Below are 125,018 nucleotides of genomic sequence, written 5' to 3' on the forward strand. Positions count from 1 at the left end.
ACACACACACACACACACACACACACACACACACACACACACACACACACACACACACACACACACACACACACACACACACACACACACTTCTAGTTTAGTGCCTGCTGGGAGATAATGCTGTGTTTGGAGAGTCTTACAGTGTTAATGTGAAATCTCATTAAAGCACGGCCTGCTTCTGTCCTGCAAGGAAGTAAGGTCCATTATGCAAGCCACCAGATGATGGGCACTGACAGTGATACTATCAAAGCCTTGGCCCACCTGGAGCAGGTTCTACAGACCACCCACATTAGCCAGTAGGTGTGCTGGGGAGTGAGGGCCAGATGGAGGCATGCATGATGAAATGAGCCTCAGGGCTGGAGCTCTGCCTGCACCCTACTCTCCCTGGACATCTGGCCCCACACAGTGCATACAGTATGCAGAAAGACACACAAACAAACACACACACACACACACACACACACAGAAAAGCATACACATACAGTACAAACATAGCTGGACACCACACACACACACACACACACACACACACACACACACACACACACACGCATGCATGGCACGCACACAAGTATAATGACAGTTGGGATGGAGGAGAGAGCTGCAATGAACTGCATCGGCTGCAATGAACTGGCATCTCAAATCCTCTCTCCAGCTCTCTTGCTTCCAGGACCACATGCATTGTGATCGCACTTCGTTGAGGCAGAGACACTCTTTTGCTCTCCCTCTCGCACACAAGTACACACACTCCATTATGCAAGCCACCAGATGATGGGCACTGACACACGTGCGCGCACACACACACACACACACACACACACACACACACACACACACACACACACACACACACACACACAATTGGAAAACATCCCCAAACACATTTACAAGCCATCTGCAAAAGCCATTATCACTCTCACATTCGTACCCATGAGTTCTGGGGCCAGGCACATAATCATTATGCCTGATTTATGCTTAGTTGCTCTCGAAGCTCACAACACATCTCAGCGCAACGCATTGCAGGCTTGTAGATCTGCTATTTTCGGTGCACAACACGGCACGCAACCAAGTATAACATATCGTATAAAGTCATTAGGCATGCATGCAGACATGCACTGTCAGATACATTCATAAATGCACACTTCCCTGACGCAAAGTGTTTAACCAAACCTACCAGACAATAGAATCACTCCCGTACAGTAACCAGGCCTCTGCTTGGCAAAACATGCATTTATTCTTAATAATTACATTTGAAATTATTCGGCAACCTTATAACATCAATCCAGAACTGACGTTATAACATCAATTCAGAATTGATGTTATAACATCAATTCAGAATTGATGTTATAATTCAGAATTGGTGTTATGCTACTATCTACATATTTTAGTTATTTAAAACATAAACAGATACATTATTTTTTGTTTAAAGTCGTTATCTCCGAGGCTGGAAGGCCGGGAGGCAGAGATTATCTCCCGGATGTCTGTGTGTCGATACAGTATATGCGCATCTAGTCTTTCCAACTGCTGGACCGATTAGTGTCAAAGTGCATGCAGCCAATAGGCCCACATTTTTTAAATTGGCCTCAAGGTGGCACTATTCCAGTCTACGTTTTGGCCTATACTGCAAGTCTTGAACTGTAGGTTGTACAATAAAACAATTCCTTGGATTCCATTACGCAACTGCCCATATAGCATATGTCCATTTCTTACCTATTTAGATTTTCCGCAATTTAGCATTTTCCCATTTTTTGCGACTACTATAGATTTTGTCCATAACATAATAACGGGAAAATGATTTCCCTTGCAGCTGTAACCCATTGCTTACACAGCCCTGGCTAGGCAACCTAGCCTGGCGGAAATATGCACTCCGTTTTCTAGATCGTACTGTAAAACACTTTTCTGCAGGACAAGAAATAGTCGGCAAACATCTTTACTGCAATCTAGATTTTCTGTTTTGTGCTTTTTGCCTTTATTAATAGATTTTGTAAGTGAAGATAGACAGGAGAGAGGGGGGAGAGACACACAGCAAAGGTCGTCGGGAACGTGACTTGAACCTGTCAGGCTGTTTATGAGCCTACAGATGTGCCATTTCAAAACTTCAAATGTCCTGCCATCGCCAAGACAGTAAATTTTCAGGGGATTCCCAGGGCAATAAGAGGGACAAAGAAGGGCATTTAAAATGCTGAATTATTTTGATGATCACTGCTTTTATGATGCTAATTAATTTGAGCAACTGGTCAAGGACCTCTTCAAATCACCTTTCGCCTCATAATGAGTCTGACACCTTCTTCAACACACATTCTTTTGTTCTCATGTATATGGATGTCTTTTGAAGGGAAAAACGGGGGTGTGTAGTGACAACTTCTTTTCAGGGGCAAAACAGTGCATTTTTAAGGGCAGAAAAGGGAGGAAAAAATGCATTTTCAGGGCACTTTCAGGGAAAGAACAGTAACGTGTGAAGTTTTGAAGTGGCACATCTGTAGGTGCCCAGACTGCAAGGCCAACGATCCGGGCCTGACAATTTCAATCTTATCAGTCTTAAAATGTCAGCCTACTACTCTGTCTCAGGCAAAAATGTAACAGACTACAAAAAAAGAGAGATAATATGTCTGCCAGAATGGTGTCTGTCGTTCCACATGTACAGGTACAGTAGGTACAGTGCAACTGTATATAAAATGACAGAAAGATAAAAGACAATAAATTCTCTGTTTACATTTATTACAATGGTATACATGTACATACATACCCGCTGGTCTTCTCTTCTCCCACGCAGGGAACCACTGCAGCAATATGGAAACAATTAAATAGCCAATAAAAAACGTGGGAAAAATCAACAATCAAACTGGAAAGTTTCAAGTAATATTTGGATTCATAATACAATTTTAAAAAATAAGTGAATTGAGGCTTTCTACATGACCAGATAGAAGGCGTTTCATCCACAAGGGATGAGCCTGGGAGAAAGCAGGGAAAATACTAGAAAAAGTGCTCCTCGGAGCACAGGTCTCCACCAGGACAGGTAGGTTATTGTGGCCTCCTGGTTGCCCCATAATAGGCCAATGTGAAAAGGGTGCCATTTCTTCCGCAATCGGACACTGCATTCATGATTTGAGGCATTTTGTTCCAAAAAATTGTTTTGCTAAATAAGACCTGCTGGTGGCACTATAACAGGCCAATGTGAAAAGGGTGGCATTTCTTCCTCGGCCTAGTAGGAACGTGCGTGCAAAATGTCACGGAAATCGCACGCTGCGTTCATGATTTGAGGCATTTTGTTCAAAACCTATCCTGCAAACTTTGATCGAATATGAAATATCGGACACATCCGTCTTGATTACATGACTATAGAGATAGTGTGCACCGATTTGCGTGATATTTTGACAGAATTTGAAGGAGTAACAGTCAAAAATGTGTTTTACAAAAGTCAGCCTCCTGGTGGTGCTCTAAAAGGCAGATGTGAAAAATGCAGGGCAAAGGTTGTGTGCGTGCAAAGTTTCACACAGATCGGTGCAGTTATAGGTGAAAACGCAAATCGGTCTGTTATAGCCCCACCATGAGGCTGATTTGAAAATCTTCAAGTGGCATTTCATCCTCGGCCTAGTGGGAATGTGCGTGCAAAATGTCACGGAAATCACATGCTGCGTTCATGATTTCAGGCATTTTGTTCAAAACGAACCAATCCTGCAAACTTTGGAAGCCAATCAGGATGGAATATGGAAAATCTGAGAAATCTGTGTTGATCACATGACTATAGAGGTACTGTTTACCAATTTGCGTGATGTTTGGACAAAATCTGTAGGAGTAAAATCAAAAAACGTTGTTTGGAAAAATCAGCCTCCTGGTGGCGCTATAAGAGGCCAATCTGAATAATTCGGGGCAGAGGTTCGGCTTTGGCATCCAGGGAGTGTGTGTGCACAGATTCGCAGCGACCGGGCCAACAGTGCCGGAGATTAGCTGTTCACAGACACTCACACACACAGACGGACGGACAGGGTGCAAAACATAGTCTCGGCCATGCCTTTCGGCCTGGCTGAGACAATAACAGGATTGTAAATACAGTATACAGTAAGTAGCCTCACGCTTTAGGCTCAATATGGTATATCTATTTTCATATTTATACATTATTTAGTATTGTAAGGGATGGGATTGTAGGGTGTTATTGTGGCCCTCCGGTTGCGGATCAAGGGTTTCCATGGAATACGGCTGTGGACTATCATGATAACTCCCATGGATCGTACTTGTGGACCCTGATTTGGCAGTATAATAATGATAATACAAATATTTGTCCAATGGTTGAGCATTGTGACTGAATGCAACACTGTATGCCATGCATTTCTGTGCCTGCAGTAGATGTTAATGAAAATGTGTGTTATGGCAATAACAATATACTAAATTCAACTAAAAACTTGGGCATGTCTATTATTTTTGCTGCTTTCCATGACAGTGTAACTGGAATTATGGCTACTGTTCATTCCTCCTGGCTAGTATTATTCTGATGAATCCTTGCTACACCACATAAGCCCAATATACCTTACATATGAGTAAGCTTGGCACATAGCCAGATTTCTAATGAGTGTGTTTGGTATTCAAGGTTCCCTGGGAAAGAACTGCAGCTATACATGGGTTGACATGTGGGGAAGAAGATTGGAGCCGCTTGAACATTCTGAGCATGCCCCGAGCTGCCAGCGTAGAAGCTTTATTGTTAAAGTCTCAGAGAAAGGAAATGTGTTTTGTGTCGCTCCCAGGCACTACTTAAACAGCATAATCCTTCCTAAATGCCTCCATTCTGGGCAATAAAAGCCAAAGCCATTGACATTTATAATAGTGATCAGAAAGGAGAGGAAATATTCAAGATACGAGTTCCTAAAAGTAGGGAGAGGAACATTTAAAGGAACAGTGAGGTGGAATGACTGAGGAATCAGAGGTCGAGCCAACAAATCAAAGCTGCAGAGCGAAGATCAGATATGAGTTTAAAAAAAAGTTCAAGTTCATAGTGGAATGTAGGAATGCCCTGAGAAACAGAGCAGATAGACTAAAAAAAATCACAAATGCGAAGTTTGTGTGAAACTCGGCGAGCATACAAATCAAATCAAATTCTCTCACTGGAGCAAAATGTACTCAAGTAGTCATTTCATTATGTGCAACTCCCACTCTCAGCATCCAGAGATGTTTTTGGACTTGTTGCGCCGCTGGAAGCGTGTGTCAGCAGGATCGAAGCCTTGCTCATTGCCTCCGAACAGAGCCCAGGTGGGTGTCTTGGCTATGTAGTCCAAGGCAGAGAAGCTCTGCTGTCCCCCATTCTGCTCATGGGCCTCCACCAGCTCCTGGAAACGTTCGTAGTCGATCCACGTCCACCACTCGCCCTCCACTTTGAACTGGACACACAGCAGACAAAAACAAACAGAGATCATAGAAAACTGTGGCATGTGCATAATGTACAATGACATTGGTGCAGGGTCTACATGCACAACAATATCTGGCTTTTGCATATTTTCATAAAGGGAAATAAATGGGAAAAGATATGGGTTCTACAAAACCCAGACATTACATACTGCTTTAGCCCGAAGCAACTCAAAGCAATCACAGAAAATGCACTCTGGACAAAAATGCCATTATCGTCTCGCTACCTTGCAACCGGAGGTCGCATGGCGAGACTAACCAACCCTACTAGACGTCTGTGTCGGTGGCACGTCAAATGCCACGTTAAGGTTTTTTTCAACCAATCACGTCGCTTATACAAGGTCACGGGAGGGGGTTGGCCTTAGCGATACTTAAAAGGCGATAGCTCTTGTTTGTCCAATTATAGACGTTCTGTTGGATATCATGGCATGGCACAACTGAGGGTATGGGAATTTAGATTTAAAACAGCCATTAGATGATTTTTATCTCTCCAAGTCATTCAAGGAATTGGTACTGTACCCGCTACTCTGCTAATGAACCCTGAGGGGACCAAAAAAATAACACTGAGGCCTATTGGGAGTTAATGTATCTAGTAACGAGGAGGGAACCAATTTGTTCAGCCCGCATCTCAACTAATGCAACAGAACATGTAGAGAAGTATTTCAGTCTCTAAGCAACAAAGTGAAACCACACTGTATGGAACAAGAGAACCTGTGGTTTTGGCTGTCTTGAGTTTTTGAAAAATGTGACGCTGCACTTTGGATTAAAAGCCGAAAATCGAAAACATGACGTGCCTTGATGTAGTAATAACAATAATGTAATGATTATTATTATAATTATTATAATTAATAATAATAGTAATTTAGTCGTGTTTAGTTTGGCTGTTATTTTTCACTGTACATGTGCACATACGTGAAATGTGTCCTCTGCATTTAACCCATCCTAACTATTAGGAGCAGTGGGGAAGTGCCATAAATACGATACCTGGGGAGCAGCGAGGCATTAATGTCTTGCTAAGGGACACTTCAACATAGACTGTGAACCAGGGGGCGAACCTGCAGCCTTCTGATTACCAGACGGCCTCTCTACCCACTCAGCTACAGCTGCCAGATGTGTGCCAAATGCCAGTGCACTGTACTACAGTACATAGAACCTAAACGGAAATATACTGTACTTTTGAGGATGTTTGATAGATTTCCTACTAACTACATCTTTCCTACAATAGATTTCCTACAAAACTAGACAAGGTACTCCTCGGAGCACAGGTCTCCGCCAGGTCAGGTAGGTTATTATGGCCTCCTGGTGGAACTATAATAGACCAATGTGAAAAGGGTGCCATTTCTTCTTAGGCCTTTCACGGCAATCTGACACTGCATTCATGATTTGAGGCATTTTGTTCCAAAAATGTGTTTTGCTAAATTAGACCTGCTGGTGGCGCTATAACAGGCCAATGTCAAAAGGGTGGCAGATTTCTTCCTCGGCTTACTGGGAATCTGCGTGCACAAGGGAATCTGCGTGCACAATTTCAAGGAAATCGCACGCTGCGTTCATGATTTGAGGCATTTTGTTCAAAACGAACCAATCCTGCAAACTTTGGAAGCCAATATTAGCATGGAATTAGAATGGAATATGGAGAATCGGACAGATCCATGTTGATCACACGACTATAGAGATACTGTGTACCGATTTGCGTGATGTTTGACAAATTCTGTACGAGTGAGGATAGACAAAAAGGCAGCAAGATTTTCCTCCTCTTTCTATTTTTGTCACAAAAATAGAAGTACAAACACACACACACACACACACACACACACACACACACACACACACACACACACACACACACACAGTATAAGAGAATATGGGGATGAAGAGGAAGAGATGAGAGAGAGAGAAGGGTGGTGGAGTTGAAAGGGGGTGTAGAGAGAAATTGCAGAATGTGGGGTGAGAGATTGACAGAGAAACAAAGTATCTTGTACAGTGAACATGGGCTAGAACGATGATGATATGGGGAATCCCTAACTTACACATACTGTAACATTGGATAAAGAGTATACACGTGACACGTGACAATATGTTGAAAGGGTGTGCTTTGATTGGCTAGCGAGACGCATGACTAAATACATACCTACTGTAGGTGAGTCACTTCGAAACGTTGCGGTGCACGTTTCGAAGTGACATCAGTGCCATCAGCCAAGCTAACATTTAGTCAGGAGATATTAGCAGAAGAAGTTCCAATCTTGGAATAAATTCCTTACCAAAAATCCTGCTGCTGGCGGAGACTTGTGCTCAGGAACAGCACTTTCCAGTACAAACTGAGATTACAGCTGAGATCACAGCTGCAACTACAGATGTGCCACTTCAAAACTTCACACGTTACTGTTCTTTCCCTGAAAGTGCCCTGAAAAGGCATGTTTTCCTCCCTGTTCTGCCCTTAAAAACGCACTGTTTTGCCCCTGAAAAGACGTTGTCACTCCTCGACACTACCAGCAGAGGTGCTCACGTTCAGAGAATGGGTGAACACTAACTAAAAGAGAGAGAGGGAGAGATAGAGAGAGAGAGATGTGGGGACAGACCAGATAGACAGACAGAGACAGACAGACAGACAGACAGACAGACAGACAGGGATTGAGAGAGAAAGGGAGACAGACAGAGAGAGGGGGGGGCAGACAGACAGACAGACAGACAGACAGGGATTGAGAGAGAAAGGGAGACAGACAGAGAGAGGGGGGGCAGACAGACAGACAGACAGACAGACAGACATCATTTAGCTGGGGACCCCCTGGAACTCCCTCAAGGACCCCTGGGGGTCCCCGGACCCCACTTTGAGAACCAATGATATAGAGGAGAGAAGAGGAGAAGAGAGGAGAGGAACACTGTTCTTCTCCTGACATGCAAATTAACTGGTTTAACACCTTGGCCAGGGTCTTTTGTTTGTCTCTAGCCAAACTTCACGTCATCACAATGGACTCAGGAGCGGAGTTGTGCCTTCCCCCCACACACACCCAAGAACACTTTTATTTTGCAGTTTGTTTTCATTAGATTTTTAAGATTTGCTAGTTTCGTTTTTAGTTTGTGAAAAGGCCTAGTTTTAGTTGAGTTTTTAAAATTAGTTTCAGTGTTAATTTTACTTGTATTATTGTGAGGGTATTCAGGGGCAATATTCAACAAACTCATAGATTTCAAAATAATTCAGCATTTTAAATGCCCTTCTTTGTCCCTCTTATTGCCCTGGGAATCCCCTGAAAATGTACTGTCTTGCCGATGGCAGGACATGTGAAGTTTTGAAGTGGCACATCTGCTAACTCTCATTACGCAAACTGAAGAAGCAGGAAATTATCGTCTGAAAGAAGCAAAGGCGCAATGCCGATAGCAGAAAGCCAAAGCTAAGAAACAGAGACAAAGACCACTTGAATCCCTAAATGACAAAAAACAAAGACGAGCCACAAATGCTGACAACATGACACAGCAAAGATTGCTACATTCTCTGGAAGAAAAAGTACAAGAGTCTGTAAAGAACATCGAAAGGAAAAGGCACTGGTCACAGTATTCAATAGAAGAAGGACAACATCAACGAGCAGATTACACCAATAAGAAGAGATGCTACAGATCACCTAAGAACAAGAAGACGTTCAAGCTGATGAAGCTGGTGCCGCATTCTTAAAGAAGATGTCAGTTAAATGTTGTATTATTAATTTATTCTAGAAGTGCCAATTTACCCCTTTTTTCACTCAATTTAATCATGCCAGTGCAAAAGAAAAATTGCCCTCAGCGATTTGGGTCTGGCACTGCTCCATTGTGAATCCATTTCCTGCTCCAGAAGTCTGGGGTGACCAATCAGGGCCCAGTATTCAAATATGGGAGACTGTGATTGGTCGTTGGTTGTAGGTCTAACCAATTGCGTCCAGAGCCATTGTTTTGATCCCGCCCCCTTGGAAAAAAACTTCCTCATAGAGGCACCAGACTCATATCCACGCAGTGATATAGTCTGGCTACGCGAGGCTATCATAATGTAGCACTGCATATCCCAAGAATCAAGAGAGAGAAGGGGTGGGGGAGTTGAAAGGGTTGCGTGTGTTTTTTCTTGAATGCATGCCTGGCTGTGATGTCTTTTAAAGGATTACATCAAGCGGTGACTTCATCCAGCTGGAAGATCTAAAGACTGCAAAGTTATCATCATAGGCTGCTACGAACAGAACAAAAACCCATTAATGTGTACACACACACACACACACACACACACACACACACACACACACACACACACACACACACACACACACACACACACACACACACACACACACACACACACACACACACACACACACACACACACACACACACACACACAGAGGAGATACTACAATTAGAACGCAATGCCATTCTCTTTTCTCTGAGCTGCCTCCAACACTGTTACATTTCAGAGAATGAAACCTTGAGGACTGGCTTCCTGCTGGGAAGTTGCACACTGTACTTCTGGCAAACATGAGAGGTGGCTCTCAGAAGGCCCCCACACATGGGCTTCCTGGGTTACTGACTGGAGGATAGAAGAAATTGGTGCTGCTTCCAAAATCATTAACATTACATTACAGTCATTAAGCAGACGCTTTTATCCAAAGCGACTTACAATAAGTGCATTCAACATAGGTAGGGAACGAAAACTACTAATCACCAGAAGTCTTAAAGGAGAGATCCGGACATTTTAAGTGTTATCTTTGATGTCGCTAATCACTCACCAACATTGAAAGGGACGTTGAGTTATTCCAGAGAGTCCCCTGTCGTCCAGTCTGGCGACCCCCTCCGTTGGCATAATGGGAGCCCGTGTAAGAGTGAAAATCGTCTATTATAACCGATGCAAAGTTAGTTTTTTCTCTACTACTGCTCATCGTGGAGTCTCAAACATGCACTGAATGTCACGAACAAGCTATCGTTCGTGCAGAACCTGGCGTCTGTGGAATAACTCCTGCACTCTCTGGAATAACTCAACGTCCCTTTCAATGTTGGTGAGTGATTAGAAACACATCAAAGATAACACTTAAAATGTCCGGATCTCTCCTTTAAGTGCATTTTCTGCAAAAACAAGCAACCAAGAGTATACCTAGCGCTAAGGTAAAAGTGCAATATATCAGCTACCTACTTTCTTAAACAGATGACACAAAATAGCAAAATCAAATGAGCAAGAGCTAAAACAAATAAGTGTATCGACTAAACAAGATCCAATAAAACAAAACAACAATAAAACAAGCGTTCGTACAACTAGTTAACAACAAGTAGGCCAGGCAAAGAGGAAGGGTTGTGTTTCCTGAAGAGGCGGGTTTTCAGCCTGCGGCGAAAGATGGGCAGTGACTCTGCTGTCCTGACATCAGTGGGAAGTTCATTCCACCACTGTGGGGCCAGAACAGAAAAAAAGTTGTGACCGTGTGGATCGGCCAGAAGGACCCTTGAGTGACGAGGCAATCAGTCGCCCCAAGGTGGCAGACCAAAGTGGTCGGGCAGGGGTGTAGGCATTAACAGGCATTAACACTGACAGCACTGGGTGCACATCCAAGTGTGAGTGTGAGAATGGTAGATGTCTCTCTGTTTTAAGATCACCAATTTATGGATATAGTATATTTAAAAAGGTGCTGTAAGTGATATTTTTTGGTTATAACAAAAAGTATATTGTTAAAAAGTTCTACATTCTGATAGTAATCTATGGAGTGTTTGTTCAATAACATGGGTTTCCCCGTCTCTCCAGCTCTTTAGTTAACAGAAAATACATTTTCAGGTGGGTTACACATTTAATTCAACCACAAGTGAAAACGCCACAAAGATCATTTATCAGCTTATGTTCAGGTCCAAGATCTGTCTGCTCATTTATGTGTGTCCTCACTTCCAATTTCACCTGTTTATCCTGTATCCTGTACTGTAACTCTTTACTTATTGGGACTACGGATGGAAATGAGCTTCTAGCTAAATCCGGCATGTTTACATGCCATCATGTTCAATTGATTCACTTCTTGTACATGTATGTATTTAATGTTCATTTGACTTTGACAAAAACATATGTAAAATACATACATTGTCACACCATTATAAAAAGATAACACAAAAAAGCCAGCGGCTTATTTCCATCGCGGTCCTTTCATATGTATGTGCAAATTATGTTGTATTGCATGATGTGATGTGTACAGTATGAGTGTAATTAACGTGCACTGTCCCATAAATAAACAAATAAAGGAAAGTATTAGATTAAATTGGTATCCTGACCTGAAATGGGGAGACCCGTTAATGAACAAACACTATAGCAATGATTGATATGGGAATATAGAGCTATTTAACAATCAGTTTAACAAAACATATCCCTAACGGCACATTTTACCCATTAAAACCGGGAACGCATCTGTTGTAACCACTTGAACCATTATGTTATACTTTGGCTATTCAAAAATAGCTGATACACAAGCGCATAGTGCGGCACCGAGTGCAGCGCTATGAGCTTCTAGATCTTTTTTTATTTATTTTTTTTATCATGAAAATTGGTGCATATCTTTGAATATATATATTTTTTTAACTCAAATCTTTGCTGGGTGTCACGTACGTAACACATTGAGACTGGGCGCACAGATGATTGTTTCATGCAATCAATTCCCAACATATTGTTTCGGGGTGCGCTGGTTTCAGTTCATTCAACCTCCTCTTGTGTTGGCTAGTGAGGCGCGTCCTAGCGAGACATGACAGAATGGGTTTCATTTGGTGCCGGCCTGCGCGTGCATACTGGTTCTTATCAGTGTGACGTTGTCTGTTAAGGGGTCTATATGGAGACCACTGTAAACTAGACTTAAAGGCTGCATAGTGGTCTGAAAATCTAGATTAATAAATTGCCCAAAATAGGGACGCCAGGGTTAGTGTTTTCAGTGTAAGTGCTCATCTCAGGGTTGTTAATCTGCAGCTATTAGCTAACATGTATCTTGACCCAGCTTTAGGGAAGCAAGTAGCAATACTGCAGTGTCTATGAGAGAGCGAGAGAGTGAGATCTGAGAGAGAGAGAGAGAGAGAATGTCAGAAAGGTTTAAGTGTAAATCTGATAGAACGTGGGTGTGAGAGATAGTGAGAAGTGGAAGGAGAGTGCGAGTTAAAGTTGTTGCCTGTGTGTGTGTGTGTGTCTGTGTGTGTGTGTGTGTGTGTGTGTGTGTGTGTGTGTGTGTGTGTGTGTGTGTGTGTGTGTGTGTGTGTGTGTGTGTGTAACAGCAGTAGATGGCGAGATGTAAATGAATGAAGGTGTCTAAAGTGGTGAGAAGAAAGACAACGATGAAGAGAGAGAACGAAAGAGGAAGGAGGCGTAAATCAATGAAGTGAAATATTGACTTTGGCCTTGTTGGCTGGCTTGTGACAGATGGGGAATTAAAGGAACAACTGGCTCTTTAACACCTTTTTCTGGGGTGGGACGTGTGTGTATGTATATAATAATCTGTCGTCAAAATGTCTTAAAACATACAAAATATGTTGTTCGGTCTACCAGAGACACGAGGAATCAAGCTTGAAATGAGATCACTGTTTGTAGAGGTTTACTATCATTCGAATGTCCCATCCCAAATACAGTGCAGTATGTTGACAGTGATATATTAATGAGAATTACAGTACCCTTAAAGAAGCACTTCACCCGTATCTTCATATAATTGGTCCTCACTAATGCTCTTTATAGGATGGCACAATTTCTGTCAATTCACTCTGCATTTCATTGGGGATTCCAAGCTGATAGAAACTACAGCCTTTCTCTTCCTGTAAAGTTAGCGTGCTGAAATAATACAAATACATTAAAAAAAAAAAAAATTGAATTGACCAAACCTGCCTGTCAGTCTGTCAGCCAGATACCTGCCTGGTAGGCTGTCTACTAACTGTCTGCAGCTTTCCTCTGAGACACAGATCAAGTAGAGAAATGGTACCATAATGAGCATTAGTGAGGCGGACCAATTATATGAATGGTATGTTGAAAATGGGTAAAGTGGTCCTTTAAGCATAATCTTACATAGCGTAGGCAAGCCTCTTGCCATAATAGGAAATGTGCCCTACTTCCCATCATAATAAACCCCAATTTACTCTTGCGCATTACATTATTTCCAGCCTTCACCATGGTAACGGATAGACTGGGTAAGGCAACCATTCATCTCTGTGCTTTAACAGGTTGCACAATTAGGCTGGTCTGGATAGATATGTAACGATTAAGAGGTGAATCCAGACCCATTGCTTACCCTAATATAGGCCAATATGCTGAATCTGAAAGGTGTTCTACTATAGCTGTCAAATGACAGAGAGTAGAGGGGAGGTTGAGCTGTGGTAGTGTGCTAAGGGGATATTGCATGTTCTGTTCCAAAGGTGGGCAAAGATTTAAAAAAGCTGCAATAAGAAAAAAAAACAAGGGGTAAAAATAGTCATAGTAATCTAGCAATAGACAATTGAGAGAACTTTGAGGAGGCCTCCACGACCCATATGACTCACCTCTAGAAAGACTCAATTAAGCCTGATTTATACTTCTTGGTACAATAGTGTTGCATACCGAAAATAGACATAACCACGTGTCACGAGGCGCGCTGTGAGCTTATAGATCGGTTATTCACAGCTTGCAACAGCATCATATGACGAAGTATAAATGAATCATTCAAATCCTTTCAACAGATCTTTTCCTCCTTTTCCCTCTCTCTCTCTCTGCTATTAGGCAGTGTGAATTCCAAGGGGGAACATAGACGTAATGCTCGGTTAATTACCTCATCACACACATCGAGAGAAAGCACAGATAGATAACCACGAGGAGGGGAATTCAATTAGGCAAAAGTGAGAGCTCTGACCCCGGTATTGTAATGTACGTTTACTGGGGCTTGATCCAATTATTCTCCTATTGTCAGAGGCCGACAAGACAATGATTCTAATCAATCAATCAATTGAATCAATCAATCAATGAATTAATAATGATCAATTATTAGTTAATTATTGACAGAATTTGGTCTTGCTTTGCTGAATCATTCTGGGGGTTGGAGGTTGGAGGAGCCAGTGCCAGAGGAAGCGTCAGCCTGGGTGGGGGTGAAAGGTGGGGTATAAATGGTAAAATGGTGCATTTATATAGCACTTTTATCCAAAGCCCTTTTACATAGATTGTGCATTACATTCACCCATTCACACACACATTCATACACCGATGGCGGAGGAAACTATGCAGGGCACCAACCTGCTCAGCGTCTTGCTCAAGGACACTTCGACACTAACTGGGAACCTCATGGTTTCCATCCGGCCACTCTACCCCTGAGCCACTGCCGCCCCATATATACCATCAGTGGTAATAATAATGAAGGATGACATCATGGAAAACACATTTTTGGTGTTGTTTGTAAAACTACTCAGTAGAAATTCATGGATATAGCGCATTCCATATTAGTGCCATATTAGTGCCACTCCTTCTAGGGATGTTGGGCTCAGGTTAGGACTTCATACGGAAATCTACATGTTAATGATTGTTTATCTAGCTTCATGCATACGGTTTAGTACTCTTTATTTTTGTTCCTAGACTCTTTATTTTTTATCGTGTATTGATGGCCTCTCATTGCTACATTCTACTCAATGGCCAATTCTGGGTTCTCCGTCACATTTATATATTTACAATTTGAGTTATGACTAGCAATGCAGGCCAAATCAATCAACGGTATCCCAGTCACAATGACATTACTTGTGTCATTTGTTCTTGTTAACTGCTAGAGAGAAGTGTGTGGTATTCAATTTGTTTTGTACTCAGTCAGGAGCAGATGACTGAGTGACAGTAAACCACATCTTGTATAAGGCTGCACACGCACACACCCTTACTGTATACAGTATGGGGTTCGTATGGAAAAATATTAAGTCATTATATAATTATAGAGAGAGAGAGAGAGAGAGAGAGAGAGAGAGAGAGAGAGAGAGAGAGAGAGAGAGAGAGAGAGAGAGAGAGAGAGAGAGAGAGAGAGAGAGAGAGAGAGAGAGAGAGGCTATATATATGCTGTATATATTGTTTGTTTGTTTTTCAATATGCAAGCTGACATCCCATGTGAAGTTAAACTTGTGCAAATCAATAATGGGGGAATGGTAGATAGGGGAGAGGTATTGATGCTGTGACTCCCCAGGGGACAGAATACAATGAATCAACGAGGAACACACTGAAGCGTGATCAATACAACATGTGGCTGAGGAAAACATGATAAAATAAAAGTTGCATAGTTTGATAGCAAGCTATAGAAAATATAAAGTTAAGAGTGAGTAAATGAATAAAGACACACAAAGTGATGCATGAACGGGCTTCTACATACAGAAACAGGAAGTGTAGCTTATACAGTATTGCTATTCAAAATGCAATTAATTGCACTAGAAATTAGAATATCAATTGAGCTTCTAACATACACTTGTGAACAGTTATTTAATGTATTTAAAGGATGAATGAGGTGAAGAAAGATTAACCCTGGTTTTCTCATCAAGTTGTAAATAGAGTGTCAGTGAATAGATTAGGGTTACATAAGAAAATGTGTGACAGGAATACACAAGAATAAAATAAGAAAATTAAGAGAAAAGGGGAAAAACGAAATATACAGTATGTTTGTCTATTGTGTGTGTTTTATTATTATTGGCCAATGTTGCAGCTGAGAAGTAAAATCCTGACAGGCAGACTTGGGCGGTATGTATTTGTTCATACCGTGGATACACCCACAGTGACAGCTGAACCAAGCTACTTTGTTCACTCCAGCTCTCAACATTGCAGATTGTTGATCTGTGCTCTCGCTCGCGTGCGTGCTCTTCTCGCACATGCCGTTTGATGACAATGAAACAACGCGCACACATCCAAAGCATCAGATTTTCACGCTCTGTTGTCTAGTTGCATGCTTCATTGTAGCTTTGTTCCTTTGTGGCAGATAAACTCCAGACTCACATTAACCGTGAATCTTACCAAAACATTTTGGGCCATGTTTGACATGTGTTCTTTTGGCAGCGAGGTAAGTCGCTGTTTCATTTCAGCATGTTGGCACTTTAGCTTTCACTGATTTTAGATGTGCTAATTGGTCAGCCGCCATATCAGCCCTACAGTACAGCTGATAGCAATTATTTCCCCCGGGGCGGAAAAATATAAGATTTTATAAGATTTGTCTTTTCACCCCACCCATGGAAAATAAAGGCTAGGTATGTGATAATAAATAAATGATCACCAATTCTTATTCAATCATCTATCATTTCTGCACTCTATGGATGGTCAAAGGGAAGTAAGTGTTTTACCTTTGTGTGCGCGATGAGCAGGCAGTTGGAATGCTCATGTTCACAGGCGATCTCATACTGAGGCAGCATGTCAGCCAGCTGCTGGACAAAGGTGACCACTTCCTGGTGCCAGGGGACGTTGGCCATGGTCAGACTGCTGGCAGTGCTCTCACCGCAGTACGTCACTCCCTGGGTGGACAGAGACAAAGTCATTGCCAATTATCCCCACTGTTGACTTGCAGAGGGTATAGGCAATCACATGCTTCTTCCGAAAACACCTTCACCTGACAGGAAGAAGTTTTACCAGGAGAGCGCAGAGTTTCAATCTTTCTCCCAGTTCCCCTGTGCCCTCGACCAACCAATAAGACTTGTTAATAAAATGGACACAATCACCTGCCGCCTTCGGGAATTGAACCTACAGTAGGCCTCTGCAGTGGTGGGAAAGTGTTTTACATCTACACTGCCTATGGCATTACTGCTTTATTAGACATGTCAAAAGGAGGGGGCACAGAAAGAGAGGATTTAAGTTTTGGTATATTTCTTGCAGTACTTTGTTGCAGTATGTATGCAGTTCCTGTGAACCACATTCGTCCACGCTGTGTATCTGTATGCAAAAAGGTAATTTTGTGCTTGTAATCAATGTTGACCAATTTTCCCTCAGTGATTAATAAAGCACATCTTACAGTATGTTATCTTATATGAAAACCTTGCATCTTCCTTTCTAGGAAGTTCAAATTCTTATTTTCAGGAAGTTCACAGGGTTCAAAGAGTTCTGTAGACTTCAAATTGAGAAACTTATTCAGCACACACATGAAAACCATTCATATACTGCAATGCGGTACAAAGTGCTTTTCTGTGTTCCAATAAATGTGGGATCAATTTACAACCCCCCAGCGATATCAAACATCTAGCCGGCACACCACACAATCTGATCATGGACTCAAATTTAAAGGGCGGCACGGGAGCACCATGTTGTTGACACCATCCGTGTTGACTCTGAATAGGGTTTGGAGAATGAAAATAAATTGAATTGAACCCTTACTGCAGAGGTGGGAACTCAGACAAAAAACATTCATACTGTACCTAGGAAAAAGCTGCACCTAGGAAAACCTATACACAGGATTCACACACATTTAACCAGTTTTCCATATTTCATCCCATTGCCATGACTTTATTTGAGTCTTAACTGTTCCTCAGACAAAACAATCTAGATGTTAGAGAGATAAAAGTGAAGGCGAAGAAAATCATAATAAATGAGTGGCTATATGATATAAAAGAAATCTTTCCATTGTCTAAATATGACAATATTCACAGTCTGAAGCATCTGAATCGCAAAAACCCATCAAACATATACCATCGAAGTTCATTTCAGGCATGGCCAATTCACCCCGCAATCTCCCATTTTTGCACATTATCTCCAATCAGTGGATGAGAGAAATGCTGTCTGGGGTGAAAAACCATCTGGCCTTGCCCATGACATCAATCAAAGGGAGAGCTAATGAGAGATAAACAACAGCTCCCCATGGCAGAGGAAAGCTATTGGGCTGTGGGGATCGTAGCGAAGAGTCGATGACACTGTGAGTATTAACGTGGGCATTGGTGCAACAGCTCCCAAGGTCTGTGCCTACTAGAGAGAGAAGCGCAGACTGGAGGAGTAATTACAATTTCTGGCATAATATTGAATATGATAACAACCCGAAGGTACACAGTAAAATCCTGAGTGTTCATTTAACACCTGGTATTTTTACAGTGTAGGAACAGGTCACACGACCGTACTCTCACACTCAAACACTCCCACAGACACTCGTACAGTCTCACAAGCTCAGTCTCATACACACAAGGGCTGAGCGCATTAGTGTTGTTGTAAAGCGGCCAATGTGGCAACTGTTACCAGGATTCTCTGATCTTTTGGCCAAGAACATTGTCTGATCCTAACCCAGCTACCACGCAGAGGAAGTGTGTGTATGTGTGCAAGTGTGTATGTGTGACAGAGATGCCCACTGTGAGAATGTCAAAAATGTTTCACATTGTGCTGAACACATTTTCAATTATCTAAAGTAATTACAATTGAAAGCAATGAAAAGAGAACGACCTTGTTTGGCAGCCTGAACTCATTCATCAGTTGAAACATTCCTCACTTCATCACTTTCTACCAAGGTAGTTTTTCCTCAGCTTAGCATATGTTTTGAATTGTTAATGGAAGCGCCACATATTTACGCTATGCTGGAAATTCTGCGCTGCCCGTTCACGCGTGGCGTTTTTATCCCGGTCAACAAGAGTTGAAACATTTTCAACTCTGGGTGTATGGACAAGAGTGCCGTGCATTTTCAGCCGGGGAAAAAACACTTAGGTGGACATACAGCCTAAATCCACTTGGATCCTTTTCAATTTTCTGCCTGGCTAAGACTGTGTATTCAACTCAGGTGGTCACAGGATACGGGTGTGGGTCAGGCCAGGCCTGCAGCAAAGCGCTGAAAGCAAGCTGCCAGCCAGCGGTCATGTGACCATCAGTGACATTTACCTGAAGGTAGCGCACTCCTGCAAGGAACGACAATAGCCTGTATGAAACCAACTACCAATCCAGTGGGAATGTGCCATAGGATCATGATGATGATGATGTAGAATATCATTGCTGTCGGGTAATTTTGTCCCTTTTAGTAGTTGTTGGGATATTTGTAACTGAACGTAGTGTGCATACATTAATTGCTCAATGTTTTGTGTAAAGCTCTTGCCTTGTCTTGTTGTGCTACAGTACCAATAAACTTGCCTTGCCTAAAAGTTCTCTTCAGGTGAGTGGCAACTAGTGAAAGTGAAAACTAGAAGTTTTAATTTATAAATGCACTCATTCACCACAATAATTGGTTGAAAATGTTTTTCATACACGTTCTAAATGGAAATACAAAAATACACGGTCACATTGATAACACAATAATATGATAATCCATTTCTTTCAGTGTATAACATTTTGAACCTTCAAGAGAGAAAAGCTGTATCCACAAGCCTGTGATGTTGCTCATCATCTTATTTTTATCATTATTCACCATTAATATTCAGTTGATCGTTGCACGATCAACGGTGTATTTCTGTCGATATCGCTCGTTGGTGGCAGTCAGTTCAACTGTTGCACAAGAGGCTTGATTACCATGGAAATTGGAGGCAATGTTCAGCGTAGAATTTTACGTTAGTCACATGATGCTATTTTTCTAGGTTCAAACCTTTAGACAAAGCAGGTATCCAATAAAGATTCCTTACTATGTACCAAGTGGCTTATTTACTGTAGCATGGCGTATAACTTTTCTTACTACATAAACGCATGTTCGGTCACAGGACTGAGGAGCAGAGCAGATATGATCGCTCATAGATAACGATACGGGGCAGTGAGCTGGACTGAGGATGTGGCTGTGGCCAGCGCAGGCGGGTGGGGCAGAATTGATGGGGATCCTTGGTGTTATCAGCCTTGCCTGGAGGCTCGCTGAATAAAGATCAACTATCCCAAGCCTCAGTATAAATCATCAGGAAGGGTGGGAGGAGTAGGAGGAGAGAGAGAGAGAGATAGGAGAGGACGGATAAAATGTATCTGTGTGAAAGACACGCATGTGAGAGAGAGGGGGGGGTCGAGGGGAGACAGAGAGATCCATTGCTGTTCACAAATATGCCTTGACTGATCTATAATAGAAACCATCAATACCTATCCTCAAGGCTCTCCTCACTGTGTACTATATACGACAGCTGGTTTGTGTGCCTGACCAAATAATGCCATGATACATTTTATGATGGTGCATTTATGCCCTTGTCTAATCCTTCTTCAGTCTCTCTCTCTCTAGAATCTATTTCCCACCTGGGTGATCAGTTGCAGGATTGGCGACGATATAAATCAGATAACAGGATCACTGCAAAACAAAGGGACATGTGACAATAAGCTGCGTGGGCAGTATTTGTTAATAACTAATAACTCGTGTTGATAGTGAAGCCTCTGTTGCAGACAGCGGCACACGCAAACCTATACACATTTGCAGGGAGACTGATGAATAGTAATACAAACATGCTCGGAGGGATAAGAAACACTTATGAATTTTTAAGGAGAGTGGGCAGACAATTTCTCTTTGTGCATGGGTTTTCTTTATCGAGGACTGAAGGAGAGGCACAAGATGAAAGCTCTGTCAGGATCTCATCCAAGGCCAGCAGAGGTACATTGCATCTTATAGCTTGACTTTGCCATTTTTTCCACCACACACACTGGTAGTGAGACATTTTGCAACAGATTTTCTCAGACTATAAACATGGTGTAGCAGTCATTTTTGATTGTGTGCTGCTGTCAGCTCAGCTCAAGCTGTTTGCTTTTTTTCTGATACAAATGGTTGTTGTCTTTAACTGTAGAATCAATAAGAGTTCCCTGCTTTTGTCCTACCTTGTCAAAAATATCAATAGCAGAATATAAAGTGTTTCTCAATCAATATAATGTAATGCTATGTCTCCATAGCCCAAATTGATCAAATTATTAAATCATTCAATATTTATGCTTTGAGCATATTTTTAACCCCCAGTATGAAAGCGCATACTATACGGTACATTGGCGGTAACTCTCTCACCGTTGAGATGACCACTGAAGTGCTGTAGTTGTGGACAATACACAAAACACACACAGTTGTTTCTGTTTCTTAAGCCTCAAGCCTCTCCTGACGGCCATGAATCATTGATGAGGACCACTTTGAGAACTGCCTTACACTCCTCGAACATACTGTTAGCAGCCAGGCCTGAGGCTCGTTAATTGCGGCACATATGATGTCCAAGTCAATAACTGCCCAAAGTTAAGCAGCCCAAGGGCTTCAGCAGCCCAGTGAAGGACAACACAGATCAGAATGAAAGGGGAGAGAGATTGACTCAAGTTGAGGTCACCCCATGTGAATGAGAGGAGTCACATTATTGAGTTTGGAGAGGACACAAATTAGTCCGAACTGCGAAGCTTGAATTGTCGTTTATTTTGAAGGAGAAAATGAAAGTTACCATTTTTTAAGTTCCATCTCAAACATAGCTTGAGTTAGGTAAGATTGGGCTGGGTTTTATTGTGGCACTGCCACGCAAGAGGAGGCATTTATAACAATAATGCTGTCGGACATCTGGGTGATGCCAGGATCAAATTGCGTTTCAGAATAGAAAATGTTGCACTACAGCTACAAATGAGCCTGTGTGCAACTCATTGACAGTTGTGTGTTGGGCATACACGCACTGCCCTTTTATCCGAATTCCCCCAGGTTCTGTAGGATTTCCAGTGCACCAAAGGCAAGTCAAGGATCAGCATATTTGTCCATCAGGAGGCCATGCAAGTACACGGGAGGGAATGTCAATTGAGCTAATTTATATAAACATGTCAGCTCTACAATTTGTACAGTACAGCTGTCACAACACCATGTGCGCGCCTGTGGCTGTGTGTACATGTACAGTATGTGTATGCGTGTGCGCACATACTGCATGTACGCATGATGGGTATCTCAGATTACCTGTCCAATCTAATGCTCCCTTATCCTCCCTTGCTACTATAGCATTCGTTGCAATATAGTTAATTGCCATGTAGCATGGGATCGATATACACTCCTGCAAGAGACCTTTTATATGAGGCAATGGTGGTCTAAGGGGAAGGCTTAGAGAGGATAGTGTTTTTATTTTCTTTGAAAGCACCTCATAAACCGAGACCTGCTTATAACGAAGTAGATGATTATTTTATTAGTTGTAAAACATTGTAGAACAGGTAATATTAATCCTATAACAACAGTATGTGTGTGTGAGAGAGGGAGCGAGGGGCTGTGTGTGGGTGTAAAAGAGAGGATTATAACTAGAAAGGGGGCATTCAGTGGGGAGCAATTCTCAGAGGCTCCCCCCAAGTGTTGCTCTCTATTGTTGATATTTCTTGTTTTTTTCTTTTTGCCTTATACTGTTGTACAACTACTTTTTATTTTCCTTACTCTTTACCTGTAACTCTGTAACCTTAACTGTTGTGCCGCCTCCGGGCAACTGAATTTCCCTGCGGGATAATAAAGGCATCCATCAACTGTATCTATCCATCTATCGTCCCTCCATCATTATGTCTGTTTGGTACATGTGATGCCATTACTTTGGTGTTGTGCGCTTGTATGACAATGCACAGGGCAATGGGGGAAAGGGTACGATAAAGGATATTGATCGTTAATGCCTTGAGTCATTATGTTTGTACAGGGCCAGACTGAGAAGACAAATCAGGGTAGGAATGTAACTGACAGCGGCCCCCATGTCTGTCCAAACTGACATCAAAATAATAAAGTAGATAGAGCAGGCGGTCAAAGCATGGCATTCAAATGATCAGTCAGTCTATGGAAGTAATATAAACTTCACAATTTCTAGAAATTGCTATGTGTGGTTGCCCCGAAGGAAGTCGGCAGTTGTAGCGGTCAGGATCCGAGGCAGCTGCGGGGGAAAATAACATAATATGTCATAGAAACCATATTATGGTTCAACATTTCACATCTGTGGTAGGCCTACCCCTAAATATGGTCAGAAGTGAAGGTGTGCCTCTATAGAGGCCCCTTAACATGCGATTCAAATTTTGGTTTGATTGGACTTTGCGTTCCAGATTTATGGCATTTTGTTTGTTAAAGTTTTTAACCTCCCACTAATTTTGAAAGCCAATTACAGTCAAACGGTATGGAATGTCAAAAAGCTCTTTGACGCACATCGACATGCATTGGCGAATTGCATCCCGAATGTCAGAAGCTGGATTGACAAGCACCCGATTGGCTAGCTCCGGTCCATAGCCTTGTGGGATGTGTATCCTTTTAGCCTGGAGGGACAAATGCTCTGCATTTATTAATTCACAAAACATAGTTGTCATTGACCGATTTGACAAATATTCAAGAATTGAGGTCCTTGGCTTGCTGTCAGCATGCAGAAGAAATGATGCTGATTGGCCAAGTAGCATGTGAGTTTAGAGAGGCAGGCTAATGCATGATTGCCTACATGATCACTGAAGGTGTAGAGGTTGAAAAGCTGGCCATACATTGCCAGGCCCCAGCAAGGCTCACAATGGCAGCTCATTAGTGGAAAATAGATAATAGATATTGCTCAATTCTTCACCCCCCCCCCCCCCCCCCTCTCACTCGCACACACACCTAAATATCCACTTTGTTGTTTTGAACCTCGTAAACAGCACACACACCTGAATGACCACTTCGTTTTGAACCTTGTAAACATATAAGGTACGATAATTCACTTACATTATCGGTCAGCTAATTACCTCTCTCACAGACCATAAAATAAATGAATAAATAAATAAAAGGTAGTGTGCTGCAACTCTCAACACAGCCTTTCTTTCTTACATCAAGGTCTGGCAATGTGATTGTAGCCAACCTTTTGCCCAGTTGCGCTGTATCATTCGCAAAGCTGTTGACCTTTGGGTCGTTTCATTTAGTTCAATGCAACCTGCTTTTCAATCTTTCTTCCATTCCTCACAGGGTAGGGGTCGCTACCACCCAGCGATAGATCAATGTGGGCAACAGCTGTTGCCAGGCAGTACACTGATTAGATGCGCTTCTGTGTTGTGAATGAGAGGGCAGTGGAGAGTGGTGATGAAGGGTGGAGAGAGTGGTGGTGAGTAGTGTACAGTAGTGGTGGTGGTGGTGGTGGTGGTGATGATGGTGGTGATGAGTACTAGTGTACAGTGGTGGTGGTGGTGGTGGTGAGTACTAGTGTACAGTGGTGGTGGTGGTGGTGGTGAGTACTAGTGTACAGTGGTGGTGGTGGTGGTGGTGGTGGTGAGTACTAGTGTACAGTGGTGGTGGTGGTGGTGGTGGTGAGTACTAGTGTACGGTGGTGGTGGTGGTGGTGAGTACTAGTGTACAGTGGTGGTGGTGGTGGTGGCGGTGAGTACTAGTGTACAGTGGTGGTGGTGGTGGTGGTGGTGGTGGTGAGTACTAGTGTACAGTGGTGGTGGTGGTGGTGGTGGTGAGTGGTAAAGAGTGGTGGTGAGTGGTCGACTGTGTTGGTGATTGGTGGAAAAAGTGGTGGAGACTGTTAGCCCATGCAATCCGGGAACGCATCTACAAATGTCTACTAAATCCTGAAAGTTTTTTGAAAAAAACTTATGTTGCTATAATCAGTGGTTCTCAAACTTTTTCATGTCAAGGACCACCAAATATGTATTAGGCCGCTGACCCCCATATCAAAATATTTAGTTCCAGGGACCCCCAGAAGCAAAGATTTGCACAAATGTTCAAGATGTTTTTTTAAGAGCAGATCTACAAGCTTGTAGCGCGACCTTGAGCGGGTTCCAGGGGGTCCCCAGCAAAATATGTTAATACAACGACCCAATCATTTTAACCACTTTATCTATTTATGTTGGCTATTCAAAAATAGCAGATCTACAAGCTCACAGCGCGTCACTTTGAGCAGCGCTGCGAGCTTGTACATCTGCTATTTTAAAAAAATCTTGAAAGTATTGTGAAAAATGTTGAATAGTAAAAAGAAAATGTACACAAATCTTCTCTTCTGGCTTGGCACAAAACATTTTCAGATGGGGGGTCCGTGGCCAAATATATATCAATTTGGGGGTCCGGGCACAAAATAATTGGAGAAGCACTGAGCTAGAGGACAGAGAGAAGAGGATGTGAGAGAAGAGTATGTGAACCGTGGAGGACCATGCAGTGGAAGCGGGGAGAGGGACAGACATGCGGGGGGTCGCGTGGGTGCGTATCAGGGACAGGCCAGGCAGATGGAGGAAGGGTACCTGTTCAAACCAATTAGCTAGCGCCCCAGGAGTTGGATGAAAATAGAATACAACCAAATTTCAACTTGACTTCAGAAGGTTGTCTCTCATTTCTTGTTGTCTGGAGTGGAGACAATTCATTCTGTCGACCTAATTCTTGGGGTAGTTTTTTGTGGGAAACTGGGGATAAACTGCACTGGTTGGTTGAATTTTTTAAGCCGTGAAGAAGCAGGGTACAACATTAGAATTGTTTTGAATAAAAGACTGGAGACTTTTTTAATAAAAGACATTAATAACAGCGTGGCTTCCCTGTGGATCTGGATAATAGTCTTGCTCAAAAGGGGGGGGGGGGCGGAATGGTGGATCTGAGATCAATTACAAAATTCCAACATTTTTACTTAAAAAATAACTAAATGCAGACCCCATTTTGCAAATTAAGCGCCTGTCAAAGTAAATGCCGGGGTGATTATTTGCATTCGCTGTAGTCGCGCATCAGGTGTGAAACCCAATCATACCAAAACACTATAATAGTCATTGACTGGCAGACTGAATTAATTACTGCTTAGTATCACTACGTAATGTTATATCATTGACCTGTATGGAGTTATATCAACAAGGATAGGATGATTAAAAAAGGTTGTCTGTATCAGAAATGACTTATGGACAGGTGGAAAACTTCAGTTAACCTTGCAGAGTGACGCATTACTTTACCTGGGTTACAACTTCTGATAGTTGTACTTGAATGTTGACATGAAACAATAATCCTGTTAAAGGTTTCATTAGCAGGGCGTGAAAAAAATACAGCTTGCAGTGACGCCGCTGCTCAACGCACGTTGAAAGGCTAGGATACTAGTCACTGTCATGTGATCGAATCAACTTATCTGGCGGGCTCGCTTGTCAGGTGGAGGGAGGAAGAAAGTGAGTGAAGAGCTAGTGGATACACCACACTCGTGGACGGAACCGCCGAGTCTCCAGCAAGATGATTTGCGTGAAGGCCAAGAAGTTGTACGCCACCGTGATTGACAAAAGAGATTTTGGAGCGACTTGCGGATGGCTTAACCGATTCCTTCGATGTTTTATTTAAAAGGTAGAGTACCGTAGCTTTGATTTATTTTTAGTACCGGTATATGGTATTTTGTTTTTTATTGCGGTATTAGACAATTGTTGTACTGGCATGTTGATGCCTGCCTTGGCTACCTCTTATATACAGTATCTTGTTGGTTTGCACTATGTTTGTACCGTATGGATACGGTATGTTTACCTTATAATTTTGCACAACAAAACAAGCAGGACAGGAACTGTAACCAAATAATGGCCTGGTGCAGGTGGGTGCAAAAATAAATAAAGGCCTGCAGCAAATAGCCGCCTGGTTCTTTTAAACGCCTGGGGTCCAAGTCGATTTTGTGAAATATACGCCCGGGCTACCATTTGAGGAAATACGGCAATGCCCTGTGGGACCAAGTTTGTCACTATGACTGCAGACAGCAGGGCTACCAGGGGCCTCCTCTATTCCATTAACTACTTAAACCCTATATACTTTGTTGATCGGGGTCCCCCATGGGTCTAAACTTGGCATGCTACTTTTTCCGCTCTACACCAAATCTCTTTGCGGAAAATAGCCGATCTACAAGCTCACAAGGTGTCGCAACATGGCGCGTTGTGAGCTGTCGATCTGCAATTTTTGCCTATTTCACCAAATGTCCGCCTATTTTCCTGTGTGTCCAGGGCTGGACAATATGGACATACCGTAAATATTTTTTACCAAATACCTCAATATTGATATTGTGACTATATTGTGGGGATGACAATTGGTGCATTAACAAAATAATTACACAATGACATTTTTTATAAATAATCATCAGTAATGCCAATATAGTAACTAAGGGGATAATGCACATAATGAAACAGCTGGAACAATCAGGAAAATAATATAGCCTTTAAAAGCAGGAAAGGACAACACATTATGCAATATCATGATATTACAATGAAACTATTCTTAAAGTGATCACATGTACCTGTGGCATGTTGGTACTGTATGCAAATGAGTGCTGCCTTTACAATATACCGGTAATCACATTTTTACCAATTATTATCATGCCAACTTTTATAGCCATCTGCAAAATAATAGCTTTCTTCACCAATGTGTTCATAAAGGTGTCTTCTAACACTTCTCAATTACGTCCAACCGAACTCCTCTGGGAAACTTTGTGGGAGCCAATCAAAGTTGAGAACACCTGGTGTGAAAATAAATTGGCCAATATGAGCATGTGGGACGTCTAACTAGGGGTTTGTGGAGGTGCTGAATCCATTCCAACCATTAGTTTTTTAGTAATTGATTGATTGATATACTTTATTTAGTAAGACATGAGAAACAGTACATGGAAGTACAAATTCACAATACAAGGTCTACTAAACTGGGAGACTCATTAAGCACTGAGCTTGTTTAAGATGAGATCCCCATGCACACAAATCATGATGACATATAAGAGACAGACAGAAAGAATGACTTGACAGTAAGAATGACTTGTTGAGCTTCCTAGAAAGTCAAATGGAAATGGGTATAATTTGGCATTAACTTTGAAACGTGATCTAAGAGTCTACAGTATGTCCATGTTTGATAAACATCAGAACAGTAACAATAGAAATTCATCTATTACCATGGTGCAGCCATCCCCTTACCAACTGCATACTGATTATCTGTTTCTTGTTCCCCACACCAATGATTGCATAGATTGTGGTTTGGAATGGATTCAGCAACCCCACAAGTCCTTAGTTCGACGTCCCACAAGCTCATATTGGCCAATTTATATTTTTTCCAGTTTTCCACACCAGGTCTTCTCAACTTTGATTGGCTCCCACGAAGTTTCCCAGAGCAGAAGCGTCAGCGCTGGGCAACGTGGGCAGCTGCCCGCCCAGTTGAGCCCTTTGCCCACTGCTGAAAGACGGACCGAAACAGTTGGGTTGGAAGTAATTCTCAACTTTGATTGGCTTCCCAGAGTTCGGTTGGAAGTAATTGAGAGGTGTTAGAAGACACCTTTATGAACACATTGGTGAAAAAAGCTATTGGTGAGAAATTATTTTGCAGATGGCTAAAAAGGTTGGCATAATAATAATTGGTAAACGTTTGACTTGAGTGTAATGCCAGAGCATACCATACTCATTTGCATACCAGCATGCTACATGTACATGTGATCACTTTAAGAATAGTTTCATTGTGATCCTTGACCCTTAAAACATCGGTCTAGTCACCTTATTTGTTCAGTTAAGTGCAATATTGGTTTCTATAGTGGCGCCCCAAATTTTCATATAAATGGTATATAGGACATTGACTTCTTAACATAGCTCATCATTTTGTACACATTTGATCCAATCTACACTGATTATATATTATGTATATTTCAGGGGGGTGCATGATACCCCCTTCTTCCCACTCTGCTACAGCCCTACCTACTGCACCATTCAAGTGATTTATCCTGTTCTAATTGCCCAATACAGGCCACATACATTTAGCAGCACATTATCAGTTTAACAGTAGTGTTGGTATTTCACAGGGTAACTCTGGAGGTCTTTAAGAAGCTACAGTATCCTTGTCCATCAATGAGATCACTTTTTCTTTATCCATGTGAGTCCACATCTGCTTCAGTAGTGGCATGCTCAATCAAAGCCATACTTTGTTAAAATTACTATGGATGAGCAAAGACAATAAATAATTCAGTAAGCTTCAAAACAAACCAAATGTGATGATTTTGGATATGTGGATTCTTTGGTTGCTTTACTAATTTATAAATCACAAATTAAAAAACAAACACCTCTAACTATCTCACAAATCATAATTTATTGGTACCATGCCTTGGCCTGCTGGCAGTGTTCATGAAAGCTTTGATGCTGATTGGTCTTTTTTACTGTCTGCTCAGTTTAGCTGTGCAGACAGTGACACAGACACACCGAAAAACAAGGGCGAAAACATAATCTTTGCTTCCCAGCCTTCTGGCCAGGCAGAGAAAAATATTATCAGGTGTAACATCCGGCTCACTTGATGTATAATTGATGGATTTTGAAGAACACATGCTCAGGAAGATGTTGATACTGATGTATTGAAATATTTAGCTACCCCTGTGGCTGTCAAGCCCATTCAAAACCATTTCTCCCCATTAAATTTCCATTAAAGCTACATTCAGGCTCATTATATAACTGTTACTTGGTAAAGCACTGTTCAGGATACGTGCATGATTTATCTGTGGATGGAGATTTCATGAGGTGAGCTGTCCTAAATTCCTTAAAATCGGTGCCAGTTCTCCTGGCTCATTTGCTCTTGGCAAACAGATCAGCGAGGAGAAAATGAGATGTGCTCGGGAAATAAGTCTCTTTCCTTTAGACAGACATCACAGCTTAGCACCAATAGAAAGTAGACAGAATATGTGAGAGCGGGGAGAATGAACAAATAGTAATAAGCAGTGAAAAGAACATAATTGCCATTATGGCAAAAAAAAAGCTCCCAAAACAGTGTACATTGTTGAAGGCTTTACATTTTAAAAAGGAAGTACACATGACATAACAGACTGCAGGAGACCATACACTGTAAAATCCTCAGTGTTCATGTAACTCTCAGAGCTACATGAACACTGTGCATGTGCATGCTGATCAGACCTACCTTGACTTCTATGAAGTCAGGCTGGCCGATGGCGATGAGCTCAGAGTACGACAGCATCTCTTCCACGTTCCAGGCCTTTACCAGAGTCAGCCTGTACACGGTCCTCTGCCTCTGCAAGGAGGGATAGGTGCAGGAGCAAAGTGGAGGCAAAGGACAGAGACAGAAGTGGGAAAAGTCAGGCAAGGACAGATGAGAAAACAAAGTGAGTAAGAGGGATGCATCGATGGAGTGGGGAAGGTGTGGAGAAAGGGAAAACGGAGAAGAGAAATCAGTTGTAGATTACTGTACAGCAAATACTGTATCCTGTTAGAATCCAGATACAAAGAATTTGGGGTCTTTGAAAAACGTTTTTATTAAAATATTGTGTATGAACATGAACATACGTAAGCCCTATTATAAACAAGTTAATGTGTCACAATGTAAAGTGTTGTGCCTATGATGACATGCCCAAAATAGCGACACCAGGGTTAATGTCATTAAAACACACTTAGTATTTGATTCCATCCCAACAAATAAATAACATTGATGTAATGCAATATGTTAATGTGCAATTTGTTTGCAGTCTTTGGCAAAGGCTGAGTAGAAAACTATAGCTATAACATTACTATGACAAAGGTTATGAGTCTGGATGTAATTTACAGTTCAAACAGTGCAGTGGCAAGCTTCACTGAGTGCTGAGACTGTGCTTCAAGGATAATCTATCAAAGTCATGTTTGTCCTTCTTTAGGTTGTCTAAGTTTCAAATGACCTCAACTCTCCCATCTCTCTATCACAAGTGAGGCAGAGAGAGGAAAGACAAAAAGAGTAAGCGAGAGAGACGGAGAGAGAGAGCAGCTGCTAAACCAGCAACTATTCATTAGAACTGTCTGACATAAACTATGATCAATCATATAATAATATGACAACATCAAACACAGACTGCAAACTCTATATGGCAGTGCAATCAATCTTGTCTGTAGTAGCCAGTGTCCTCTTAATTGCAGTGGTCTGCTGGGGGTTAACATCAGCACAAGGAGAGAAGGGACATTAACTTACTGAACAAGCTAGTAAGGAAGGCTGCCTCTGTAGTTGGACTTAAACTGAACAATCTGGAGGTGGTGACGGACGGGACAATGAGGAGGAAGATGGAAGATATCCTTATGAACAGGGGTGCACATAACCCGAAATAAATAATGTGCACCACATCAGACGACGCGAGGCGCTTTTGCGTACCAACAGATGGGACAGGAATTTCCAAGCTTTTATTTTTTAGCAAAAATAAAAAATAAAAGCCTGGAGATCGAGGCTAGCAATTTACTTCCTGAAGCCACACTCACACAATCACTCTAAAGCACGCGTCGGCCCCATGTACAGCCATTAGGCGCAGGGAGAGGAGACGCATGCTGCACGTGATTGTGTGAGTCTCGCTTCGCATCGCCTCGCATTGCCTCGCATTGCCTCGCTGCTTTTAATCTGGCGGATAAAAGAAGCGCAGCACAGGGCACCAACCGTGGGGGGCTTCTCCTAACGGTGTGAGAGGAAAAAGAACGGCGAAAATCGGCGGAATTTGAAAGCAGAGCGTCCTTTTCTTCTAGCGCAGAACCCCCCCCCCCCCCCCCGTTGACAAAACTGTCCGGTGGGCGCCGTGCTGAACACCCCCCCCCCCGCCCCGTTGACAAAACGGGACGGGACCATTTATTTGATGCGCATCAAGTCACATCTCCAGGTGCTCTTCTGAGTACTAGACCTAAAAAGTCATGTGCACCCCTGCTTATGAACCCCTCTATGATGAGCTAGCGGGGCTGAGGAGCACCTTCAGCCAGAAAGGATAAGGATAATTCCTTTTAACAGGTCGTTCATGAAAGTCCTTGCGGTCTTGTTTCCAATGAGAACCTGTGAGCAATTAGGGGTTAAGAGTCTTGCTCAGGGACACATTTCATTTCATCGACACATATGCTGACCTGGCCTGGAATCGAACCTGGGGCAACCAGGGCCTCTGGCTCCCTTGGCGGGCTCACTAACCATTCAGCTATGGCCGCCCCTCATCGGCCCCTCAGAGGCTCATCGTCCTTCGGCACAAGACTGAGATTTGTGTTGTTACTTGTGTTGTTACTTGTAAATCTTAGTGTTACTGTATATTGTTTTGTTTTAATCAAAATCACATACATACACAAATGACATATAGCCTACAACTGTATAGGCCCCTCTTGTGCCTACATGATTACATTGAATCACCTCAAAATAGTAGCAAAGTTCTTTGATGGTAGGTTAACTACACACTACTGAACAGGTCATCTAGCTGTGTTGCTGGGTTTCAAAATCAAAGGAGTAAATGGCTCCAACTTGAAAGATTATTGCATATAATCTCACATCAGGCTTTCCACTGTACCTGTGGAAAGCATGATTTCTGTTCCAAACAAACCAGTTTGATCCAGTCTAGAACCCGCCTACAACCTCCGGTAATTTGCACACCGTTCGCGTATCCGCTCAGACCCAGACCGGATCAGCAATCTGCAAAGCAAATTGATCCCAGTCTAATCACATAAAAGATACCGTTGCCATTCAAAAAAATAATAATAATATTAATAATAAGCAAAATAGCACTAATGAAAGGTTAGATAATCTGTTGTATGGGTATGTGTCAAAATGATTGTCATGCCAATTCATCAGAAATAGATTGGGGAGCTACTGTAGGAAGAAAATGATATGATATAATGATGATTTCTCTCATAACTCAGCCTAATAGTACATGATGTGTGTCAGGTGTATTTTCAAGAAGACTTTGTCCCTGGTTTTCTTATGGATTGCATGCAGCATGGTAAAAACAAGCAAACTACTGTAAAGTGATAAGCCGTGTTGGCATGGATGTACAGATTGTCTTATGGTGTTCAGCTAATGTTTTTCTTCCACTTACACCTACCGTGCCCACTGAAAAATGTCCTAATGTTTACCAACAGAAAAGGGGTCTATTGGGGTCAGTGCACTTTATATTTTCTTGAGTGCTCCAAAATGTTTGGTGGCGCTCTTAACTTTTTTTTGGTTTGGAGCACCAGGGCTTCCAAGAATAAAAGTATATTTTCGAGCCCTGCATAAATATCATGGAAATTGCATTTTTAATTCCCCCTCGCAGCTTCCTTGGGTCCTGACGGTTGGCAGCCCTGGGTAGGCAACGTAGCCTGGCGGAGATATGTGCTTCATGGAACAACCCTTTCTAGTTGATTCATCTCACACTTCTATACAAATTATATATATTTAGATGCATGTATGTGGATTTTGGTGCATTTAGCCGTGTTGAGAGGGGGATAATTGAACGGTGGAGGCAGGGAGGTGAGGTGTATCAAGCTGCCTCTACTTCAAATTCGACGATGCATCAACCATCAATCCCCCAGCATGCTGGCATGGAGGCCACGTAGAGGAGAGACACAGAGACAAGGAGAATGTGGTCCAAAGGGGAGCAGAGAGTTATAAGTCGATCTGTCAATATGGAGGTGGAGCCCACCAGCAGAGGAATAAGGGGTGACGGAAGTGTGGCAGGTGGGTGGTAGAGAGAAAGTAAGAGAATCCGAAAATACATGGATATACAGGGAGAGAATGAAAGAGATATGGCTCAATTCACTGTAAAATGTTTCTTTTTGGGAACCTGCACACAACGATACTGTATACATACAATTGTTAAGCCGTACAAAGGATGGGAAATACTATAACACTGTAATCAAAGCATCTGGTAATGAGCACAAAACCAAGCAGGTTCAGGTCTTTTATCCACAAACATTGAACTAAAAATACGGTCCTGCAAGGCTTCACGTTCAGCAAGTTCTATTTTTAATGACAAACATTATTTTATAACTATAAGTCCTCACTACTAACTGTTTTTCCTATTCTCCAATGACTTTAACTGGGGTAATTTTACAGATCTAACTCATTAGCAACAGTAATGTTTTTTTTTTTTTTAAGAATTATTTGTTTGGCTTTTTCTGCCTTTATTGATAGTTCAAGTGGAGACTGACAGGAAAGAGGAAGAGAGAGATGGGGAGAGACATGCAGCAAAGGTCGTAGGGATCGGGACTTGAACCCGCGACTTTTTCAAGGTTGTTAAGCCCGATGCGCCTGATTGCCGTTTCCGCTGCCTTTGGCTTAGCTTTCGAGGAAATAGGATAACGTATAGAATCGATTTACACACGCTGCCCGTTGGGCAGAAGCAGGCAGTGTTAATGCTCATTCCTTCTGCCAATAAATGGGATATATAATACCTTAGAGGTAAATGGCTGCAAAAAAAAAGTAGGATGAATTGAGGACACAGGTCACAGAATTAGATCCACTAACCGAATAGATTACTTGGACTGAAGGAAAATGTCAAAATATTTAATGTTTGAAATAAAACAGCCAGGTCATCTATCCACCTGGAATATCCAGTGGAAGACAATTGTTGTTAAAGTGAGGTATTAATAAGGAATAAGCGAGGGGGTAAATTTATGATGCACACCATCAGCAACGCAATCTGATAATATGCTTTACCACGATTTCAGCTTGTGTGACGGACAGACATTTTTATAATAACGTTTGTGTCCTACAGACACTAACGAACGGACATATGTATGTTTAATATGTTAGTGTTGTATATGGCTCGGTGCAATGCGCCACCAATGCCCTGATAAGACAAACACACCCAAGAGCGCACAGATTGGGCGCAGGTACATTTGGTCCTAACAAAACATGGGCGCTGGGCATGAAAATGACAACTGCGTTAGTTGTTAACTCATTGAGTGCCATTCACGTGTTTTACCGCTATGGTGCAACGTGCCAATCACGTGTTTCACGTGTTTTTGAAAAAAAATAGTAATAGGGGTCATGTGTACTGATTTGTGTGATGTTTGGACAAAATCTGTAGGAGTAATATTAAAACATGGGTGTTTCCTGGTGGCGCTATAAAAGGCTGATGTGAAAAATGCAGGGCAGAGGTTTTTCCTTGGCCTCTAGGGTGTGTGTGCAAAGTTTCATACAGTTTCACATCGATTGGGCCAACGGTGCCGGAGATTAGCTGTTCACAGACGGACAGACACACACACACACACACACACACACACACACACACACACACACACACACACACACACACACACACACACACACACACACACACACACACACACACACACACACACACACACACACACACACACACACACACACACACACACACACACACACACACAGGTGGACAGGGGGCAAAACATAGTGCCTTCGGCCTGGCGGAGACAATAACTGTGCAGTATTAAGTTACACAAAACATTTTACACACCAGATTTTCTCCAGGTGAAGGAGCAAGATAAACAACGTGCCAGTAAGAGTATGACCAATTTATGTGACAGAAATTGCACCAAGGGGTATTCCTCACATCCCCAGGCATCATGTTAAGTGAATGACACATCTGACAGGAGGATAGGGATATGTCTTCACCCTGCACTCTGTTTGTTTGGAAAGGAATTATCCCAGAATGCTATAAGGCTCGTCCATAGACAAAATACCTGTGATAAGAATAAAACATGGACTAAACATAGAAACCACAATGATACAATAAAATAAACTAATTAAATCAACAAATTTACTGTAGGTAATCTAAGCCTATAAGGGACAAGTCCCTATAAGGGACATCCTCGGGAACGATGTTTCCAAAACATCCGAACATACAGTATCATTTACTTTCTCAGTTCTAGTCTTTTTTGTAAATGTCACCCCAATACGGTGGTGTATGACCTCAGACAAAATGGTCACTGTGTGAATATGGTCCATGAAAGAACTATTAAATACAGTTTAACTGGAAGACGCAATACATATCCAAAGCATAACCTAATCCAAGGATCACAAAACCCAAACACAACCAAAAAGCACTCATTATCCAGTGACATATTCTTGATAATAGTACAGCATTTGATAATTATAATAACTCCAAATAAACAATATTTTAACCTGTGCCTGATTCCAACTAACAATCTTAATGAGTAATTAGCGCACACAACTCAAGAGGATCAGATCACACTGGACTTGGACAGTGTGATCTGTCTCCAGTTTTCCAACAGGAGTGAATGTGAGGAGGACTAACCTTCTCCCCCAGAGCCTTCAGGCTGCCCAGGAAGCGTGGCCAGAAGTCCCGGAAAAGTGGCCGGTCAATCTTCTTCAGGCTGTCCTTGGTGCTGGCATCCACACTCACGTACAGCTGGGTGACTGGCACCAAAGTCCTAAAGAAATAAAGACTTTGGTTTAATGTCTCAGCAAGAATGACACGTCAACCTAAGTGATACCCTGTAGCATATTTCACAGGTTCTGGACTCTTTTTTTTTTCATATGCGACTTGGTTTCAGATATAGTTCTCAGAACCAAATGTTGACCCTACTCAAGAGGTTTTACAGTGCACAAAGACACCTAGCGAGTGTGGTTAACTATACATGTTGTGGATGAGTATCAAATGATCCTCAACAAAAATAGTCAGAGACACAGAGAGACTGCAGCAACGCACAGAATAGACATGCCTTTAGAAAATAGAGAGAGAGAGAGATCTAAAGTAATAATTTAAAAAAAGCAACACATACTGTATCTGAAAAGTGAACTAAAGCTGTACAGTATATGCCAGCTACAACAAAAAGAGAATGCCCTGCTAATAGATACTGCCCATTCCAACAAGAAATCACTGAATCAAGTAAGCACACACAGCTATTTACAAGTTTGTTTTAAAAGCAACTGCAGGAGATCTGTGCTCAGTGTTTGGGGTATATTGTTAGGATGCATATAAAAGATTCAGGAGAGACTAAAAGGATACAAGCAATAACTTTTCAGTCTCATCAATATGTGCAGTGAGAAAGTGGCAATAAAGGGTACTTTTTACAACCCGACTGAAAACCGGTGAGAATTTGGGATTTCTGTATATCTGGTGAATCGCCCTTGGTGTGTTTGTGTGTGTCTGTGCGCGCACGCACACGCACACGCACACACACACACACACACACACGTGAAGACTTGAGAGTTTCCAATCAAAGTAATGTCTCGGGTGTCAGACTCAATAAATTCAGACAGCTCGTCTCTGACTGGATGGCAGACAGTACCAAGATGATGGATGGCTGCTGTCCTTGCCTTTGCCTGTTCTGATGGCCCAGGGACAGTCAGCATATGACTGCTGAGGCAGCCAAAGATATTGTGACACAGCAGGCAGACATGACCCACCATGAGGTGCGAAGCATATGGTCAGATTATAGGTCAAAAGCCTGCTTCGTGACACATTGTGCGCTTGTACAGTAGATTGGCTATTTTCGGTGAGCAAGTATAAATTAAGCAACACAGCATGATGAATCTGAACGCCAGGTGGATATCAGAGTACATAGTGACTCCTTGGCCTTTCATTTGTATACAAAATAGTCACATTTATACAGATATTTAATAATGAAAATAATTATAAATTACAGGAAGATTTAATTCAGGATGGAGGAAGGGTTAAAAAAGATATTAAGTCTAACATAAGTAAAAACATACAGTAATTGCGAATTGACTAAGAATTTTCCAATGCCTCTTTTAGTTTTTCCATTTTATTTCTTCTATTTTTCTTTTTAAATGCCTTTTATGCCTAGATGAGGAGGAATCCCTTAGGCTAAATCCAAGCACACTTCAGACGAGTAGGATAAGTCTTTAATGTCTTTTAGAGCATAATGTAGCAAAATTAAACCATTCCAAAAAGTCATTCTAAGGACGTCGACCGGTTTCGACCAATGGGGTTCTTCCTCAGGGTGTGACTAGAAGCCTTTTCAATATTCCTTTTTTTTTTTCTTTTGTGGGCTTTTATGCCGTAATAGAGAGGACAGTAGACTGATAGGAAATAGGGAGAGAGATGGGGAGCAAAGGTCGTCGGGAACGGGATTCGAACCTGCGACACGCTGTCAGGTTTGCATCGCAGCCTAGGGTGCCTGGACCGCCACGCTGCGGCCCAGGCCTTCAATATTCCTCATGTAAAGTGCTTTACAATAAACCTGCCTTGTCTTGATGAGTTCAGCATTATGTTAAAGGAGCTTGACAATGATGAAATGAGAATGTATTTACCAACAAGATGATCATTCCAAAACTGAGAGTAACAAATTACTAGTTGCATGCAGTATTATGGCTGTTTTTGGCTCTGTCTGTTACACAATAATGTGGCAATATACTGTCCCCAATTCTTGAAAGTTGCATAAACAAAAGTGTAGTCTTCAACTGTGCATGGTTGATTATCATGCTAGGAATAATCATATTATATGACTATTCTAGCATGATTTACCTCAACCCAACTGCATTCGTGACATTTCCAAGGAAAATCCCCACACCCGGAATCGCTGTTATTGATTGAGACGTGCGGAGAGGGCACTTGTTTTGGTTAATGTTAATGTTTTTGTAAATCAGCTGCTCGCCGTGGGCACTCACTCGCCAAGTGGCTCACTCGCTTTGGCACACCTCATGACTCACAAGCCTCAAAAAGCCTTGCTGTTGGCCCGCCTGCCTTGCTCTCAAGTGATTAAAAAAGTCATACATTCGTTGGGAAAGATTGCACATACTGTATGCAAAACATGCGCTCGCCAAGAACATTTCCTTGGGAATAGCATACATGCAACCCAACTACTACACCCAAGTAGGAACTTAGCCTGGAATGACTCATAATGTGTCCATTTTGGTTAAATTTGTACACACTCACAGTTACAAATGGATAAATGAACACTGAGAATTTTATTGTGTAATTATACATTAGGTGCTTCTTTTAATGTGATTAATCTGAGAACGTTCGATTTCACTTTCACGGCTGTAGTGGTGTGTGTTTTCTTGTCTATCCTCTCCTTCTCTCCCCAGGTACTGCCCTTCCCCCTCTCCCCTCGCTGAGCTACAGGGAGTGAGTGATTGAGCAGACCAGGCTCAATCAACTCATCACGGCTTGACTGTTAAAAACCTGGAGATTGGGAAGAGCACACAGGGCCACTGGGCCATTCGGCTCTCGGCAGTGAGGAGCTGCTGTCTATCTGCTACAGCCAGTTGTAGGTGCACCGGTACTCAGTGACTCTCTTCATGAGAGTGTGTATTTTTGTTGCGTTGCAGAGTGTATATGAATATATACGTAGTATATACAGTATATAAAAACACACACAAAAAACACAAACAATAAAAGCACAAAGATAACTTCAAGAACAAAAGAAGCAAAACAACCAATCCCCAAAATAACAGAGTCTTCCATACCCTCATCAGAACCTGCCTTCCAACCATGACAGCTGTCAGGATAAAATTTGCATAGGGTCTCTCAGTAAGTAAAGCCTTGGACAAAAGAGAAACTACCTGTCAAGTCTAAAATACATTTGTGAACTACTGGACTTGTTTCCAGAACCTTTCAATTGAAGGGAAGTTTGAAGGGAAGCCCTCCATGAACGCAAACATAAACTAACAATAACACAAAATATTAAGAGTATAATAAATATTGCACACATACCAACACTGCCAAGGAAACATTCTGCAATCTACAACAAGAAAGAAGAAGCAAGCTACAAAGGACTAATCAAAAGGGCTACACTTCAAATAACACATTGTAACGCGTCCATTCACCACCAGTGGTACATGGCTAATCACAGAAGCGCTTGTATTTGTGTTATTGGATGAGCCTAATTCTGATCACGCCCATGCTGAAAATCAGGTTCAGATCTCTCTGCCATATTGGTTTAACTGCATTAGACACTTCTCAGAAGATCTTAGAATAATAAAATGAAGAATTGTGTCCTCCTGTCCCATATAATATGCCATCCAGCAACAGCATGGGCCTGGGGAGACCTCTTAACACATTGCCTGCCAAGAACGCATATGCGTTCTTTCAAATCCATCACTTGCCTCCCAAGAACATATGCGTTTTTATCTTTTTCTTTTTTTTCCACAAGAGGGCGCTCTAACACAACTTAGGAATGATCCCTCGACGCTGTTTGAAGGAATGGACGGATGTGACGTCATCCCAAAAAACATCCTTTCCGTCCACTCCTATATTAGGATTTGTAGAAAAACACTTCTAGCTCGGATTCTTTCTTTTTTTTTGTGAAAACCAGACATTTTCAACCGGTGATCGCTCCAAAATTACATACATAAAGTCAATGCAAAGGCATTGTGAATAAGTGAACTGGGCGACACGAATGTGTGCATGAACATTCATGGTCAATCAAATATTTTGTTTGTTAGTAGCTAGCCCTCCAAAAAAACATTTTCAATTAATTGTAAATCGATAAAGTTAATCGATTACATTCTTAACAGCAATTAATCGATTATAGATTAATTGTTAACATCCCTAGTGTACACAAAGCCCTGGCATACAAGGTTATAAAGGCTTTTATGCATTTTTCATACAGTATGCGTTAGGTGCAAAATAGGATCTACTTCAAGGACCTATGCCTGTTCTGAATAGCAGTCAGACACAGCAAGGCAGAAGGAGAATTGGTGACAGGCAGTCAGCCACACGGCCGTGTGACAATTTGCAATGTTATTCGTGAGATTGTAAGGCTCTGTACAGCTCAGACCTGGCTTTGAAGATTGAGAGTGCAATGAAAATCACAATAGTCAGCAATTCAAATTAAGCAATGACAACTAAAGCTCCACCGTGTATGCCACAGTAACTAAAGTCCTTTGAAAAAAAATGTTCCTGCACTATTATCTATTTTAATATCTCAAATAACTGAAGGCAGGCAAGGCATGTTTTCACCCCTGCGTGTAGTCCGCTGGACTAAATTATGTTAAACAAGAATTAATTGGATAACATATCCAATGTACAAATTGAAAATAAAGGTGCTTACCCCCACGCCCCAAATGTTAACTCTCGCTACGGGGTAGCAGTTTAATGTAATAATCCATATCTTTCAATAAAGAAGTGTTTTAATGCCGTCTGTGGCCGAACGCCATTTTTTCACCCTCGTTTACTTCCTGTTTACATTGAGTGTAATTCCGGGTTTCACCAGATGGGCGTGTCACTACCGCCCATTGGGAACTTCCGACAGAATCGGCTGGTCTAGCTGTATTCTACAGCTAGACCAGCGTTATAGACTGGCTACATGAAGCCACACTGTTACTGGATTTTGAATTATCCCACTCCTCCACCCTCACGTAAACATAAATAATGCTAAAATGCAAAAGAAAATTGGCAAAAAAAACCTGATATACAAATACACAGCATTTAACTGCATGTTGTGACCCTACCTGATTTCCTGGGGGAACTGTGCATTGGTGACGAGGAAGCTGGAGATGCGATGGGTATGAAGGAGGCGGAGGAAGGCATTGATTTCAGGATACATGATTGGCTCACCCACAAGGGACAGGGCACAGTGTTTGACAGCCATGCCTTCCTCATAGCGTTCTGGGATCACTCCAGGAACACCTGGAGACAGAAATGTCAAATGAAGTTCAATTTGACGCAGATTCTACAAATTGACAATATGACACTTGTAGTATTGTGTGCAGTTGCATGAATGTTAGCCACTCCGTCCTTCTAGAAGTCACACAAATCTGTATGTGTGTGCACGCGTGCATGTGAGTGAGTGAATGAGTCAGAATGAGACTGTGCCCCTGCACAGTCTATTAAAAAGCACAAAGCTTTTTAAAAAATAAGTCTGCCTCATCCAGGCAGTTGGCCAGGAGACACTTGGAGTGGTAGTTGGGACAAACGCAGTCAGTGGAGCAAACGCAGTCCGCACCAATAATATTTACGATTCTGTCCCTATCGGTACATAACTCGGACGGCGCTGAGTCGACTAGCAGCCCATCGGCTGGTCGACGCGGGCACTCGCGCCTGGAGGCGCTCGGGCGCGTCTCCTCAGCCTCAAGGTCTGCTGAGTCGGCGCGCCTCCGTCATGGCCTATAACTTATAATTATAAATTATAGTGAAAACACATCCTTAAATGGAATTAAGAAATGGTTTTACCTTTAGTCTAGGTAAACTTAATTAATTGCAAAACATGACACCCCTTATTCAAAACAGATGGCGAATGCATTCTTCTCTTTATAGGGCCTACACAGGTAATAAAATTGCCTGTGAGACCTTTATGAATTGAACCTCACAGTCAGCAGTCAGTCAGTCAGTCAGTCAATGAGTGTAAGTGTCCTTTGCGTATCTTGAGAACTGGCCGACCAATCAACCTCAAACTCAGCGTGCATGTCGCAGAGGAACCGAGGGAATGTGGTGCCAGTGTGAAGTCTGTGAGATCACAGACAGACAGTCGGGTACATGGGGTGCTCTGACAATACATTACGCAATTTATTGCATGCGTGTGTGTGTATGCGTGCATATCTGTCCTTCGCGTATCTTGAGGACCGACAAATCAATCGACTTCAAACGCGGTGTATGAAGGACCCGAGGGAGTGCGGTGCCCATTGTGAAGTCGGCCGGATGGGCAGTTGCCAACAATGCCAAGAAGTGAAAACTTGACCAATATGCCCAAATATGGGCATACTGTACGTACAGCATATGATCTCTCTTTGTATGTCTTTCTGTTCCCCTTGTGTATGTTGTTTGTGTTTGTTCGTTATGCCCATAATTATTAGAGATCCCCGATTACATCAATTTGATGTCACAGTACTCCAAGTACTGACAACGGGTACAACGTGTATTCCGACAATGGGTGCAACAGGTACAACGGGTTTGAATGAGAAGGCAGTCCCTACGGGCATCGTTCTCAACAGGCATCGGCAAGGTTTCAATTAGTCTGTTACCTCATAGCCTCGGTCCCAGCCTCACTCATCTGCGAAGAGAAGAGCCTAAAAGAGACCTAAAGCAGCGAGTGTCTAGGAAGTCCTGAGTGGACAGGATTTCAGTTTCCCCCGGAAACAATATTTTTTGGCCAATCACAACACTTGTTTCATTCACTGAGAATGTTAACAGATTTGTAAAGCATCGACGTCATTTCCTTGGGCGGTACTTCCGCCAAATTCAACCATTTCCGGTTGTCAACTTCCTAGACAACCAACATCCCAGGTCTTGCCCAGCGTGGTTACCTCATGAGAAAGAACAGAACGGCCAACAAAAAAAACTGAGTGAAATGAAAGTTTGCTAACAAATACGAGTGAGAAAAAAGAAAAACGTGTGCAGAATGGGAGAACAGAGGGAAGAAGAGAAGAGAAGAGGGGATAAAGAGAAAACACTTCCTTAACTCCTAAAACAAAACTTCTTTGTTTTGGGAGGCTGGCCCACATACCAGTCCCTCTCTCTTTCCCTGCATCTCGCTCTGCTTTTCCAGTGGGTGGTCTAGGTCTCTCTCTAGCACCCACTGCACTGATTACAGTGGATCTACTGGCAGGGCCTGCTGGCTGTGGTTAAAATGTGCTTATCAACACACATCCCACCATCACACATTCCGCAGCCTTCAGCCTGCTCCAGGAGGCGTGGGCGAAAGATGTCTATTACAAAAACAGAGAATGGAATCCAAAAATACAGAAGTCAAGCTATAAATTGCACTGAGACCACTGTACTGCTGGTTTGAATGAAGTCATTCATTTAATGAACCAAACTGAAAAGGAAAGATAATTTAACATATTCAGAGATGATGCTGATGTTTGTCTCTACATTTTTGTAAGTGGTGGTTATTATCATTAATCTGGCCCGGACCACAATGTAAGCATGAGAGACAGGCAGCGTGTCGTGGGTTCGAGTCCTGATCCCGACAGCCTTTGCTGCGTGCCACTCCTCTCTCCCCGTTCACAACTAACTACACTTCACTATCAATAAAAGGCATAAAAAGCCCAAAAATAAATTGTTAACTGATAAGTTTGAGTCACCAAAACCCTGTAAGGTTGCAGAGGGCTCTTATTGGTCAGTTTTTTTTATAAAAGAAATTAGGGTAGTGCCTAAACCAAGGTTAACCAATACAAGCGTCCTGCCTGGTGATGAATAAATAAAGCTCTTTGAGAGTTGTATGTTTAAATAGGAAGGACATTGGAATAGCCAGAGAATAAACACATTTGTAAAGCCCAAAAGCCTACGGCATAAAAATTAATGGACAATCATGAGAATTTAATGAGAATTGAATTCCTATTTCAAGTACTGTACATGCACTCAATATAGATTTTTTTTCCAGTAAAATTTCATGTCCTTCTTACCATTGTCAAATAGTTAAACATGGTTAGATTCATAAATAACAATTCAGAGCAATGTCTCTTTAAAGACAGAATTGTGACTAGCACCTCACACTAGGTTGTGGTTCAAAGGCAAATTAAACCGCACATAAAACGACATTGTACATTGCTCTGGCTCCTTCAACTCATCTCCTGGAGAAATCCCACTTCATTATTTGTTCATAAGAACCAGCCACTTCCAGCAGTCTACAATACCGTATCTACAATACGCAGTGTCAGAAACCTCATTAAAAAGGTACAGTATATCGCGTATTGATATTACCTACAGTATGTGAAATGTAGCACTCCCACTTGAATTGCTACACAGTGAAATCATCAGTGATAATGTATCCGTTTATAACTCAAAATGTAACCAAATGGATCCTTATGTGCCCATCTGGTTAGAGTTCATTTGACACTGAGGATTTTACTGTGTAGCTACGAGCTAGCGGTCCTCCAGAGGCCCTCTTTCCTTCTCCAAAGTAGATACAGTAGCTGATATAAAACTCAAGTCTATACAGCAAGGTCATGGAACACTATTAACACTAGTGTCCTGTAGCAATGTGAACATGTGGGATGGAGACTGATGTCAGGCCTTACCAAATGTCCTCTGGATCTCACCTGCACAAAGACACTGGCTTTTAAACATTTAAACCTTATATACAGTGTGTGACCGGGGTCTCACAGGAGTGTATAGTATACTTGGTCCCGCCCTGAGCTTATAGATTTTCACAGAATGGCCAGAATAGGGATACTAGGGAGTCAACATATACAACAACAAACAAAAAACATTCTCCATGTTTTACGACACACAATTTATAATGTGCAAACCAACAGCAACTTTTGGATTGGACATTCCATTATTGAACGTGTCAAAACACGGTTTCCCTGTGCCCAGCCGAGGGTTAAATGTTTGTTTGAAATAGTCACTACAGTATAGTTGATCTTATCGACACTCCAGTATATTCAGATTCAAGAGGGTTTAATTGTCACACTCTACAGTTACAAGCAGCGAAATGTTGGTGTGGCATGCTCCACAACCTGTGCTAACAATAATAATTACGTACAATATTATAACAAGATTGTTACCACACCATCTATCTACGGGAAGACGGAAGCAATATAAAATTGCAGTTTTTTTTGTAGGGAAACTGCAGTCCAATTAGTCCAAGGTGCCGGGGAGAGAGGAGCATCTTTCACTAGTCCTTCAAAGCACTTCATGACCACTCAGGTCAGCGCTACCGGGTAGACGCAGTAGTTGTTCAAGGCAGGCAGACTAGAGAGGTTCAGATTGTTCACCAGTGCAGCATTAGCACTCTGATCGACGGGTGCTTGTCGCTAGTCTGTGATTTCTCTTAATCCCTGCCACACTCATCGTGAGCCCCTCTGTTGGAATTGAGATTCCACTTTGTCCTGTCCTTATAACGCTGCGTTGTGTCATCTATTACCGGCTTTTTGCACGCCACCCCATATCTCCAGAAACCAGTCCTGCGTTATAGGCAGCAGTGCACACTTTCAGACCCATTGACATCATTTCCAGAGCTCTGTTGAAACATAGTCCAATCTATCTAACCCAAAGCATCCTGCAGAGAAAGTTCTGTCTCCGTGCTCCAGTGCCTATATTCATATTCTCTTACGTTGTTACCACTTCACGTTTCATTTTTGTTTGTATTCTGTATTAGGATGATGGCATGATCTCACTTTCCAAATGGAGACAAGAAGCCTTGTATCCATCCTTAAACAGACTGTAACAATGGTCTAATATCCAACAAAATCAAGCTTCAAAAGACAATTGAAGACACATCAAGCATCCCAAAGGTTGTAAGGCACACGTTGTAGATAGGTAGCCAGTGTTGACACGTTGTCAATAACACTGGTACGTGTATACAGTATGTGCACGTGTAGGCGTGCAAGTGCACACATGAGTACACGCACGTAGCCAGGCACATGCATGTATACATACATACGCAGGCACAGGTACACATGCGCGTGCAGGCACACGCGCTCACATGCACATTTATAGTTATTATTAGTTATTATTATTATTATTTTATTTTCATTTATTTTGCAAAGAAAGGAAAGGAATTGAAGGTAGATATTTTTATTTTGTTTCATTTTATTCTTTCCTGGGAACTGGGGTTCTGGGGATCAGTAGCATATGATAACGATGTGTCAATGTTTTGTAATATCTTGTTTAATGTCATGTCATTAATTTTATGTGTGGAAGATTAGCTGTTGTTATGCATCAACTAATGGGGACCTAATAAACTCATTACACTCACTGTGTGTGTGTGTGTGTGTGTGTGTGTGTGTGTGTGTGTGTGTGTGTGTGTGTGTGTGTGTGTGTGTGTGTGTGTGTGTGTGTGTGTGTGTGTGTGTGTGTGTGTGTGTGTGTGTGTGTGTGTGTGTGTGCGCGTGTGTGTGTCAGACTAAATCATTCATGACACAATGTGAGAAGAGTGTGATGAGCCGACAAAGCCAAAACATCAGCCGCATTGTACGTTTTCTCTTACCTTCATTAGAAATGAGATGTGACAGGTATAGAGACATAAAAAGAGAGAGAGTGAGATCCATTAGCTGTAGTAACACCGACCTCTGAACTGGTGGATCATGTTCTGGTGTTTCTCCATGGCCTCCTGCAGGATGGTCTCAGCAGGGTCCATCTTCCAGCGCCACTCCGTGCCCACTGGGTTAGTGTGGTGTCTGGTGGCAGGAAATCAGAGTTGGCCATGTCCCTTTATGCTAATTTCAAACTGCTTCATCCTCAAGGGCCTGCCCCTTAGGAGCTCTAGAATTAAACTATCGTTCTGACAGATTTTTTTTCATTGCAAATTGAAACTCTGTCTTGAGAGATTAGGGATACACTGACACCGCCTGTTGTTTCACTGCTCAATAGTGACTCTTCAGTGTTGGTCTATATCCAACGTTCCCTGTAACATGCGCGTGTGCGTGGCCGTGCACGTGCCCGGAATGTGCCGCACAGAACAAATTTGTGTTGTAGTTGTCATCTGTTTAAATTAACGGTGGATTTTTTTATTAATCCCGTGATTTGGAATAAAAAGTCAACGGGAGCGGACGAGAGCGGGAATCAGGACAACAGACCAGTATTTATATCAAACAGAAACAGCAGAAATAAACGCTACCAGTCACAGACTGTTTTTGACTTGCATGTCAAAGTACAGAACACGCCCATCTCTTACTGAAGCTTGATCTACAAGCCTGCAACGTGGCGCAGATGCAACACGTTGTAGTCTTTGAGATCTACTGTGTTCTGCGCGCGACAGTTATACGACTAGTCATAAATCAGGCATGAGATGGAAGACGCAGCAGTGTTTATATCGAACCAGCAGTGGGGAGAGGGGAGGAGATCAGTTGATCAGATCCATGGACATGAAACAAGTGTCAAAGTGAACTCATATTATCCTCCAAATGTGAGGAGATTGTTAACAAAATGTTACACAACGTCCATCATATTGAAGTGGTTTGTTTGGATTTCTCAAAAGTGACTTTGGTCTTTGTAACAAGACTTGAGTTGAGAAACACAACAACTGTTTTCTATAATTACTGGCTTAAAAGTTCCCCATTGACCCGAGGTCTGAGAGTATGAAAATATTTACCTTTAGATGTTATAATCAAATATATATTATTTTATCACAAAATATATTGTAAACCAAGCCCGGCCCGTTTGCACAGTTACATTTACATTGATATTGTATTTTTATATCAATAAATATTCTATAGTTTAAATCAGTGATTCTTTTTTAATTTCAAGGACCCCCAGTTTGATATACATTAGGCCACATATCATCCATTTGATACGATTATTATTTCTGGGACCCCATGTAAAATCCTCAGTCTGAGAATGGACACATTAAACGAAATGGACCCTCACAGGTCCATTTGGTTCGATGTGTACACTCTCAGAGTTACAGACCCATAAGGGTCCATTTGGTTCGATGTGTACACTCTCAGATTTACAGGCCCATAAGGGTCCATTTAGTTCCATACACTCACAGAAGTACAGACCCATAAGGGTCCATTTGGTTCCATTTGTACACTCTCAGTGTTACAGACCCATAAGAGTTAAATTAACACTGAGGATTTATATTGGGGTCCCAGAGATAAAAATCTTATTAAATGCAGGTCATTGGCCAAATTGATATCAAATTGGGGTCCTTGAAATTTAAAAACGGTGAGAATCACTTTGTTAAACTGTAGAATATAGTTCATTAACATTAAAAAAAAACTAAACATTAACTGTGCAAATATGGCTTTGTTTAGAATATACTTGCGATAATGTGATAATATATTGTATAACATCAAAATGTGAACTTTTAACTTTAACATTAGAGGTGGACTGCATGGGGAGGGAGACGATTCTCCCATTGCGGGACATTGCAGGACTATTATGTATGTATATGTGTACGTTGGCACTGTACAGTACACAATATACTTCTATATATACATATTCTGTTGGGCTGCCTGTCTTTTATTCATCATAATGCCTGTCACTTCTCAGCCAGTGCTAACCTTCTTTAGACATATTGCCAATGTCAATGTCAGCATGTCAATGCATTGTTATAATGGAGTCTCAGGATTTATCACTTTTGCTCTTTATGTAAGGCATAAACAATTTAAAATGTGTGTGTGAACACACAGCAAACATGTATTCCTCTATACGTGTTCACATATAATACTGGATAATAATAATACTTGTCATAATCTAAGGGTTCGACTGGTGGTGTCAAGGTGGCCATAGTGTACCCAATGTACACGTCAGATGTTGCTCAGTAGTTGCTGAAGTACCGCTCAGGGGGTTTGAGTGTTTGCTCAGACCGATGAAAAATTAGAGGGAACATTGTCTATATCCATTAAAGCAATGAGTCAGAGCAGTGCTCAGTATGTGTTGCTACTTAAAGTCAATTAGTTACAGTTAGTTTGTAATTACTTATATGTGAAAAGAACAAGATAACTTAAGTGTTAATATCAAATTGAGTTATGTTATGAAGTGAAATCCAAAGCTGAAAATGAACCATGAAAGCCATTTGGAGCTCACCCCAACAGTTTAACTACACATTTCTTCCTCTACTCAGATATTCCCATCAACTTCATACTGAATAGGTGAGTTAAAGCAGGGTGTGGCAGCCACATAAAACCCCTCACTGTCCTAAAGGCAGGTTCATGCATTCTGTGGTCTGACACAAGCCTGACTGTGAATGCTTTTATAATGAACAAGCCAGACAAGCCAAAAAAAAGACACAATACTGTATAAAAATTCATCTAAAATCAGCCAGTGATGGCCAACGCCATTTCAGCTACAGTAATGCCTTTTGTGTCTGATTGACTTGCCATAAACTAGTTTACTCAGTTTATCACATACACAGACACACAAACTGCCATTGCCAATCCAATCCAATGTAGTGCCACACTTAGGGCTAAAGGCCCACGGGACATGGGTGACAATACCACTTTTCCATGTCATCCCAGATGGATCACCCAAGAGAGAATGGCATATCCTTAGCGGCAGCATACACTGTCCGCATCATTTCACAATGTTCTGCACAGTTAATATTTGAAAGGGAATTTGAGGGCGGGTGGCATGTTCTTTCGCCCTGTCTCGCCTATGTCATAATGAATTAGGCCTCCACCTTTTCTGCCTCCCCATTATGCACGGTATTAGCGTTCCATCCCTTAATCACCAACATGGTTGAGAGAGAAAGCATTACTCAATGACAGTGATTGATTTTAATTAGCAAACATGAAATAAAGGGGTTCGGTTAGGGATTTATATACTGCAGGTACAGTAAGTACGGAAAGGGAACAATACACTACATCCTGGTTTATTAAACTATGTGAGGAGGACAATTTTTGGGGTCTGGATCTGGGTTGTGCAGATGAATCAATCAGCCATCAGTGTTGGCCAATAACGTAATTGTGAGCTGATGCGTCCAGTCAAGTGCTGAGGCACAAAAGTCAATCTCTTGTCCATTCGACAGCCACCTACCTCCAGCAGAAGACACACTTGTTAGCGCAGGCCAGGCTGGGAGTTGTCTCCATGCAGCGGTGAGACTCGATGCCATAGAAAGTGTGCTTGTAACAGCCTCCTCTGCCTCGTAGCATAGACTAACATGAAGAAACAACACACTTTGTTGGATTTGTGGATTTCATTTGTAACAAAAGTATGTTGTATGTAAAACAGTATGCTGCAAAGCGTTTGATACACTACCTTGGTCCAGCGGCAAAGTTTCACTCCTGAGTGACTTCCAATTAGTTTGTAGCCTGCACAGATAAAGAGAAAAAGTCATTAAAAGAAAACTGTCAAAACAACTATCAATCAACAACTATTAACCAATGTGTAAATACAGAGAGAGTGCTGAAATTAATAGCTATTTTATTTTATAGAGAATGTTCTACAAGACAACGCCAATCAAAAAACATGACACCAAACACCCCAGAAGCCTTTTATGTCTGCATGTACAGTCCAACTAAGGGGGAGGAAAAGGCAGTGGGACAATGTTTTGGCAATGCTCATCCAGCTATATCTGATGGACATAATCTAATCAGGCGCCTTCGGGTACGGTGCGGTATGTCGTCTAAAATCGGCCTTTGGGTACGGCGGCAGTATGTCGTCTAAAATCGGCGGTAGTGAGGGTCATCATTACACGTACTGTACTTGTAAATGAGAAAACAGTAAGTCATTCACGTGAACAGCATTTTTGCATGATTCTATAGCGACCTAAGGGCCAAGACTTGAGATATCCTGTAGTAGACTCTCAGTTACATCTGAGCTGGTACATTCACATTCTGTAGCATGTCTACAGAAGCAAGAGTCAAGAATGTGTACAAATACGTGTGCAAGCATCTTCTTGACACATACAGTAACACGTTTGCAATTATGGATTTCATTCATTATTCTTTAGTGAATCTATAATTATAATTATGAATACAAATTTAAATTTAGGACAGCGACAGAAAATCAACAACTTCACTGTGCAAACTGCACTGACTGGACGTAGTCTGAAAAATCATGTAAGCCACCATTTCCTTGTTATGAGTCATGACATGTAATCAGTTTATTCATTACATTTTCATTACACTCATTCATTACACTACCCTTCCTCTTCACCTTGCCTACTTGTTGTTAACTAGTTGTACAAGCTCTTGTTTTATTGTATTATTGGATCTTGTTTATTTGATACACTTATGGTTTTAGCTCATTGCTCATTTGATTTTCCTATTTGTCTCATCTGTTTAAGAAAGTAGGTAGCTGATATATTGCACTTTTACCTTAGTGCTAGGTATACTCTTAGTTGCTTGTTTTAGAAGAGAATGCATTTAAGACTTCTGGTGATTAGTAGTTTCGTTCCCTACCTATGTTGAATGCACTTAATGTAAGTCGCTTTGGATAAAAGCGTCTGCTAAATGACTGTAATGTAATGTAATGTAATTTTCTGTGTGCTTTTATATTCCCATCCCCAGTACCAACATGGTTTGGGCATTTATAATGCCCAAACTTATCCAAGGGCTTGATGTGCCTGTCCGAGGTTGGATAATACAAGGGCAATGACAACTGCCTGGTAATAGCCTTAAGATGAGAAAATAGCATTTGATCAACACTTTAAGTTAATAATTTACATTACTGTCAACGAGGAACTCTTCAGGCAAACAAAATGGTAAAACACAGTGTGTGGAGGTCACTGTTTTCTACTGTTTTAGTTCCTTTGGACACAGACAATGTCTTGTCTTCTGTGAATTCAAAACATCTGCATCCACCATGTTTGGCAGCTGTTTCGTCCATGTTTGACATGGCAAGTTCCTTAAGTAGCAAGTCGCTGGTGGTGACAGTTCGGCATACAGCGTAGCTTTAGTTGTGCTGATTTTCCAGCTCTAGATAAGATATGGCTTAAGTGTGAGCTGATAGAAGGATGCTTACAGTACGTGATAGTGATTGTTACTGTCGTCTGTCTGAGAAACCTGCTAAAAGAGATATATGCATCTACTTTAACACTTTAGGCAATTCACTGATAGGACTTCATTATTTTTCGAGTGTCTGCTCAAGGTTTATTACTCAATTAGGATCAATAAGTAATGAAGACCGACAACCAGCAACCATAAACTTTTGTCTTATGAAATATTAACAAGGATAAGGAATATTAATGGATCTAGTTCAAATTGAGTTTCACATTTGTTCAAATTGACAGAGGCAATTTTGTATTATATAATGCATTTACAGGCATTAAGCAGACACTCTTATCCAGAGCGACTTACAAATGCAAGATCAGAATAAGCAGAGTAGGGATTGTTGAAGGATTTGATAAGCTTTCCTTGGCACAAAAAGAAATAGAAAAAGTAATGAAAATCGTTTGTCTACATGTGCACATTCTAGCAGAAATAAGACAATTAACAGATAGATCCAGCCAATAAGAGGCCATGTATTTCCACACCCTACTGTAAATATGTAATGTTTTATAAATCTTTAAATTGGACAAAACTAAAAGCAGATTCTGAAATAAGTATATCTGAACTTTTGTGTCCAGCCAGGAATAAAGTAGACACAACCAGCATTTCACATTATTCAACAATGCCTGCAATATATAACAACATTTTCTCCTTCACACTTTCACTTTTAAAAGTGAAGTCGGTTGACAGTTGGTCTGTGAAAATCTTGGTCATAATTCCCCATTCATAGATTGTTATGTAACCGTGGGGATTCATTTGTTGACTACAAATGGCCTGTACTACAGCATTATGTCCTTGTGAATGGACTTAATACAATATAATGTTTATCTGTTCAATCATAGCCATTGTCTCAATACAATATAATGTTCATCTTGCCACATTAATTGACAAGCACACTCATGGAGTGTACACGAGTGTATGTGGAGGGTCTCCAAGCAGACACATGGCCCAACTAACTCCACACTTTCCACAAAAAATCCTCAATATTCTGCCCGTAACATCAGCTGCTTCCCATACTGTTACTGTACTTGCACGATGTACAATTAATATCAAACGCATTATGACCCAATACTATTCAGCTCGCAATTTACTTCCGGATGGTCCGTTTTAACAGCCAATCATCATCATCTGCGACAAAAAGTCAGCACCTTCTTTGACGTTGCCACATCCGTGAAACGGGCAACAAACAAGTGATGCCGTGGTCTATGCAAACGAGCCCAAAAGCGCGCCCAAATAAGCCCAAAATCGCTTATACAAAAGGCAGACCTGGCAACGCAGGCTACGCCAATCATGTACGAGAGATCTACAAGCTATGGGGTATAGACACTATGTGCCATACACCGTATCTTAACAACAACTAAATCGCTAACTCTCATTGGTCGTGTCATGCTTAGGGCAGTTTTCAGACAGCAGCATCGAATACTCGCTCATACAGCTCGCTGTCGCCATCACAGTCAGACGCAGCAACGGCAGGGCTCTGTGATAGTTGTGCGAGCTGAGCTGGACAGCTCGTAACACCTCTCAGAATAATAACATCTCAGATTTATAGCGCTTTTCCAAGTACTCAAAGTCACTTTATGACTTTGAAAACGTAGAGAAACTATTTTTTTACAAAATATGTGCACTATAAATATTCTAAATGGTTACTTTTACCACTATTACCACAATAACAGATAGCTTTACTCCTGTTACTATTTTTAGTTGTCAAAAATAATTTTGATGCTTGACATGTGACTGAAAATATCTGAGCAAAGACTGCATTTTGAAATGAAAGGTTATGTACCCCACTCAATGGGACATTGAGGCAGATGCACAACACTTTGAACTGCTTAAGACACACTTTGCATTTGGCAGTAAATACATGAATATCTTAAAATTACTGTGGCAGTGGGGTATGGTTTGTCATTGCCTATAAGCAGAGAGCCATACCTGTCCTTAACTGGGCTGACTGGTTGTCAGATTTTAAAATATAGTCGAGGCGCTCAAGTGGCGCAGTGGTAAAGTACCTGCCCACCACCACAGAGGTTGTGCGTTCGAATCCACCGTCGTGCATCCGGTTTGTCGAGTGTTTATACGACTACAATGGACCCTTCGCTAAACCCCACCCCAAAAGCGATTGTCCAATGCCAGCTTAGAAATCGTTGTTAGCCTGGCATAGGTCTGGCAAGCTTTTGTCACCTGCCATAGCTGTCAATGTTGCTTCGCCCGCACACACACAATCATTTGCAACAAAATAGCAAGAATAGGAATACCACGATAACGCAATGGGGACTATGAACCACGTACCAAAATCCGTTGGGAGGCAGGAAGCTGAAATCTGCACTTAAACTGCAAGCAAGGCAGCATGGCGGTGTTGTTGAACACATACACAGCTTAACGTCAGGAAAGTTACACGACTCACTCGCCCAGGTGGTGTCAAGGCTACTAATCACCGTAATCGTAACAAAATTCAGAATCACAGCGCTGCCTGTTTCGGATTCTGCACGTTAAAGTATATTCATTCATCATTTGTTTGTCTATTTATTAACTGCTACTGCAGTCTTACCCTGCGGTACATGAAAACTCCGGTTACAGTCATGGATCAACTTCAACCTGGTGTTTGCACTTTCTCCATTTACGGTCCGTACATCTATATAAACGTTCAGATTTCAAATACAAAGTGCTTACCTCATGGCCACGGATGTTACAATTATGCACGGGACTCTCAAAAGTACCCGTATATTCTGTATTGTTCAATAAAAATCATTTTAATCCGATCAGTGGCCATTTTCTCATAATGTATCAGAGTGCAATACACCTACCAACCGATAGGGTCACTCAGTTGAAAGCATGTGGAGAAAATGGCCACCGATCAGATTAAAATGCTTTTTATTGAACAATACGGATGATACGGGTACTTCTGAGAGCCCGTACATACCTGTAACATCCGTGGCCATGGGATAAGCCCTTTATATTTGAAATACGAACGTTTATGTAGATGTACGGGCCATAAATGGAGAAAGTGCAAACACCAGGTTGAAGTTCATCCATGACGGCCGTGACAGTCGACCGTCGTGTATCCATGGCTATTACTCCTTCTACCATTTCCCATGTTTTTAGTTTATTGAAATAATGGCACATTTGTCCAGTGCATAGCCTACTGCAGGCCTTGTTGACTAGATTTAGAAGAGTTTTTGAAGCTCTTGCTCCTGAAATTATCGATTATTTTTAATGGGGAAAAGCCATCATTTAACATGCAAGTCAATGGGTGAGAAGCAGAGTTTGCCAGACGCTGCCAGGCCTGGGTGTGACTAACTTCGCACCACCAGTCACAGAGTGGAGTGGGTGGGGCTTAGCGAAGGGTCCATTGGCCTGTTATCGGGGGAGGGAAGCCGGGCGGCGAGGGTGTCTCTGCATGTATTGCTACAGGCTGAGGCGGCACCTGTCAGCACGGAGTGTTTGAACAAAATGTATGTCATTCAATGTTCTGTGTAATCTGCAAAAAGTGATTGTTAATTCCTTGTATCAATTATGTTTGTATCACCAGTCAAGTATAGGTTGCAAAGTGTTTTAATGCCCCACATTTGCTTTGCAAGTCCTCTGTGAGAAGAAGACAACACAAGGCAGTGGGCTGTCTACAGTAGGCTTGTCTTTAAATTGACAGCAATACTTATAATGTTCATCAATAAAATCCCTTCTTTCAGCAAGGGATTTGCAGAAAAATATATATTTTTACATGAAAGATTATCAACTACAGTGCAACTTTGACGAGTTGGCATTTCAATTTGGAGCCTTGGCTTATGGCAGTGAACTGAATGCCTGCGATTAACCAGTACCACTTATATCCCATAAGGTGGAGGGACAGGAGCATTGTAATTGGCTAGTTAGTGGTTTGATCCCATGAGCCAGATGGACAGGCACCCATGGCTGCGTGATAGTGATATGCAACTGACTTCTGCCAAGACCCGCCCAGACCCGGAAAAGTCGTGCTGTGATTGGCCAGTGGTCACTTTGAGTGACGCCCCCGCAGTCCCCACAACATCATTTACTATTCTGTCCCTATCGGTACGTAACTCGAACGGCGCTGAGTCGAATCAGCAGACCATCGGCTGGTCGTCGCGGGCACTCGGGCGCGACTTCCTCAGCCTCAAGGTCTGCTGATTCAGCGCGCCTCCGTCATGGTCCAAAACTATACTTTATTAGCCAAAAAAAAGTTGTCTGCGGTTGTCGGAAAAAGAGTGCCCTCAGCGAGATTCGATCTTGAGCCTCTGAGTCGGCAGGCTAATGCCTAGTGAGGCACGCCACGAGACCAGACGTAATTTTAGGGTTTTGGTCTGTATTAGACCAGGGGTCTTCAACGTTTTCAGCCCAAGGACCCCTTGGCTGAGAGCGATAAAGCAGGGACCCCCATTATATATTGTATTGAATATTTTTTTTGTTCATAGATTTCATAGGCAGCTTCATAGACTTGTTTCACAGCACAACCATGTTGGATTCCTGTTAATGTGTATTTCCAGACATTTAACCATGCACTTAAACATGTAGTAGTATACCTGACCTTTCACTCTGTACTTAGCCTGGTCTTTTTCCCCCCTATACTAAACCACTTTGCCAAAAATAGCAGATCTACAAGCGCACAACGCGAGGCATTGTGCGCTACCCCCTGTAGTAACTCTGAGGACCCCCTAGGGGTCCCGGACCTCCTGTTGAAGACCTCTGTATTAGACTGTAAATGCCCCCACTGTCCCCTTTGGGGGCGGAGTCCTTGTTTTCTCATAGCCAATAGCAGGGCGGCAGGGTGGGGTTTGGCAGGAGTCAGTTGCATTTCACTATTACGCCCCATGGCTAGTTCCTGTCCATATCCCCAGATATGCCATATCCTGGAGGGATGATTGCTCTGTGATTATTAATTCAACAAAATGACATTGTTGCTGACTGATTAAAAAGATATTCAGGAATTGAGGTCCTGATCTCACAGCCTACAGTCTGACAGCCTAGAGATTTGCCAGGTTAGCTGCAGAAAGACACACAGACAAACAGACACAAATGGCTGAATGCAATATCTCAGCTTGCCTGGCCGAGATAATATATATATTAACAGAGTTATTTTGACAAACTGCTGTTATCATAAATCACACAGCATGGCATTCCTTTCAAATCATTGTCCTGAGTCATCCATCCTACGCAGAGCATATTACAGGCTCCAAAGCCCAAAGCACGCATATGTGCAGATCTTTGATAACCACTTGTCTTCCTCTGACAGCAGAGGAGTCAAACTGTACTGACAGAGAAAGCTTAGGTTAAACTTCCGCAGTTTAGTGCTGGTGAGTTGTGTAGACTTAAGGACTGACATCACACATAGCCCTAAGGCTACAGATAAGGACTTTAGTTTTGCACAAATTGTGCGTAGCCCTAAAGGCACTTTCATGTGATGGCAAAATGAATTAATTTAATAGTCTACATACATTTTAATCCAATTTGAAAGATTAACAAAGCGTATGGTGAGCGATTGAAGACTGCATTAAAAGTCCATGGAAGCAGTAGCATTTTCAATTGCCTTGGAGCATAAACATGTCAAACACTTTCAAATAGTCAATTTGAATTAGAACTTAATTTTGTTTTTCATTAGTGTTGCACCTACTAATTCATGTGTATTAGGCAATTTACACTTGATTAAGTAAATTAAGAAAATTTGCCATATTGGCTAAGCTGGCACAATTTACATAAATGTTTAATAGTGTGCACTGTCCCTGAAAACGAAATGTAATAAAGTAAAACATTTTTTAAACTAGAAATCTCAGAAGGTCTCCGCCAGGTCAGGTACGTTATTGTGGCCTCCTGGTGGCGCTATAATAGGCCAATGTGAAAAGGGTGCCATTTCTTCTTAGGCCTTTCATGGCAATCGGACACTGCATTCATGATTTGAGGTATTTTGTTCCAAAAATGTTTTTTGCTAAATTAAACCTGCTGGTGGGGCTATAACGGGCAAATGTGAAAAGGGTGGCATTTCTTCCTTGGCTTAGTGGGAATGTAGGTGAAATTTCACGGAAATCGCAAGCTGCATTCATGATTTGTGGACACACAGGACCCACAGAAGGACGGACGGACATACTCTCATCGCCAGCCTTTCGGCCTGGCGGTCTGTGGCGGAGACAACAATAATTAAATCATTTCTAAGGGGCGGTGTCCATTGATAGCGTTTTTGGGCAGGCAGCGCATGCCTGCCATGCATTTCTATGGTATACGCGCTGGTGCGCTCCTCTTCCCAGCGGCGCAGCACCCTGGGCACTTTTGGAGAGGAGCGCAGGGTTTTTGATGGCCCCGATTGTGTCTGACCACCCGACGTTGAATGTTACCACAACTCTGAGAAGTCCATGTTGTTTCAGCTATGCTACAGTAACCTGACTCCGCCAGATGGAACAAGCTTGCGTCACATTTGTTTCACACGCTACTTCCATCTGGGACCCCGGTAGCAGAATCGATGCAAGACGACGCTCCCTTTTTCCAAAGCGCTCCTCTGTGGCTTTCTCTGTGGACACAGCCCCTAACACTTACCTACTATATGTCTTCATATAGGCCTTTGACGAAAATTGGTGAGATGAATGGTTCTGGATTTTTTTTTCTCGTAGTTTAAGTGATGAGAGAATTGATTTAATAAAATGCTCAACTTTGGAAAATAATAGGAAGCGCCGATAACTAACAGTGACGTGAACCTTGAGTGGTCAATTAGAAAGCCTATAAACTGTAATCAGAAATATCTAGATTATTTGATGATTCTTTCTCTTTGTCTAAAATAACAAACTGAGAACAAGCATAGGACTGTGAATAAATAATGCCTCATGTAGCACATAAAGAGATCCTCCATGCCATGTACAGCATACAACTGTCTGAACTAGTTTATATTATAATATTTTCATTATACATACACACACACACACACACACACACACATATATATATAATTATTATTATTCAACAATGGTAGCTACAGAAGTGAATGTAATGGTACCAGTGCCAAATGTGTCTAATTAAAGCAGCACATCTATACTGTATACCGACGCCCACCAGAAGTGATTTCATCAAGGGTTTGAAACCGTGGGAGAAAGGCAGAGGGGAGAAAGGCTCCTGGGACTGGACTGTGAGTAGCAGAGGAGGCAGAGGGGGTAATTGGACTGTGCCGCTTCATTATGCGTCGTTAGGCTGCACAGACTCCAGAGCTCCATGCTTCTCTACATGCAGAAGACCACCTCAGCTTCAGGGAACACATTTGGGAAATTTAATTTAAAAACAAATGTGTGTGAAAACAAATCAGTAACTGAGAAAGATCAGGCAACTAATAAAGCGCAACGATAAAGAGATGTCGACACAATGTTTTTTGTTTAGTTTTTCTCACATGGGATGCTTAAGTAATTAGCATTCGAGCACAGCAAACAAAGAGGTTTGATGGATTACAGAAAATCCCTTATGGACTAGGTAAAAAGAGCTGGGGAAAATGAACCCCCATGCAAATCAATACTTTTCAGCAACAAAGGTTCAATGTAGTAAATGGTAGATGCAGTATATTGCACCTTTCTCCAAAGCACTTTACAATGTATATTGTAAAGTATCAAACTCATTTTAGGGCCGGACTGGGCAAAATACGACTTAATGAGTTGACTTGGACGAGTTGTGCATATGCGAATGCACGTGCAATTTGACCTTAATTCTTTTCAACATATTCTCATGTGTCTCAGAATTTATGATTGGTATTACTTACAGTAATAGACATGAAAGTTGTGAAGCGACTAAGCGAGACACCAAAAAAAACATATATTATTGCTATATTATTGTTTATGTTGGTAGCGCCAACCTTTCCATCATGAATAAACCATTTGAAATTTAACATTAGCAGACACTGATGTAGAAATAACACATCAAATTATAAATGTAGGCTACACAATTGCACCTATTTCTTATCGAAATAAAGTGTAGCAGCGTGCACAGCTCTCGTGCTCAGCTCTTGTCGGGTGCATGGTGGACTAGCAACAGAACACCAGCATAATCTTATATTTATTGAGGGCAAAAAGTGAAGCGTTTCAGCTCTGTGAGTGTCTGTGTGCGTGCGTGCGTGCGTGCATAAATGCATGTGTGGGAAAACACTGGCTCAAGCAGGCTGCAGACAGTGGTAGCAGCATGAGAACGACTGCCGTACAGATACATAATGGTTGTGAATATTTCTTTCTTTTTCCCCAAATCATCCTACAGGCCGGACTTGAACCCCTTCTTGAGCCACCAATTTATTAGCCTGGGATCAATACCTTTTTCGGGTTTATGATCCGGTCAGGAGTGGAAGTAACCCTACGTAATCTGGCAGTGAAAGAGTTAACCCTGGACATTATTGGCATAAACCTGTTACATTTGCCACTTATGTTGACAGCAAGCTTAATAAGGATATGCTTGAAACATCTGGTGAGCTGCTGTGTCCATTCAATGTGATATTTCATAGCCAAGTGGTGCAAAAGTCATAACTGCTGGACCGATCGTCTTGACACTTTGTACGCACACACCCAATAGGCCAAGTCAAATCGGCCTCATGGTGGCACTATAACAGGCCACTTGACCTTTTGGCCGCTTCACGTTTTGCCCTATAACTCTTGAACTCTATTGGTCATACAATCAAACTCCCCGTATAGACCACGGCCATTCCCGCCTGACAATATTTTCCACCATTTTTATTTGTATCTCAACTCTTTAAAATCTCTACCCTTTGCTAACCTCACTTGAAACGCCAATTGATTTTAGAATCAATTAAAGTATAGAATGTTATCTCAAGCATGAAAGTGGGTCATTTTGTATTGACAAATCCCCGTTTTGTAGCTGTGCTCTGCAACTATTCACACCACAAGTGTGAATACTTGCAACGTACAGTATGTTGTACAAATTTTACAGTATTTCCCCTGCAGCTTCCTAAACTTAAGTCTGCAACCCACGACTGACCCTGGGTATGCAACTCAGCCTGGCGGAGAACAGCTCTCTGAGGAGCGGACTTTTGTAGGTTGTGTCTTTTGGATGACAGACATTCCTCTCCCCTGCTACAACAAACATGCTATTTGTAACTCTGTGAGATTACTCACTGTAATCTCTACAGGGATTAAGCCCAAGATGTTACTCACCTTGCTTGGTCAATGCTTCCCTCAGGGAAGGGGTGATCATCTCTCTTCTCTCCGTCTCTTCTTTGCCCTTCTTCACTCCATTCAACTTGGATAACTTCACCATATGCTCATCTCCTGGCCTCTCAATTTTATTCTGTGGCAGAAAAGAAACAAAATCAACTTTGTTGTGAAATAAGGAAATAATGTTCTAAAATATGCTCGATTCACTTTTTTCAAAACCACAGACTGACATCAAAGCAGCAGTGACTGTATGCTTTCAAAGAACTCCCATAATCAGTGGCTGATGTCTGTGAAGATCAAAGATTTTATCATTCTTTTTCAAGACCAGAGAACTTTTGTATGACATAAATAATGTATCTTGAATGATATTACCCTACCCGTTCTATAGTTTAACAAATAGCAGACTAGATAGATATTATAAGAAAACAGTTTTGAATTAACAACAATCTGACAAAGTGAAAATGGAACAGAATAATATTGATAGAGTCGAGTTAGCATGCAGAACTCAACAAAAGGTCGACAGCCTCATTAGCCTTAGTCTTTTTACATTTCTGTTGCATACTACAACTGTGCAACAATATCTCTCTCCCCGTTTGTTTTCTGAGTAACTCCCTCCGGATCAATCTGCTACTGCTACACCACCAGATCAAATTAATTAGCTATTTCATGTAAATCCATGCTTACAAGAGTGATATGCTTTTCACTGACAACACAGAAGATTGATGAATTACTGCCAGAAAGTTTCCTTGAGTATGAATAGGCATTCACTTTCACAGAGGTATGATGAACGACCAGCCTTGGAGATTAGCCATTAGCTGGCTAATGTGGCTAATCTTATAATTAATGCACTGCCAACACTGTCTACAGGGATCTAAAGATCATGTTCCAACTACAGCAGTGCTCACTAGCATCAGACATATTTTGTCATCAACAGATAATGTCTATGAAAAGGCACTAGAGTGTGCTATGAATGAAGCTGAAATCACATGAACCCACTTAGACCTGAGGCTGATTCTACAAATGTCTTCTAATCTAAATCCTAACTTTTTCATGACAAGGACCACCCAAAATTATATGTATTTGGCCGCGGACCCCCATCTGGAAAATATTTTGTTCCAGGGGCCTCTAGAAGCAAAGATTATATAAAATATTTGCACAAAATGTTCGAGATTTTTCAAAAATAGATCTACAAGCTCATAGCGCGGCAATGATGGTGCTGCACCGAGTAAAACTGTGTGCACCTGTTTCTGGCTTAGCTGGAGGACAGTGACAAATGTTAGTCAATACAAAATGACCCACTTTCATGCTTGAGATAACATTTTATACTTTAATTGATTCTAAAGTCAATTGGTGTTTCAAGTGAGGTTAGCAAAGAGTAGAGACTTTAAAGTGCCAATCTTATCCGTCTTATCCTTACTTATCCTGTCTGTCTACCTTTATTACCCGTGGAAGGGGGGTAATGTAATCAGGCCTACTTAAATTGCGACCACACGCACGCGTGTGCGAGTGTGTGCAACTCAAGAATAGATGGGCCGATTTTCATGGAACTTGGTGAAGGATCAGGAAGCTGCCGTGAAATGATTACCAACTTCTGGGTTGAGAAGGTCAAAGTTCAAGCTCGCAATTAAGAACAATAGATGTTGGTGTGGGCAGGGTTTAAACCCCCAGGTGCCAATTTAATTAACTTATATCATGTTCAATAGAAATTGAACAAATAGAAATTGTCAAATATAACTATTTGCATTTTTACCTTTGAAAATGTTCTTTAAGGACCATCAATACACAACAACGTCAATTCATATCTTCGGTCATATATCGTACATAAACAGACATTTCCCCTTAATGGCTTTAGACTTTTAGCCCAAAGTTATTAAACTTACGTATTTCAAACAATTTATTATCAGTCCTATCAAAAAGCTTGAAGGTGGACAATTTCTTGGCTCTGAATGGAGGCTATACTCTCACCAGCAGTGCTGAAACCACAAACTGTCCAATGCTGAGGGAAGCTATCATCCATGGCAGCTGTAAATCTAGCATCTGACCCTGATTTTGTTATTCCATATGCTTTATAATGCAGAACAAATGGACCAGACAACAATTCAGTTCAATTCAGGCCCTGTATACAGTACTATATCCACAAATCCATGTCCGGTGCATCTGAGCATGACCTCAGGTGTTTGGCTTCAAATCCCATCTGTCTCCAGCTGCTTATCAACCAGACACCGGTGTACTTTTGCCTTTCGCCTGGCTGAGTCTAAACCGTGGTAGCTATTGAATGGCTCTATCGGCCCCGTGCACCTGGGGTAGTGCTAGAGTGGCTGAATGTGGCCGACATCACCCAGCGTCAACTGCACTTATGAAACGGATTCCGCATCCCTGACAGGCAGAGCCATCCCTCAGATGAACAGCTCCTTTTGTTGAAAGGGGACAGCATGAATAAGTAAGCCATCATGCTGTGTCAGAATCCACTCCGGTTCCATGCTGGAATAGGATTAGGCACCGCAGCAGGTGCCAACTGCACCCAGCCCCAGCAAATAGATGGTGTGGTGCTTTGCTGTACGTGGCTTAAAAGGTGGATGTCATAAGTCATGGCCTGTTTGCATTTATCGGAGTAGGTGAAGGTTAATCCGCATGTATAAATGTATATGATTTACAGAAGCATTAAAAAGCCTGCTGCTGCTGCAAACTTTCGCCAGTTCTCTCTAGAGCAGTGGTTCTCAAACTTTTTCATGTCAAGGACACCCAAAGTGATATATAATAGGCCGCAGACCCCCATCTGAAAATGTGTTGTGCCAAGGACCCCCAGAAGCAAAGATTTGAGTTAAAGTTTGCTTTAAATATATATATATTCAAAGATTTGCACAAATGTTCACGATTCTTCAAAAATAGCAGATCTACAAGCTCATAGCGCGGCACTCGGTGCCGTGCTATGAGCTTGTATATCTGCTATTTTTGAATATCCAAAGCATAAAATATGGTTAAAGTGGTTAAAATGTTTGTGACGCCATATTAACTCGTTTTGGGGTTTGGGGACCACCCTGGTACCCCGCCTCACCAGAAGTGAGGTCCCCGGACCTCACTTCTCAAAGTGAGGTCCGGGCTAACCAATGCTCTAGAGAACTTTGCAACCCTGGTGTATTTATATCAATTCAAAACCCCAAAACAACCAACAGAGGGACTGACACTTCAAACTTGCACAGCACAGAATACCCAAATGTAACACACTGCATCATGACGGGCAGATTTCTGACAGCATACAGAACATGTAGCCGACAGTGCAACAATCTGTCCCTGTGGTGTGTGTGTGTGTGTGTGTGTGTGTGTGTGTGTGTGTGTGTGTGTGTGTGTGTGTGTGTGTGTGTGTGTGTGTGTGTGTGTGTGTGTGTGTATCCATCCTACCCTCCCTGATCACTGGTCTGCAGCATTGCCCCACCTCCCCAATTCCTGAGTAGGACGGTCACGATAATGACATTTTACTTGCTGATTAATTGTCATACAACTAATTGTGATTAACCATTTCATTTCATTTAGTCATTGAACAGGACTTTTTTGTGTTATCCTTTTAGCCTTAATGCAATTATCTCTAATAATTGATATTAGGCGAGTATGTAATAATTGTACCAGGCCTACTCCTGAGAGCTCAGAAAACAGACTGTATGGACTGACAGAACCAGGGCATACCTCAGTGCCACGTTGTGCACTGGAAGCCTGATGTAGTACAGTGGTGGTATGACACACTGTAAAATCCAGTATATAATATAGATTTGTTTGATGAAAGAGAATAATAAAAATGTATATTACATCCACAGAACTTTTAAAATGCTTCCCCGCAAACATTATGGGCATGATAATATTGTTTTGCTTTGTGTGCTTCCGTTTTAGTTGATATGGCACTTTTTTATCTAAAGAAATTCTTGGAAGCAGCCACTGTGTTACAATGTTGCAACATGATTGCTGCCTTAAAGATGTGAGTCATGGAAATAATGAACCATACAGTATGCAATAGAGGTGTTGTAAGTGCGACATCTAGTGGCCGAATGTTCTCTGTTGCACCTCTAACTCAAAGCCTACAACGTAACCAAATGGAATTGACTTGCAAGGGTCCATTTGGTTAGAGAGAGAGAGAGAGCGGATGAAGGGGCAAAAAAATTGGGCATGAGTGATAAAGCTAAAAAGGCGACAGGAGCAATAAATATGGAAGTAACCAGTGTTTAATTCGTAGGGGGGGGGGCAGAGGGGGAGGTCAATTTCTAAGGTTTTTACACGGAAAGGGAAAGAATACCATAGCCTTAAGGGCAAGACAAAAAAAAGCACTAAGAACTGTCTTTAGACTTCTGAATAAGTAGACAAATAATGTTCTCTGTCAGGTTTTAGTAAATAATGATAGGCTTTTATAAAATCAAAGTACTTTTATTTTTAATAACGTAACTTTTTATATAGTGATGGTTAAATGATGTGTACTTTTACTTTCTGTACTTTAAGTATATTTTGATGGCAATACTTTTGTAAATTTTGAATTCCGGACTTTTACTTGTAATGGAGTATTTCTACATTGTGGTATTGATACTTTTACTTAAAAACTTAATTTGAGTACTTTTTACACCACTGCTGGCAATAATAATTAATTACAAGAGAGGGGGTTCTCGGGATATCAAAAGCAGAGGCATGGATGGAGTCTACCCAGCTAATTGAACCCTGGATGTAACCAAATTGAATAGACCAGGCCTGTGTACATCAGCAAAGAGTGAGAGGGCTGCTTGAAGGATGGCTGCAGGTCAACAACCACACACACACCAACATTTTGAGTCTGTCGGCACGACTAAATGACACTGTTCAGCACACACAACACTACTCTACTTGAGGCACTGCAGCAATCTGTATCATCTCCTCCATTAGAGCTATCTCTAATCCTATTAGCTATACCATTGTTTATTTGATGGTACTGCCGAGTGAGTTGACAACAAGCGGATAGCATTGGTTGAAGCAGCACATGCCGTGTTTGCCAATTTAAAATTCAGAAGAAAGGAAAGGCAAAAGGCAGTTTTTAATCTAGTGACAGAAAACCTTAGTCACTGCTTATGGTAGATCAACAGAGAATGAATAATTCCATGGCATACTGAGATGTTTGAGCAAATGTTCTAGCATGGTCACTGACAAAGAACAACTTTAATAGAGGAATAGTATGTGAGCCGTTATTCTGATTCCTGGCTTCATGGTCAGTGCAAACAATGGTTTAAAACATATATATTTGACGGAAGAAAAGTTGATCTGAATTAGTTGTCATCCCTGCAAGCTAAAAACATAAAATGCAGTTTAAAAAGGGCTCATCTTCTTTTACAATATGCCACTTTTGTAGGTTGTGAGTGGATGGAGAGTGGTCCATCTTAAATAGCAACGTATTGACCTCCATTCCTCCAGGAGAATAAGCAAAAACCATCAAACTCCAGCCCAGGAAGCTGTGCAGCCACTGTAAAGATCCATTCAACTCACTTCTATTTGGCAAAGGTCCTACTGGCCAATGCGGCAATAACAACAATGGCTTTACAAATGGACTACTCTCTGGCACTAGCGGAGTGGTCCTCTCTGGGCCCAGTTTATAGATATATAAACTGGGCTATATATATATATATATATATATATATATATATATATATATATATATATATATATATATATATATATATATATATATATATATAGCAAAACCGCCACAAGACCAATATCAGGTGGCCAATTTGGGGTTTGTAATCAACCTTTTGATTGCAGTTGCCTGCCAGCTGATCATAGCAGGTTTCTGAAGAAGATTTGCACAATAGGCAAAACATATATAATGTATAGTGTATAATGTGTAAAGTTCAATGGCCATCTAATTATAGTCTTTCTTGGAAGGCTGAAAGCATAGCTGACATGAATTTTAAAAAGTCTACTTATTTTTTTCCCAGCAACCCAAATCCTTGCAAATAACTGTTTATTTACAGTATGTATAATACGTGCAGTATGTAGCCTATTCATTTATTTATTTGACACAATTGGGTCTATTTTCTACAGTTGTCACCTGCTGACTAAAGAACTTGAGTACAGTCTGGAGTTAATGAAATCTGCTTATCTCTTGTAATTGTTTTATTTTGTTTCTATCATGCTGTGAAAACATGATAGAAGATTCATATAAATAGGTTTGCATCATGTCACTTGGTAATTCCAGAGAAACCCAGTTATGGGTTTATGTGGAGATCTCATATGACAGCATTTGTAAAGGCACTCCAACAACAAATGATTTGCTACCGAGTAATTTGAGTTCAACATATCCCACTGAAATAAGAGTCTCTGACATCACCTAGTGGTCAAACACAGTAACGCTCACAGAGCTGATACAAGACATCTCAACCGCTGCGTTACACAGTAAAATCCTCAAGTGTTAATTTAACTCTGACACTCTCAGAGTATAGTTAAATTAACACTGAGGATTATACTGAGTATTGTGGCTCACCAGTGTAAGTACAATTTCTTCCCTTTTTTAATCAACTTTCTTTGGGCCAATTCTCCCCATGTGTATATTCCCTGTCATTGCAAACCCTTTACTGGTTGGTCCGAGGATGGAGTACTGAAGATAACCACAGGTCTCCTCCGAAACACATGGATTCACAAGCCTTTTTTTCTAAAAGACAGTGAGGAAGTTCACCATTGGATGATAATTGTTTCCCAAGGATGAGCGGGGCCAGACGCGGTTTCTAATTGGCTGAAATGGGTTTAGGTAGCGTGCGGCTGTTTTCACCGTCTCGGAGGTACCAACTACGGGGGACGAGGATTTACGATTCTGTCCCTGTGACATAACTCGAACGCCGCTGAGTCGGCTGAAGCAGACTTTGCAACGTTCGGGCACGGTGCCTCGCTCACATAAACTCGCTCGGCAGTGCCTCTCGTGGCTCAAGTCAGCTTCAGACGGAACGCCTCCGTCGGGGTGTCCGAAAACAAGCGCTCCCACGCCCGCTCATCCTAGGAATACAAATTTTGCCACCAGGAGGGCATAGTTCCAGTGTGGAGGAACACGCTGTCCCTCCCAGTTGAGTCACTAGTGGCAGTGCAGAACGGCCTCCATTGCCAGCTGCCCACCCGCAAGCACAGCCAAATTGTGTTCGTTGGAGCGCCCAGTCAAGCTGGAAGTACCGCAGAGGAATTTGTTTCCCCTTAGTGGTAGGCAGGAACTTAACCCCTAAGCCACCGGACACCGCCTCAATTACTTCCTTTGACCTTACAGAATTGCACATTCTGCTTCTTCTAGAATGCTTTGGAAAGGACATCTTTTCCCACAGGTGCAAAGGTTATCTCAGTTATCTGTGTTGGTGAGATGTGGAAGCAAACATAGGGTGCAGAGTACTGAGCACTGGTAAGAATCAAGTGTACCTGTGTTTACAAGAAACCCAAAACAAGATCACCTTAAAAAAATGCTCGTTTGATAGTGGGACCAATATTGTCAGGGATTGACACAAATGTGCATTAGAAAAGAAATAACTATGGTAAATCCATGTCTTCATGAAAAGGAAATTAAACCAATAAAAGTGTATAGTTAACCCCAGCCATTGTGGAAAACAAGGTTGAAAAATACTCAGCTCAATATCATCTGACTTTCAAACTGCTAGCATTAATGTCAGAACTTTATACATTCATGGAGGACTTGCAAAGGGCCTGTCAAAAGCTCCCAAATCTCACATTCTGTCTGCCATCATATTAAAGATGCAGGAGACAAGACAGCCCTGGAACAATATTTACATTCCTTGCCTTTTTGAGGTTCTACTCCTGAAATCCATCAAAGGATTGCAAACATAAACTTTGCCAAGTTGAAACATTATACATTTATGAGACCGAAAAATAAAGTTAAGGGACTAAGATCTCTCACAGTGTTTTTTCACAAAAAAAGGGTGTTTGCACAGTGTATGGCGGATGTCCCCGAGGTACTGCAAAACACGTGAATGTACTTTCACATATTTTTAACCCAAACACAGTAGCTTACTTTCAGCAGTACTGAGCACTGAGCACAACATGTGCAAGTAACACACACTATGTGTGGTAAACATCTCTTATAACGAACAGAAATAAATGCATTCTCTGATGTTTGTAAATCAGAGTAAGAATGACATTTGCACATTGCTCTTGTCATTTTTTGTATCGATGCTGCTGCCAAGTCAAACAGACGATTTGAACACTAGGGCAGCTGCATTATACTTACTTTGCCCTCTCATGGATTTCCTCTCTCTCACACACACACACACACATACTATTACACAGTATATACATGTGTGCGCATGCATGTTTTTATATATATATATATATATATATATATATATATATATATATATATATATATATATATAAAATCTCCCTTCTATACAAAATGATATAGCAACACATCCTATACCTTTTCACCTCTCCTTTTTTATCTTCTTTTTTTTTGTCACACATTCCTCACAAGTCTGTGAAGTGGGCGTCCGCAGCTCGCTCTTATGCTGTCACTAATCTACTTGTCACCTACTGGAGTCTGCTGTCTGGTATCAAACCATCTGCCACTTCTCTCTTTTCTAATGAAACCAATCATGCCAGGCTAGTGGAGGCACTAGAGGCTTAACACCACAATGGTGTTATATACTTGGTATAGAGAGGAAGATCTACACGCTCCTAGAAGCAAATGGTGAGCTTGTTGAATGTTCGCCCCCAGAATAGGGTTCATGTGGTTGATATCTGGGCACCAACCTTGGCTTTCTTGAGGCCGTTGATTATGTTGCCCAGATCCTCCACGTCGACTACAGATCTATTCTCATCTACGGCAGAGGACTCGTCATCACTACTGGATTCCAGCTGTTCCTCCTGAGGGGAAAGAGAGAGATAGGCAGAGGTGATTTAAATGAAAGAGAATTAAAGAGTGAACAACACTCGGGGAAGAGGGCGGGGTGGAGAAGAGAAGTCATGGAAGAGAGAGAAAATAAAAAAGGTGAAAATGCGAGACACTTCCCAAGCTTTCTCTGGAATGGTGCCAGGCCTATTCAAGTTTCACAGAGAGAGTGAGACAAAACCATAACTGGTATACAATGATTATATATGATTGTTTACGGGAGCCCATATGGAACCCATTATATTGCACGTCATTATCTTTCATTGGGAATAAGAAAGCATAATTATGCATATTAATTGCATTTCCAGGAATTTATCACAGCATGAGCCCCGCTGAAACTATTTTTGTCCACATGTGCTGCAGCTGGATTAAATGTGGATGAACAGTAGGTAGATAAATCAAACATCTCCACAAGTTTTCTCTATTACACAAGAACACCCCTGCTGATAATTTGCACTTCCAGTTTTGGCTCAGAATCTTGGCAATTCAGCAGTTCTGTGATGTCATGTCATGTGTGATTATAGCATAAAAGCAATTAGCAATTATTAGTTGGAAGTAAGTCATGTGTACTGTGAAAATTAGTAACAGTCAAGTCCTTGCCTTCATCAAAGCTTCACAACCCCAACTCATAAGAATATCTTTGATGTTGTAAGTGTTTTTTTTTAAGATTATTGTGCCTTTATTAATAGTATACAGGAAATGGGGAGGGAGAGATGCGGAGTGACACGCAGCAAAGGTCGTTGCGACACGCTGCCAGACTGCATTAGCAGCCTACTGTAGGTGCCCGGACCGCAACATCAGCCATCCGGCTGTTGTAAGTGTTTTTTGTTAAAAGTTAAAGCTCTAATCTCATATTATGTTGTGTTTATTCTTCATATTATGAAGTGTCTGTTCAGTAACAGGGGTCTCCCCATCTCTCCAGTTCTTCGGTAAACAGAAAAAATATTCAGGGGGGACACCAATTTCATCCAATCAGGAGAGAGAACCCAATTCATCAGCTTTGATTTCATAGTGTTCCAGTTCAAATATCATTTTTCCCCCCATCACTTTTATTTTAATTTAACTCATCTATCATGTATCTTTTTGAGATATCTCCTGAATTAATGAAATTGATACCCCGACCTGAAAATGTATTTTCTGTTTACTAAAGAGCTGGAGAGACACTCCATGTACTATATGAGTGCTATCAGAATATAGAGCATTTAACATTCATTTTAACAAAAACATGTAAATTACAGCACCTTTAAAGCACTATACTGTCTACTACATCAAAGTGAAACATCATAATTGGGGACATCAACTATTAGTCCAACTGTGGACTTTGTGATTATTATATGTTCAATTATCTGATCAGCTACCGATGCTCCCCCAGAATGACTTGTCTAGTGGAACTAAAGATACAATAGGGTTTATTTTCCTCCATTACCTCAAAGCTGTCAGGTTGTGGATCTGCCTGCTCCTCCTCTGATGGCTCCTGGTTGTGCTTCTTGTTCTTACAGGGGCCACCATTGGTCTTACAGTTTCCACTGCAGCTCTTCTTGTCACCTTTAGCCAGAGCCTGGAGGCGGCTCAGAAACTTGTCCTTCCATCCCAGGAAATCCGCCTGGACGCTGCCATTGCGGCTCTTCACAACGTTACAATCGCCCTCACCTCTGGTCAGGATACGTGTGCCACTCAGCATCCACAGCCACTTGTCCACATTCGTGCTCACCTGCAGAGGATAAGGACATGGGTTTAGACTTATCTTTGTTACTTGTTTATATGGTTGTTTATGATACAGTATATCAGATATATAGTATTATATGATGGTTTATTCTGATGCTGATAATCGTCATTATTGGTTTATAAATGGAAATTGTCATTATTGTTTTATAATTGGAGGTGGCAAAGTACAGTTCATCTTTCAGTTCTAGAACTGAAAGACGGTGTCTCTTTTTGAGCCACAGATTTATCACTACATCACTCAAAACTAATTGATTTAGAGCAACTGAAAGACAGGCCAAGAATATATCATATAGAAATTAGTATTTGGAGTTAGGCTAGCAGAGATTATTTTCTATTAAAAAATAAACAGCTCTCACCGTGTTATAGTGCCCGACGTACACAGAGTTGCCAAGGCCAAACACTGCATATCTTAGGTCTTTCAGGTAGGTGTTCCCATATCTGAAGTCAGTGGAAGCCTCCTCCAGCCACTTACAGAACCACTCAGCATTCTCAGTTGGCTGCCCATCAGTGTAGGTGGCCAGTAGAAACACACACACTGTCTTGTTGGTGCACTGCACAGAGATGTGATCAAAATGGACACTTGTAACAAATGCCCAACGATAAATTGTAATAACAAACAAATGAAAACAAGTGAGTGGCTCTAGAGCACGTATTTAACCACATGAACCTTAGCGTCCCTAACCCGGCATGTCATAATAGCCAGACATTTGGTGAAAATAGGCAAACATTTGTCAAAAATAGCAATTTTACAAGCTTGTAGATCAGCTATTCTCGTCAAGTTGGTGTAAGGAGGGACACTAAATTTCCACACTTACTCCAGCGGAGTACATTCCACATTGGGTATGCTCTCTCACCAGTAGTAGTATAGTGTAAACCCCATCACTCAAATAGCCCATAATAGTAACAAATGTAACAATAAAGGGCCCCATAGGAGAAGATTTGTGTTGTTAAACATTTTCATAGTTTTTCAAGCTAGCCGACAACTCAGTTCACTGAGCAGTAACTGAATCTAAGGCCAGCAGGCACCCATGTAGTTTGGAGATATCGGGTCCCGATCCATACATGTACAGTACTTGGTTGGTAAAGTCACTGTGTCCAAACACTTCACCTACCTCATCAGACAGCCTGTCGTCTGGATCATAGTCTTTCATGTCAATCACCTCAGCTGGTATGTCCAGACCCCTTACATCGTCTGACAGCCCTTTTGCAAAGCCCTGTGACAAATCAATGTTAGAAGAATCAGGGTTAGTGTTTTGAAAACAGCCGGTAAACATGCCGTTTAGGCGTAGTTCTGTCAACCAGTTCATAAATAAACCACATATCAGCAATATCCTTGTTCTCAGGACCTGTGTCACAAGGCACGCACAGAAGTGGATGAAAGCTTCCCTCAATCCAGGATATATATATAATGGCCGTTGTGTCAGTAAATTCCATAGGATTTATCCTATTAAATAAATACGCATTCAGTACATCTTTATATGTGTGCCTCAGATTCAAACCCGGGTTTCCACGAGAGGCAACGGTAGACATTCACAGCAGCACTGAACACATGTAAACCTCCTTCAACAAGCACACAAATTGACATGTGCATTGCGGTTGGTGCAGGGTGACTGTAATCATACCTGTAAATGTGTGTGTCCCATACATACTGTATGTGCTCACTAAAGGAAGTTTCATGTGTTGTTCAGTGCTGCTGTGAATGTCAATCCCGTCGGCTACATAGAAATTAGAATGTTGTCTGTGTTAGTCTCATGTAAAAGAAGAGTTGTCTGCCAGAACTTTCAAATGTAGAGTATATGGAGCAATTCATTATTGGGTGAGTACACATGAGCTCTACAAATTATTGCCTCTGAGATGGATCCCTACACAAAAATTCTGTTCTATGGCTGTGTATCTGGAATACATCGAAGCATTATGTTTTCAGAGAACAATATCCATACCTTTGCTGTTCCAGTTTGTGAGCCATAGAAGATTTTAACCCCTGAAACGTGAACCACATTCTCCTTCTCAGAATGAACACTCTTCTTCACAGCTTCATAAAACCATGGCCCAACTTGATTGGAGAAGCTCTTTTAAAAAGAAAAGATGCATGCAAGTCAATTTTGGAAGACAAATGAATGTAAATTAGAAAGCTATTTCATGAGCTATAAAAAAACAATAATATATATATATAAAATTGCCCACAAAAAGTTTGGAAACTTAACTTATTATTATTTCTCCCCTTTAATAATACCAATTATTGGTATTATATTTTAAATAATTTTCATCGTTGATTAGTCACATTTACAACGAGGTACGAGGATGAGCAACACATCTAAACGTGTGGGTAGCGTCCCAAAGGTTTTTTCCAAAATCCCCCAATATGCTACATTGGTAATTACTCTTGTTTTGATCGACCTGCCAGCACACAACTCGTGGCAGATGTGTGACTGGCACCTGAGCATGGAACCTGCAACTTTAACATCTGTCTGTGGCTGTGCACACAAAATTGTGCAAATCTTGCCTGTAAATCTCAGGAAGAAAGCCTACGGTTCATCAGTGAAGCAAGGGTGAGGTACCACTTCGCGGTCTGTGTGTGTGTGTGTGTAGATCTGCTATTTTCTAAGGATTTGTATAAATTTTATAAAACTTGCCAAACAGAACAATATTGCATGGGGATTTTGGCAGGAAAAAATGGGGCGCTGGTTAGACTTGCCCTTGCTTTCCAAAATATGTAGCACGTCTGACATCAAAGTGTAAAATTCACAATAACGTCCAAAAGAAATTAAACTTATCTGAACATGGAGCCGGTGGCCTGAACATAGTTGATAGCATACCTTACCTTTTTCACAACCATCTTCACAGAGAACCATATTCCAAAGGCGACAGCCGCGGCTGAATACAAGTACAGCCTGTTATGCCACACTAACATGAAATAAGTCTCCTCCGGAATGTTGACATCCATTGAGGCTGTTGGGTATAAATAAAAGCATTGATTGATTGAATGCTTTATTTAGAAAAGACATGGAAACAGTACATGGAAGTACGATTCAGAATACAAGGTCCTCAACTGGATCGCTCATAAAAGCACAATGGCTTATTTAAAATGAGATCCCCATGCACTCAAATCATGATGACATTTAAGAAAACAGACAAATATACACTACTATGCAGAACGTCATACAATCAGCTTACAGATTACTGGTATGAAGAAATATGTACAATAGAGAGTTTGAGGAGGAGGGGGGGTGGGGGTAGGTTAAGACTTTGACAGGGGCCAGCTTGGAATTGCAGCCTCCTTTACTCCTTTAGGTAGGGCATTCCACATTTTTGTTGTATAGCATGAGAAAGAGCATCATTTTCTTTTCGTAAGACACATCTCAGTAACGTTTGACAGTTATTTTGTTCTTCTTTATTTGTATTTGCTATAGCATTTAATTGCACAGGAGCCAACGATAGCGTTCAAACTCGATTTTACATTATATCATGGACATGTAGCCTTTGATCAAGACTATCATAGATGTATTTTATCGAGTTTTTACTTTCGTATGTACGATAGTCTTGGCCTGCACCCCCCCAGTGCGTCCTGCTTTTTCACCATTAAAGCCCGTACTTCTCCTAGCTCCATAAAGAACCTCTCACTCCGCTATACAGCTCCGAGATGAGGTTCTATGTGGTTCTCATCCGGGATCGGTCGAACGTCCGCCAAGCTCCGCTGTTTACCCTTTTGTATACATCGTATCCCAAAACTAATGGTAGATTCCAAACCTCACGGATGTTTAAGGTTTGGACCGGAACATAATATTTTAGGTCTGAAGCGAAACTACCCGTTTAAATCGCTTATTTAGTCCGCCGGTGGCCATGTTTCCCATTGTAGCCAAACCAGGAGCAGTACTGGCAGCGGACGTAGGGGGGTTTTCCGGGTTGAATGGGAAACATGGCCACAGGCTGACTAAATAAGCAATTTAAACGGGTAGTTTCGCTCCAGACCTAAAATATTATGCTCCGGTCCAAACCTTAAACATCCGTGAGGTTTGGAATCTACCATTAGTTTTGGGATACGATGTATACAAAAGGGTAAACAGCGGAGCCTTGGCGGACGTTCGACCGATCCCGGATGAGAACCACATAGAGCCTCATCTCGGAGCTGTATAGCGGAGTGAGAGGTTCTTTATGGAGCTATACTTCTCCGTAAATGGACAAGAAATATATATAAGGTGCTTACCCGGTTGAACCAAATGTTAACTCACCCTTCGGAGTCTTTGTGCAATGTATTAATTAGAGCGTATTGTTCAATAAAGATGTGTTTTTAATCCCGTCTGTGTCGGAAGTTCCCCGTGCTCCTCAATGGACGGTATTGACGGGGCGCATCCGGTGAAAACCGGAATTACTCAATGTAAACAGGAAGGAAACGAGGGGGGAATTGGCGTTCGGCCACAGACGGGATTAAAACACTTCGTTATTGAAAGATATGGAATAATACATTGCACAAAGACTCCGAAGCGCGAGTTAACATTTGGGACAACCGCATAAGCATCTTATTTATTTATTTTGATCATTTACGGAGAGGTACGGGCTTTACTGGTGAAAGTGCAGGTCGCACTGGGGGGTGCAAGCCAAGACTTTGTAGATACGAAAGTAAAACTCAAGACTCGATAAATACACAAATACGATAGTCTTGATTCAAGGCTACGTGATATGCATCACATTTATATCCTGATCGCAGCTTCCTTGATCGCACCTTCACTTCAGCGAAGATGCGATCAAGGAAGCAGCGATCAGGATATAAATGTGATGCATATCATGTATAAATCGAGTTTGAACGCTATTGCTGTGAGATGTTGATAAGTTAGCTTAAAGATGCACTCACCTTGCGTGTCCAAGCTGCAAACACATTCTAGCAAAGGGAACAAGAAGAATCCTTTCAACATTATAAGCCCTTGATTCTCGACTGTAAATTGCAACGCAACAATACTAGTGTAACCTCATCTAACCTGGCTTGGGTTGGGAACCAAAATATTCTTCTTCTATTGGCGTTTATTGGCGGTTGGCAAACATACTTGTGCATTACCGCCACCTACTTGTCTCTTCCTACTTATGATTGAAAGCCTGAGTCATCCCCATAATAACTATATAACTATATACAGTACTCAACTCTTGTCTGTCAAATCGGTTACTCTAAGATACGGCCGTTGCTGTACGTATGAAGCCAAGTTGTATTATTATTTGCACTGTGGGCATGTTGGGAATTGTAGTTTTGCGTGCTTCCGTGACTTGTAGTGTCGCACTTACCTGACCCAGAGCGTTAGTGAGTTCACTCCAACTAGCCCTGGCAGTCGCGCTGCTATGCTCATTGACCGAAAATTCCACTGCCGTGTGAGGTCTCCGTCTTTAGTAAAAAATAAACAAAATAAATGCTCCACTTACCAAAAAAAGGCTTTTTTTTTAATGAAAGTCTATTCTCCACGGTGGTGCGGCTCTCAACAACCCATCTTCTCTGTATAATACACTTTTTGCGCAGAAAATAAAATATGTCGCCAGACGGAAATTATTGTATTTATTTCACAGCGCCTTCTACCGATTTGGTCAATGGTAATTTATATTGACCCAATCTGTAGAGGGCGCAGTGGAGTAAATCAACTAATTTCCATCTGGTGGACATATTTTATTTTCTTCCCAAAAAGGATATTATATAGAGAAGTTGGGGTTCTGAGAGGCTTCCCACCCTGGAGAATAGACTTCCAACAACACAAAACATCCTTTTTTTTGGTGAGCAATGAAATAGTGTTTATTTTTACTAAAAATTGTGACCTCACACGGCAGTGGAATTTTAGGTCTATGAGCGTCTGGTTAGAGTGAACTCACTAACGCTCTGGACCAGGGCTAACACTAGGCTAAACGTCTTTGTGATTCTATTATATTTTCTCAAATATATATATTTTTTTGTTTTAATTTAACATTGAAAATATATATTACATATTTTATTTATCTATAATTTGCCAAAAAGTGTATTCATCGAAATATTTCCCCACCATCAGATGAAAACAAAACAAACGGTACCCCCGTTTCATTCGTCCCTGTTTCTACCCGGACACTCATATGAAGAGCACATACTTCTATGTCTGACGCACAAGTCTGGCCTGACATAAATAATATTCTCTGTTATTTATTTTACCGTATATTTTACTACACAGCGTTTCTACAAACTTAAATATGTCTATATTTACACCCACAAACCAAATACGGTTAACAAACGTGGCGGTGGTGAGGATGAAGAAAGCAGGGAAACGATTTGAAATCGCCTGCTACAAAAATAAAGTGATGAGCTGGAGAGCTGGCGCGTGAGTAACGTTTAAAGCCATAATGTAACCTTATTTAGCAAGATACATGAACTGTATGCAGTCAAGTTGCTATAGGGCAATGATGGAAGAAGTACTCACATGTTAAAGTATCAATACTGCAACGTAGAAATACTCTGTTACAAGTCAAAGTATTAAGGTATTCAAAATGTACTTGAGTAAAAATGTTGTTATCAAAATGTACTTATAGTACCAAAAGTAGAAAGTAGATCATTATGCAGAATGTCCCATTTCACAAGTTTTCAAATGTATGAAATGTATAATTGCAAGCTTGAGCTGGTAGATCGTCTATTTTCAAATAGCCTAAGTATAGGCCTGAAGTGGTTTTGTACAAGTGGAGTACAATATTTCCCTTTGTGATGTAATGGAGTAGAAGTAAAAGTATTGAAACTTGGAAATACTCAAGTAAAATAAAAAAAATACCTCAAAATTGTACTTAAGTACAGTACTTGAGTAAACGTACTTAATTACTTTCCACTCATGCTATAGGACCACTTCGCTGCAGAGCTATTTAGCTCTGGTCCATAGCGTTAGAAGGAGAACTCCATCTAACGCTATGGACCGTCACCAGAGCTATAGGAGCTATTATGTGACTGGTGTGTAATATTATAGTTTATTTACTGCTTAATAACGTTACAGACATTTTCTACCATTGCACAATATTATATTATGTTCGCAAATCTTTTATCACAGGGAAAAGGACATAGATGAGGTTTTGCAGACAAGCTCTGTGTTCGTGAACGTGTCCAAGGGTCAAGTGGCTAAGAAAGATGACTTATCCAAAGCCTTTGGAACAGATGACCTGACAGAAATCTGTAAACAGGTAACTTCACCAAGACTATTGGTCTGGCTTGAAAAAGATGTAAAAGTATTTTACTCACATCACAGTTAGTCAATAACAATGTTTTCTGTAATGTTTTCTGCTTGGTCTGTCATTTTCTCAGATCTTGGCTAAAGGAGAGCTGCAAGTGTCCGACAAGGAGAGGCAGAGTCAGTTGGAGACGAGCTATCGGGACATCGCAACGATTGTGGCAGAGAAGTGTGTCAACCCAGAGACCAAGAGGCCGTACACAGTCAACCTCATTGAGCGTGCAATGAAGGACATCCACTATTCTGTCAAAGCCAACAAGAGCTCCAAGCAGCAGGTGAGGAAATACTTTATATTATGCTTTGTGTTACTGTTTACTATTAGCAATACAGTTTATTGAACAATTTACCCAATGGAATCTTGCAACTAAGTTCACCACCACTGTTTCCAACACCCACAAAGTCAATACTTACTGCAGCAGCCAACATTCTCTACGTCCCGGGGGCCAATGCAGTCTTACAGTTATTATTTAAAATCTTTTTGTCCAATTTGAAAAAACTGATGGAAAACTTCACCAGGACATCAGTGTCATAACCAGTGGTTCTCAACCTTTTCAGGTAGCGACCCCTCAAAATAATCATATTTGAACTGAGGACCCCCCAAAATAATCATATTTGAACTGGGGACCTCCAAAATAATCATATTTGAACTGAGGACCCCCCAAAATAATCATATTTGAACTGGGGACCCCCACCCTGGAGTTGAGGCATTACATTTATTTTTACTCAGTCCCCACAGATAAATATTGTGAAAATAGCAGATCTTTTCTTTTTTTAGGTATTCAAATTAAATTAAATTAAATTGTCACTTTACTGTCATCTGGGGACCCCCCCAAAATCATGTGGGGACCCCGACCCACATGTTGAGAACCACTGTCATAAACGACAATGCAATGAATACATATTTGTTTTCTGTGTGGACCCCAGGCTCTGGAGGTGATCAGGCAGTTGAAGGAGTCCATGCAGATCCAGAGGGCACACATGCGGCTGCGGCTCACTCTGCCAGCCAAGGAGGGCAAGAGGGTCAAAGAGAAGCTAAAGCCACTGCTCAAGGTGGTGGAGAGCGAGGACTTTGATGAGCAGCTGGAAATGGTAGGGGACACCTTCATCTCATACTGTATGATCCATCAGTTAATAGATTAAAAAGAAAAAATGAATTCCCGGCCGCACACTTCACGCTGTTTAAAGTGGTCTTATATACAGTATGAGCATGTTACGTGTGTGACGCCCATTGTCCACCGTCCACCCACAAGGCAATTTTAATATGCAATCAAATGGGTTTCGAAACTTGGCTTCGTGGTTGTGTATGTTGGAAGATAGTAACACAGCACACAGTATTTTACCCTCTTCCATTGAGGCTCATCCAACTATTTCCTCTCTCCATCCATCTTACCACACACCCAGGTGTGTCTAGTGGACCCCGGCTGCTACAGGGAGATCGATGAGCTCATCCGATGCGAGACGAAAGGCAGAGGCTCCGTGGAGGTGCTCAATCTGAAGGATGTGGAGGAGGGAGACGAGAAACTGGAGTAGCCTCCTCCCCCCAACCCAGAGTCATTGAGAGAGAGAACACTCCCATAGACTTACATTTTAGGGCAGATATTCATATAATATTCAATAATGTATTGCCAAAACCAACTTACAATTGATTCGGAATTTCTATCCTGAATCAAAAGTAAAAAATACCCCATTCTATTCAGTGTTTTATGAAGCATGCTCGCTTCATGGCCACGTGATCGCATCCCGGCGAGATCGTAGTGTCGCAACTGTCTTTCAACGGATTTGCCCCAACCTAGAAGCACCACATAATCCCCATTTCTTTTGCCCCAACCCCTGACCGTGTCTACACTAAAACCCACCACACTGGAGAGAGTTCAAGTTGTGAGGTGATATTGGTTTGGTGTGCATTTGTGTGCCTGCATCCTGCCTTTTTTTTCCCTTTGAGAACTCTGCTGTTGCAATGATTCATAAATTGCTTTATTTTATTTTTTGATTGTAATTATTCCATAAAGTCATAAGCATATTGTAATAAAGAAAGTATATAAATAAAAGTTCAAAAAGTATTTGGGCTGAGTTTCACTGAAACATAATGTACAAAGCGAGTCAAACTAAATGTAATGCCTACAATTCCAAGAGCTTGTCAGGGTGGGGGGTCCCCAATTCGATTATTTTTGGGGGTCGCGGGCTGGAAAGGTTGAGAACCACTGACCTAGTATGGTAGCAGAGTGAGTGTCATTCCTTAACATGCTCAGCCCAAAACAGTAAACAAAATCAGTTGAGTAAGGTCTGGTTAGAACACCAAATGGGGTACATGGGTGATACAGTAAACAGTTTCTTCTTTTGTATCAAATATTGCTTTTATTTGAGATGCATTCATAAAGCATTTGTTTTAAAACTGAGTAAAAACCCTACTGATACACAATACTAGTCTTTGTATCTAATGAACAAACAAAATAGCATCACATCATCTCATGTAAACAGTACAGCCACTTGGCTTGTTATAAATGATGTTGTCTGATGTTCATATGCAGCTACAACCATATCCCGTTTTAAGTGCCTTTTTGCATTCGTCTGAACTTTGCTTAAGTCTCAGAATCACCGTCAGTTAAACGACACAAATGAAAACCTTCAAAAATCATTTGAGAAACTGTTAATGTCAGGGTGTTAGAGTTCCTAGCCAAATCCCAGTTAATAAAAGTAAGTTCCAAGTGATATACAACTGAGTCTACATGTTAGGGCTTTGTATAAATTAGCCAGTGCATCATCATCACCACAACCCCTGAATCCAACAATACCCATTTAACTTGCAAGTCATTTCCCTCACATCCAGTTAAATATGGCAAAATATTTGTGCTCAGTAAGCAACCATACACCCTCAAATAGGCTGTGACCTCCGTCCATACTGGCTGTGTGTGAGTGCAGTACTGTTGATTGTGCTCAAAGGGTCCTGAGCTTCTCGGTCTGCCTCAGGATGTCTCCCCCATCGAGCGAAAATAGAGGGACCCCCCTGTTCTGACTCCAAAGTGGGGCATCTGGTCATGAGAAAGCACCCTCCAGCTAAGCTCAAAGCAAAGGAGATCCATCCCATGTACAGGGCAGGTCCCCAGTCTCTCCGCAGATGTACAGCGGCCTCAAGAGGCTGACTCGTGTGGTGACACGTCCAGGCGGTGGGAATGAGCAGCAGTATCCCAGACAAAACAAAGACAGCCCCAGACACCACCTTGATTTGGCCACGCTTAGGGAACCACACCGCCCCCGATGCGCCAATCACCGCCGCAAATGTCCCGGCTCCGACAGAAGCCTCCAGCAGGGCTCTCCAAATGCGGAAGTTCCCAGACAGGGACAAAAGAGTCTGGTAGAAGGAGCAGTGCAGGCTGCCATCATGGGCTATGTCCCAATGGTCCCATTCCAGCCACACGCCATCCCAGTAGGCTGGCAGCGTGGCTGTGGTATTGTCCACTGTGCCACTCACCTTCCAGAGGGAGAGGCAGCGTGTGAGGATGGCAGAGAGCCATCCTGCAATGCCCAGCCCCAAAGCAGCGAGCTCCAGACTGCGCTCCATTACTCTGGCCAGCCTGCTCCTCCTCTTCACTGCATGCAGGCAGGCCTGACTGCCCAAACCAGAAACAGCTGCCGGCACAGTTGAAAGGGGTGGGGTGTTGTTTTGTGTGTGTGTGTGTGTGTGTGTGTGTGTGTGTGTGTGTGTGTGTGTGTGTGTGTGTGTGTGTGTGTGTGTGTGTGTGTGTGTGTGTGTGTGTGTGTGTGTGTGTGTGTGTGTGTGTGTGTGTGTGTGTGAGTGACTGTTAGCTGTCTGTTGGGTGGTGATACCGGTTTTCTGGTAGTCATGGAAAGAAGAAGGCGTGGAGCAGCTCTGCTCCCTCGGGGAGAGGAGGAGGGAAATCCCTCTGTTTATTCTGCCATGGTTTCATAACATTCCCCTTCTCTCAGTTTCAATTGAGAGTGAGACTCACCACAACAAAGATGCCACTGTGTTTTGACTTCCTTGTCACTGGAATGTTCATTAGGAAACAATTGTGAAGGGCCACACATTTTTTGTAAAGGATATTGATGTGTGTTCTCATAATACTAGAGTGATTATCTGTTTATAATCAAAACAATACATGTCTTTCAGATTTGTAAATTAGTGAATGGACTAGCTCATGTCCATACACAAAGTTTATTTATAATTCTTTGGATCAAATTACCAGATGAAAAACATGGATTTCAATAAACCATCCTCTTGTAAATGTGAGGAATATACAGAAGATATACAGTATGGTATTAAAAATACAATTTGGTTTATTACAGGATAATAATACAAAAATTCACATTCAACAATCAGATAACTACAGCTACATTTTGATTTGTTTTTCATGTTAATCTTGCTCAAGGAGATTTTATAATATTCATATTTAAATTCCACATGAAGTGATGCTGTAAATTTGATCTTACAGTATCTTCGGTCTTTAAAGGAGAATGAAACCCTAGGCTGATTTTGTAGTTTGTTTTCCTGTACAGAATGGTAAAAATGGCTGGCTGATTTGTTCACTACTGTCGACGCTGACACATTGGCACACCTAACTCTAACACACCCATTATAATTTGAATTGGCTGTAGCTGTGTTTCTTATGACAGTGTACCAGGTCAGCCAGCTATTTTTGTTTTTGTTTTTACCCTTCTGTAATGTTATACCTGTACAGAAAACAAAATACAGAATGAGTCTAGGGTTTCATTCCCCTTTAATGTTCATATTCTGATATGACATTTGTCTTCAATACTCTTCTGCTGCCCTCGCCTCACACATAGTTCTTGACAGCATAGCCACTGTGAGTAGTAGGTGTCCTGGCCTGCGTGTAACCACTGGAATGGTACCTGGCCCTTTGCGGAGGGCAGCTGGTGCACAACATGGCCCCTCCGCAGAACAGCAGCCCTGACGTCACCCAGCCGATGTAGATGGCCGCCCCGATCTCCTTTTTCAGCACCTCCGGGACGCGAGGGTTGTGAAAGTCACTGATGATGGAGCTGGCGGTCCAGGACACGGCCATGATTGTGGTGAGGCCGGCCAGGCCGAAGATGGCGCCGGCGCCTACCACCACCCTGGCCTTGATCCGCGGGTTGCTCAGACAGTTGGTGCAGCGCGCTCCCAGGAGGAAGATGAGGAAGCCCAGGCAGCCCAGCACCATGCTGATGCAGACGAGGCCGCGGGCGGCCTGGAGGTCGGGCGACAGATCCAGCAGGGCGTCGTAGATCTTGCACTGCATTTGACCCGTGTACTCGTTGACGCAGGTCATCCACAGCCCTTCCCAGAACACCTGCATGACCACCAGGTGGGTCCCGATGAAGGCCGTTACCTTCCACATGGGCAGAGCACAGATCAGGATGGTCCCAGCTACACCCATCATGGACAGGCTGATGCCCAGCTCCTGGAGAGCCATGGGGTGCTGCACCCACTCTCTTCCTCGAGCTGTGGGGAAACACACATAGCAGACAGGAATTAAAGGATCATTGAATTAGTGCTCACTGCAGTAGGCACCAATGACACAATTATAGTTTCAGTAAACAACACAACAACCATTTTGCATGAAATCAGAATCACTTTTATCCCCAAAGAGGGAAAAAAATACACAATGAAAGTTACTTGAAATGATATGGTGTTGGTATTGTATGGTATTGTATGCACAGTAGGTGTACACACATGCACCTACTGTACTGTTACTGTAGCTGTAACAAAACCTTTATTGCTGTATTTGTAACTGGTCTGTGAAATAGATGATACATGACTTGTCCCATACACACGTCCAATACTGATCCATACCCAGTCTGACCCAATACATATTGTTATTATTATCATTTTACTTGTATACGTATGTATTTATTTACTTTGTTATTATACCGTACTATTATATTCTATACTTTTGTTTATTTCATCTGCTGTATTTGTCTTTCTTAGTTTTTCTTCTATGTAAGAGCAATGCACCAAGTCAAGTCTTTTTGAACATACCTGGCCCATAAACTGATTCTGATCCTATTGTTGGATGTCCAACATGGTGTTTTGCTTATCTTGTGCCCGGTATAATTATTTGTTTGACAATTAAGCCATAACACCATTTTATCTGAGTCGTATTTATTCAGAAACAAATAAATGAGCATCCAGAAATTAATTAAAATAAGAAACAAATTATTTTCCCAATATCAACAAACTGTCCATTCCATCAAAGACTTCTGTATAGAGCATAACAACACAGGACTGTCAGGACCATATCATATTTGACTTTAATTTTTATTATGCTTCTAAATAATAATTATAATAGGTATCTGCTGATTCATTTATGAACTCATTTCTGGAAATGTACAAGCTTTTCCTGTAACTGCTTGCAGAAGATAGACGTCAGAGCACAATAAAAATGTTTGTCATACTTTTGTATACTGTCATAGTTCCCAAACTACATAAACCACATTGCATTCAGTTGTGCATGAAGGAAAATCACCACTAGGAAGCAGTATTTCAACATAAACAGACCGATGGAACCCCATATGAAAAGTCTATATGGTAATTATTTTGTGCAAATGTAAAACAAAATGTATTTTTTTATCGATCTAAAATATTTTAATACATTTGATTACAATTATAGATTAAAAAAAATGTGTTGTGGGCTTGTAGATCAGCTACTTTTGCTATTTATGTGTGACTCCATTGTAGCTACGACAAAGTATAAAATAGGGCTTAAATGGTTAAAGGGAGTGTACAGTAGCCTAAGTGATGTATTTTTGTTCAAATAAGTGTTAACACACAGTAGCTCTATATTGTGATAGTATTAGATTTTTTCTGAGGATTACACAAGAAAGTCCTTAGACTTATTTCCATTGAGGTCCTCTCACAGTTAACAGTTTATAAGTTAAAACATTACAATTCAAAACACATGACAATAACAGTACATACATAAAAACAAGTGCTCCCTTATCTCTCCCTAGACTAACGACCCTCTGTAGGGGAACCTTTTCTAATAGACAGGCTTTTGTCTGCTGCTTAAAAGACCTCAGATTGGTTGTCAGTTTGACACTGGTTTTGAGGTTGTTCCACTGTGTGTGTAAATGATCCCTTGCCCACTTTACTTTTAAAAGCAGGATTGCTCACATCTGCTACACTGGCTGGTGAAACATTTGTGTACTTCGTTTACCTGAGTAAAACATGTCTGATGTCTGACATATGATCTAATGAACCATGGTCAATCTGGCCATGGTAACCCTGGATTCTACTGGGAGCCAGTTGAGCTCTCTAAACTGGTTCCTACCAATATGGGTTCTGGGTCCCACCCCTTAGAATTACCCTGATCAGTCTATTCTGAGCTGACTGTAGCTTGGTTTTGAGGGATTTCATTAAGCCCTCGAATCAAGATGTACATGCAAAATCAAAGTGGCACAGAATAAGGGAGTTGGCCACCACCAGTTTAGTCTCCCTATCTAAGTACCTTGCTGTCCGTTGAGTATGTAACTCTGACATTATATGGTTCCATTTGTATACTGTCAGAGTTAAGGAGAGACCTTGAAATGTAAAAGTTTGAGAACCGTTGCTATAAAGTGTTTGTTCAGTAACGGGTCCCCCTGTCTCTCCATCTTTTTAGTGAACAGAAAATGCATTTTCAAGTCGGGGTACCAATTTCATCCAATCAGGAGAGAGAACTCATAGGATAAAAGAATTGGAAAACTATCAAATTTAAGCTGATAAATGGGTTCTGTCTCCTGATTGGATTAAATTTGTGTCCCACATGAAAACGTATTTTCTATTTATCAAACAGGTGGTTGCTAGTATAGAATGTTTGTTACTGAACAAACAATGCAATTATTAATAGCACAATGTAGAGCTATATAACTTTTTAACCAAATATATCACCTACACTACCTTTAATGAGAGTCAGACTAATAGATTTAGTTGATTATAAAAACATTAGAATGTTTTCGCTCTAACTCATTGCTATATGAGAAATATGGTTCTTGATTATTCCATTAACTGAAAAAGTAATTCATAATAATTACTACGAATATAATCAATAGTTGCAGCCCTAAATATAATATACTCTATGTCATATTAATCAATTGTTTTAGTAGATTTTCAGTCTATCAAAAATGCACCCAGTAACCTTCCAACTCTGGTGCATTAATGCTGTGTCATCCAAAATGTTCAATGAGAAACCTGTGTTTCTGAACACTAAGCTAAATAAGAAACACCGGAGTTAACAATTCCAGTATATAGGGCCAATATACATGAGTTGAACAATAAACCCTCAACTTTTAAACAGTTACTGCATAGTAATAGTTTTTCTTTTCTTTTCTTTTTTATATTTCTTGTGAGAACTGTGAAACGTGACACTCCCCTGCTCTCTGTTGCTTCCCTGATGCCAGATCAGATAGTATGAGAACACAACACCATTCTATAACAGGTTGGTGGGGACAAGAACTAACGCAAACTACAAATCACAACTCAACTACTCATAAACATTACTTATATTAGTTCTAAACTCTTCATTTTGAGACTCTGGCAGAATAAAATAAACACATGGACTGCACAACGAATTACTGAGGAGAAATATTTCATAAGATTAACATCATTCCAGATTTCAGTGATTCACAAAACAGCTACAAAGTATTTATGCAATAACCTCCAGCAATGAGATACCAGAGCTGGTTGATTATTTGTGATAAGGCCCTGATAAACAGGTTTTCACAATGATAGTGTTAAATATTGCAAAGTGAATATTTTGAATTATTAATCTACAAACAAGAATAACAAAACAACAGAAAACTGGCACTACTAAATGCCATTTATTTTGATAAAATGACAAAGTCCGAAGATATGAAAACTACAAAGCTGTGATTTCAAGGATAATTTCTAATTTAGTCAAACATGTAAAAAACAGAGGTTATATTATTTAAGTCATCTTTATACAGATAGTAATGTTTTTATTACAAAGAAACAACATTGGCAATTGCAGCATTCTTTAAACAAATAAGCGTCATCCCCCAGGCTGGAAATTAGAAGCTGAAGTGCATATGTTTCCATATTGTACATGGTCGGTGCATTCACTCTTTCAAACAGTAGCTTTTTAATTATGTTTCCCAGCATGTCCTTATATTACAAGCCACCCGTACTCATTGATATAAAACCATGTCAAACAGGCTTCCCTTTTGTCCCTTTGAAAGTCTCAAATATAAGTCTTCGACGGGGTAGAGGAAACTACTGAATCCTGTTTGCTCCGTACTCCTGATGACTTGGCCAGCAGGTAATTTGCAGAAGAGGCACTGTCTTCTTTGGGGGGACAATTGGCACACAGCAGCCCTCCTCCCAAGATCAGCAATAGCGCAGCACCCCAGCCGACATACAGAGCAGCCCCAAGCTCCCTTCTCTGGGCATCGGTCATTATAGGGTTGTAGAAGTCCCTAATGATCATGCTGGCGGTCCAAGACACAGGGATAAGGCACAGAATACCACTGATGATTAACACCACACCTGCTGCCACCGTTGCTTTTGCCTTGGACCTCCCCTCTGGAATGAAGTTGGTGCATTTTCCGCCGGCGAAGGCCATCAGGAGGCCAGCAATTCCTGTGACAATAGACACCACGACCAGCGCCCGGGCTGCCTGGAGGTCCGAGCCCAGAGCCAGCATGGAGTCATAGACTTTGCACTGCATCTGTCCTGTGCTCTGTACCACGCAGCTCATCCAGATGCCCTCCCAGATAGTTTGGGATGTCACTATGCTGGTGCCAATGAAAGCTGTGACCCGCCACATGGGTGCACCGCAAACGATGATCACCCCAATCCAGCCGAACAGGGCCAGAGCGCTGCCCAGCATCTGCATGCCCATGGAACCCATACTGTACGTCCAACGACTCTATCTCACACAACACTTTGAGAGAACATCGGAAGTCGATCGGGTGTTGATGTGCATTCGAAGCAGAAGAAAAAAGGGAGGTGTGCAATGCTAGCTATTAAAGACACTTTAGAAGCCCAGCCAAAGAATACCAGCCATGCAGGATTCTTTGTGTGAGGACAATATAGGTGGGGGTTTCATTTATTCACCAAGAAGGGAATCGTGTTACAAGAGGCTTTGTTGTTCCTACGACCAACAAGGAAAAAGGATGCATGTGCATGAAAATGCACCAGCTCGAAACTGAGATGTTGTGAATGCGTGACCCTGGTCACAGATTGTTAGGCCTATCAACAAAAACAGCAACAGTGCACAGTGCTGAAATAAGAGGGTGAAGAGATTAGTTTGTTGACTGGGAGTTTTGTTGACCCACACTTCAACTATCACTGATACAAAATGATGAACACTCAAGACACAAAAAAGTGCTTACAGTTTGATGTTGTCAATTAGAATGAATGAATGAATTGAAACCATAAGCACTTTTCATGAATTAATGAATGTTTTTATTGCAGACTCATGGTCCATAGAAAAAATACAATTACAAAAAAATAAACAAATTAGAATATATGTATGATCTAGCTACCAAATAACTAATATGAAATAATTGTTTATGGATATTTGGAATCAAATCATTTGAAATTGATGTTTGCATTTGTTTTAATGAAATCCTGATGTAATTGTGCCTATCCCTGCCCACAACATAAACCTATGACAATGCCCATGGCAAAACAAATTCAACATTTGAAAAAAGCTCTCACAACCGGTTCAGGGACATTCTTTTTGTACTGACAGAGGGCAAGTAGGCCTAAGAGTGATACACTTTCACATCCTATATGTTTATATTGATGAAACACATTACTCTGCTGTTTTTCTGATGCAATGTTTACAATCAGAAGTCACTGTTCTTATACTGCATATGGATGGGTAGAAATGCTACTGCGCCCATCTTTATCTTATCATGTATTACCAGTCATTTCCTAAGTGGACAAACCAATGTTTGCACTGTAAAGTTACTTCAGTTCATTAGAAAGGAACAGCTACAACATTGGAAACAGGTTCAACCAGTTTTTGTTACGTCTGCATGTTAGAAGTCAAGCAAAAGTCTTTTTAGAATATTCTCAGAATATTATGCCCTAAATTCATTTTGTATATTGTCTTTATAACAGCATGGAAGTCATATTAACAAGCTTTTAGCTATTGATGTTTGACATGTGAGGACATTTTAACTTATGCTGCAAACATTTTGCACACTAATACCCTCAAAGGTGCATTCCTAACACACCCAACAACATTTTTACAACTGATCTAGTTCCACTCTGACAAGGGTAGAATGTGGGGTATTGTTTTAGCGGGAGTTCCATAGATTCCTTGTTCTTGCCTTCACAGTGTCATTAAACATAAAAAAGAAGCTGACCAAAACCATACCACCGACACTAACAAATATATATCGTTTTGTATAATTTCTTAAATAAAGAGAGTAACCACAAATAAAGGCAAAAAATAGCATGTGTTTGAATGTTTTATTAAAAAGCAATGTCATTGGTTGTTCATATTGTACATAAAGTAGTAATTTAACATGGTTTGTTATCAAATACAGAGTATATCAATCATATACAGTAGTCCATTACATTTCTTCATTCTCCATTGTTGCATAGCTTAGATGTATTTAATATACAGAAAAAATAAGCTCTGATACAAGCTTAACGTAAAAGGCTCTTGTTTAGTCCATTCGCCACCTCAAGACATGCAAGAACTTCATAAATTACACATAAATTGAATTGCACCGTACTCTAGGCAAATGTCCTCTTGTTCCCGTCAAAGCATTCTGAATTAGTCAGGAAATGACATATGGACGAGTGTTCTTCAATCGTGTGTCATTTTCAAAACATTTTCAGGGACGTTAAAGATGGGACGCATCATTTTACCAACTTGTGGCGCTCTCACAGTGGCAACAAATCATTTTCAGTCTTGTTTGGGTAAGCAGTCCTCTCAGACGTAGGCTCGGCTGGTGGCTGTGGACCTAGCCTGGGAGTACTTGACTGGATAGTTGCTGTCGTCTTTAGGTGGGCAGGAACTGCAGAGAAGGGCCCCTCCCAAGATGAGGAGGCCAGCGGTGCCCCAGCCGATGTACAAGGCCGCTCCCAGCTCCCTCCGCTGGGCATTGGTCATGATAGGGTTGTAGAAGTCCCTGATGATGGTGTTTGCAGACCAGCAGACAGGGATGAGTATCAAGACGCCAGAAATGATGAAGATAATCCCAGAAGCGATGGCCACTCTGGCTTTAGCGGTCTCCTCCTCCACAAAGTTGGTGCATTTGCCCCCGGCAACTCCCAGGAGGATCCCGAATGCGCCCGCGATGATGGCAACGATTGTCAGAGCCCTGGCTGCCTGCAGGTCTTGGGGCAGGGCCAGCAGAGAGTCATAGATCTTGCACTGCATCTGACCTGTACTTTGAACTACACAGTTCAGCCACAATCCTTCCCAGACAGTCTGTGCTGTCACAATGTTGGCTCCGATGAAGGCTGTCACCTTCCACATGGGCAGGGCAGTCACGATGATGCTCCCCAGGAAGCCGATGATAGCCAGGGCAAAGCCCAGCATCTGTCGTCCCATTGACACCATGGTGAAGTGTTCTCTTGATCTCTATGAGTCAGAAGTTAAAAAAGTAAGTCAAGGTTTTCTGTTCAGAGTGTAGGTCAGTTCAGCTCGGCTATAAAGATGGATAATGACTGGGTCACTTCGTCTTCAGTTATAAGAACGCCTTCAGAAGGGTGGAGTCAACGACTCAATGCCCTTCCTGCCTGACCTGAAACGTTTGTGGAGGGTAATTTTCCTGCCCGGCCAGATTCTTCACATAGTCAGTATGCGTAATGGGCTGTAGTTTCGGTGAGATGAGCATCAACCTTAAGCAGTGCACCATAAACAAAGGGAGGAGGCGCTAAATGCTCTATTCAAATAATGCTTTTGGTCACCAACCGTTGGCTGAACAGAAACTCATCTTTCTGGAGGCCTAAAGAGGAGCTAGTACCAGTTTCCCTGTAGACAGACGACCCCCCCCCTCCCCTTTTTTTTGTACATACTTTTTATTTTATTTTCTAATGCTTTTTTTGTATATATTTTTTTATTTTCTCATGCCTTTTTTGTACATAATGGTATATATATTTTTCCTCTGTATTCTTATGTTGATTTTGAACTGTTTGGTTGCTATATATGTCTATGAAATTAATTCAAGGACCCCAACGGAAACAAGCCCGCAAGGACTTTTTTGGCCGGACCTTTTAGACAAAAGCATTATAAATGTAACTGTGTTGTTTTACATTATTTTGCCTAATAAAAATGTCAATCAATCAAAAACTCAAGGAGCCAGTCTTCACACTGGTTTCAGGGTAAAAACAAAAAAGGCTATCAACAATGGCTCTGGTCTAAAAAGTCCCTTTTCTTGTTCCTGTTTTATGATGTATTCATTAGTTGTTTTATCACCACGTTTGATTCTCTGTTTAGTTTTTTGGAGTGCTGAAGAAGGCCATCATGGTTGAAACACATCCACTCTATCAGGGACTGCTGCATTAAAATGTCCTTGCCCATACGCAAAGAAATGTCATCTATAGTGAAATGAGGACAACTTGCATTCTGGACCCCCCAAAAATAAGACTATCAACAATGGGACAAGGCTTAGAAAGCTGGTGGTCCAGGCTCATGTTTTGTTTGTCACCATTTGGCCTTGCGCTATTTGTCAATTGTATGTCATTAAATCTAAGGGTCCTTCACTCTGATCAATGTAAGCATTATTGCTCAAATTCCTCATATTGTAATCAATTCATCATTGTGATCAATTCATCAGTTGATCAAGTGGCATTAGGTAAATTGTATTTTATTTTATTTTAGTATCTTATAATATTGCAAGGCCAGTTGCTTATGGCATCATTGTACTCAGCCTGAGCCTGTAGATTTGGTGGGTGCGTTTGTAGGTTAATTAATGCCACAGATGCCTTTGATTGTATCGTGCCTCTCCTCCTGTATTTAACACGCCTTGCCATGTAATGTATCAAGACCTGATGAAGACCATTTACGGTCGAAACGTTGACTAACCACAAATAAAACTTTTTACTGGGAGCTTAAACAGTGTGCAGACTTCCCCTCTTTTCCCCTCTTGCTTCTCAGAGTTTAGATACTAATAGACTAGACAGGGCCATAATTACTATCCCTTTACCCTGACAAAACATAGTCATACTAAGTATTCAACTATAGATAAAAGATTTATTTAGGTACACTTCTGTTGGTCTATGTTTATAAGAAACTACTTTAATAACTAATATTGAAAATGTAATACACACATGCACGTATGCGTGTGTGACTCCTACAAAATCCAATAAAGTACTTCATAAACCCTGGAAATCTCACTTGAACATGTTTTATTGAAATCATTTTCCAGTGAACACAATAAAATAAATCATCTCTCTTTACAAAACATTACATATTGGTATGGCAACATAAAAATCCTCTCAAAGGACAAGTGGCAGGAGTTGACAAAGACCTGTGTGTTGCTTTAAAAGCATAATTATATTTCCGGGCAAGAAAACATAATATAATCAGACTCATAATAACCAAACTTAGTTATAGTGAATAGTGGAAGTTCAGATCCCAACAACACAGACAAGCACATACCAACCTGAACAAATAAACGTACTGTGGTGCAATATTATTTTTGCAGTGGCAAAACATCGCAAAACATCTTATGAGAACATCAGGACAGAAATCACAGTCTTTTCACAGGGGGAGTCTCTTTTCTGTCCATTTAAGCTTCTTTAAAGGTATTGTCTGGCTGAGTATGTGGTTGGTGCTGCATACGGTTTGCTGGGCGCATAGGATCCTGTGCCTGAGTATGGTCTACCGGGAGGGGGGCCATACACAGGCCCATAGTTAGCTGGGTTAACCTGCGGGCCAGTGTAAGGGTACATGGGTGCTGGTCCGTATCCTGGGTATCCATACATGGGCCTTTGGGGTGGGCATGATGTGGTCAGGATGATCCCACCGATAAGGAGCAGTGCAGCAGAGGCCCAGCCAATGTAGATGGAAGCTCCGATTTCTCTCCTCTGCGTCTCGATGGTCAGAGGGTTCATGAAGTCAGTGATGGTGGTCGCCGATGACCAGCAGACGGGGATGAGAATCAGGACAGCAGAGAAAATGATGAGGCAACCGCCTACAATCACCACCTGGGCCTTGGATGTATCAGTCTTCAGACAGCCCATGCACTTGGCACCGATGAAGGTGACTATGAAGCCGATGAAGCCAAAGATAATGGAGATGATTACCAGGGCCCGGGCGGCCTGGAGGTCCCTCGTCAACCTCATCACCGACTCGTTCATCTTGCACTGCATCTGACCTGTGCTCTGCATCACGCAGTTCATCCACAGGCCGTCCCACACGATCTGGCCCGTGACAATGTTGGCTCCGATGTAAGAGGTCACCCTCCACATGGGGATGCCGCAGGACACACACACCCCTACAAAGCCTATGAAGCTTATGATCTGGCCTGCTACTTCCTTGCCGATCCGCCCCATGGTGAAGAGGCTGTGTCTGCGGTGGGAGAGAGAAAGCTTTGGGCTCACAGGTCTAGTTCTCCTACGCTCTGTTCTACCAAAATGACTCTCCGGACAGTTGTTTGTTGGAGGAGGAATGCAGCAGTAGGAGGAGTGTCATCTAGTGAGTTTTTCCAGCCAAACTAGATTCCTCTAGCCTATCACCATGAAGATATATATACAGGTGGAGGAGTGGCAACCATTTTCACTTGTAGTGTAGTTCTTGTGTATATGAAAGGATTCTTTCATATGCGCAGAGTTTACCAGGCTGATTGTTTAGTTGGGTATCTATCTGCCAATCAGCAGATCAAAAGGACCCAAAACCGGCACTGATATCTGCTAAATGTGTCTTTACTGTAAGGGCTTTTATTCACACAAGGCTTGCTTATGTAGTAATTCAGAAAATGAAATAATATGTCTGGATTGCACTTTGCAATACATTTTCAGTACATTTAGTCTTCCTTTTACTTCACAAAAAATACATTTTTAAAAAATGGCATTGCTTTGGAAGCAACAAAAGCATTGGCTAATCTCTCCATAAAGGCAGCAATAACCATAAGAATGACAGTGACACATGACTTCCTTTATCCTTAATGGAAGTCATGGATGACAATATCTCCTGAGGTATTGTTTCTCAATGTGGGGTCTGGGGACCGTCAGGGGTCCTTGGAGGGGGGGGGGGGGGTCCGGGGGATCCCCAGCTAAATTATTGATAATTAATCTTCACCATTAGTATGTACAAGTAAATACAACTAGAGAACATACAATAATTCCTTACTACATCCTTATTACTTATTTTGTATCTCGTCCAGCATCTGTGTTTCATGCCTGTTGTGCTGCTATGACGCCTTGATTTATCTCAGGTCTATGGGTATTTTGATCAGAGTTTCACTGTTACATCTACCGTATGCCTACTGTACACAGGAGAAAAGGAAGTCTGGACCAAATGACAGACCAGTATCTAACAATAAAAATGTTCTTGAAGATTGAATAAAGTACCATATCAAAGATAGAGGTCTGTGGCCATCAGGTACAGGGGGGCTCAGCTATGGAACAGCTATATTGAGATCTCATCAAAGTCTGCTTTACTAAATCATTTTAAATATAAGCTTAGAACCCATTTGATGAATCAAATTTAACAATTGACATAGACTTCAACTCTCGCACTTGCACATATACTCCTGATTCTACTAATATGTTATTCGTTTCTCTCTTTAATTCATACTGTGTAACTGTGTATTATTTTGTGTTTTATTTTTCTAAGTATTTTTGTTGAGGTGAGATTAACTTTATAAACCCCACAGGGTTTTCTAAATCTCACCTGCACAACCCAACCCAATATTATGCTGTTGTTACAAATGTGTTGTTTTTAAATGTGCAAATATACTAAAGATAAATAAATAAATAAAAGGGTTGAGGCTATTTTCCTGATAAATAACAGGCCAAATGAATGATGGAATTTGTAACCCAAAACAACCCTCTCAAAACCTGAATAGTTCAAAGAGTTGTCTCCACCGCTCCCACATAGATTAGATTCTATACGACATCCTAAATGCATGATCTAGCTAGTAGTCCACCCCACAGTCTCACACTTCAACACTTTGGTGACGCTGAGAAAAGTGGTTAAACTAGGCCATGTGCATACATTTTATAACTGCATAATAATGTTCTTACTAACTTTGTGATGTTCTTTTATAACTTTTTAAGCTAAGAATTAATATATTTACCCAAACCAAAAGGTTACTTTGAAAGACTATCACTACAGTAAAACTAAGAGTCTGCTACAGTTTCTATCTTACACTGTAGTTGTTTAAATTCACAGGAGTAAATGAACAGTGATCATCAAGGAGATTGTTTATTTACAGTAAAATAAAAAGTATACACAATATTGTTATTTCTGCATTAGAATGACAAATATTTAGAAAAAAACTATGGATTCTTAAAAGGTGATTCAAATACACCCCATGCAAATTGAGCACTTTTGGGAAACAATCTTTTTCAGTTCTCCAAAACGATAAGCAAATGCTTAAATCCAGTATTGATTTTGTCAATAAATGTACCTTCAATAAAAACAAAATATTGAATAAAATGAATATACATCCTTTGTTTTGTTTTCCACACTAGTCTGTCTCGGTTATACAGTATATCTTCCAGTGCAACAAATGAAGACCTCCTGAAATCCCTCCTTTCTTACCAAACTGCTGTGACAACTCTAAAAATAGAAGACACATGCCACTTGTCAATTTAATTTCTACAGTGGCGCCCTGTCAAAGTGACAGATCTATATAAAATGTAATGAGCCAGTTAAAATCCCTAATTATTACCCCTAAAATACTTTCAAAGCAAATTATTCAACATCAATATTGAAATTCTTTCTCCATTGATAATCGGAAACATTTGCATTGTTTTTCTGCATCTTCATTTAGACATATTCCCGGGATGTGGCACTGGACCTCGCAGGTGTAAATTTGGGCACGTATTGGTGGTGATTGTCTTTTGGGGGACAGTTCCAGCACAGTAACGACCCCCCCATCAGTAGCAGAGCGCTGGCTCCCCAGCCAATGTAAAGGGCTGCTCCTAACTCCCGCCTCTGGGCTGCAATCATCATTGGGTTGTAGAAATTCTGGATGATGGTGTTGGCGGACCAGGAAACTGGGATAAGACAGAGAATCCCTGAGATGATGAACATAACTCCAGCCACAATGCAGGCCTTGGCCTTGGACCGCTTTTCCTCAATACAGTTAGTGCATTTCCCTCCAGCAATCGACATGACAACAGCAAAGATACCAGTTAAGATAGAAATGATGATCATGGCGCGAGCCGCTTGGATATCCTGAGGCAGAGCCAGCATGGAGTCATAGGTTTTGCATTGCATCTGGCCTGTACTCTGGACAACGCAGTTCATCCACATGCCCTCCCAGATGGTCTGGGCAGTCACAATGTTGGCACCGACAAAAGCTGTGACCTTCCACATGGGCATGGCGCACACCACGATGACCATTAACCAGCCGATCAAAGCCATTGAAAGGCCTAGGAGCTGAATCCCCTGAGAAACCATCTTTTCTGCCTTCTTTCCTCACACACTCCCATCAAAACGAAGAGGTCCCAGAAAGTGGAAGCTGCATAACGTCCAGAATAATGTCCAGCTTTTATAGATTTGAGCTGTGAGAGGAGGGGACTCAGACATGAGGGTAGGTGATACCATAAGCCTCAGCTGCAGTTTGCTGGGATTGTTTACACACAAACAGAGGCTCTGTGACCTCCAGTACTGCTGACCTACCAGAAAACAGCTTCAAGGTCAGAGACACTAGAAAGAAAGTCTGTTTTTATGTTTTATATGTTTGTAAGAAACCTTCTTTAGACATTAAAGAAGGAAATCACACTTACATAAAATTATACTGCTCAAAATAATTACGGGAATACTTTGTTTACAGTTTTTATTAGTTTTAGTATTAGTTTAAAAAAAATCATACTTCTGGTTATTTGTCAGGTGCAAGGATTCAAGATGGTCAGAATAAGTAATGGGAAATCAAAACTAACAAACAATATTCAGTTACAGATGAACCACCAAAATGTACAAATGTGTGCTTCTGAGGTTAGATACAGGTGTGCTTGGTACAAATCAAAATAGCCAATACTAGACTAAAGTAAGACGCACTTGAACATAAGAACATAAACCCATTCATAAGACACATTTTGGGGGCCACTCTCAGTGAGCTCATTGAGGAAAACATTAACAAACTCAAGAACCTAATAAACTGTACAGGTTTGATGCATTTCTTTACCACAATTATAGTTGTGTAAAGTAACAAAGTACATGTACTCAAGTACTGTACTTAGGTACAGTTTTGAGGTATTCTTTTACTTTCTTCAGTATTTTCAATTTTCAATACTTTTACGTCTACCCCACTACATCTCAAAGGAAAATATTGTGCTTTTAATCCACTACAATTATATGAAAACTTTAGTTACTAGTTACTTTGTACACAATCTGGGAACCCATCGGCAACTTTGTACAAAACTAAACACTTCTGCCCTATATACATTTTGAACTTGTGAAATGGGACATTCTGCACAATGAGTACTTTTACTTTTGGTACTTTAAGTATATTTTGATGCAGATACTTTTGTACTTTTACTCAAGTACATTTTGAATATGGGACTTCTACTTGTAACAGTGTATATCTACATTGCAGTATTGATACTTTTACTTAAGTAAAAAAATGTGGGTACTTCTTCCATCACTGCACAATTATCAACTAAAAAGTATTTAAAACAGAAGAAGGAAGCGCTGCCTGAGTTCAGTCTTGTGGCTTTGGCAAACAGGTGCTCTTCAGTTAAACAGGTATACAAAAAATAGAAGCAAAAACTAGAAAATAAAGTTCTCTTTATGGTGAGGCAGACTGTAGGGAAAAAGGAACTGAGGTATATATGTGTGTATGGGGTAAGGGGTTGCCTGGTGGCACAACCAGTTAGTGCACTAACCAAATGCTTCTTGTGGATCCGAGTTTGAATCTGACCCTGTTTTTCCCCTCCAACTCTGCCCTCTACAGTATACTAAATAAAGTAAAGACTGCAAAAGAAAATTAACAATATTGTCTTGGTTACAATTTAGAACACCGTAGAGAAGCTGTAGAGTTTATTAGATGCATTATTTATTTTACTGCAAGGGGCAGTAAAAGACAGATAATGACAGAGAAGGGAGCTTTTTCAATTAGTTAACTTTTAACAGTTAAACAACATTTAACTGTCAATATCTATACTTGCAGAAAATGCTTATACTTCCCCTTTAGGCATCTATTTTGTGTACACATAAACTAAGACAGCAATACTAGAAAGCCTATTTAATTGCACTTTCTATTTTACTGTTTTCTTTTAAATAAGATGGAGTACGTCTTTATGATATATTTAGGTGCAGTAATACTGTACTTTGTGCTGGCTAAAGTGGAATTTGGGAATAATAATAATGATACAGGTAGTGTGCTTGGTACAAATCAAAATAGCCAATACTAGACAGTAGACACACTTGAACATAAGAACATACTGTAGACCCATTCATGAGACACATATTACATTTTTGTAACATTTTTTGACCACAATTACCAACTAAAAAAAAACGAAAGAAAGTGTCTGTGTGTGTGTGTGTGTGTGTGTGTGTGTGTGTGTGTGTGTGTGTGTGTGTGTGTGTGTGTGTGTGTGTGTGTGTCTGTCTGTCTGTCTGTCTGTCTGTCTGTCTGTCTGTCTGTCTGTCTGTCTGTCTGTCTGTCTGTCTGTCTGTCTGTCTGTCTGTCACCAAGGGCCATGTGTAATGCGATATTCTTAGGATGACTTTGGGACAGCTCTGTAATAAATAAGTTTGTTACTATGCAAGTTTTATTTTTGTTATTCTATTCTCAGAGTTCATCAGTTTCTTGTAATGAGAAATCCATTTGGGTGTGGTATAACAATAAAAGGAACACATGAAGCACGTAAGTTAAAGTAAAAAAGTGTATTTACATTTTTAGATTATTCACACACAACACACATATTTTACGATGAAATTATATCTTTAAACACAAGAGCTTATAGTTGAAATGTTTTGAAGTTGAAAAGAAAAAGAATGTCATTTGAATACATGTTTGTAACTCTATCTGTAAGTTACTCATTCAGACACTCAGTTCTTTTTCACCGTGGTTTGGGTGTGGCGTCTTCTTTAAATCCCAGTGGGGTTGCACCATCTATTCAACTGACGAGTCATCTATCTGAGGGCCAACATAAAAGCATCAAGCCAAACTGTAGAATTAATATTTCTATGTCTTACAGATATCACATTGTATGTGACACTTTGAATGAATAAAGGTGAGCCATCTGGTATTTGACCCAACGCACTGCACAAGTCCATCTCAGTCTTTTCCTGTCACTTTGACCCAAAATGTTCTTCAGACGTAGTCCTTTGATCCCGCGGTCCTGGGAGCCGTGTATTTGGCAGAGTAGCTGTCCTTTTTAGGGCAGTTGGCGCAAAGGAGGGCACCGGCCACGATGAGGAGGCCTGAGGCCCCCCAGCCAATAAAAAGGGATGCACCAAGCTCTCTCTTCTGGGAGCCCGCCGTCATTGTGTTGTAGAAGTTATTGATGATGCCGTTGGCGGACCAGCAAATAGGGATGAGGCACAGAATACCAGATATGATGAACATCACACCAGCTGCCACGCAGATAATGGATTTGGTTCTCTCATTTTCCACGCAGTTTGTGCACTTACCCCCGGCAACGGCCAAGAGGATGGCCACAATGCCTGTCATCAGGGAGATAACCATGAGGGCACGGGCGGATTGCATGTCCTGGGAGAGGGCCAGCATTGAGTCATAGACCTTGCACTGCATCTGTCCTGTACTCTGTGACACACAACTCATCCAGATGCCCTCCCATATGCTTTGGGCAGTTACGATACTCTGTCCAACGAAAGCTGACACCTTCCACTGGGGCAGTACGGTGGCAACGATGACCCCAACCCAACCGATAATGCCCAAGGCAGCGCCCACAATCTGAAGCCCAGCAGACACCATGTCTTCTGTAAAGGTTCTTGTTATGTCGTCCAAAGGAGTTCCAAAATATGCGAAAGCAGGTATGTCTCCAAATCACTTGAGAGATCCCGAAGTGTAAATGTTTGGGTCAGATTGGAGTGGGCCTTTTATATTCTTTACTCAGGAGGGGCTTGACGTATGCGTAACACACAGGTACACTGTCACACATATGTCTGACGTGCCAGTCATCCCACTCCACCCCTAACGGGCATGTATCATCATGTCAGTTTTCAGCTCCTCTCAAAATTGCTCCAGGTGAAGGGACCACATTGAGTCATTGGTATTCAAAGGTTTAACTTAAAAAAAGGAAAATAAAAAGACCATAGGGACAACACCCTCCAAATTACAGTATTGAACCTAAGCTACATATTTTTCCTGTTCTTTTTTCTTTGTGGGTAGTCTATTCTCTGTTTTATTTCCTGGGACAAACAGTAAAAGAAAGCTCAGACATGGGCTTCATAAGGGAAACAAAAGAAGGAATTCACTGACGAGAATAAGACCGTTTCCAGGGATGAGGGTCAACCACAACACTGTTTTTACACTATAATCTTTCCTGCGTTGTGTTTCGTAACAGCTTTGTACAATGGTAATTAAATGTTAAATGTCCTTAATATGAAGGATCATGGGAGAACAGATGGTAGAATAGAATGTATCTGGTCAGAATCCTATCATTTTTGGTTTGGACAAACCAAATAATGTCTCACAGCTTAGTTTAAGCATACTATTGACAAAGTCTTTTACGGTCAGGATATGATATTTGTTTTGGCTGTTGATCTGTTAAATTGTTAATTAAATGTTGCTGCCTGATGTTTGTAGTTGTAAAAAATGGAATACACAAATTGCCCCACACATCAAATGTGCCAAAATGAGCAGAACAATGTACTATCCACAATTAATGAATACAATGTGGGACAGAGTATGATCACATTGTGAAACAGAATTCTATAATATCAGTAAATAATTCATATCAGAGTCAGAGGTGAGGTTGGCAACATTACATTTAAACATGTCTTTTGTTATAGGCTACCGCTAAAACAATGTTATACTTTTTTAACTGTTGATGTCAAAAGTAAGTCCTAGTCCTTTTTGTGAAATTGACTTTATTCTTAGTGTGCAAATGAGTACACAATAGGAGAGCATTTCCTAAATTCCATCCCAATAGATCAGTTTAGTGTTGGATCTTTCAAGTTATCATAGTATAAAATAATACAATGTGTTTCATCATATTAAATACAGTACAATTAAAAAAAATAGTATAGTATTATAAAATCAGTGCTGACCTTGCAGGGATGTGATGCCAGCCCTTTAGGGTCAGAGGGCTGGTGCCTTCTCTTGTAGTTTGCCAGGGAATGGGTGTGCTTGCTTTCCAGGAGTCTTGCTGGCTCTATAGGCTGGGGTCTGCAACAACGTAAAGACATCAATAAGACATGGTGGAAACGACAAACAAAAACCTGAGTGATTTCAGTTGTTGGACTGTCGCAAAAAAACAGGGGATAGAGAGTGGGGCTGAAGAGAGGTAGAAAGAGAATCAAATTGTTGCAGGTAAATGAATGGAGGCACTGTGTGTGAGCCAAAACTGCCGTTAGGACTATAATGCCTCTATTTTACCCAAGGTAAGATCATTAAAGCCACACAGCCCAGTGCTGGAGATTGGGTTCCACAAACAGGTAGCAAAGGAGGAATTTCCACAATTAAGGCTTCGAGGATAGATGGTTTCAAAGCATATTGGCTTCCTTCTGGGATTAGCCTATGCATAGTGCTTAGATTCAAATAGGCCTATAGACCTCAGTCACCCGTTTAGGGATCATATATCTTTCACGAAAATACATGATGGTCAAACACAGCACAACAATGCACTACAAGAATCATTGTATTGTTTAGTTATGATATATAGCATGGCATTTTCATTTTAGATACTTTCACAAATACAACATATAATAACAGCAGGGAACATTCAAACACCATATTACAGTAATTTCCATTCTGTGTCCTAGCTGGGATAACAAAACAAAAAAGGTACAACCCTCCATCATTGGCTAACACAGTTACACTATCTCTGCTGGTTGTGATGTGTCTGAGAGTTTTTGGCTTGTCTCCTAGTGTTTGGATAAACATGAGTAAATGACAAATGATAATGTTTATGATTATGATTATGGGACTGACATTTTTCTGCTTGACCCATGCAGTACATGTGTTGAATCACTCTCATCTGCTTAAGCACATACTGATACTCTTGATACTATGACCATCGACTACTTTATCAGCTAAACTGACGTCTGTTCACAATGATACAAGATGCATGTTCTATTCCTATTCATTCTGTTATTTTCTTTGTCTCATATCTTCCGGCGATCACGTCATGTGTCCAATACTGTATATATTCTCTATGTGTGTAATAAACTTCAGAACTTGTCATGATACTGCCTGATCAGTCATCTTGATCTCCGAGCTTGTCACTCAACTGAACCATCACTCACCACCCTTGGTTAGATGGAGACTCTTAGGACCACATAGGGTCAACTAAATTCACAACAGACAGTTTAACACATCCATGGTAAATGGTGATTTTGTTAAGATGTACAATGGATAGTAAATTCTAGTAAGCCACTGCTTGTACTGTAACTGAATCAGCTAGATCTATGGCATCAATGTGCAGCACTGATATCAAGCTGTCAGGAAACAATTGTTGTTGACCAGAAAAGACTTGTGAGAAGCTCTGGCAGCTGAGGAAAAGGCTTGAGGGAGGTGAAGTGACAAGTGTCAGCAGGCAAAAAAAACGTCTCCTGGCTCTGGGCCCCAGTTAAACTGGCTGGCTCACTATGCTGAAATTGCAAAAATAGAGCGGAAGTGTATTTAACACTTCAATCACATGTACCTGTATAAAAGGGGAATTCAGATAAGAACGTGTGTGTGTGTGTGTGTGTGTGTGTGTGTGTGTGTGTGTGTGTGTGTGTGTGTGTGTGTGTGTGTGTGTGTGTGTGTGTGTGTGTGTGTGTGTGTGTGTGTGTGTGTGTGTGTGTGTGTGTGTGGCTGTGTGTGTGTGTGTGTGTGTGTGTGTGTGTGTGTGTGTGTGTGTGTGTGTGTGTGTGTGTGTGTGTGTGTGTGTGTGTGTGTGTGTGTGAGAGAGACACACGTGTGTGTGGGTGACAGTGGAGATGGAATCTGTATTTGTTGTGTGATGTCATTATTACCAGCCCTGCAGTCATTGTGAAGGGACGCTGTCACAGTTTCAGTGGGCAGTCTAAGAATGTAAGCCATTAAGTGCTCTTGTGGGATTGACGGTTGACTCACGTACGCTCTTGCATGACACAACATCACATGATACAACAAAAAACAGGCATTTTCCGAGGTTCAGAAGAGTGACGGACAGAGAGTTGGTTTTATCTACCTACGACTTTCTGACAGAGGAGTTGTGATGAAACTAGGATGTTTATGCCAGTGTTTAGGTTCAGATAAGCTGTGATGAAAAATGTTCAGTGGTGGAAAAAGTACTTTTACTTAAAAGTACCAATACTGCAATATAGAAATACTCTGTTACAAGTCAAAATCCAGAATTCAAAATTTACTTGAGTAAAAGTACAAAAGTATTGGTATCAAAATGTACTTAAAGTACCAAAAGTAAAAGTACTAACATGTTTGAAAATAGCAGATCTACAAGCTCACAACGTGTTGCTATGTGACGCGTTGTGATATTAGGTATAAAATAGGGCTAAAGTGGTTAATGTATGTTTTATAATGTAATAATTGATAATTGCAAAGTAACTAGTAACTAAAGTTTTGAAATAATTGTAGTGGAGTGAAAGTACAATATTTGCCTCTGAGATGTAGTGGAGTAGAAGTAAAAGTACAGAAGATTGGAAATACTCCAGTAAAGTAAAAAATACCTCAAAATTGTACTTAAGTACATGTATATGTACTTAGTTACTTTACACCACTGGAAATGTTGTAGCCTATTGTATTATGTTATGATAATTTTATCTTCTAAATGAATTGCATACGGTAGATTAAATAATCAAAGAAATAATGGACATATATGAGGACAAAGTTACATACAGCACATAAATATTATAGGGAATACAATTGTACTGTAGCTGCTGTTGGACATAAACTGCCATGTTGATGGGCGAGGTTGGATGATGAAATAGGAAAAAAACGTTTGTTTGCCTGAAGGTAATTTCAATTACACATTTGTGTGATCTAATAAGTCTCAGTGTATTAAGGGAATTTGTTTCTGGCTTCAAGCCAATGTTTCTATTTTAGAAAAGTTGGTACCATAGTAACATAATGCATTATTTTTCATTAAATTCCTTGAGGGGGTCTATGCCCTATAACCTTGTACAGGTACGTTAGGTTTAAACTTGAATTCATCATAAAATAAAGGGATATAGAATTTTACATTTAACAGAAGGTGCATAATGTAAACAGAAATGTTGAGTGAATGTACACAGCTATACAAATCACAAAATATACAGTATGTTCCCCTGCCAATATGACCCCTCTCTCTCTCTCTCTCTCTCTCTCTCTCTCTCTCTCTCTCTCTCTCTCTCTCTCTCTCTCTCTCTCTCTCTCTCTCTCTCTCTCTCTCTCTCCCTGTAGCTGTTCTCACGAGGCAAGTCTCCACTTGTTAGTTATTATTGTCAACTGTCCTCCATGCCCAGGACTGACAAGCTGAGAGGCAGCCAAGGTACCTGTATCACCTCACGTAAACCGGTCTGTCTGGTTCCCACTCCCATGACAAGTGCATAGGCAAGGAAGTGCTCTTCAAGTGGCAACAGGCACCTTTACAGGTTATGGTTCCATTAAAAACCTGCACCTGCTGCTTGTCACTGACAGAATAGTATGCTTCAAATGCTGATTTGTCTGTTAGGGAAAGGTATGAGAAAGTGAACTGGGGTCAATGTCAATGAAAAGCTATGTATAGTAGCTATTAAAGTATATCTACAAATGATCCAACATTGATTTTATGTCCAAAGAACTTTACCCATGTGTCTGCATGATATTCTTCTGTGTTCTTACCTGTAACTAGAGTAACACATTTCAGAAGAAAGCATCCACTAAATTAGCCTTGGATCAAGACTATCAGAGATGTATTTTATAGAGTCTGACTTTTACTTTCATAGATATGCAAATGTGGGAATCGATAAAATACATCTAAATGTGACTATTATTGCCAGATACATTCGGTTATACAGTATTTTCATTAGCCAGCAGTATAATTTTGATTTTGACATGATAAACATGTAAATCTAATAATGTAGGTCAGGTCCACATGCTTTTCCATCTTCTACCACAGGGAGGCATTGTTCAATAGCCTTCACTTCAAATCTAACACAAAGGCTGTCTAAACCAATGACCTCGGTTGTTTTGATTCAAAACATTAGCTCAGAGATGCTCTGTGGTGTGTGTTCAAGACATGGAAGTGAATCATTGGGAGCATTGAGAAACACACCCTAAGCTGTCCTCGACTGGTACGAAGTTACAGCCCACTAGGGGTGGATTCATTCAATTGAATAAGGGTCAAAATGTATCTGATTAACAATTGTCTCTGGGCATCCAGAACTGCCAACAGCCAACAATTTATGCTGCAAAATTATCAAAAGGGTCATGTCAGATAGTATTCATCAGTGATATATTTACTTCATGGCCTCCAGAGATCGTTTAAAGTTGAAATTAACTAAATGATATTGACCACACAGTATGAATGCAACTTCAAGCAGGTAGGCAGACAGGCAGGCAGACAGGCAGGCAGGCAGGCAGGCAGGCAGACAGGCAGACAGGCAGGCAGGCAGGCAGGCAGGCAGGCAGGCAGGCAGGCGCCAGGCAGGCAGGCAGGCAGGCAGGCAGGCAGGCAGGCAGGCAGGCAGGCAGGCAGGCAGGCAGGCAGACTCATTAGTTTACAATACCAGACTAGGCACAAAGCAAACAGAAAACTCAGGATGCAGCAATGGCTCCCTCTGGCTGTAAACGTGTGAAAAAGCTCTGCTGATGTTTGGATGCTTTGGCTGCCATCTTTATGCAATTCATCGTGCAGTTCATCATACTGTGCCAATAATGTTATTTTGTGTGTTTGAGTGTTTCTATGTTTTAAAAAATCAAAACCAAAACATAAAAAATAATTCTGGGTGAAAGACAAAGAAAGACAAAGAAACCCTTGAACTGTTGAAATGTTCACTCGCTATATACATGTATGTCCTTGTCCAAATGACTATACTGTCACAGTAGCAATCAGTTTATTAATTAGTTATAGCTAGAGGATGAGATACACAGCAGTATGTTTATCTCACACAGAATGTATTAGAGAATGTATTCATTAATTTATATGCTGACCCGACAATCACAGATTTCTTTGGATCAAGATGCAAGTCTGCATCCAATTCACCATCTTCATAGTAGATATAATGTCATAATAACCCTACAATTTTGCCATTAGGGTACAATTTAAATGTCTTCTTATTTTATTTATTTATAGCTTTAAAATGTCCTCATTGTTTTACAAGCTTTTTTGTTGTATCTGGATGTTGATTTCCCTGCCAGAGGGCGGTATGAGATAGCATTGATCTTTACCCTAACCACTGACCCCAAATGAACCTTGTTAATGAATGATGACCTTTAATGACTCAGATAACTTGCTAACCAACCTTAACATCACTGCCAAAAAGGCTGTTGTCTGGGCAACCTGATGGTTAGGTCACGTACCACATAGGCTCAAATGACTGACAGTGAGTCCCTGGTTTGATTCCAGCCCGCCCGGCAGGACTAATTGCTGCATGTCACCCCCCCCCCCCCCCCCTCTCTCTCTCTCTCTCTCTCTCTCTCTCTCTCTGTGTGTTTCCTGTCTTTCTCCAAGGCTAAAAACATTGTTTGAAGAGAATTTAGAGGTAGCCCCCAACCACCATAAATGCAATAAATTGGTTTTGCAGGCATAGTGCAATTTACTGACTTAATTTTGTCACAGAATTTGTTTAGTCGAAAAAAAATATTCATCCATGTCTCTAAATGCCCAAATAAAAATATTTATACATGTGATAGTTGGCTAGTCAGCCAGTTTACATGTGTGTGATTATTAAGTTGGCTTGTCAGCCAACAACAGAATATTACTATGCTAGTTCTATGCTAGGTTGTTCATTTATTTGCATTCTGCTGTCCAGATTTAGTGTGAGATAAATTCCGACACTATACATTTTCTATGAATGACGGCATTACTAAACGAAATCCCAAAGGGAATGCTTGTTAGAACAGAGGTTGATCACAGATTGGTCTTCCATGGACCAAAGCAATTGACCCTGATTCCATGTTAACAATACAGACCAACAGACTGCTCCAGAGCTTTTAACAACCATAGGAACAACAGAAGGTATTGATTACATGATGAATAAAGACGTATTTCATTGTTCAGTTGTAGCGCATATTGTTGAAATTGACAGAACTGATTTTCATGTTAAGGCTTGCACAAGTTGTAATACAGAACTGAAGACAACTGCAGTAGACCTCTATTTTTGCTCTACTTGTAAAAATTGGGCTGAATGTCAGTATCGTTTATTACTTCATGTTAAAATCCAGGCTATTAATTTTTCAGATTGGATTACAGTTCACAATGACACGGCAGAACATCTTTTGAGTCAAACAGGAAAATCATTAGAAGAGTTGAAAAATACTGAGATGCATTTAATACTATTTTTGATTCAGTAATAAAACAAACTTTTATGTTCCAACTCAAGTTTAAGGCAGGAACTAATGGCATTACAGTATCAGCAACCGATATTAAATCTTTTAATGAAAATAGATTTATTAACGATATCAAAAGCTGGACCCTGTCGTAGTGAGGGATACAATTACAGCTAGGACAATGAGATTAACAGGTCACTGCCAGAGACACCAAGACTTGCCAGCTAGTAAACTGGTGCTGTGGGAACCAAACCATGGGCACCGGTCAAGAGCACACCCAAAACTAACATATGTAGACGTACTCATATGTAGATAGACACAGGAGTGATAAGCACTAGCAAGCTGGTCAGATGTATGTTTTGTATTGCGATAGACTCAGTACATCACAGCTTCACTCTCGGTTACCAGGACTCAAATTGAGTCAAATTGAACTGAATGGAATTTAAAACAACATTTATTACTAAACCGGTCTTTTTTGATTGATTGATTGATTGATTGATTGAATACTTTATTAGAAGTTTGCCGAAAAAAAAGCACATGAAGGTACAGTTCAATACAACTAGACAATACTACCAATACTACTATTCAATACTACTAGACTGGCAATGCATGCATTGCCAGTCTAGTAGTATAATTTAGTGTCTTTACTACTTTATTTGAATATTTAAACATTTTAAAAAGACGAGAAAAGGCTTCCTCAGAGCTTGCAGCTTTAGCTCATTGGGATTTTTCCTCCCAGGAGGGATTATGTACCTGACTAACACAGAAAACAAGGCCTGTCATTGTTTGCCTTGACCTACCTGGAGATCTCATTCAGAAGGTGATTCAGCATTTTCCAGCAAGGTTAACGTTACTGACATGTCACAGACATAATGTTTTTTCTCTCTTAAATAGTAGACGTCTTAAAGGTGTGCTGGTATGTATTATGTCAGGCTTGTACTCAAAATTGATTTTATAAGGTTGTTTTAATGCTCAACATTCTCATATCGAAATGTCATTCTATTTGTATGTGGTGGATTGGACACATCTGTCTCTGACCAAATTTCTGGTCTTTTTCAAGTTTTTTTACAGGGCTTTGTTTAAATATGAACAAAAAAGCTACATTTAAAAATGCTAATCAAGGAAAAGGTATTTCCTGTGAGTGTCGCTTGACACCAGTTCCTGTCGTTCAGAGTGCTGTTAAAAACATTGACATGTCTCTAAAGACAAGTACCGTTTTTGAAAGTAAACATGATGCCACCTTAAGCTGACTCCACCTTCAGTCTTCTTAGCAGTATAAAGAAGCTAGAATCTGTTTCTCCCTCTCTCTCTCTTTCTCTCTCACTAAAAGCCTTATCCAGGACTTGGAGCCAGCGAGATCCGATATCGCCTTCATCTTAAGAGGGTTGAGCCAGCACACAGAGGGCTTCTATCTCACAGTGCCGGGGCAGACAGTCTTGTCCAGCCCCAGCTCCAGCACCATCCTCAGCTTCATCCTGTTCCGGCTCCAACTGGGCTCCAGCCATGTACTCAGCGGGCTTGGAGATCCTGGGGATGATCCTCGCCGTGGCCGGTTGGCTAGGGGTGATGGTTGCCTGCGGCCTGCCCATGTGGCGAGTGGCCGCCTACATCGGCCAGAACATCGTAATTTCCCAGGTGATCTGGGAGGGGTTGTGGATGGACTGCTCGGTGCAGAGCACAGGCCAGATGCACTGCAAGGTGCATGACTCAATGCTGGGATTGCCCATCGACCTGCAGGCAGCCCGTGCTTTGGTCATTGTCTCCATGGTGCTGTGTGTGGTGGGTATCGGCCTTTCGGTGGCCGGTGCTAAGTGCACCAATTGCAGCCCAGATGTGAGCAGTAAGCCACGGATTGTGCTTGCTGCTGGGGTGACCTTTGTGGTCGCTGGGTTACTGTTGCTGATAGCTGTGTCCTGGACGGCCAACGCCATCGTCCTGGACTTCTACGACCCACTGCTGGAGGAGACGGGGAAAAGGGAGTTTGGTAATTCACTGTACTTTGGCTGGGCAGCTTCCTGCCTGCTCATCCTAGGGGGAGCATTGCTCTGCTGCTCCTGCCCCCCCAGAACAGCTGTGGTGGCGAGCAGGGGCGGCTCCGTGCCTCCTAGGGTGGACTATTCAGCCGTTAAGACCATGTCAGTCAATGGATACACCAGGAGAGACTATGTGTGAACATGTGACACACGATGGGTTCAGATGTGGAAGTGATGCGGTAATCAGTATTATCAAACTCATCTTCTGATTGGTCAGTGGTTGATTAATGAATGATGTGGAGGTTACAACTGTGTACTGTGCAGCAGTACGGAAGGGTCTAAAATACATGTCTGTATTTGATTTGAAATCAGAATAGTTTTACTTAGACATTTTCCTTTATTGTATGACATTTTGAAGAGAACTGACATTTTGCATTCAAATTATTTGTGATCGAAGCAAAATCTACAAGATACCAAATAAAACCTTTCCGCAGTCTCTTTGATTGATTTATGAAAGATAGTTACTACATTATATCTAATGTAGAGTTTGTGCATTTACTTTATTGACACAAAGCAATGCTAGATTAAAATTGTTAAGGGGTCAGATGAGAACAATGAGTTTAGATTTCAACTGGTGAATCAACAACTGCTTATGGTGATGGGAAATGCCATTGCTGACTCATTTGCGGACAAATTGGTCCATGTAGGAAGAATCAGTTGCTGTAACATTATTTTTAAACAAAAAAGCCTGGGTACCGAGGCTACTGTAACATTTACACAACTAAGTTGCACTGCAACGCACACAAATGAGGTTTTTTATTTCATTACAAATAAGCGGCAGTAATGGTCAGCTTGTTTCACAGGATGACAGGAATATCTTCTGTTCTATTGTGTCCTCTCCAGCTGAGTGAAACTGAGTCGGCGATAAAGAATAATGCTACTCTGAGGGGAAGTAATTCATACTGATACTATAATAACGGAGTCTACCAACTACGTTCACAAAGGCCCCATTGATCAGTTGGTTTTGCTACTATGTTGACATTCTTGCCCAGACATTCAGTGGTGTTCAGTTTTGGGGATATGATGAAATCATAAAATATCATTGGAAAAAGGACGTTCAGTGAAAAAAACACAATTCAATTAGATACAAATAATCATAGAATGAAATAAAATACTTTGAATGTTTGAGCATGACAGACATACAGCAAAAGCAATTCCTCCAGTCCAGATTTTAGGAGCTTGAGAGGTGATGAACATGATAGGCCTCTACACCTAGGGACACTTTCTCTGGACCTACATTTATGCTGGTCCAGGGTCTGACTGAATCTTTCCTGTGCCTCCTGTACTGTATGTCATAGAAGCTTTCATACTGTTTGCTCCAATAAAGAATGCCAAGCGGACAGAACTTATTACTTTCCTTTTGTGAAAAAATAAAGAGTAGTCAATAAACGTCCTGACCCTTCCTGCCCCAGGTGTTTTGTTGCTGAACCCGCCTGTCCAGGGAGTCTTCTGTTATCTGTCCGAACAACAGTCCATTGAGCAATGAACACAAAGCATTATGTATTAGAGCATTGGTTCTCAAAGTGGGGTCCGGGGACCCCCAGGGGTACTTTAGGGGGGTCCAGGGGGTCCCCAGCTAAATGATGGATAGGAACCAAATGGACCCTTATGGCTCTGTAACTCTGAGAGTGTACAAATGGAACCAAATGGACCCGTTAGGGTCCATTTGGTTCCATTTGTACACTCTCAGAGTTAAGATAACATTTTACAACATGAATTGGGGTCCCAGAGATAGAAATGCCATTAAATGGGGGTCCGTAGCCCTAATGCATGTCAAACCGGGGGTCCTTAAAATATATATTTTCAAATGGTGGTCCGCGTGCTAATAAGTGTCCATTTGGGGGTCCTTGACATGAAAAAGTTTGAGAACCACTGTATTAGAGCACCAGCACGGGATGGAATTACATATTACATATAACTCATTCTTGGCCACCACAAGTTATGTCCATATCAAATAAAGAATATAGAAAATCTGGAAATCTGGGCGTGTATGTACAGTATGTATGTAGGCTTGTTAATATACAGTGAGGTGTAGGTCGACGGGTTCGTATGAAAGCAATCTGAGAATTAACGAAATTCAGAAACATGAGGCTCCATTCAGAAAAAGGGCTTTTCAAACACTGTTAGTGCTGGCAAAACGATTAGCAATGACTTACATGGACTTATATATTACCAACTTAGCTATACCAACTTAGCTATATCTTTCTGCCCCAGAAAGATATAAGCAGAAGTCATATTTAAATCACCCGTGGTTATTTTTGTGGGAATGATGCGTCGAATGCAAAATAAAGCCTATTATACTAGTGCAAAAAGAAAAAGAAAAGGGACAAGATTCTCCTGTCACATGTACTACAGGCTGAAATGAGGGAGAAACCCTGATGCAGCGTCACCTTCAGAGCAAGGACGCTGATAAGACAACTCCCTCTCACTGTGTCAATCCCAGACATAGTGACCCACTCACTCTCTCTCCTTTATCTATTTTCTTTGCTCCATGTGTTTGTTCACTGGAATCATTACAGGAACCCTGGCTCTCTCAATACAATGATAGATCATGTTTGTTTTGGGGGCTTTTCAGTGTTTTGAGTCATGTGAAAGAAGAGACAGACAGAAGTTATATTTACTTCTCTTCTTGGAAGTGACACATCTAAACACTATGTCACTTCATCATGACAAACACACAAAGTCACCCAATTTGTAACAAATTCTGACCTACAAGAAGAAGTAAGAAGTTAGCAAACATCGCAGCACAAGTATTTCATGCACTGACATGTATTCACATCACAGAGTTTTATCTGAAAAGTGTCCAGCAGTAGTATTTGTATTGTAGTTCAAAGCATGTGGTCCAAGTTAGTCCCTTCCCAGGGTTATCAGTAAGGCTGAGCATTTAGTTAAACAGGTGGAGTCTATAACTTAGACACAATTGGCTCTTGAATTGAGGGGGATTTTTGTTGTTGTTTTCTTAATCTAATGTATGTACTGAAGTGTAAGGCACACATTTGTATTTGGGTTAAATCACCCCCAAAATATGATATAAGGAGTTTGCAAGTATTCCTAATGCATTGTTCTGATTAGCTCTGTCATTGTATTAACAGATAATAAGTCCCTATCGCCAATTGGATATTAGGGAAGATCAAGTTACGTTTTTTATTCAAGTCTGTCACACTGTCATCTCTGGATCCTGTCATACAATTTGACAACACTTAAATTAAAATTGATTGATTGATTGATTGAATATTTAATTAGTCAAAAATGTCAACATAATGTGGTACAGTCAGACATTCAGGCTAAAAGGATAACACAAAAAGGTCCTGGGGTCTTGTTTCCATTGTGGTCCTATGGATTCAATTCATCAGCATAGTATATATAATATAAAAACACAATAATACATGTCATCAACAAATACAAAACATTATATGTACAAAGAAGAAAAAGGAAAAACAGCGGCAGTGAATGACACCTCCTTTCTATAGGAAATTGCATTTACCTACCATCGTGGTCTCCTAATAGATGATTTTTCAGGCCAGTTTTAATGGATGGTGTCAGGGCATTCCACATGTTGGTGGCAGAGTAGTAGAATGAGACTTTTCCCATGTTTGTTCTATATTTGGGTAGTAAATCATTTTCAATCCCTTTATTGAAAATGACCTGGAAAAACCGCATGGTTCCCAGTTCTAACTCTAGGGGAGCTGGTGCGTTCCCCTAGAGTTAGTGTCGAAGTGTCCTTGAGCAAGACGCTAAACCCCTAATTGCTCCCGATGAGCAGGTTGGTGCCTTGCATGGTTTCCTCCGCCATCGGTGTATGAATGTCTGTGTGAATGGGTTAATGGCACAATCAATGTAAAGCGCTTCGGATAGAAGCGCTATATAAATGCACCATTTAGTATTGTAGGTGTGACTCACTTAACTTTGGAGTAGTTACTCAGGTATGAGGGTATTGAGTGCACTGCCCCTTTGACTATCTTAAAAAACAATCCCATTTTTAATTGTTTAACCCCATCTTCTACCCTAACCATCCCAGCCTAGCAAGTGAGTTGGAATTAGGTGGGTCATGGGTTTCAGGCCGAGAAGTAGTCGATTCAGTCTGTTTTGGGAGGTTTGAAGCTTAGTTTTCGGTGACATTTCATTGTCAAACCTCCCACCATTACATGTATATAATTATGTATAGAGTAAGAACTTTTCAGGTTTCTTCTGTCCTATTTCGTCCCTTATTAGTTCATAAGGTAATGACGTTTTCATTCAACCACTTAAACCCCATGACGTTAAAACCTCAGGTTTAGGGTTAGGGCTTTAAAAAAAAGAACGTTTTTTTTTTTTTTTTTTATACCAGGGGCAAATCTGAATTTCATATTTCCACAAAATGTTTTGGACAGCTCATTTTCCTTTTATTTATACAGTTTCAAGTTACATGGAGGTTGCACTTTAATAAATATTTCTATAATAGTGCCAGTTTTACCATCTTGGCTCATTTTCAACCATGGTCCCTATCGTATCATTGTGACAGGACCTCATTTTCAACCATGGTCCTTGTTGTGTCATTGTGATAGGACATTCAGTCCCTATTGTGTCATTGTGACAGTATAGTACAGCAGGTCTAAAATGGATTGAAGTATAAGCATGTGGACTAAAACTGTCTCAACATAATTATACTACCTCACCCAAACAGTTGGGAGAGCTACTGGGGCCGATGCTGGTTGAATGATTAAGCTAAGGTCGTTTGACAGGCTGGGTTTTATTTGGATTTGAAACTCCCTGACCAATCCCCAGGTGACTCCACCTTCTGCTGCTGTGAACATATCCCCGGCAGTGGGAATTCCACTGCACACTCAGTGAATTCACATTGTGTGAGGACCCCCGTGCACCCGTACAGAAACAAGCTCAAAAATGCCCGCTGCTGGACTGGAGATACTTGGAGTCGTTCTGGCCGTCTTTGGATGGATTTCCGGCATTGTGTCCTGCGCCTTGCCCATGTGGAGAGTGTCCGCTTTTATCGGGGTGAACATTGTCACAGCCCAGACCATCTGGGAGGGCATCTGGATGAGCTGCGTGGTCCAGAGCACAGGCCAGATGCAGTGTAAAGTCTATGACTCCATGCTGGCTCTGAGCGCTGACCTCCAGGCAGCCCGGGCCCTCACCGTCATCTCAATCGTGGTAGGCATTGTCGGGGTAATGGTGGCCGTGGTGGGGGCTAAGTGCACCAACTGTGTGGACGAAGAGGCAGCTAAGGCGCGGGTGATGATAGCCGCAGGGGTGGCTTTCATCCTGGCCGCTTTGACCCAGCTGATCCCTGTGTCGTGGTCGGCCCACAGCATCATCATGGAGTTCTACAGCCCAATCACTCCAGAGGCTCAGAAGAGGGAGATAGGAGCAGCTCTATACCTGGGTTGGGCAGCATCTGCCTTTCTGCTCATAGGAGGGTGCATACTCTGCTACAGCTGCCCCCCGCAACCTGAAAAAAGATATGGCCCCCCTTCAAGGATGGTGTACTCCCAAGCCAGGTCTGTGGTTCCTAGTGGCTATGATAAGAGGGACTATGTCTGACTCCACACCTGTTGTCTTCTCAAGTGTTTCCCACAGAGGGAAGGACTGCTCAAAGAGAAATATTTTGCAATCCATCTTTGACTATGATTATATTGAAATGAGGAAAATACTTTCTGATCTACAAGACAGACCTCCAAGCACAATATTTTCATGATTCCCTGTTGGACAGGGACCACATCGAATTGGACTTCCAATATTCAGTGTGTGATGTTGAGGCTGTTTGAAGCACTGAAACGAATCGAAATAACTGTTATTTGCTAATCATTTCCAAACAGTTGATTTATATTATAACTCTTTTTTTACAGTATTGCTGACTGGCTGAGATTTGATGATGTATTTTGCATACATTGTGTCTCAGGACCCTTGTAAATGACAGTGCAGCAAGTTCATTTAATAAAAATATTATTTCAATGTTGAATTACATGTATCTGTAGTAAATAATTACACAATTTCAGGAAATTGTAGAACCAAAGAATATTGTTTAATGTGTTTTAGTGTTTGTAACTCTTACAATAAAATGTTGTGTTGCTTTTTTTTAAATTCTATTCGTCTTTATAATTTTTGCTTGAATTCAAGAACATGCACACGAATACACAATGTTCCATGAAAATGTATTTACTTAGATTTATTATTTAAATGTAATTGATTAATGGTAATATTTTTGTAAATAGAATTTAATTCGATATAATTCAGTGGTAGTTACATAATTGGAAACATTTGTTTGATTGTTGCCTTTATAGTTTATAAAGTAATGAAAACACCATGAGCAGTGACTATGATAAGTTAACTTTGTTTGCAGTGCCTATCTATCTGTAACGGCCTGTTTTCCGCCATACATATATTATCGGCTAAACAATAACTAGAGCCTTTACTTTGTCGGCTCCTTAATGTTTAACCATCCCAGTAGCCTACCCTCCTTCCGAAACAATAAACTGGTTCATTCTAGAGGTGGAGGCCAGGGTGGCTTGTCAACACTGGCTCACGGAATGTTAAGGGGGGCGAGGGTTCTATTATCCCAATTTCTGGGGCATATCTAGGGAGATCATCCTACGCAGAGGAATCTCAAGGGCATTCCAGACAGACAGACAGACAGACAGACAGACAGACAGACAGACAGACACACAGACAGACACACAGACTGAGCCGTTAGAGTGCATCAAACAAATAGAGGAGTAGAGCTCATTACTGCTTTAAGTTTTGTGTGTGTCTTCTCATAAATTGCACTCTGGCATTGGATTGGATCCAAGCTTAATCTATACTCTGTAGTACTAGGGTGTCACTTGCGGAAAATTCAGTGTTCTCTTCATGTCTTTCAGTGGGTTTTATTCAATTAATATTCAAGGCAAATATTTACAAGTTTTATTTATAGAGAACAAGGGAATTACATAAGCATGATTTCGGCAAATGAAACAAAATATTACAACCCTGTCATGTATATACAATCACATACAAAACGCATAATATATCATATGTGTCAGACATGATGCCATCATTTGCTTTGATTTAATTGAATATTATTTATGAATTGCACTCTACTAAGTCAAATACAGAATGTACACTATAGTTACTGTATATGCCATTATATTATGTGCATTGTTTACAACCACACTTGCATGCCTGTTCAACTGTAAAAGGCCTCTTTTGTAGCGGGCACCATTGTGAGGGCAGTCATGTAAGCTGATAGTAGAGAGCTGAGAGTAGCTACCCAGGTCCTTCCTCCCCTTGGTGATGTCAGCTCCTCCAAGGACTCCTCCCCTCCACCTGATCTGCCTTATAAAGGTTACTTGTGGAGCGGAGGTATACCAGATCATCACTTGCTCACAGATGCACAGGCCAAAATTAACTTAATTGCTAGCTGGCTCTCCTCTCCGGTCGAGTTATTCCCCACAGGCCTTCTCTCTGATCCTCTCTCGGGTGTGACCGACGTTCAACAGCAGCAGGAGAAACTGAAGAATCACCAGCATGTCCATCGGGTTGGAGTTGATAGGGATCTCCCTGTGTATCCTGGGATGGATCATTGCCATCGTGGCCTGTGCCCTACCCATGTGGAGGGTGACGGCCTTCATCGGCAGCAACATTGTGACAGCCCAGATCATCTGGGAGGGCCTGTGGATGACATGCGTGGTCCAGAGTACGGGTCAGATGCAGTGTAAGGTTTATGACTCCATGCTGGCCCTCTCCCAGGACCTCCAGGCAGCTCGGGCCCTCACTGTCGTCTCCATCCTATTGGCCATACTGGCAGTGCTGATCGGCATCGCCGGGGCTAAGTGCACCAACTGCATCGAGGACGAGGTTTCCAAATCAAGGGTGATGATCATCTCTGGGGTGTTCTTCATTGTTTCCGGGGTCATGCAGCTCATTCCCGTCTCCTGGTCAGCCAACACCATCATCAGGGACTTCTACAACCCACTACTGACCGATGCTCAGAGGAGGGAGCTGGGGGCTGCCCTGTACATCGGCTGGGCCGCAGCTGCCCTCCTGATTCTGGGAGGTGGGCTCCTCTGTTGCTCCTGTCCACCACGTGAAAAGAGGTACAATCCCTCACGGATGGCTTACTCTGCTCCGCGCTCCGCAGGTGGCCCGGGATTTGAGCGTAAAGACTATGTATGAGCAAAGTGTACAAAATAAAGACTATTTTGAATAGCAAAACTGCTCTCTACACCAGAAAGCACGGTGTGTCGAAGAAAGGGCTCAGTGAGGCTTTGCCCAAAGAGACTCCAAAATGAAGGATGTATGATTTTGTCTTTCCTGTTAAGTATCTTTGTAACAGCCTTATATGCTTTTCACAGAGTAACAGCATGCAAAGGTCATTTGTTATGTTTTTTTTTATGTTGTGGCTTTTTGATAAGTAATATAAGACTATATTCAAACAATGATGTACAACAAAAACAGATTTGCTTCAGTTGTTTACTTTTTATAATGTTTACCATGTATTAATTTACAGAAACTGCCATCTCTACCATTTATGTCACCTGATAAGCAAACTTTAGGAATCATGGCAACAATATCTGACATCAAGTGAAGATATACTTTTGAGCCTTTTTTCTGTATCCACCATTCTTCCGATTTTCATTTGTATAAATATCATAATCGAGATATGAATAACCACCTGTCAACAGTCCAGATGAATAATTACCTAACTTGATATCTATAGTCTAGTGAGAGGGGGGCAGGTAGAGCCCTTCCCTGTATGCACTGAGACAGTACAGAAGCACCTGTGTCCAATCATAATGGGACAATACTGTGTATATATACTGAAGAACTAGTAATTGCATTTTGCTTTTTATTATTATTATTTTTTAATAAAGATGGTTGTTTTTAAGATCCCTATTGTTCGCCTCACTTCTCTTGTTTGGTTTACAAAAACACTGTTTTGTCTTTCCTTTGTCACCATATTAAAGGGATAGTTCACCCCCAAAATGACTTTATTTCTATTGATTACTCAACCGGAAACAAACAAAAAAATATTCATGAATTCAAGTCTCCATGGGGCGAGTAATCAATAGGAAAAAAGTAATTTTGGGAGTGAACTATTTAATTCCTATCCCTTTAATCCTGTGACCCAGCATCCTTTTGTCAGGTGCACAGCACTTTGTTCCTGACTTAATAGAAAGGTGACAAAAATGAGGAGACCAGGAACCGTGTCTTTGTAAGAGAAGCCCGATATGCAATCCTGGGGACTGTGTTACAGTCAACTGGCAACAACTTAACCACACATGCTCTAAACTATTAGCCACACAGGATCACTTCACAGGCAGAGGTGACATGTCAGCAGAGAAACAGGGGACAGGATGTAGGCCTGTTACTTTGAGGGACGTTACAGGATTTATGAGATATAATATTTATCTAAGAATGAAATACAACTTAAATCTAGAGAGAAGAGCTAATAAGAGGTCAACCATCTAATGGCTTGTCTTGTCACTGGGTGTGACCAAAACCTAACTTAAGCATGTGCTTCGTGTACAACCGTGTCCCTCCATGAAAATGTCAGTTGTAAATATTATTTTATTTTTGGCTAACAACACGGTCGGTCGTACAATGAAGTATAACTTAGCCATAAGCCTCACAGTCTTGTGCCTGAGACGCATCCAGTCACACCTTAACAAAGGCAGCCACTTGAAATATTGATGAGCATCTTATAGTAAATATGGGAGAGGTCCCTTTAGAGACTATATCACCTTACAGTACCAGCCAACTGTTGTCTCTTCCTCCCCATATCAGTGTCACTTCTTATAAAGGCTGTCAAACTGCGGAACATGTGGTCATGATTAGGCATTTCTCTTATAGTAACTACAGATTAGATTTCCATCCAGATCCCTATGAGCAGTACTACCAACACTGAAAAGGCCAGTGGGTATTTTATGACAATAAAAGTGCATTAGGAATTATTTGTATTATTTATTATCAGTAGTATTATTATCATTTTACATAACATTTTATCAAAGCTGAAAAAAACTATAAAATCTGCACACCAGAATGCTGCTCCCATCGTGTTTTCTTTTAAATTGGTAACTTTAATGGTATACTGTATCTACTTTACAAGCTCACAGCATGTCACACTGCAATGCATTATAAGCTTGTAGATCTGCTATTTTTGACAAATCCTTGCCTATTTTCACTGAATGTTCTGCTAGTGTGATTATAACATGCTTGGAATAGGGCACGCATATGGTTAAGACTACACTTCAGGACATAACATTCAAATGTTCTACATTTTATCAAAGCAGAAAAAACTATAAAATCCGCGAACCAGAACGCTGCTCCCGTCGTGTTTTTTTTAATCATTGGTAACATTTCGAGACGGGAGGCTTTTCCTCAGAGCATCCTGAGAATAGTGCAGACACAGACAGCATATATTCAGTGTGTGATGAGCTCCACGCCTGTCCCCGTCTACAGGCCTGTGGAAGGGACATCCTCTGTTCTCTGAGTTGTTGTGGAGTCTCTCCTTGCCATAGCATAGGGTATCTCTTTGTCCTTTTTTTTTTTTTTTGTACTTTCCTTTGAGTAGACAAGAGGTGCCTCTTTAGGTACATGTATGATGGCTACAGTATATAGAGCCTAAGTCCTTTTTGATATCCCAAATGTCTGTTTAAAAACATTGCTGGGCAAAATAATATGGTGTTTTGCATATATTGTATGCAATTTTGTAATGTCTTTGGGACAGGGTATTCAATGTGGTATTGTCAGGACTGATTGATTGGCTGAAAGGCCACCGGTGAGGGGCTCATCGCACTGAATATTATGCTGTCTGTGTCTGCACTATTCTCATTAATGTCAGAGGACAAAAAGTTACCAATAAAAAAGAAAAACACGATGGGAGCAGCATTCTTGTGTGCAGATTGTATAGTTTTTTCATGTTGAATTTTTGATCCAGCACCTAGCCCAGCAGGACAGGATGTGTACTTTTTAATTTTGTCATATAAGCTCATTATACATTTTTTGATTCAGTAGCAGTAGTCAGATGACCACATTTATTTAAAATATATATAAATATACTGTATATATATTTATATATTAAGAGAACTTGGTCACAGATTGTAATGAATGTCAAAATACACCCCTCAATCCATTAGCTTGAGCCTGGCTGTTGTCTACAGCACCTTTCAGTTTGGGTCAGAAATTTAGAATCAGTGGTTATAGTAACCATGACACAAAGAGTTCCCAGGTGCATGTCTTGTTGAAATGTCCTTGAGAAAGACACAGAATTGGCACCTTGTTTAAAGGTTAAGGTAGGGCAGCATATGAGGGACATAACTTCAGATATTTACATACTAGTCCATATTTAGAAAACAATATCAGTTCCTTAAAAGGTTATATGGAAATGACTTAAAATTTTAAATGTTCTGCATAACTGACATCATGAGGAAGTATATGTATTGACTGTACTTGGTATAATAATGGTCTATAAGGGTACATTGTAGTTGTCTAGCAGCTATATTTGCAATGCTCTGCAACCCTTTCTAATGTTAAACATAACATGTATTGTTTATTGATACTGTATGTATTCTTTTATTTGTTTATATGGAGTTTGGGTGAGTTTATAGGATGGACTTATCACTGTTTGCAGTGAAGTCAGAACATTCTTTATTTGATATAAAAACAACAGTATCTTAAGTTTTATGGTGGAGATAAAACAGTAACCATGTAAAAGTCTTGACAGTTCATAAAGCCTCCTCCATGAGTTGAAACATAGTTCAAGTCAAAATGATTTAAATGTAGCTGCCTGTACTGTACTTTCCAAAACTTTCCAAAAGCTGTAATGAAAACGAATCAAAATTATAAAGACTTTTGATGGTTGCCTTTTTGTTTCATTTGAATAAGAGATCAAAGTGTTTACTATTTATTTTCTTTACTCTTCATTTATACATTTCTTTCTTATTTTTAAGAGTGTGCAGAGAGACAGGGAATCTATAGCAGAGAGAGGGGAGACGTGCAAACCATGACAGTAGTTGGGGTCGAACTCGGTTCCTCACGACTCATAAGGAGCATAGTCAGTGCACTGCTGAGCCACCAAGAAAAACATGTTTACCATTTCTGAGCCAGAACTCATCACACCTTTATGAACTTTCTTGTATTAACTATAATACTTGTATAGAGTGGTACTGCTGTAGGCTGGTGTTTTGCTGGGAATTCTGGAGCCCATCATAACATTTTAAACTGGATACAAAATTATAGAGGCCACACTGACACTATTAGATTTGTTCCCAATATATTTATTGCAAGATCAACAGGATCTTCATCAGCATCCTTATATACATGTATGTATAGTGGGAACAAGTCTAACCGTGTGCAGACTCTATTAGTTTTTATACTGTGCTTCTATTTGTCCCCGTGGCTGGTTACCAGTTTGTATGTGCATGCTCTACCTTTCATAAACATACATAACATACCTAACATAAACTGGACCCTTGATGATTTTTAAACAACAACATGTGCAGACCATGACACATGTGTCAGGCTCTGTGCTCATAAGCCTGTGAAGTCAGAAAGACTAAGTCATTTCCTCAGAGGAGCAGTCAACAAGCACGGTCATCTGTGAACACAAGCTGAGCAGTCAGGACAGGTCAAGCTTTATTTGTATGGCACATTTGAGGAACAGAGGAATGTGCTTTGCATGGAACACAACAAAACATACAAAATATAGAGAAAAAACACACACTCATAAAAGAATAAGTGTTAGAGGAGTAGCTCTTCTGTAACTCGTATTTTATTTGTGTGGAAATTCTCACTATTTTCTGTCTCACTATTGTTTGCATACAAAGTATGGGTAGGTTTGGTTTCTGAGTGAATCATTAATTACTACTTGCATACATCACAAGGAGTTCAGATTCAGTACGGGGGGGACCGGAGAAGGCTCCATATGCCTCATAAACCACAAGCTTAGGCTTGTGGTCATTTACAGTGCATAGTCTAGCAACAGCCTGACATGGTGAGGAGTCGACCATTCAGTTGAGGTTAATGTGTGAATCATGTTTTGTGAACAAGCTGAAGCTGTTATAACAAATCACAATATTGCCTGGACCATCTAGACTACATTGTACACAATGAAATTAAAGCTTTTTTGTTTTTAATGTAAGAATAAATGGTTTGAACTTTATTTTAGTTGTAGTGGCCAGGGGTTAAAATGTAACCATATTAACCACATTGTTGTGTGTCAAATAGCGTAAATAGTATACTGTATCTACTCTGTACAAGCTCATGGCGTGTCACACTGCAATGCATTATAAGCTTGTAGATCTGCTATTTTTGACAAATCCTTGCCTATTTTCACTGAATGTTCTGCTACTATACTAGTGTGATTATGACATGCCCGGAATAGGGACGCATAATGGTTAAGACTACACTTCAGAACAGTAGACATTCATATGTTCCATAATTTAAGGATTTAGTGCAAGTAAATACTTTTTTTTTTTTTAATTCAATAGTTTAAATAAACATTTTTAGCATAAAACAGCCTCTTAAACATGCATTTCCTAAGGCCACGGTGAAGCTGAATTAAACCACTGTCAAATACCAAAATGTTGTTTGTGAAAATGAACGAAAATGATTAGAAATTCAGTGGGTCAGCCTCATCACGCTCTGCTGGCTCAGTCAAACGACCCCCCCCACCCCCGGTCACGTGACCGATACTGGGGAATGTGAAGGGCAGACAGGTTGCTAGGCACCTGGAGTCATCAGAGAGAGAAAGGGCCTTCCTTTATTCACCCCCCACCCCCGCCATGAAAAGAACACAGACTCACTGTGTCCACTCACTGGGAACTGAAACTTCCAGAGTTTTCTTACAAGATATCTGAATCTCGATCTAAAAGCTACTGCAGACCCACAGAGGAGCCGCTACAAAAACAGAATGGTATAGTTCAGTGGTTCCCAAACAGTGGGTCGGGACCCAAGTAAATGTCCCCTTATTTTTTTGTGTCTTACATTTTGTTATTAATTGTTATTAATTCCAAATAGTTAAAAAAAAACAAGAAATTCCATGAAATTAGAATACATTTTATTTTAAGAAGTAGTGAAAATAGCAGATCTACAAGCTCACAACGCGTTGCATCGCGCCGTGTTGTGAGCTTGTAGACTGGCTATTTTCAGTAGTTTGGGTCCCGGGGAGACATCAAATGACCCTTTTGGGTCTTGAGCTAAAACGTTTGGGAACAGTTGCTCGCTGAGGCTTGCGTGTGTGACCA

General features: G+C 41.2%; 12 protein-coding genes across 12 annotated transcripts; 4 read left to right on the forward strand and 8 right to left on the reverse strand.

Moving 5' to 3' along the window:
* Nucleotides 1–1,596: 1,596 nt before the first annotated feature.
* On the reverse strand, nucleotides 1,597–77,017 carry tyw1 (tRNA-yW synthesizing protein 1 homolog). The gene is made up of 16 exons (XM_084063852.1): nucleotides 76,684–77,017; nucleotides 74,656–74,783; nucleotides 73,775–73,903; nucleotides 72,947–73,048; nucleotides 72,191–72,385; nucleotides 71,536–71,820; nucleotides 69,971–70,084; nucleotides 61,226–61,358; nucleotides 50,362–50,414; nucleotides 50,140–50,258; nucleotides 46,729–46,838; nucleotides 41,229–41,406; nucleotides 36,103–36,238; nucleotides 30,024–30,134; nucleotides 16,663–16,830; nucleotides 1,597–5,369 (listed from the first exon to the last, which is right to left on the reverse strand). The coding sequence occupies exons 1-16, from the start codon at nucleotides 76,742–76,744 to the stop codon at nucleotides 5,148–5,150; spliced, it is 2,244 nt and encodes a 747-aa protein (XP_083919978.1). The 5' UTR covers nucleotides 76,745–77,017; the 3' UTR covers nucleotides 1,597–5,147.
* Nucleotides 77,018–77,928: 911 nt separating this feature from the next.
* On the forward strand, nucleotides 77,929–81,007 carry LOC311050769 (ribosome maturation protein SBDS). Its single transcript, XM_084064918.1, has 5 exons — nucleotides 77,929–78,154; nucleotides 78,866–78,995; nucleotides 79,117–79,317; nucleotides 79,967–80,131; nucleotides 80,444–81,007. The coding sequence occupies exons 1-5, from the start codon at nucleotides 78,027–78,029 to the stop codon at nucleotides 80,570–80,572; spliced, it is 753 nt and encodes a 250-aa protein (XP_083921044.1). The 5' UTR covers nucleotides 77,929–78,026; the 3' UTR covers nucleotides 80,573–81,007.
* Nucleotides 81,008–81,251: 244 nt separating this feature from the next.
* On the reverse strand, nucleotides 81,252–82,694 carry LOC311050770 (claudin-4-like). Its single transcript, XM_084064919.1, has one exon. It carries the CDS (start codon nucleotides 82,599–82,601, stop codon nucleotides 81,915–81,917), a length of 687 nt encoding a protein of 228 aa, XP_083921045.1. The 5' UTR covers nucleotides 82,602–82,694; the 3' UTR covers nucleotides 81,252–81,914.
* Nucleotides 82,695–83,835: 1,141 nt separating this feature from the next.
* Nucleotides 83,836–102,438, reverse strand: LOC311049930 (claudin-4-like; the record flags this gene model as incomplete). Its single annotated transcript, XM_084063864.1, has 2 exons — nucleotides 102,382–102,438; nucleotides 83,836–84,503 (listed from the first exon to the last, which is right to left on the reverse strand). The coding sequence occupies exon 2, from the start codon at nucleotides 84,472–84,474 to the stop codon at nucleotides 83,836–83,838; it is 639 nt and encodes a 212-aa protein (XP_083919990.1). The 5' UTR covers nucleotides 84,475–84,503; nucleotides 102,382–102,438.
* LOC311049929 (claudin-4-like) lies at nucleotides 86,623–89,061 on the reverse strand. Its single transcript, XM_084063863.1, has one exon. The coding sequence runs from the start codon at nucleotides 88,906–88,908 to the stop codon at nucleotides 88,240–88,242; it is 669 nt and encodes a 222-aa protein (XP_083919989.1). The 5' UTR covers nucleotides 88,909–89,061; the 3' UTR covers nucleotides 86,623–88,239.
* LOC311049933 (claudin-4-like) lies at nucleotides 90,464–91,699 on the reverse strand. Its single transcript, XM_084063868.1, has one exon. It carries the CDS (start codon nucleotides 91,582–91,584, stop codon nucleotides 90,952–90,954), a length of 633 nt encoding a protein of 210 aa, XP_083919994.1. The 5' UTR covers nucleotides 91,585–91,699; the 3' UTR covers nucleotides 90,464–90,951.
* On the reverse strand, nucleotides 93,358–94,679 carry cldnf (claudin f). The gene has a single exon (XM_084063862.1). It carries the CDS (start codon nucleotides 94,521–94,523, stop codon nucleotides 93,768–93,770), a length of 756 nt encoding a protein of 251 aa, XP_083919988.1. The 5' UTR covers nucleotides 94,524–94,679; the 3' UTR covers nucleotides 93,358–93,767.
* On the reverse strand, nucleotides 96,378–99,873 carry LOC311049931 (claudin-4-like). The gene has a single exon (XM_084063865.1). It carries the CDS (start codon nucleotides 97,597–97,599, stop codon nucleotides 96,964–96,966), a length of 636 nt encoding a protein of 211 aa, XP_083919991.1. The 5' UTR covers nucleotides 97,600–99,873; the 3' UTR covers nucleotides 96,378–96,963.
* cldna (claudin a) lies at nucleotides 100,015–101,187 on the reverse strand. The gene has a single exon (XM_084063869.1). The coding sequence runs from the start codon at nucleotides 101,081–101,083 to the stop codon at nucleotides 100,460–100,462; it is 624 nt and encodes a 207-aa protein (XP_083919995.1). The 5' UTR covers nucleotides 101,084–101,187; the 3' UTR covers nucleotides 100,015–100,459.
* Nucleotides 102,439–110,269: 7,831 nt separating the features above from the next.
* On the forward strand, nucleotides 110,270–110,938 carry LOC311050734 (claudin-4; the record flags this gene model as incomplete). The annotated part of the gene is made up of 1 exon (XM_084064863.1): nucleotides 110,270–110,938. One exon carries the CDS (start codon nucleotides 110,270–110,272, stop codon nucleotides 110,936–110,938), a length of 669 nt encoding a protein of 222 aa, XP_083920989.1.
* Nucleotides 110,939–115,680: 4,742 nt separating this feature from the next.
* On the forward strand, nucleotides 115,681–116,337 carry LOC311050735 (claudin-4-like; the record flags this gene model as incomplete). The annotated part of the gene is made up of 1 exon (XM_084064864.1): nucleotides 115,681–116,337. The coding sequence occupies one exon, from the start codon at nucleotides 115,681–115,683 to the stop codon at nucleotides 116,335–116,337; it is 657 nt and encodes a 218-aa protein (XP_083920990.1).
* A 1,819-nt stretch (nucleotides 116,338–118,156) lies between these two features.
* LOC311050736 (claudin-3-like) lies at nucleotides 118,157–119,663 on the forward strand. Its single transcript, XM_084064865.1, has one exon. It carries the CDS (start codon nucleotides 118,300–118,302, stop codon nucleotides 118,945–118,947), a length of 648 nt encoding a protein of 215 aa, XP_083920991.1. The 5' UTR covers nucleotides 118,157–118,299; the 3' UTR covers nucleotides 118,948–119,663.
* Nucleotides 119,664–125,018: the final 5,355 nt, after the last annotated feature.

Source organism: Gymnoscopelus microlampas (assembly GCF_963454915.1).
Source record: "Gymnoscopelus microlampas genome assembly, chromosome: 8".
NCBI lineage: Eukaryota > Metazoa > Chordata > Actinopteri > Myctophiformes > Myctophidae > Gymnoscopelus > Gymnoscopelus microlampas.

Excerpts from the sequence above, each read along its gene's own strand:
- tyw1 (XM_084063852.1), bottom strand. The coding sequence starts at position 76,744 with ATGTTGAAAGGATTCTTCTTGTTCCCTTTGCTAGAATGTGTTTGCAGC. Across the intron at positions 70,085-71,535 it reads CACAACCTGACAGCTTTGAG|GAGGAACAGCTGGAATCCAG; the intron begins GTAATGGAGGAA and ends CTTTCCCCTCAG. Across the intron at positions 30,135-36,102 it reads TGAAGGCTCTGGGGGAGAAG|AGGCAGAGGACCGTGTACAG; the intron begins GTTAGTCCTCCT and ends CCCTCCTTGCAG.
- LOC311050769 (XM_084064918.1), top strand. The coding sequence starts at position 78,027 with ATGTCTATATTTACACCCACAAACCAAATACGGTTAACAAACGTGGCG. Across the intron at positions 78,155-78,865 it reads ATGAGCTGGAGAGCTGGCGC|GGAAAAGGACATAGATGAGG; the intron begins GTGAGTAACGTT and ends CTTTTATCACAG. Across the intron at positions 79,318-79,966 it reads ACAAGAGCTCCAAGCAGCAG|GCTCTGGAGGTGATCAGGCA; the intron begins GTGAGGAAATAC and ends TGTGGACCCCAG.
- LOC311050770 (XM_084064919.1), bottom strand. The coding sequence starts at position 82,601 with ATGGAGCGCAGTCTGGAGCTCGCTGCTTTGGGGCTGGGCATTGCAGGA.
- LOC311049929 (XM_084063863.1), bottom strand. The coding sequence starts at position 88,908 with ATGGGTTCCATGGGCATGCAGATGCTGGGCAGCGCTCTGGCCCTGTTC.
- LOC311049933 (XM_084063868.1), bottom strand. The coding sequence starts at position 91,584 with ATGGTGTCAATGGGACGACAGATGCTGGGCTTTGCCCTGGCTATCATC.
- cldnf (XM_084063862.1), bottom strand. The coding sequence starts at position 94,523 with ATGGGGCGGATCGGCAAGGAAGTAGCAGGCCAGATCATAAGCTTCATA.
- LOC311049931 (XM_084063865.1), bottom strand. The coding sequence starts at position 97,599 with ATGGTTTCTCAGGGGATTCAGCTCCTAGGCCTTTCAATGGCTTTGATC.
- cldna (XM_084063869.1), bottom strand. The coding sequence starts at position 101,083 with ATGGTGTCTGCTGGGCTTCAGATTGTGGGCGCTGCCTTGGGCATTATC.
- LOC311050736 (XM_084064865.1), top strand. The coding sequence starts at position 118,300 with ATGTCCATCGGGTTGGAGTTGATAGGGATCTCCCTGTGTATCCTGGGA.